The sequence below is a fragment of the Spea bombifrons genome, chromosome 12 (assembly GCF_027358695.1).
Source record: "Spea bombifrons isolate aSpeBom1 chromosome 12, aSpeBom1.2.pri, whole genome shotgun sequence".
Classification (NCBI taxonomy): Eukaryota; Metazoa; Chordata; class Amphibia; order Anura; family Pelobatidae; genus Spea; species Spea bombifrons.
The window spans coordinates 28,052,635-28,196,813 of record NC_071098.1 but is presented as its reverse complement, the minus strand read 5'-3'; the positions used below and the strand labels follow the sequence as shown (position 1 = coordinate 28,196,813).

Here is a 144,179-nt window from a genome sequence, read left to right as displayed (position 1 = left end):
ACCAAAGAGACTGCTATGTCTTCTAGTTGGAGATGGAAAAGGATCTGCAAAGAAAGTTTGAGTTGGAGCAGGAGGTATAACTTCTGTTATAGGACATTGTTGACCTGTACAAGAGAGGACATTAACACAAGCCAAAGTGCAAGTATGAGCAAGATTCATGGATGTTCCTCATATTTATTATCAACCTGGAGTTCAAAGAGAATGAGAGAAGATTTGGCAGATACGAGCAGAGTGTGGACAGAGATGAAGGTCCTGGAGATAAAGGTCCTTTCCATAAACACTTGACACTGAGCAGGTTTTGTTCCAACCAAGAGCTCTAAGCTATGGTAATTAATTTATAGTGGAAGAAAATTCTCAAGAACTAACAGTATCGTGTAACAAATCTAAAAGAAAAATATTGTAAAATATCTAATAAAACAGATTAGCTGCACACAGACAAATGTAAAAAAACATAAAAACAAAAATCGTCTACTGAACTCACAATGTATTGTTTACAAAGAGCTTTCAACCCCCCCCCCCGATTTCTGTCTACGGCATTAAGTAATTGCTGAGTAGGCTTCCTTTTCAATATAATTCACTATTTTTGGCTACTTGCCCTGAGTCGCAATTGAAAAGCCAATAACATAATTATTCTCTTTCCCCTTCCCATCTCTGTCCTTTTTCCATTAAGTTCTGGATCGAGTTAGTATATTTATCAACATTCATTTTACCCAATGTCAGAGGCATAAAAAAAGCCGAATATTATACGTAAACATTAAAGTAAAACCGCGGCTGGCTTTTCAATTGAGTGATTGGAACACAGGCTATCTATCTATCTATCTATCTCTATCTATCTATCTATCTATCTATCTATCTATCTATCTATCTATCTATCTATCTATCTATCTATCTATCTCTCTCTATCTATCTATCTATCTATCTATCTATCTATCTATCTATCTCTCTCTCTCTCTCTCTCTCTCTCTATCTATCTCTCTTTCTCTATCTATCTATCTATCTATCTATCTATCTATCTATCTATCTATCTATCTATCTATCTATCTATCTATCTGTCTATTTGTCCATGATGGAGCACGTGGACATCACAAGTCTTCATTCACTGGAAACAGATTTCAGTTTGACGAAGTCTTAAAGTTCCGTTGCTGGATACAACAAGTTCCTAATTGTGGTTTCCTGAATCGAAAATGGTCTTAATTACGATGGCAATTATCAGTGTGAAAGTAAACTTGTCTTTATGTGAACAGACCTCAACATGTCCTGTAATTGCTTTCACCAAGAAGGTGCCGAAAATCACGCTAACACCCTCTATTTTATAAAGACTAAAATTCCAAACAGATTAATTTGTATCCAGAATGTATTTCTGTTTCCTTATTGCATCATAACTCAGATTATAGTGTAAGGCTTAGTGTACTAGTAGCAGGAGTGCTTGGCTATGATGTCATACGTTGACTCTAACTATAAAGGACCCATAACGCAGAGGCCGAAGGGAACATGTTAAAGCCCCGCACTGATAAACCTCCAGGTATTGCAGACCCTCGAGTTCATCCTCCACGCAGATAAATATAAACTTGCAAAGGTTTTTACCGGTCACAATGTATCAGCGCTCGTCCTTCCGATTCTAGCTTCTTCTACTGCAGCCGATGTTCTAGAGTTCTATGTTTTAATGGTTTTAAACCCAATTAGTATTTCAGTTGTTACAATTAGCCCCAAACAAGCGTGATCCAAACAGTTATGTACATCACTGATGTAGCAAATGCTTTGACAAACCGGCTGAGCTCTTAATACCGCCGGGCGTAAAGGTTAAGAATAAATCAATAGATTGCAGCGTGGATGGAATCCACTGGGTGGAGATAAAGCGTCAGGGAAGGAGCGCTATAACAGATGTGACAGCGCCGGAGAGAAATGCTTAGATTCGGAAATGAACATCCCATGTAAAGACGGCCGGGTTCGAGAGTGGATTATTAACCTTTCCGCTCCCAGAATAACCAGAAATCAATGCCGCTTTCGCATGTGACACAAAGGGTTAAACCCTGAACTTTCCATCACGCTGCAGGTTTTTCTTATCGACAGAAAAGACTCTTTTTTTTGTCTTCGTCGTCTTCATTTTTTTTATGAAGCCACAAGAATCTTGTTACCCCAAAGAAACAAATCCCTATTCATTTCACACCTGAGCATTACACCAACAGGGAGTTTTATGACATTACATTTTACATACATAGACATTAATAAGTACTTGGCCCCCCTGTGCTGAAGGGGACGTACCAAGACATTTTGGACAATGCTATGCATCTGACTTTGCGGGAAAAGTTTGGGGAAGACCGTTTTCTATTCCAGCGCACAAAACAAGCTCCATGAAGACATGGTTGGATGAGTTTGGGGTGGAAGAACTTGACCAGCCACACAGAGCCCTGACCTCAACCCCATCGGACACCTTTGGGATGACCTGGAACGGAGATTGTGACCCGGGTGTCTCATCCAACATCACTGCCTGACCTCACAAACGCTCTACTGGATGAACGGGCAAAAATTCCCACAGAAACTCCCCAAAATCTTGTGGAAATCCTTCCCAGAAGAGTGGAAGCTGTCATAGCTCCAAAGGGGGGAACCAACTTCATATAAATGTCTATGTATTTACACTGTGATGTCATCAAAGTCCCTGTTGGTGTAATGGTCAGGGGTCCCAATACTTTTGTCCATTAAGTATATCTGTACCACTCAAATCCCTGATGTCCCATTTTCCTTCCCTGATCCCCCCCTAGGAGGTCAGAATGTTTGCTGGGTATGAGGGTATCTACAGCTTTAAAACCCTCCATGATGTGTATAGAAACAGCAGGAGATGACTGCTCCTGTGGTGTTCAAGTAATTGCCCCGTGTACATGTGCCTGGGGGCTTTCAAAACCCTGTACCCTTCCCCCTTCAGCCAAGCACCCCTGTTACATGCTTTCTCGTGCTGGCCTTTACTAAGTTAACCCTTTCCTGACCTAAAGCCATGTGCACCGTCCTGTAGTGCTGTCAGGGTCACGTTCCCCTTTCACAGATGACTCCAGGGGTTTCTAGCTCTAAAAACACCACAAATATTAGCAACACAGAACAAAATAGACTCTCCGCCAAATGTCAAAAGGCCACCTCATGCTCTAATGGTCGCCTGCCTGACACGTGTTGTGCACAGCGCATACTCATAGACGCACGTCAAAACATATCGAGCTCCGTGCTGTGTCTGATGTTGAGTCAACACAGGAAAGGGTGACACGGTAATTGGGTTGGTTGGACCTCATGGCCGTGTTATTTAACGCTTTTAACACCTCCTAACTGCCATGAATTTTTGATGTATCAAAGCTGAGAACACTATTTGGCTTCTTCTTAGTAATCAAAGTGTTGGCCCTAATCTCAGGGTCACACAGTCAGTAGCTGACTCCTTCCTATTCTCCCCGCTCTGATCACCCAATTGGAGCTGCTTGAATGCAGGTGACTCAGACAAGTGTATCTTTAAATAATTGCAAGCAAAGGTTTCCATGAGGGCCAGTATTAGAGCCATTTGGTTAACACACATAGAATCTTCACGATGGGCTATGAAAGGGTTAATATTTCAAGAGCCCCAGGGTGGGCTCGTTTAGAAACTTCCCCGGCATGTAGATCAGAGAGGCAAGTTAAAGTATATTAAAAATTTAACCACCATAGCTGGGAATGGCACCTTCTAGTTTTTGCATAGCTACAATTCTCATGTCCTACACACCTGGAGCCGGCAGCGAACGATTCCCTTTGATCCACCTTTGATCACGCAAAAGAAAATCACGTTAACTTACAAAACTCCATGGACATCAGCAAATCCATCTGTTAGAAGCATCGTTTCCCATCTGCTTAAACAGTTTATAGAAACGAGAGATAATTATAGTTAAGAGCTGTGTCAAAAACTCAACAAACTGACACCATTAGGGTAAAAAAAAAACACACACAATGAAGAAAGACGAAGAAAGAAAGTTACCGTAAGTTTATCTGTCTTCAGCCGGCAAATTGATCTAGTTTTACAATTTAGCGCATCATTTAAAGAAGCAATTGGTGTTTTCTGTAGGAACCATGAGTGGCACATACATCTCAAAGATCTTATAGTCCATTGCTTCAATTATATCCAACAGCAAAAGATGTAAAGAGCTGATCACAGCCTTCACGTTATTATTCCAACATGACTACCTTGGCCTGCCATGGGGAGAATTCAATGTGAAGGTCGCTCACCCGCTTTTACCTATCCCTACCCATTTGTATCGGTAACTGGGATGGGATGACAATTCGGTACTCTCCTAGGTTGAACATATATTCTCAGAAGCCAGTGGGTCTCCATGAAGCTCAAGGAAAGATTTGGCGATGAGTAAGTTACCTTCGTTGGGAATCCTTGATAAAATCATCCTAGAGATATGGAAATTTTGAGGGTCGTGACAATGGTTCATGTGCTAAATAAACCCCAAAAATGAATATATTTTTAATAAATGTAAAATTAATTCACCACATCTGCTAATAAAGAGTCATTGCTCTGCCATAACTGGGTTGGGTGGTTGGCCCTTTAAACCACCTACCCACAAAACGCAGGTTCAAGCTGATAATTGCTAGATAATTACACTTAAGATAAGATTAAGATACACTTCCCAGTTTACCGCCACCCTTACCACCCTGGACTCCATCTTTTATTAGAGTTTATAATTGTATTGGAGTGTATGGGAATATCAAATCCATTAAGAGGACCATGCCTAAATTAATTTAGTGGAAAAAGAAGGGAAATAGCTGCACAGAAGTCCATAGATAATGGTCCAATTGCTAGAAATGCTTTATTCTAAGTCCACATTGAGTGTATAAGCATAGAAACAACTAGAAGGAGGCATGCGAGGCAGAAGGAGAGAAAAGTGGTGGAACGGTAAGTTTCAACTGTTTGAGAAGAGGCAAAAAAACGTAATCTGTGTGATACGGAGAGAGGGTAAAGATGTGGAGGAAAAGGGCTGAAAAGAGCATAAGAAATACTGCCAGTGAAATATTCCAGCTCTTGGGACCCTTGCTTGCTCTTCTCTTACAGGTCTTATTGACTGTCCATGGTCTTCTTTCAGCCTTGGTTGCCATGAGATGAATGAGTAAAAACACCCTTTTACTTTTCATTCATGTTGCTCTCTTCATATTCTGATCCCAACCATCTTTGTAGCCTTTAATTTGGGTATCACGTCATCCACTGTAGGTAATGGAATGGTTGCCGTCTCAGTATTGGTTTTGTTGGCGTTGCATTTTTTCAGTTCTTAGCTTTATACTTATGTTTATATTTAGACATCGTAGAACTACTCAAAAGAGCAGTCTAAGTATAGCCCTGTGTGACGTTGAAGCTTAAAATAGCCAGAATCCAACACTATACAAATGGGGACACACCAGCGATAATGAAGAAAAAATGGAATTAGTATTTTATATGCTCAATTTACACTTATTTCTTATACCATATGTCTACATTCAGACATCAGCTAATCTATAGATACAGATACGTGACATCATTGCATCAGTAAGTATCGCTCAGTTCAATATGAATAAATAACCATGCCAAAGACACTGTGATGAGGATCACATTTGCTTCTACGGCGATTTCCCCCATTTAGCTCTTTTTCATCCCTCTCCATACTTTGAGTACCAGTGGCGTCAACCCATTGCTCGAGGACATATTGAACCAACACGGAAACCTCCGTACCAGTTCTGTAGCTGTTCATGTTTTAACCGCACTAGAAACATCCGGTGTCCTAGAAGCATGGCCGGCGGGCTGGGTCAACTTGGGTCAAACATGGGGAAAATGTCTCCAACTAGCATGCATTCTGATAAGTATGTCTTTTTTCTGAATTCCTCCTATTCTCTCTGATAAATCTTGGACATTTTTTTGTAACAAGACTTCTACTTTCTGATGGTAGCCTTTGAACAGTTGAGTGTAGCTCAACCGGATAGGTGGTATTATAATGCATTGGCTGGTTGGATTCGCTCATGGTGTAGACCATGATGAAGACCTTAAAATGCTCTTTGAGGCCAAATACCCTGGTACTTGGTAGTGATAGAGCTCTCTAAGACGAGACCAACGACTGATTAAGGTTTGAGTCTTTACCACACGAAAAACGGGCAGACTAGACGGGATCGAATGGGGCCGATCTGCCGGCAGATTCCATGCCCCTATAAATAGGGGATTCTTCTACAAACCAAAAGTCTTAATCATGAGACCTAAAAACGAGGACATTTGCTCATTCTTCTGTGATCTTCAGGAATTCCATCCAAGCAGAACATGAATCAGCCATTTTTTTTTAAAGAGCGTAGTTTAAAACTTTGATGTGACTCTTTATGGTTTATCTCAGTGATTTAACGTTACAAAACAGCATACGTGTAGAGATCCTGCGGCGATTAGAGCGCAGTTTCACTGAGCTTTTAGCTTTCTCGATGTAGGTGTTGAGCGCGCGGGCCATTACGGCACACAGGAGGACTGCCGTTTATGGGATTCTGGCTGCATTCCTGTATGTTTCCTGCAAGTGGAGCGAAAAGCCAATGTTATTTTTATTCCGTGCTGGAAGCAACATAACAACAAGCGACGGGAGGTCGAAATGAAAGAGCAATCTCCAAATAGATTTAAGACACATTTTTAATGCTATCAACCGGCAGGGAATGCAAAGAGGGAGAAATACCCGTGCACCAAGTTCAACAGACAGCTAGGATAATGATAAGGATAACAGATTAGCTAAAGATAAACAGTAGGATATGTTCAAGCATCTTTGATACGGGTTAAGACATTAGTCGACAATAATGAAGGCTCTTGTAGCCAAGCGTCCGTTGTGTATTGCAGCCAAGCGTCCATTATGGAGGTGCGTATTGCGATTGCTGTCGTCTTATTAATGTTCTGTGAATGACAACGAAGGGTTACAAAACAAGACACTCACAACCCACTAATATTCAATTTTCAGAACATATAGCAATAAACATCTTCTAAACCTTAGCCGTTAGCGACCTTTCAAACCGAGACATTAAAACTCCAAACCTGCTCTATTTATAGGAGGCCATTTTGAATCCAGGCAGCCTTCTTATACTTATATTAGGTCGTTAAAATTAAAGATGCACGAGAATATATTTCTGGTGATCTAGACCATGGTCGGAATATTAATTAAGTTGTTTAAGGAGACATTGTCTTACTTTCGTTTCTTCTAAGGTGTAGGACATTCTAAAACATTGTTCCTGGGTCCTCTATACAGCATGAGAAACGGGCTGACTAGACGGGGGCCAAATGGGGCCGATCTGCCGGCAGATATTATGATTTTTTTTCTCTTTGACCAAAGCCTCCTCTGGTGTAGAATTTAAAATACTCAGGAAATGTTGCATTTAATGAAGAAAGAAATGTATTCTAATAAAAGAGCAGTTGGATTTTTATGTAAAAATTACGGTACTATTCCATCTTTTTAGCAAATAGTTGAAAGAAATTAAGGATATATATACGATTTTAATGGATTTTCTTTATTTAAAATTTATAAAATAACAATGTTTGGTTCCCAATTATTACATACTAAAAGCTAATCCCCCCCAAACAACGGTTTCTGGTCAACGACTTATATCTTGGCTTTATTGTTCAGAATATCCATCGTCTTTGGGGCCAGTTGTCGTTTTGAAAACAGGCTGTAATCTTCCATAACGATATCATCACGACGACGAAGAGCGATATTCTCTTCGTTGATCAGAAGTCCGGATCGCAAGAGCTTATCACGTGTCTTGATGTCAGCCACAGTAATCAGCCATCTGTAACACAATAAATGGCTTCTGTTCAAGATAACTCATGTAGCGACTGGCGGGAAGGCTCGGGAGGTCAATACTTGAGGTCTCTACTAAGAAAAAATATAAGTGGCCTTAAAGGTCCATTTTTTTTTTACCAAAATGTACATAAGAAACTAAAAATTAACATATCTTCTCCTTTTTCAAATGTCTACCCTGCCCAATGGGTTCAAATTCTAAGTCCATCAAGTTCAACCTCCAGAAGAAGACAAAAAACCCTACAATGATGGAGATTTCCAATAGTGCCTCAAAACGGGAAAAATTTATTTTTAACTCCAAAATAGCAACTTAACAATTTTCTTTCAGGATCTTGACACAGAAGAAGACCTCATTTTGCCCTGATTATCCATCGATCTAGCTATGCTTCATGGCGTAAAAGCCATGGCCATTCAGTAATTTAACAAAATTAAGAAAAATATACTTTACAATTACTTCTTTTCCAAAAAGCGATGCAAAAATAATGATATTTAAAATCATTATTGAACGATGCTGAAGTTCAGGATTATTACAGCATGTATCATTTTTTGACACTTTGCTTTGAATAATAAAGTATCATTGTAATATAAAATGTATCAATATTTAATCTAGTCCTAATTCACAAATGATTAGCACAACTGCTTAAATCAGCATTTTTGTTTTTGTCTAAATTAACAGGAAACTTCAGAAAAAAAGTAGAATAGAATGGATTGTCTAAATTAATATATATATATATATATATATATATATATATATATATATTATATTGTAAAATTATAATCTATATTAATATTATATATTTTTATAGATATTTTATATATACAAATATATACATATATATTTATTATATATTATACTTATATATTATATATATATGATATATTGTAATATTATAATATATATTATAATATATATATTAATATATTCTATATTTTTATATATATAAATATATACATATATTTATTATATATTATATTTATATATTATATATATATGATATATTGTAATATTATAATATATATTATAATATATATATTAATATATTATATATTTTTATATATATAAATATATACATATATTTATTATATATTATATTTATATATTATATATATATGATATATTGTAATATTATAATATATATTATAATATATTATATATTTTTATATATATAAATATATACATATATTTATTATATATTATACTTATTATATATTATATAAGCATAGCTATTAACCAGTGATAGCTAAACAGTAAATATCCGTATCTCAGCCCAAGCATTCTCAGATAAATGAATCTGAATTTAAAGGATGAAATTTGCTCTATACCGAGACAGAATAGTCAGGCACCCTTTGATGTTTCTGTGCAGTTGCTTAGAGCCTTAGTGAATTTAAAAGAACGTGGATTAGGAAAAAAGAAAATGAGACTCTCCCCACCAGTTACCAGCCTCTTAAGAATCCTGCCTTTCATAGCCAGCTCTTAGAAGCAATCTGAAGGAATATCAAATTAACGTTTGGTCTCAAGCCACAACATTTTAATTATCAGGCACATAAAAGGGAATGGCAGACAATCTCTCGGTAATAGCTGCAATTCATTTTCCTTTACAAAGTTGCCTGTTTTAGAGTCTGGGTCGGGTAAACTCTTATTTACTACATTCCACGAGGCTGTTCTTTTCACCTGTTCTTTAGCTGCGCTGTTCCACAGATGACGTTGATGTTCTCGAACTGGATATTGCGCAGGATCTTCATCTCGAGGGCTGTTGGAAGAATTTCTTCTATGGCTTTAAGGACATCCATGGAGTGACAGTCCTTTTCAGGCTGGAAGACGCACAGAGGAAACAAAAGCATGTATGTAATATTTTGTCTGCAACTGTACAAATGTTGGATGATAAAGTCCATGGAAGCACCAGATGTTCTACAGACCTTGGGAAATCCCTACTGAATACCAAGGATAGAGTCATGGTTGACCTTAGGTTCCACCATTAACGGTAAAGCCAATGCCTGACATAAGTTTGTATTCCTTACTTCCACATGGTCTCTAATGGTCTCGTTAGCTTTTATCTAAAACACTATTATATAGATAATTGTATCTATCTATCTGGATACACAATCAAAAAAGGTGAGCCACCAAATGTCTCTGCTCAGCCCAGGAACACATGCTCCATTCACGTGTAGCAGGACGCTCGCGCCAACTCTACGTAGGTCAATAGAAAGTTGCCATTCAATGAGCGTCCACCAACTTCCATAGGTGGTGCTAAGCTTATCCTCCACTGGATTCTTCTGCTTTGCCCCTATAGCCTCAAAAGTAGTACAATTCACAAAAAATATTGATACATTTTTTGAATAGATTTTATGTGGACCATGGCAGCCAGTGATCCTGGTGGAAGTCCTCCAAAAGGATGGTGCTTTCAAATACTGAGATGAAAATATCATCTTTTTTTTTAACTATAGGAGCTGGTCCCTGCTGAGAGGGTGGTAGATAAATGGAACAGCCTTTAAGAAGACGTGGTAGTAATACAGTTAGGGAATTTAAACATGCATGGGATAGGTATATGGCTCCTGAATCTAAGACGAGACCAACGACTGAGCAAACGGAAATACCTTAATGAAATCAATTCTAATTATTTGGATTAACCCTTCAAATACCTCTGGGTTGAATCACAGGTTACATCTAAACATTTTGCTGGGATCTGATCTTTAAAATAGTACAATTCCCAAAAATATATATTCAGTCTGAGTATTCTAAAATAATTCATTAAGCGTTTTGCATATGTTAAATCTTCAATATATATAAATATATAAGATTTTTTTGGGGGAAAAAATTTGAGTTTCGATTTTCCTTTTGCTTCACGCATAGCAAATACTTACAAATCTTCTAAACTCTAAGTAACCGAGGCACTAACATAAAATTCCGTACTTCACTTATAATAGACATGGTTGCCATAGTAACACAGTCATTTTGACTGACAAGTTTAGTTCATTTTGTGCAGTTTGGCTTTGGGCGCTTGCTTTGTGCTGCTATGCTATACGTTCCTCCAGAAAACGGGCAACATTATGGATTTTAGTGTGAAATAAAGTGTAGAATTTTAGAGAAACATTCCAAATGTTCTTTCTCTAAGGCAATCGGGTCCAGGAATATGTGAAGCTGCGTTATGACCAATTCACATAAAATGTAGCCCTTCACAGCGGTTCCAGAGCCAGTCCTCGAGGCAACGGTGCAGGATTATTTAATTGCCACATTCTATTCAAACGGGGAGAGTCGTGTACCTTGGGCCGTAGGCATCCTTTGAAGACAGAATAAGATGTGTACAGCCACCAGTCGGAGGAGCGCAGCCACACGTTATGTTTTTATACTCCTTTGGTGGCCACATACTGTAGGACCTAATCTGCTACTGGAGCAGCAGTATTGGGAAGTATGTGGCCCTGTGGTGGCCCACTTTCCAGATGTACCAGATGGCCAGTACACATACCTGGGAACTTTTAGACTCCAGCTACCCGGATCCCCCCTCGCGGTATGCTGCCAGGACCACCTGCTGACGTTGATGGTGGCCCCACTAATGTCAGTGGGCGTATTCCTGCTGACGTCGCAAGACACACCTCAATTTAAGGGTTAAATGAGAGTGGGGAATGTCAGGACTCTGCCCCTGCCACCCGGGGAATTCGCGGGTCGACACGGAGAACTGGCGCTTCTCCAGGAGTCCCAGTGCGAAACCCGGAGAGTTCCCAGTGATGCCAGTCCAACCCCAGTTGGAGACAGAGTCCCAGTGTAGCCATTTTGGGTTTATTTCTATAAATCTGAAATTACCCCGAAAGGCAATAGCCGAGCGACGTTAAAAAAAATGCCTGAAAGCTAAACGATGTCGCAGACGCTTGTAGTATTATCAGCCGTCATTGACTTCTGTGAATTGCATGTAATACTTAGTATTTACTGCCAACCTCAGTGCAAGTGACAGCAGCGAGGATTGAAATCTATCTCCCGTCAGCTTCCGTGTGATGTGCAAATGCGAGATCTGTCTTTTCATCTTGATCTTCGGTTACAACAACCTTGATATCCTTTTTTTCCAACAAAGAAGATATATTGACAGCGCTGTGAAGACCTCTGGGGATCATCAGAAGATTCTTCACAGTGAGGGCCATAAAGATTAAGGGTTAGTTATCACCAATAAATTCATGGTACTTACAATAAAATTTGTAAATGGGGGGGGGTTGTGATTTTTTTTTTAAATTTAGCAAATTTAGGCTCTGTAGAATAATTTCTTTCCACCAGCCACCATTTGGAGCAAAGACGACGAGCAAGTGGTGGAGATTCATTCATGGGATACTCTAGTGCTTTGGCTGACCCTATCTGTCTAGCGGGGCCATCATTTTAGGTTGTAATAAACAAGCATTTGTAAAAAAAAAATAAAATAAATTTCAATCTGGCTAGAAAATATTACTTTTTTAAAATAAAACCTGCTAAAAAAAAGTCTTCTGAATAACTTTTTTTCTGTGCTGCTGTAGATGCAACGTGGTCTCATACCGGTGATAAAAAGAAAAAGTCTGGGGAAAAAGGTGCAGTTCAATGAAAACTTTTAAGTGGAAATGAGTCATCCGTCTGTATTATTTTCCCCTCAATACCTAATAATCGACAAACACAAGTAGCCGTGTAGCTTGACCTTGGAAATTGTCTCAGCAACCACACTGGGAACGTATTCCAGCCGCGATGTTCACTGAAAATGCAGACAGAAATAATAGAGGTAATTTATTCCCTACATTTATATAATCATTGGCTGCTTCAATGCCGCCGTATGGAGCGCATTTTAACATTTCCTTCCTAAGTACTCGTTCCTAACTTTTTATTTTTGTGATTCTAGGGTTATCCGCTTCCCCGGGTCTATAGGAATTACCTGGGATTATGGTACAAACACCCAAGTTGCTAATGGAGGTTGAGGGTAAATAAACAAAATAGTCTAGTTTTAAAGCAGGTCGAATCAAGCCTGGGACTTTAGCATGAATTTAGGACACCTGCCACAAGGGGGAGCTAAATTGATACATTATAGAACGTTATTTGTCTATATTGGACGAGAAGTGACAGCAGCTGATAAAACACACTCATTAACCAAAGGGGTGTATTTACTATCTTCTCCCTGATATCGCTATGCATTGTAGAACCATCTTAGACCTTCTTGCAGAAGAAGTTCATGTTGTCCAACAAACATGGACCTCCTTGCAGAAGAAGCTCATTTTGTCCAACCAGCACGGACCTTCTTGCAGAAGAAGCTCATTTTGTCCAACCAACATGGACCTTCTTGCAGAAGAAGCTCATTTTGTCCAACCAACATGGACCTTCTTGCAGGAGAAGCTCATTTTGTCCAACCAACATGGACCTTCTTGCAGAAGAAGCTCATTTTGTTCAACCAACATGGACCTTCTTGTAGGTGAAGCTCATTTTGTCCAACCAACATGGACCTTCTTGCAGGTGAAGCTCATTTTGTCCAACCAACATGGACCTCACAATTCTGGTTTCACTATATGATAACACATACTATAGGTATCTGTCTTCTCCCTTCCAAGCCTCAGGTCATCCCCATAGCACACCTCCCTAAAAAAGGTCTTATCTCTTTGACACTACCACGGGGCCACAACAAATAATTGGATTTTTTTATGTACACCCAGGAATCATGACTATTACCCCTAAATTACCAATACATTTACTATCAAGCTATATTTTTAAAGCCCGATATTTTCGATGAGTAATGAGATGTCCCTCTGTCATCCACTGATGGTTATAATCGACAGAATGTACTTCCTAGATATAATATCAACAAATCTAAGATTAAATCTATTTTAAACGATTTACACATCGATGCCTAATTATTATATTATGCGTTTTCATTATTCGCCGAACACAGATATTATTCAGTAAACTAACTCTGACGTATTATGTTCACCGTGATTAGTTTTTTTTTGCCGCCAGCTCTGTAAAGTTGGAAGCTAATCTATAGATACATAAAGCTGTACTGAGACCCAGCTGTTTTGTTTTGTTGCCCGTGAAGTAGACCGGTAGAGGTTCCAGCTCCATGAAGGAGCAAGAACAGGGGTCTCAGATCATACGTCATGAAGTCCTAAAGGTGGGCCACATAAGGCTCCCATACACCTCAGCAAAGTTGTGAAACGAATTTTGGGGTCCAGGGACCTCCACCAATTTATGAACGGACCTCTTGTTATCGCTACTGTTTGACGACATGAGTACAGCTGGTGGCTCATGGTTCCTCTAGAGCTACTGTTAGACCCAGTGGTCCCCGATGCCTCTAGACTCATACTTCATATTATTCACTTTTTTTTTTGCAATCTCTCATTAGCACATTTAATCCTCTAGTTGGGTGATTACCATTCACTCTTTCTCACATTTATACTATTCCTTGTTTCTATAATGAACACAGCTGTTGCTGAGAATTCGGGTTAGTGGGACAGACTGCTGCTGGGATTAACAAACTCCTTTCATCTCTGCTATAAGATTTTTACATTAAAAGATACGGGGTGAGAAAATAAGAAAGTAAAAAAAAAAAAAAAAAAAACAGTACTCTTAATTGTATGTTATTCCAGCTGTAATTGAGCAAAAGCTTTTCTTTGGTTTCTGTTTACTATCAACAAAGGCGGTCTAGATTTACGAGAATTAGCTACTTATTAAAGATGACTCATCCGCGGTCTGTAATATATACAGTATATATATATATAAATAAGTATAAATATATATATATTTATTTATTTCTCCCGCTGGTGGGACGCGTTGACCGCCAAGAATGCATTATTAAAATTTGGAAGGAATTTCACCTATATCACCAAAGTTTAGATTTGTCTCGGTAAGAGTTGATTCCTATTTGGGGGAAAAAAACAGGATATAGTGCAGATTTAGCAAGTAACGGAGGGTGTCCAAAAAAAACCGGAATCGACTTGGTAAAACTGAACATATGGAAGTCGCGTTTTAATGATACCGTTAACAAGTATTAGATGCTGATGAGCACCCCCATGGTTTGGCTGCCTTTCAACGGCTATTTTTATAGGCTATTAGTGCAGAGATGGTAATAACGATCGGGTAAGCGGAACAATTTGAGCGTACGTGCAACGCTGTTTAAATGTGCCAGAAGAACGAGAACCGGGTCGTGATGCACAACCTTCTGGTGCTTCAAGAGTCAAGCGAGTTAAATGGAACTCGAACGAAGCAAATAAAGGAACAGCCATTGGCTTTCTTCCACGTGAACAGCATGGCGCATTATAAAGTTGGCTGTTTTGTTGTTGGATTTCTTTTGCACGAAAAGTAACATTTTTAAAAGGAAACCCTGTTTAAATTTATTTTGGACTAGAGTAGTTGTTAAGGGGACTTGTGGGCCTTGGTCAAGCGTTTCTGTAGACCCAATTATTGTAGATGACAATGTTTTTCATGGCATAATCTTTGTGCGGTTTGTCAGCCTGAGGGTAGGATCGTGTGGTAGACCTGGGTCGTTTTCTGCCATTTCTTGCAACATGCCGCCATCCTCTTCGTGGTCCTTCAGAACCTTAGATGATGCAAACCTGTCCTTCTAAATCATTGTCTTTGAAACCTTCTTCTGAACTAATGTTTGTGGTCTAACGATACATAAGTGGGTCTAGACATGGAAAATATTCCATATTCAGTAAACAAATAAGGTTCTAAAAAAGTTTCATAGGCCAAGGTCTCCCTCACGAGCAAGAGGAGGATCTTACAATTTCAGAGGCCACCCCCAACACCTGGTTCAACCTCCTGTATGGATCTGACAGGTGGACGTCCAGTACGGTATAATCGTGTAATTGCACTAATTATAACTCACCTCGATTTCCATGCACAGAGTCAGAGGCTGAGAAGAAGGCGGATTTGCAAATTTTCGGATACGAGGCAATTCAAATTCCATTTTTTTGTCCTCCTTTTTGTTTTTTTGCCTAATTCTAGGGTAAGAGAAGAAGAGCGTTATCCCGAACATCCTGCCCTTTACTCACCCAACAGACAAATACTGTCTGGTTTCCATGTTTTGTCTTTTTTTTACCAGTTGTTAAAGAAATTAAGATCTTGATGGATATATTTAAAGAATTAACATGGAAAATAAGGACATTTCTGGCTGTAACATAATTGCAAAAGGGTATTCTACCAATCAGTTAGCCTTTTAAACTTAAACTTGGATCAGCGAACACAACGTGCCATTGGAATACAGGAGTGATGAGAGTGATAAAGGGCAATTGGAACATAGGAGTGATGGGAGTGATAAAGGGCCATTGGAACACAGGAGTGATGGGAGGGATAAAGGGCCATTGGAACACAGGAGTGATGGGAGTGATAAAGGGCCATCGGAACACAGGAGTGATGGGAGTGATAAAGGGCCATTGGAACACAGGAGTGATGGGAGTGATAAAGGGCCATTGGAACACAGGAGTGATGGGAGTGATAAAGGGTCATTGGGACACAGGAGTGATGGGAGTGATAAAGGGCCATTGGAACACAGGAGTGATGGAAGTGATAAAGGGCCATTGGAACACAGGAGTGATGGGAGGGATAAAGGGCCATTGGAACACAGGAGTGATGGGAGTGATAAAGGGCCATTGGAACACAGGAGTGATGGGAGTGATAAAGGGCCTCTGTACGCCTATGAAGAGATTCCATTAAAAATCATTTCCAGCTACAATAAACAAAGTCATTTAAAACATTAACCCCATCCGTGCTGGATTTTTGATCCATTTTATGTTATTTTAATGGACAAAAGTAACCCCAAACTTTTGAATGGTAGTGTCTGTCTGTGTGTGTGAGTGTGTGTATATTCCGTATATTTGTGGCTTACCTGGGACCCGGTGAAATATAAATCCTTCATCAGAGACATACAGTGATGTTGCATATAAAACATTTGCAATGTGCCACATAAGCAACTTACGTGCCGTTTTTCAGGCCGTTATTTTTGTTCGGAAGGACAGCGGCGTTTGCAGGTCCTTTGCTGGAGTTGACGGATTGCTGTCTGTTATCTAGACAAATAAGGGATCATTTAAAATGAGTAAACGATCAATGCAATCAGAGAGAAAAGTGATAAAAGGAACTTGCCCCTTCCACTTGCCATATCATGGCCATTTAGCCATCAAAACATATGGCTATTTATTCTACACCAGATTATTTTTCATGAATATTCTTTATTTTATATCACAATGATCTCACTTACGGTTATCTACAACCAGAAACAAAAAAGAAGTTACCGTTTATATACCTTTACCCCAATCTACTCACCCAGCTCAACACGGCCAACCTGGGGACGTCTGGTCAAAGCATCTCCTCCCTTTGGAGAATTCATCCTTCGACAGATCAATAGAAGAGCTATTTAGTAATAAATGTATTAATACTCATAATGCTTTAGCGAATGTGCTTGGGAAACAGGCCCTAAAGTACTAAATTATTTTTTAGACACCCCTGTGCTGCCATCGCCATATTCATGAATAACGGCTTTGAATTTCAATTTGAAAATCAATAATATGTGTCGGCTTATTTATCGCGCGTCGAGATAAACATTTATGTACCAAGGACATTAACTTTTCCATTGCAGGTCTAGAAAAAAATACAAAATGAAGGAACTTACATATTAAAAGTATCAAATCCTTCTGGTTCTGCTACAAAAGGGACCGACTTCAAACGGAAATGAAAACCGTTACAGTTAACCAAGGCGCTCTCCGGTCTTAAAGGGGACACGTCGTGCCTGGAGAGCTTCTCAGCCCATTCATTGTCCATCATCGAGATTTGAAGAGTCCATCATGGGCGGCTCATTCATGCACATTCATGAGTACAGTTAAAGGGCCATTAAATGTTTCTACGCCCCGTAATTGCATCAGTGGAAATGTCCGGGCAAGGAGGGCTACTTAAACCTTAAGTTGCTGGTTGACCATTGACTGTGATAGAGCCTTTAGTGCCTCACTAGCGTTCCTCTGGTCCTTTGTCTACTACTCCTGCTCTTAATTCAGTTGGAGTCCTTTCTCTAGGGATCTGGTAGTAAATGGCGCCACTAGGTCCTCAGTGGTTTCCGCCTGTGACCCAATCGTAGGGTGCGTCACCACCCAGGTGAATTCCCTCGCGTCTGCTTTGGCTTCTGGAGATCGACTTCCTTCTCTGCCTACAGGCTACATCGGCTTGCATATCCAGCCGGTGGCCCCATACTGCAGGAGCCAATATGTGGCCCTACCTGCCATTTGCCCCTTGTGCCAGATGGCCAGTCACGGCCAGCTAACCATAGAAACATGGCAGGTGCCGATCCAATGGAGAACCCTGGTGAGTACTCCCCGAAATAAGGGTGACATTGGTGAGCTGAATTTCACAAGTTTCATTTTTAGTCACTTTAGTGAATATATCCCTTTGACGCGTTGGAATAAAACAACAACAAAAGAAAAATCCATTGGCGGAGGGAAGCGTTATGTATCTCGCACAAACGCTGTGCCATTTTTCTTACAAATGAAGTCGCTCGGTAGAAGTAATTCCCGAGCGCCCATATTAAGTATGGTTTTGGTCAACAGCAATTAACCTCAGATCTGGATACAATACCCCTTATCAGTTATTAGTGAATAATGCCTCTTATCCCGGCGGCTGAAATTCAGCTAAACGCTTCCCAATAGGGAAAATCAGATTAAGTGGTGATTTTATGTGGTTGGAGAAAAAAAACCAACATTTTACTAGAAAACTGGAAGATTATTAAAAATAAATAATAAAAAAAGAATCAATTTCCAGAGTGCTGGTGTTTTCTCCTTGGGAAGGTTAAAAGCACTTAGATGTTTTATGTGTGAAAAAAAGCCAATATATTCCAGGATAATATATCAATAATTTAATAAATTACTCCCCCCCCCGTACACCACCTTCCTAATCTCAATGTGTGAATTGTGTGTATTCCTCCATATTAATAATAATAATAAAAAAGAAAAGATTAATTTGTCTCGTTTACACTAAACTAGGTTTAATTATCGCTTTCTGAAGACAATAATTAAAAATATAATTTTAAGGTCTCTAAATCGCAATATCATAAGCAATAAACTGCCAGGGCGTCCCGGCAAATTAATTATATTATTAGTGAAGAAATATGCTGATATTAAATGCATATCCAATCGGCAGAATATTAATTACTCTACACGGCTTCTCCGTTCAAAATGTTAAAGCAAAATAGCCACCTGGCCCTAATATATATATTTTTTTAATTAAATAATTACAGGATACAAAAAATCTTTTTACATATTATTCCCATATTTCTGTTAAAAATATATATTTTTTCCCCCAATAATGGGTAAACGCGGGTCTAGATGCCTTAATCCTAAATATTATTATCAAGACTCAAAAAAGGGAGCTATATAGTCAGCAATGGGCAGGGCTTATAAAGGGATGGGTGGGGCTACTCTTAGGCCACTCCCCTTTCGGTGACCCTTGGCATTCCATAATTCCGACCCGTATTTTTTTCTCTCCTCTCTCGCTCGCTATGTGCATATGGTCTTATTAAAAGGACGATACTTTGTAAAAGCCCAACAGAGTACAATGAAAGTCTCTCCCCAATAAAGAATGCAATTTAGAACTTTCTGCCAATCACGGTTAAAAGAGTTATTAAATACGGAGTAAAAAAAATGTCAAAACGTTCTATTAAGAAATGCATAAATATTGTCTTAATAACCCGGTGGGCACCGAAGGGAGGGCATTGGATGTATTCCAGTAATACAAGAAAGGTCCGGGCTATAATTATGAGTGACTTTTCTGTACCGAGACACACGTGCCGTCCTGTTCGGAGTATTTCTCTCCTGAATATCCCTTCTATCTATATGCAAATGAGTTGCGTGGCTTTGACAGGAATATATAATTCCAGCTAGATATGGCGAGAGGAACGTCTCATGGTGTTGTTTCATTATCGCTCTTCAAACTTTCATCTGGGTAATAGAATTTGTAAATCTGGGGGTATTAAAGGCACCGTCGCCCTTATTTATTTATTTTTTCCCCGTAATTTTATTTCAAGCCATTGATCCCCTGTCAGTGCACCACGCGGGGTACTTTCCAAGCACCTACCATGTATCTATGGTGTTACCTTCAAACTTTCATCTGGAGAATATCATTTGTAAATCTGGGGGTATTAAAGGCACGGTCGCCCTTATTTATTATTTCCCCCCCCCGTAATTTTATTTCAAGCCTTTGATCCCCTGTCATGACACCACGCGGGGTACTAACCACCTACCATGTATAACCTCCACGGTGTACAAAAACATTTCAATGTAAAAATATAAACAAATATTTGTTGTGGGATGAAACCCATTGACGCGGCTTTATAAATAACCTGAAAAGCCACTTTAATGATCGTTGTCACAATGACATAATTACATTCTGATGTCATCTGCACCCTGGTGTTCCTTGAAGAGACTGTAAATGACCGACCCAGGTGGAAAAGTAAACCAGGGGGCAAAACTTTCATTTAATTGTCCAAAATGCTGTTTTCTTCTGCAAATTTCCACCACTATCAAGCTCAGGTCCTCAGAGGAACATAGCATGAGTTCAGCTTGGTTAGAAATGATGCCTGAGGACCAAGCAGAACTTTGTTGTACACCCTGGGACCTCTTTGGCAAATTGCTCGTAAAATTAAAAAGTGCCACTTTTGGAATCTTTCCATTCTTTCCATGGAAATCTTCATTCTGCAAGCCCTCCTCCCCGTAACCCTAGAGGTACAGAGAGATAAAAAAAACAGTTATATACAGCCACGAGGAGAACATTATGAGGAGAAACAGTCAGAAAGACAGAATTGCATGGACATTGTTATCTTCTTCATTTACAACGCCGTGCTACAAATTAGAAACGGCGTTCTAGAACCATGAGCTTTTGTTTTGACACAAATCCATTTAAAGATTAAAAAAACAACAAAAAAAGGCATTTTCTCTTCAATATAAGACATTTCTTTGCTATTCAACGATAATGCTCAGAAAACGATGTAGCATTTTGGAGCTGTCACATGTGAGTAAGGGCCACCTTAAATTGGGTGACAATCAGATAATATTCCCCCTAAAGGCGTCCTAGGGGGATGAATTCCTGTAGATAACTTAAATGCTGCGGCTGTCGAAAAAAGCTAAGAGGAATATATTTAATACTATGAGTCACGTTAAGAAAATCCATACAATTTTCCTTAAACAAGAAATCCAATGTTAGCATAAAGCAAGGTTATTTTTAAATCACAGATCATAGTCGCTAATCTGAATTATTGGGCTGGGGGGCTCAAAAAACAACAAGCTCTGTAAGACCAGACCATTCCTATAAGTATGAAGAAGGTGCTTTGGTTACCAATAAAATTATAAATATAAGAGACGCTCCTTTAGGTGGAAGTCCTCTCGATTTGAGTGTCAGCCTGCAATGCATTATCTCATACAGGTTTTGGAGATTTCGCTGGACTGTACGACCTTGATGGTTGGACGTTTCTATGTCTTCTTCATTGTGTCTTACCATAGATGGTCCCAGGAGCATATAGAACCCTTACACACGTGGAGTCCTCCTGAGGAATTGAATTCTGGAAGGTTTTGTGTTGGGTATAAACACTGAAATGATTCTCGGGAACGTCCTGTAGCCTTTCTAGCTCTATAAATGTCTACTGATGAGAAGGTGGTTTATGGAACCTCAGCTGATATGGTTTTTCATCATCCTAAATTAGTCAAAAGGTATTCATAGTAATACATAGTAACATAGTGGCATTCCTTTGCTAAGAAAAATCTAGAAACAATTACTGAATGATCTTATTGTTTCTATTCTATTGGTCCTTCTAACCATCTCTATACCTCAAGTTTGACATTTGTCTTAGTCTACTGAGTTAAGTGTTTTTGGGACATGTGCATAAAATATTTGGGGCACCTGGTAGAACCTTGGTGGCGAAGAGCTTGGGCAGGTACTTTTAAGCTCCATTCCTTTTTGCCTTCTATGGCTCCCCCATAACTATGGATCCCCAGGCACTTGCATGGTCTATATAGAGGGGAATCGGGCTTTGTCTATCAGTGCTTACCTCTGGTGGTCCTTTATCAAGATGAAAATAATATACATATACATAGACGCCATCATAAAAAGAAAGACATGAACATTCCTAGCCATTCCTGATCTTATGACGTCTACTGCATTGGTGCCTACATTTGTTGCCATCACATTGTGGCTTCAGGTAGAGCAACCAAGTCCATCAACGCAGCCTCCTCAAGATGGAATTATACCGCTTTTGATAAAGGTATAGAGTCTGACGGAGGCGGCAAACGTTTGCCCGTTTTATGCTTCCATCTTAGGAACCTTCTTGAAACGCATCAATATTTCTTGACGATTTCCATCCTTGGATGTACAGAAAAGAGTAAGTCGTGCTACAGACGCTGGTGTTTATCGCTGCTCGATAAAATATAGAAGAGTAATTTAATCTCGCCAAAACACGTATGACTTCATATTTTTTGCTGAACATATGTGCGGAAAATAATATCAGGTTAGCGCACAGTGTGAGTGATGCGGACAAGACGGCATCAGTTATGCATGAGAAGGTTCTAGGAAAGCATGTTTATCACCGGAGGGGGGGAGCTTGTTCCGTATTTCTCTCCCGTTTGTGTCGTGGAAACATATGTTCGGTCGGGACTGTATGTCACAATCTGTAGCTTCCTACATTCAGTAAGTATTTGTACCTGCGCTCTTTAATGTCAAGCTTTTACTTATTATACACCCCGGGTAAGAATTATAGGAGGCACGGGCATTCCAACTAGACTGGGAATTAGCATTTGTTGCTCGCACGTATCCTTCTCGCTGTGAGAACTAAGGATTAATCTGGTTTATATAGAAAATGATGTAATTATACATGCAGACTCTGCTGGTTACAAATGATAAACCATTAAATCCAATGTAACTTTAATTATATGTCAGGCTGGATACAATTCTGTGTCTTTGTATCATAGAAACATAATATTTGATGGCGGATATGAACCACCCGACCCATCTAGTCTGATGTCAAACCTTAATCAGTCGCTGGTCTCGTCTTAGATTCAGGAGCCGTATGTCTATCCCATGTGTGTTTAAATTCCCTTACTGTATTACCCTCTACCACCTCTGCTGGGAGTCATACTTATCCACCACCCTCTCAGTAAACTCCAAAATCAATCGATGGACTCTTTAAATGGTTGGATTATTTTGATTGTAGATTCAAAGATTTGACACTTTCTGTGCTCGCTTTGCTTCCATTCGATCGCCACAAATAAAACTCAAAGAATAACCCAGGGGTGTAACACAAAATATTGACCCTCTCTTCTAAGGGGTGTGTTGAGGTCAGCAGGGCCAGCCTCAGATGACCTTATAGGTGGCCAAGAAACATCTGCACACTCCCCTAGGATCTTGGAGCCTCCTGCACTGCGGGGGCCAGTATTATACCCCTGAACTTCCTAGATGCAAAAAGGCTTTATGCCTCCATGGTGGTTCTTATTTGGATAGATTGTATTTCTTAAAAAAAATAGCTACAAGAACTACCACAAACTCATAGACACAGAGCTAGCCTCAAAGAGACTCTAGCGGATGGGGAGTGAGAGGAAAGTGGGTGGTAGTAGGCAGGAAGTTGGTGGGAGTTGGCAGGACGTGTGTGGGAGTAGGCAGGAAGTTGGTGGGAGTTGGCAGGGTGTGTGTGGGAGTAGGCAGGAAGTGGGTGGGAGTTGGCAGGATGTGTGTGGGAGTAGGCAGGATGTGGGTGTGGCCAAATGGAGAAAACATAAGATGACCCAGAGACCCAGGTAAACCAAGGCTTCCCCTGGAGACTCCGGGTCAAAGCCAGAGAATTCCCAGGTATGATTATGTATTGATTGAGTTGATAGTATGATTTTTGGCAGATATCGGCGGGAGTGTATTTTATTTTTCTATACACAACAAACATTTAAAAAAAAAAAATGTAAAATCCTTTGTCGTTAATAAATCTCCCATTTTTAAGCCGCTTTCTCTTGTCGCTCCTATCTTGTATTTTTCGAATAGTTTAAAGTCTGCGGTTGTTGATTCAGCGCGACTCGCATGTCGTTGAATAATTATCACTAGCAGAACAGCGCTGCATTGACTGCTTCAATGGGTCTATTATGTTACACAAATCAATCACGTCTGGGGCTTTTTTTAACGTAAAACAAGGGTCATCCTTAATTAATTACAATGAATAAATTAATGCCGATAAACATAGAGTATAACGGCATTTTAGAATAAAGAGACGACCACGCTGACTTCATCAATACAAATATTTTAAAACATTTTATAGCTCTCTCGCTGGATCCATTAATAGCAGGAAAAAAACCCAAATAAATTAAGTTGAAATAGATGACAAAAAAAGTTAAATTTAGTAATTGTATCCTTTGGTTTTAAGAATGATGCCTGAGGTCTAAAGCCCCTAAAAATACTCTGTTCTGAATGCATCTAGGAGTTACTTTACAGGGAAAAACCTGGTTTTATCTAATTTTGTTCCAATAAACTCCCTTTATTTGCAGACCTGGAGGCTGCAATTGTTCTCAGTCATTTGATGTTTTGGGTGACTTTTCCTGCTCAAACACCACACTGAGCTGATGCTTTATGGCAGTGCTAATGAAGTCAGTTGCTCCATAGACTTTCATTAGTCAGAAAGTCCGACTGGGTGATTAAGACTGAGTCATTCAATTGTTTCCCGTAGGCAGTATGATAAGGAGTCGGGGTGTTTGGTAGGTGTTTTCTAGTCACTAAAAAGACATTTTTAATTTTTTTGACTCCATATCAGGGTCCGTTCTTTATTTTACGCAACCTAAAAAAATAAGAATCATATTTTTTAACTATAGTAGACATTTTCATGTATTTTGAAAACCAGCACTGAGTAAACATGAACATCATAAAAAAAAATATTTGCGGAATCCCCCAGTGTGTTGATTTTCTTTTATTATAATCAGTTTATTTTTTTTATTTTTTTATGATAACTAGATTTTTTTTTCTGCAGAACTTGCAAAGAGGAGATGCCACAAATTTGATTTGGAGCCAGACTTTAGAAATTAAGTCAGATTATCGAAAGCTTCCTAAGTGACCCCCCCCCCCCGAAAAAGGGCAAAGGGGACTAAGTAGCTGGGGGGCGAATGGCTGAAATGAACAGAGACCGTACACTTAGTGAATAATTCAGTCGGGTTATTGTAACAAATCACTGGCTATAACATAAACTGTTTGCCAGGGACTTAAATCACTTGCTTCTGCCCTATACGTTATATTTCTCCTTGCCTAGTGCTGACTCGGCACAAAGCGCCTCGCTTTCGGCCGGTTTACTGCATTACGGATACTAACTCACATGACATAAAAACCATAGAGGGCCAAAAAGCTTCTCTTAATAGGATTAATGGAACCGAGAAGCTGCTATAATTTATTTAATGGCTCATTCCTACAGGCAGCCCACGTTTCGAGACGGTATTATAGCCAAGCGTCGCTGTATGGAATTTTTCGGCGGTGTTTAATCGGAGCATCCCTGCCACTTGCATTTTTTTTTTTTCATTTTACAAAAAAAAAAGGTTTTTTTTTTTAAATCACAGGAAAATTTTAATGCTAAAGTAGAAATTTGCAAAAAAAATTAAAAAATAAATAAAAAATGTTTTTAGATTGAAATCTTCTCCCTTTTAGATGCAGTGTAAGGGAGATTTACTTTCTGAGCGTGTGGTGGATAGGTGGAATAGCCTCCGAGCAGAAGTGGTAGTGGCTAATACAGTAAGATATTTTATACATGTAAAAAAAAATCTAAGACGAGACGAAGGACTGAAACGGGTCGAATGGGTCTGATCTGCTGTCAAATGCAATGCATTTATATTATTGGGCCAATAAGTCTAAAGGTGTGTTAATCCTAATGTCCAATTGTTTATTGTCCTTTTAATCTCTTGTGTTCAGAAAACGCCATTTCCCATATTTCCAATTTTGCATTAAATCCTTAAAACATTGTTACAAAACCAAAAAAACAGAGGGGGGTAACAGGTGTGTCCAAATTGCCTAATTTGTGATACCGTCTATGAGAAGCATACCAAATGAACTGGCCTATGATCTCTGCTGAGACAGCAGGGGTGCGAAAGAAAATCGTGACTGTCCGGAAAAAAACGGGACTCTTGGGAGGTATGACAATGGTATGAAGTTGTATCTCAAATAACTTGCCCTTTAAATCTGTTTATATCCCCAGCTAACACGGGTTATTTATATGCTTCTGAGCACAGAATTCTGTCCTGTATGCCTCTTGTCTTGGGTTTTATTTTAATAACAGTTAAAGGACACCATAAACGCACCGAGTACGGGGAATAGACTTTAATGAAATTACTTTGTTGGAGAGGCTGCGACTTATTAATACTCCTTTAGCATAAGGCCCAAAATCACACGGCTAGGTCTGGAAATCAGCCTGGTAGCCTTATATTTTGGGAATGTTTTTAGAGTAAATTCTGGAGACGGCATGTTGTACGCAAGAGAAGATCTGTTCTTGGCTACCAAGACTGCTGGGCGGCTCACCCTGACTGGTTTATGGTCAGAAGAAGTAAAGTAGTAATCGATAGTGTGGTGGAGTGAGGCTTAAGCAGTTCGGGGTCACCAAGGTGGGAATAGGCTGAGCTGGGTCCTTACTCTTACGTAGATAATCAAGTAAATGCAGACACCAGAGAAGAAGACAACATGGCTCATGGGTAACTGGGGCCTGACTGGTTTTTATAGGGGTTGTAACAATCCTTTATGGGTAATTTTCTGCAGGTGAGACAACCAGCTGAATGTCATGAGTCATTAGTAAATCCAGGAAACACACGGGAAACCAGTACTGGATCCTCTGTGGCAGAGAGGGAAGAGGCTAGCGATCGGAACGCATAGGGCATCCTGATATTATGTATCGACTGGTATGATGGGATCTGTCCCTTAGGAGTGTCTTGTATGAAAATGTGACCGTATGAAGAGAAATATAGGAAAAAACTGCACTACCCCATATATGAAGTCTTCTATCATAAAGAAGATGAAGATGTGTAAAGTGAATTGTTATTTGGAAATGTTCATAGACGTTGGAGCCCCTGGTTTACTCTCTCCTTCTGCAACCACCACCTGTTTGAGGATATATTAGGTGGGCAAAACCCTGGTCTTAAGGTGATAGGAAACAACAAAGTCTCTGTTAAGACAAAGAAGGTGTCCTCTGGTGTCCCACCAACAGTGGTCGTTCCGGAGCATTCATTGATCCATGACCGAAACTACAGAAAGATGATGTCTGAAGAAACTAGACACAGGCATGACTTGGACATCTTGACTCTCAAACCTCCCTCCATCCTAAAACTGCCCTCGTTGCCTTTGTAAGTTAATTATTATTTCTCAGTGGTCCCGAAGGACATCCTCGTCTGCTCATAATATACTAATGATTCAGTCATTGAGTGTATGTGTCTTGGGATCGATCATCAGCACATTTTCACGAGGAAGAACGTAGTAGATTGTTGCTGAAGATGTGAACTATAGAAAGCCAAGTTCTTTCTGTTTAAATCCTCTTGGGAATTGAAACGGACCATTAAGAAACCTCGCTTGTTCCTTGCAGCAGACCACCCAATACTCTCAAACTTAGAAGGACTATCCTAAGTTAGGACCCGAGTCCTGTCTTCCAAATATCCTATCCTATTATTCCATTGTACCGGAGAGGAGCAAAGCACTTGTTCAGTCTTGAAACATTGTAACTTTGCTCAAGTACAGAGTGTTCTACCCTGTGACCACCGTCTCCATGGACCATTATCCCACCGAAATAGCATCTAAAGGGGATGTCCCAAGTTCATTTTGCAAAAAGTTAATGCTTTATGGAGATAATTTAAATTTTTAAAGTATGGCCAGGAAAATAACGAGCGAGGATTAAAAAAACCTATTTGCCGGGAACACATCATGTGAGATAAACCGTTTTGCTAGGTTACCTGACCAGTTTCCTGTGCCAGGATTTGCCGGATATGCCTCATCAGGACTTAAAAGGTTAATTCGGGAGACTAAGCGGGAAGTGAGGAATATAAAAAGCATGCTGAAAAAAATCAATATGTCTTATCCACATCAGAATAATAATCAGCAGAAAGGACGTGCCGAAGATTCATTTCTGGATCAGAGCAGTTCATCCACTGATACGGACGAGCGCGTTTTCAAAGACCATCGTGTGTGCTGCGTGGCCCCGCAGGGTCCGAAGCTTCAGGCTTTATTTGTTTTTTTTCCAGGAAGGCTGAAGGTTTGATCTTCTGCCTTTCAAATTCCCTTTTCAGAAACGGAAACTGGAAAAAGTTAGTTCTGGCAATTGGATAGAGCAACGCTTGGGGAATGAGAGCCAGGCAGAAGAAGACTGAGAGCTTTCAGCCTTGGAGAAAATGGAGACAAATATCCAAAAATGCACTCCGAAAAATACCATTCGAGTCACCAGAGTGGCCACCAGCCAGACCTAGGCAAATGTCCAGTGGGCCGGTGGCTGAGAAGGCAACCTTCTTACCGATACCGCCACTCCAGTGGCAGGTTGAGTCCTGCGACGTGTAGTCATTGGCTCCAGCTTAAAATGCCATGGTCCATTAGTGGTCCATTAGTCATCCCCATTACGCAAACTGGACTTTGGGACAACCCATTGAGGGAACACAGAAAGATACAGTATTGCAGGTAAAGCTGCCCAAAGACTTGGCCGCATTTTATGCTCAAGGCCTCCTGTGGTTGTCTAAATCACCCAATTGCCCCTGGTCCCCCTTTGCAGGCTCATCCTAGGCGTAGGCCTTTGGCCATTACACAGATGAGAAACTGTTACGATTGTTAAAAAGGAGATAAAAATAAAAGTAATCAATTTATTTATTTCATTTCTCTTCTATCTTATGAAATTAATAGTCTTTGTTAATTTGAATGCTCTGTATTCTTGGCGAGGAAACGTGTCTGCAGACTGAACCTCAGGGTAATGAATTTTACATTTTTTTTTTGCTGTTCAATTGTTTTTGGCAGAGGCTCAAGAAATTGCTAAATTTGCTAAATCAGCATTTTAGTTCAATTTTTCAGATGATGTCAGAGCTAAATCCGAGAAAAGGTTGGCGTTTGAAAGTTTTCCGATAGGGGACATTTTACCGTTCTAAGTTTGAAAACTTCTCCAAATCTATAAAATAGTTGTATATGTTTTGATAAATCCATTACACATAATATATGTATATCTGGGAGCTTTCTGGGTTTGACGTGGAGTCTCCGGGTGAAGAGCTGTTTCTCTGGGTGTCTGGGACCCTCTCTCTACCCATTTCCCCTCCCCCCCCTAATCCACTGAATTTTATTTGGGGATTATATTTTATTAACCTGTATTTTTTAGAATTTTTTTTTTCTGTTTTTATTAGTAATATAATCATAAAATAATTCTGTATTATATATATATATATATATATATATATATATATATTATATATATAATTTTCTGCCATTGGCGATGTTCCAGATCGCTCTGGAACCTTGCCAATCTGCCTTTCCCGGTGAGAATAGAACGAAGATGTTCTTATTTGCTGCAGACTCTATGATTGAAGAAATATATCTACATAACTGATGCCAGGTGTACATACGAAGTGAATACTGTAAATAGTCATCTCCCCGAACACTTAATAATGAATAATCTCCTAAAATTGTGTAGTTAAAGCTTGCAGGGTAACCGGCATAATCTGTCTGTTTACAGAGACACACTCAACTGTGTTACTAAACAGGCTTAAGCGGGATAATGCAGTCTGGAGCTGTAAGCTATCATTTTAAGAGGATAAATGGCAGTTTTATGCAGTAAAGAGAAAGAGATATGGTCTATATATGCCGGAGAAAAACAAAATGGTATTTCCGCCTGCCAAAGAAAAGACACCAGCGACGAATAATCTTTTAACCATCAACAAATATTTAAACAAAAAAAAAAAAACATACAAAAACAGCAACTCGGCAACTCAAAAAATGGAATGCCGCTCCTAAAATGATCTATTAGTTTTCCTTTGATGTTAATTCACAAACCCGAGAAGCTCTCCAGGTTTGACCCAAAGTCTCTGGGTCAGTTTCTTCTTTTTTTGGGCAAGAAAGTGGTGTTTGACCATGTCCCCTCCCTACCCACTAAAGGTACGGCCAGGATGTGCCTACATAAAGCTCCCAAAATAAGGAGAGCTCCGGGGATCCTACCTTGTGAAGTTCCCTGGTAGGCTAATGTACATGGCTAAAGAGGACCATATATATGACATTCCACCCTAGTGTTCTCAACAACACAACAAGTGTGAACAAGTAAACACAGAGGTTTGGAGATTTCTTGATATCTCCAATAAAATTATGCATTAATTCAGGTGCTGCTCAGATCTTGCAGAAAGAAATGCTCACCAGGGCTGGTCCTTCACAATGCGTGGTGAAGTCTTGAGATGAAACGTTCAACATGGAGGATGCATCTCATAGACCAGGGGAGTCCAACCTGTGGCCCTCCAGCTGCTGCAGGACTACATCTCCCATCCTCCTCAGCCAGCCCCTCAGCTGAAAGAGCATTATGGGAGATGTAGTCCTGCAGCAGCTGGAGGGCCGCAGGTTGGATGTCCCTGTCACAGACCATTCTGCTGTATATGTCCGACTTACAAAACGTTTCTTGGGTTGAGAAGCGCTGTTAAAGAGCTATTGTGTATGTATAGGAAAGCACGATTTATGTGTTTCTGATTACTCGCAGGCACGGCGTGACACTTTAAAGCTTACACTTATAATAGTAACACATTTTAGCGTCGTTTCACACCTCGGGAGCTAATGCTGGGATGGAGCGAGCAGTGTTTTCCAGAAACACCATGGGAGGAAATGGTAAATCACTGTATTTGCCTCAGTCTCCGGTGCTCAATCTAGTATTGAAAATCCTCCTGAGAAGAGATTTATTTTGTCTGTGTCTTGTATTTGGTGCGATACATCATCAGTTCGGGATTTGTGTACACAGCTCAATGAAGCATTTGGTTCTAAATCCTTAAAATTCATTGCTTTACTTTCTTTACTTTGAGAAAAAAATAAGGACACTGGAGATCTTTAGAAAACTTCTAAATATATGTGTTTTATTTGCACAGAGTATGGTGCTAAACCCTCCAAGGTCCAAATGAGAGAAACGCAAGGCTTGGACTTCCAGATCCAGACGATAAGCAGGTTCTGGCCAATCTACCCGACACTGTGGTGGTAAACGAGGACCAGAAGACAGCAGTGGTGTAGCGGTGCCAAGCAACATCAGGAAGAAGGAGTCTGAGAAGCTGGAGAAGTACCAAGACCTGAAAGAAGAACTACAGATGATGTGGAGAGTGAAGGCCAAAGTGGTCCCAGTGGTCATAGGAGCACTCAGGGCTGTGGCCTCCACTCGTGGCTAGAATCGCCTCCGTAATCCAGACTAAGCAGTATCGTACAAAAGTATCACCTTCTCTATCCGGCACAGCCTCCATAGTATGTTGTCTCTGAGATTTTTCTGAGATGGACCAATGGGATATGAGATAATATCCTGGTGCCCTCTGGCAAGGTACATGCTAACCGGCAGCTGGGTGAAATTGCCCAGTGTCAGACCTAGGGGCACCTAACCTACACCACCCCAAGATATGTGAGGTCTTCTCTCTTTTGCCCATAGGTAGCACCTGCTCTTATTATACATATTTATATTGCATATAACAAATGTGATTATACAGTGACAAGTGTCCCTGCGCGTGTGTTTTTTTCCCTTTTGTATTCCATTTTATTTGCATTCAAAAATAATCAACTGTATGCCTAACGGGTGCAAAACTGTCACCTAAACTCATTTATTCCTAAGAAGACTGCCGTTGTATGGAGTAGCTGACTCAAGTTTCTTTCAGCTAAAAAATAAAAATTCCAGATTCGTTGAAAGGCAAGCATTATGCCCGTCACTTTGAGTCAGCTTGTCTTCATGTACTGTTGAAAAGGTTAGGAAAAAAAGTAACAAACATCAAATGATCCGGCCACGGAACTTAATATGAAGCTTATTCTACCTCCGTCTGGGTGAAATATGAACAGGAAAATGTTTGAGGACACGATGCAGCAGCCAAAAGCAAGTGAACAAGACTTTGTGTCTGTCAGCAATTGACACTTGGAACTCGAGGTGAACAGGTTCCATTCTTCAAGAATCGCTGTTCTTCTGTTTACCAGCCTGAGCGAAGTCATTGCAATCAGAGCACGCGGGACAATCGATGTTAGGGAGTGGATAAAAAGACAAAGATAGACTCTTCACAATATACGATCGCGATATAAAATAGTAGTGGAGAAATTATTAGGAGGCACAAACATTCATCATCATTCATGAGCACATATACCGTAGACGATGGCCAACTAAAATGTAGATGTCTCAAAAGCAGATCGTCTTCGGGTCATTACTCAAGAACCTGAACGTATGATACTTAGTTAAGTAGCTAGAATCCAAGATAAAGCAGACACATTCAAAGTTGGGTGAGCTGGCCGGTGGCATGGAACAAGTTGAGTAAGGGGAAGCTCGACACTAGACTTGGCTTCTCAAGCCACGTTAGACCAAGCCCAACTTACCCACCACATAAGGAATGTCCAAGGTCGGGTCCATATGAACATATGGAGAGGCCTTTCACTTAAATCGAGCTTTGGCAAGCTGGTCCAAGCCAGGTTCTAGACTCAAACACGGTTTTAGCCCACACTCTAGGTTCATCAATCTAGAATGTTAATGGGATTTTTGTTTGTTCCCTACATCTTTAGATAAACTCTTAAAAGTAACAAAGGGATCTGACTTCCGGTGCAGTAAAGGTTTATCTATGTTCTTTTAGTTGAGCTGCTTTTTTGTCCTTTAAACTAACGAAAATCAAAAGGATATTCTCAACTCACCTTTGTATTTTGGTACAATCCACTTAATTTTAGTCAACTCGCTCGTACAAAAGGTAATTTGTTCTTTGGGGACCACGCTGTGAGCAGATTTGAAGATCTTTTTTTTTCCGCGAAGCATGTGCCCTGCCAATAGTTGCGAATAATGGATGAGCTTACATTAGCGTGGAATATCTCAAAGCGTGTGTGACAGCAAGCTAAATGGAGCCTAAACGCTCTAACAATTGGTAGGAAAATGCGAAAAATCGGCTCGGCGGTGGGCATGCAACGAGATCTGTGCACAATGAAGAGGTGTGCGCACCGGCATTCAGAGAAAGATACCTTTGTGTGCAAAAATAAAGCATTTGATTGTATCGGTGTGAAGGGCGCAGGGTCTGATAACTGTTTTACTGGAGGACCTGCTGCCTTTCTCTATAGTACATGTCATTCGATGGATAATGCAGGCAGACAGGCGCATGCCAGCTCTTTTGTCGTTCCAAAGAATTTTATCCCTCCTAGTGTGCTTAGAAATTTTCCCATTATTGGAGGCTTTTTCAGCCATTAGGCAACGGGGTGATCACGTTGAGGTCCAAAACGTGGAGGGCAGCAGAGAGCAGACGTAGTCTTTAATATGCCGAACTGCGTTCTACAGCCAAATTTATATTTTTTTGTTAACCTTCCATTTATTTATCTGTTCTACCTTTACATTCAGATTTAATTTATATTAATACATACATTTTTTTTGTATTTACATAGCATTAAAGCTTCTGCACCAGTCTTTAATATTTTTTTTCCTTTTAATTCAGATTATTATTTATAATATGTTTTTAAATATATATTTAGACCTATGTGTTTATTATATGCTGATAAAATGATTAAATTTGTCTTTTTTGGATGTTATAGCTCACTCTATGGATTTATTTTGCTGAGATTTTAGGCAGAGGTCAAGTGAGGAAGAACATCATCAACATAAATTTATTTAGAGGAGGGTAGATGGAAGATATCCACCGTTCCCCTCTTTCAGACTTTCATTAATGTCAACTATTTATACTCCTTATTTAATTTTTTCCTCATTAGTTTTTTCATACCAGACTCCCTAATATCTTAAAATCCCCTTTTCATGAACTGATTGCTTCCTTAAAATTTTAAATTGCCCTGGAGGATCCCTGGACAAAGCTTGTGGGGTAACCAAGTACCATCGTATGACCCTTCCCAAGAATCAATACGATCCGAAGTCAAATAAATAAAAGGTAAATAATTGTAAAATAAATAAAAACATTCGTAAAAAATAAAATTATAAAGCAATTGTGGTTAACCAGAAGAAGCATAACATGGTAATGTTCCTTTAAAAAAATAACTTTTTTTATCTAAGTACCACTTTAAAGAAAGACATTTATTTTTAAGTGTTTAACACTTTTAAACTTCCCAACACTTTTATGGTTGAAGTTAAAACCCGACTGTAATGCTTTATTACACGGAGACATAAATCACAGTTCACTTTTAGAACCTTAAGTGTTCGGTTGTCGGAATAAAACTACAAAAAAAATGATATAATCGGTTTAGTGAATTAGTAAATGTTTGAAAAGTGCTATCACAGTACAGCCAAACTATTGTTATACTGAACCACGCTGCAAATGAAAAATAAAATAGTAATAATAATAATAATAATAATAATAATAATAATTGAAGTAATAAGTAAACATAATAAAAATATTATTTTTATAAAAGGTTTCTTTTTTTATATTAATACATTTTATATATTGTGGGGGCCATCTATAGATAATGGGCTGTATTTAATGCCAGAGATAAATAGATCACAAGTAATTGAATAATAATATTTTTTTTTAAACAAACTTAACCCATGGTTTATTGACTCAGATAAAATACATCACTATTTTAATTTCTATTGTAACTAATGCAAGGATTACTATTACTAATTTAATTTACTAATCTGTAACTAATTACTTAGATGTATCTGCAGGGCTGGGACAATTCTTATTGAATAAAAGAACCACATTGGACTCTTCTGAAGAAGCCAACATTATTTTTTAACGATTCACTCAGAATTCGGAGAAAAGAGCGGGAACTTTAGAAGTTGCAAGCTGTTTCCATTGGCAACTGGCCATGGCTGCTTGGAAGGGGTCTGGGCTTATTATGAATGTAGGAACAGGGCTAGCCATGGGTAGCCCGAGTTAGTATTTATAGGGGTAAAGAATAAGCAGGGGATTAATGGGACCTGGGGAGGAAATACCCAATACTGATGCAGTGAGCCCCTCAGTTTTAGGCTAGACTGATAGTTTTCCCATTACTGGCTTTTTTCGGCTCAATGTTTCTAATGTTTTTTAATATACATAAATTAACTTACTTAAGTAAGACTGGTGGGAACATGTCTCTTTTAACGCAAGGGTATTATTATTATTATTAATATATATATATAATATGAATATATATTCATATAATTAGTAATAAAATGAAATTTTTCCTTATACTAATATTATTATAAGAAAAAAAAACAGTCATTGTATTCTGTATTGTGATGACAGCATATTAAGTGTTACCTAAACAGACATTTGATTGATGTTATTTTCTTTCATGTTTGTAAAACACTTAAAACAAATATTTTCATTGCTCTGTCTCACAGGAAGTCAACATTCAAACAAGATGGCTGCCTACAGTGGGCTTGTCTTTGAGGTTTTTTTGGTGATATTGCAGAAGCTTGGAAATCTGTACATTAAAAAACATTAACGGTAGAAAACGTTTAACATTAATTAACAGTAATTAAGCTCAATATGCCCCTACTTATAATTTCCCTTTCATACACTGAAAAAAAGTCTTATATAAGTGTTATGACAGGAAAAAATATTATTTTAAGGCCAAATCACGCCGTGTTCTAGTTATAAATTTCTATGACTAGAAAGGACTTGGGGAAATAAATAATTAAAAGATACTTATAAAAATGAATAAAAAAAAGGAAAAATAACAGAAACAAAGAAAAAAAAATATTCTCAGAGCTCCGCAGGCCTCTCTCTTTATCATTCTTGTCAGATTGTCCAGCTCCGACTGGTTTATTTAATGGGGGCGACTGCTGAATTGGCCTGTTGCCTAGGAAACAGTTGCCATAGAGACATATGTCCTCACCCCCTACTGTCTGTATTTTTTTTAATTTGATTTTTAAATTTTTTTTTTTTATAGAAACTTGGGATGAAGCTCCAATAGGAAGCTGGAATAAATGCCTCGTTTTAGTTGGAAATGTTTTTAAAAATTATTTTAAATGCAATGGTTTATAATTATATATATATATATATATACACCCATTTGTTATTACACGCCATTAGTGTTTGTGATAAGAATTGTTTATTACAATGGAATATTTCCATTGAATATATTATTACGATATATTTTTTACATTTAAACAAGGTCATAGATAAATTTGCCCTGCTTATTCATTTAGGGACAGTTTGCAGAAAAAAAGGTTCGTTATTGATTGGAATCCTATATTTTTATATGTCTCAAAAGTCTTACATAAATCAATAATATAGATATTTATGACATCATTACTAAGCCCGCGTGTAATGGTTGCTGATTACATAGTTTATAACGAGCATTTCAAGGAAAACTGACCACCGGTTCCTTCTCAAAATATTCCTGGTATTTGTTTTCAGTTTAAAAAAGCCTTAGTTTAAAAAAAAAAAAAAAATCAAATCGTATTTAATTACATCAAAGTTTATTTTGTCATATTTTTTTTAAAAAAGAGAGGGACAAGGGGACAATAACTGGTATTTCCAAGGGTTGGAGATGTGCTAAATATCACAATTTAATCACATTTTAGATTTTCTTTCCAGTTTCTATAACAGCCTATCAGTGCGTGTTTCTGTCTCACATGACAATTAAGCTTTCCCTACAAAATTATGACCGAGGCACGATTTCCATTTTCTATGGATTGAGTTACAAAAGTAGAAGTAAACGTACATTCTGTGCACACGGCTGTTAGTTTTAGATACTACATGCTCCCCCCGTTGGTAAGTGAATAAGAAAGTCCCGGGGGGTGGGGGGTCTTGTTTTAGTAGAAGTCCATTGTATGGCTAATTGCTCTTTCACCGAAGTGCCAGACGGTCTCCCCAGGCTGTACCGTTATGTTATTACGCCTGTCGGAGTCCCGATCGAAGGGAAGCGATCCGGCGAGAAAGTCTGCAGGCTGCAGAGCGTTATAATAACCTAATCTTCTTTCATCTGGGCTCCCGGTATGTTTGCTTAACCTAATCCCTGCAGGCATGACCAGAATACCACCAAGATTCCTCTTCACATTATCGGAAACGCGCAGTGCATGCATGAAGAGCGGGGTCAACCTTTGTAACCCGTCAGCAGATTACATCCGACACGATACTGTACATTGCGCTAAATAGTATTAGCCTTAATACCGTGTGAGAGGCACACGCGTCACGTCAAAAAATCCGCACAATTTATCATTTGTTCACATATAAAGAGAACTGTACCATAATAGGAATATGTATAAATGGCTAAAAAACCTTCAACGTATTATTACAATGTGGTCCTGTGCCCATCAACCACTAGACTTTATATAAGGTGGCCCAACGAGAAGCTTAGGTATAAATTTTATTGCAGAAAAAAATCACCCCCACTGCGTCTTGTAGGAAATTGGTAAATAAAGAAGTCAGGATCATAATAAACTTAGTCTTGGAAATAGAGAATTCTGATAGGCTGGAAACAAGAAGCCAATCAGAAGACAGCTAGAATTGATAGACTCGTCGTTGACCGGAAAAGGTCAAATGCATAAAAGCTAATATCAGCGGCGTGTCTACTATAGCATGAATCATTGAATCTTAAAATATAAAAGCCTCTTAAACATTTACATCGCCTTCTGAAGCCGTCATGTAAGAAACTAAAATCTGAGCCATTATTACTGCCTAACTAAGCTAGAAGATAGAAATACACCACAAAAACCATTACAAAACCATTTTTTTTTTTACTTTTTGAATATTCCGTCTTCCGTCTAGTCTTTTTTTTAGGTTTTAAATACTTTTACATTTTTTTTACTTTCCACACAGTGATATCGTATCTCCTCACAACGACCTTTATGAATCTACTTTGAAATCAGAACCGACTCTCCAAGCTCATCTTACAGCCTTTTTTTTTTCACTGTACGTCCTCAAAAGATGATCGTTTTTCCGAATGTTTGTTTGGATTATTAATGTAATGATGTATTTTGTTACAGGACTTCGGTTACAGCTGTAAAGCACAATGGACAAAGATCTATACATTCCTGTTTATGCTGTACAATCAGCACGGATTTTCACGTCCACGAGCCGGTGGGAAGTAGAAAACCCACAAAATCGATAGACTTCCGATACTAACTGAGATCCGGATTTATTATATTTTTGGAGGCGCTTACAAAATGTTGGATATAAAGGGGTTGACAAAAAGAGATGAGTGATCCACATAACAGGGAACCTCCTGGTTCTTCAAGTAGGGTGGCATCATGAGTGGTAGGACTAACCGGGCCAGAGCCAAGCTTTGGTCTCAAACCCACACCAACTCACACAGCTCTGGAGAAATGATGAGGGCTCAACACATTACCATACCTGGGAACTTCTCAAGTGGACTTCCCAGAGTCCTTCCTCTCCTGGAGTAGTGGCTTAGTGTCGGAGCCGGAACTCTTGACAGCCTTTAGTAGACAAAAACCTGGTGGGCAGTAGATGAAAACAGGCAAACTTTATTATTAACCCATATAAATATAAAATGGGGTCTGTTTTCAGGATCTGCATGATTATCCATATTTAGCTACCTCTTCCCTGTTGTTAAGTTGCTGATTGTTGTTGATTGGTTCATGCAGCCTTTGTAAGGGTGGAGGAATGAGAACGTACAGAACTTTAGGACATAGTGGTTAGATAACGCTGGGCCTGGCACAGGCTGTCATCGACGGAAACTTCCATGAGATTACCCTTCAGACAAAAACAAAAAACAAGCAATATTTCCAAAACAATTATATTGATTGACATATCAGAAGTGCAAAGTTTCAATAAATGAATACACTTATACTAAAAGCTGCGACAAATCCTGCTTTAAATACACAATTTGTGTCATCCTATGACTGTTTGCAGAGTACAGCCAGACATGTTGGGGCTTTTAAAATAATGATATTATTTAAATCTAATCTGACTGCAAGAAAAGGTGATACATTTAAAGGAACAGTATCATTTTCTTTGGAAATAATGCTTACTTACAATGACTGGAATTAAATATTTGTTCACTTTGAACTACTGTTGGATGATTTGTATTTGTAATGACCAATTATTTATGGGTTACGGGATTAAAAGACTGTCTAGTAGTCCTCAGTAGTCTCCTATTAAGGATCCTGGATTTTTACCCTCTCTCCTATATACTCAGTGGGGCAATTAAGTCATGTTTTGTTAATATACCGGTAATTAAATGGACATTGGTTATTGTTGTTGAACATTGTGGACGGCACATCACACTAACCCCACAACCCTTTGAGTATAATGTTCCTATAAAGTTTTAAGACCCCCATGTGCCAAAAGGCTGCACAAGAGACAGAAAAACATCTCATATCAGATATCTACGCCTGGGTCTCCTGGACCCCACTCGACAAAGCCTCGCATCCTGGATCGTTGACGTCGACCCCATCAGCTGCAACGGGCAGACATGATAGACCGAATAGTTATTTTCTGCCGCCGATTTCTTCTATAATCTGCATTATATTAAGAAAAAAAAGCTCTGTCAGCTGAAGGAAATAATTTGGCTCACTGTATTATGTGCAACGAGGTGTTGTTTTGATTATTGGCTCTGCTTTAATTAATTCAATTACCAACCACTTTCCCTAATGTATCTCCATAATTTTACATACAATGAGGGCTCATCCTTATAATGAAAATAATACGGCGTCTGACGCTTGGTAGAGGTGCGCTTCATTTAAAAAGTCTGCTACTTTAACCCTAGCCAAACATCAAAGCCAGCATTCCAAGTGCGATTATCGAACGCATGCGGAAACCGAGTTACCATAGCAACATGAAGCAACAGGTAGCCAAAGTTCCTTTAAAGTATATTCTGTTTCTACATACACATTTACAGAAACAAAATCACCTTGGTCCCTTCACCAAAATGTCTCATCGCCTTCCCCTTTCTTATTCCAGTTTTCTCAGGAGTATTTATTAATTTGTTTAATCCCAGATACCTTCCTTTAGACTCGGCCCCAGGGCCACTTTAAAGGACAGGTGGGCATATTATGTATATTTTTTTTACTCTTTCCTTCCTTCAATAGTTTAGGAAACCCAAACTTTCTTATTGAGAGTTGGATATTCCAATAAGAATGTTAGCAGGCAATGTTTCAACTAATGCTTTCTGGTTCTTCCTGAAGACTGATAAGACAGACACCGTCCAGGTATATAAATTGGTTAACAATTGTGTCACATGATCAAAAGTATGGGTAGAAGTAATCAATATGGAGATATTAGGGATAGGGAGTTAGGGACCTTCATGCCATTCCTCATTCTAAATACAATTGTTACAATTAATTAGAAACCTATGGATGAAAAATGTAAGGCTGAAACTGCGATGTCCAATAACTAAAACTATCGTTCTATATATTCAACATTCACATATTCCTTTTAATGAAGGTACAGCCAGAAATGAAACTAACAAGCATTTACTGTCACTTGCATTTGCCTACAGCTGAGCGAGACGGTGTGCTCTCAAATCAAGGTTGGAACTCAATGTAAGGCTTGACCAAGATCATCAGGAAGGACCTGGACTCCGCAGATAACTCATACCTTTACTTCACCTTCTTTCTTCCATAAATACCTCCTTTTTTACGCCCTTTTTGGACAATCTTTTTCCAGGATGTCCTTGTCGTAGACAAAATGGTGACATTTCTTCGCTTTTACAGACAGCTGATGGCCCATCTTTCCCACTCTTTGAGCACCTTCAAATCTTCCTTCCGCTATCCACCAACCTTCAACCAAATCTCCCCATCTCATTACTTTTCTCTCTCCTTTTTTCTTAAAATTCTGTCCTTCTAATTCATTTCACAAACTGTGTTATGGTTTGACCATCACTACCAAGGGCTTGTTGTTCTAAGTAACACTCTAGCGGTTGGAGGTCCTTGGAAGAAGGTCCCATGTCTTGCCAGTGCCTATGGACACCCAATGCGACCCTGATTGGACGTTCCTTTCCCCAGAATGCTCTTTTAGTAGACACGAGGGTAATTTTTCTTTGCTTTTAAAGATATAATAAGCCAGCGGATGGCTCTTACAGCTCATAATATTGAAACATTTTCTCAATAAAGAAATGTTATTTTTTATCCTTTAAGCACGTATTAGCATAGAACTGTTGACAGTTTAAGGTTAAAAATGTTTCCACTGCCTCCGTTCTTCTGTTTTAATAAACACTTGTTCTGAAGGAACGTGTTCACCGGTTTAAGGTCTCGTGACAATTGAATTAATACACATGCATAATTTAATGACAGGCCAGGATCGGTGCTGCTTTATAACAATGTAGGAATATTTACCACTCATAAAAATGATGAATAATGTCAAGAGAAGATCAACGCTTTTTTTCCCCAGCAGATGTTTCTCACTTAAACTGGTAAAACCACCCAGAATAAGCATCTGTAAGTCACCAGAGGTCAACTCAGCGCTTAGTGAATAAGACCTCTTACAATGAACTTACCAATCAATGCTCTAAAACTAAAAATAGGGATTAAGGAACCAAAGAGGACCAGGTTCCCCCCCAAATAACTCAGTAGAGAACTAATACCAGTATCGAGTACACGTTATATAATGCAATCAGTGGAGATCTTCCTCAACCTGGTAATTATTGAGGCTCCTACCATCTTGGCTCGAGGCAACGACATCATTGGAAATAATGTATGTCTTGTGATTTTGTTGGTATTTTTACTTAGAATTTTGATGGCACGCTAATCGATCCTACTAATTAAACAATAAAAAGAGAAAATAGAATTTTATGCAAATTGCCACCTTAATTTAATGCGAAATTAGTCAACACTGCTCTAGGCTCTTGTTAAACACAAACACAATGATTCAAAGTTTGAATGATTTCATGAGACCGGTCCTGGTTGTTTCACGTCGACAGTTAATTGCATCAACTAGGAAACATCGCAAAATGTTAAAACGCAAGGGTTTTCAAGATTTTAAAGCCATAGTTTTCTGTAGACGAAGGGCTGAGCTCGCCCCATATCATGCATAGTTTAATGTGTGAGAAGACCTATGAGATGTTTCCCCAATAGGACGAAACCCAGTCCTTCTTGCACGAGAAGCTCACTGGGGTTGGCATAGTGATATCAGCAATCGAAATCTTCAACTCTCCCGAGAAATTAACTTCTGATATGCATGATTAAAAGCGGTAATGTTGAATGGAGAATTTAACCACGTGTTTATAAGCATTTAAATACCGATTATCTCCTTTTTCCCCTCTAGCTCTCTTTTATGGTACTTGCTTTTGCTATCTCCCCTCTTCTTTCTTCTTCATCTCCTTTTCTTCTGCATTTTTTGCAATTCCCCAGCATCTTCTCTTCCAACCTCCATCCTCCAACCATTTGACCGTTTCAACCAATTGTACGAAGAACAAGCACCACGGCCGCCATCTTAACTACACTAAGAGGAGGAAAAGCTCACCATTTCAATTCAACTTCTTCTACGCGTTTATTTCTTTTTTCCATGGCAACCAGGAGGACGAAAGGGATTTCCAAAAACCAAAACGTTGGACGAATTTCGTCCCAACAGAAGACGGAGACGGATGAATTTCGTTGAATACAAAGAACATTTTATCCCTAAAAACTAACATGAACTTTCCACCGGCGCCCATGAGTTTCTCTCAAATATCAAAAAAACTTTGCTTATTGTTCATGGCCACTTCTAAGAACCCTAAACCTTATGTTTTTCCTTTCTTTGAGTGGAAGACTAGAGGACCAGCACACATATATATCATACGATGTTCCTATGGGTGGCCTGAAGACGGAGCAACCAGAAAACTGTCTTAGTCCACAGCATGGTTGGACAATGAGAAAAGCCATTGAGGTCCAAAGACCTTTCCAGAATATCTTATTAGTTTTCATCTCCATAGCACCATAATCTGACACCCTACTCATACAATGATACTATAACTTTCACACTATCCCTTGGAACAGAATACCCAGGAGAAACTCAATGTTGTAGAAGAAACCAAGAGTTGGAGCTGGAGGTTTGGCTGGTCAGGACCCAGAGGAATGTGAGAAGGTACTATCGTCAGAAAGAAATGGTACAACTAACTTATTCTTCACTGGGTTTTACATTTAGATCCCAAAGCAGTAACAACTCTACATTAAAGAAGCATCAGCAAAATCAGAACGTTAATGGCAAATGAAATCCACACGTCTGCCATTCAAGCATTTCCTATTAAACCTAGGGTCGCGTTTAATGATCAGCCTTATCTTATAATCAGGATTTTGTTTTTCCTAACACAGGTAGTTTTATTATATTCTTTAAGAGGAAAGAATCCCCTCTGGAGACTTCTAGAATCCTCTAATTAAAAGGTAGTAACAATCCTTACATCCCTCTTATTCTATTTAGAGAGAGGAACAGCCCTAGAGCCCTAAAGACTTGCGCAACAATTACAGTCAAATAGTTAACCCCGTGTGCTCCAGAAACTATCTTCAAATACCTATAGGGTCCGTCCGCCAAACATTCAAGTGAATATTTTAAGGTGAATCCGGAGGTGACAGCTGCCTTAATGGCTATACCCCTACAACGTTAAGGTCTACACCATGGAAGTCCAATGCACTCCAATTAACTCGGTTAATTGACTGCGTGCTCGCTAGACGCCGAGAAAAGGTCACCGTTATCGCTTGCAGAAACAAGAATGTGATTTCTATTTGGGCATGAAATAAAATCCAGTCTCTGGTTAAAGTTGCTTCTATTTATAAAAAAAAAATAAAAAAAAAAATAAGAGTATACTGACATACGCCCAACATGATGCTCAGCACGGATACGGTGCATCCTGCGGAAGCAGTGTATACATCATGGGAGATGTTAAGAGATTATAACATACTTTAAATAAGACTTTTTTAACCCATTCTATTATTCTCTAACACTCATTTTCAGCATAACCTAAGCACACTAATTAAGAAAATAAAGGTGACGATCTACTAAATGGTTGCATGTGTGCAATGCTATATATTCACATTTATGATATTATAGTTATTTCAAAATTAATGTATTTCAATACTGAGCGTTAAAATTAAACAAAAAAGACAAAATGCTATTTTTTTTATAACCTGTACTTGTTCTGCTTTGGACTGCTCAACGATAGACTTTTTTTTTGTCCAGCATTCATAAATTTTATGGTTTTGTTGATACATGATGAAAGATTCTAACAAATGCTATTGTTTATAGTGGGAATTATGGATTGTATTTAGTATAATGGCGTTTTGGGTTTTATTTGAATATATTATTATATTAATATATTTTTATAGAATTCATTTCACATTAGTATTATTATTTTGGTTATAATAACCTTGAAATATTCCAGCAGCGAAGGAGATGAATTGATGGGAAGGGAATTCCCTTCTGGAATCCCTTATATATATGATTATACAAATGCCAATTGTAATAATGAGAATTCTTATATGTACATGAAACTCACATTACCTAAATGACCTTCTTTTCAAAACGTCATTAAATCTGTCAATCAGATCTAATTCACCTAAAGCCTTTCAGTGTTAATCAACAAGAACCCCCAGGAGTGCAGATACTCGGGAATTTTCTCATATGAGTGCTACCGGATCGATTACTGTCCCGGTCATTCTGGCAGATGCGTATACATTGTCTGAAAAGCCACCTGGGTTACTGGAAGGCGTTCCAGACGGCTGGAGTCAGTGGATGACCGAGGTTCAGAAGGTCTTCTTTGAGCAATGACCAGGTTCCTCCACTGTTCCTCGGTCAACAAACACCGCCTTAAGTCTATGGATGGGGCGCTATGGATGGTACTATCTATCATGCAGGGGCAGAGAGGAGGAGGACAATGGAAAGTGCTTGAGGAATAAAATATCTTGCAAAGCCAGGGGGCATGGAAACATCCACATCATTGCTGACATAATTTGGTCTTTTTATCTTCTGCCATAATTTCTTGCGACATATAGCTGGTCAATGCATCCATATATCCTACATCCATACTAATAGATCTTAATCCCTTTCTACATGTCCCTAAATAGTCAATCCAGCCTTCTTCTGAGCATTCATACTCCCTTAAGGAATTAACTGCCTGATGTCTCATGGAATGGATTTTAATTGATATACTGTCTATTAATCTTCACTGGTCTAAAGGAGCTCCTATGGGAGATCCAGAAGTCTGGCTTCTAAATACACCATTGGCCATGTGTGATTTCTCCAGCCACGCAAGAATGGGTTTAGTGATTATTGTATACAGCCTCATAAATGTCCAATCACTTGTTGCAAATCCCATTATTTATTATAAAATACTTGTCTCCTGTAGAATTTAATGTTGAAGATTAAATAAAACAAGAAAATCCCATGCTCTAGAATAACAAAAGTTGTGGGATGTTCGCCAACATACAACTCCATATTTGTCCACTACCCTTTTGGAGGAGAAACATTGTTAATGATGAACACATAAGTAGAGGGGTCTTGGGATGGTGTCATTTCAGCCTGATGGACAGACATCCTATCAAAATTGGATAGTTCCTCGATGAAACTGGAAAGCACAGAGAGACTCGAAGAGAATGGTTTCAGAATGTTGGGTAGAAGTCATCCATTGGGAGATGGTATGGTGGCGCATGATTCCGATATAAAAAGGACCCGGGGTGTAGTTTATCAGAATAACCATCTTATTAAACCATGATCATGATCACCCTCTCTTGCTAACCATCTTCAGTTTTTAAGTACTAAAACATACATCTCGACGATGTTGAAACATTTCTCATCAATAGAATATTAATGGGACCCGGGGCAGTTGTGCTGTTTCCGGTATATTACCTGGGTCAATTGAGGGCTATCGAGGCAATACTCTGAAGTTGGAGGTGTAATTATCTGCGCTCTTCACATATAACTATGTACGAAAAAGTACTTTACAGCTGATGCACATGCTGACCCGTGTAACGGCGTTGGGTTTTCTACCATATATATTTGATGAGATTAGAATGTTTTAAGATATTAGATCTGTTGTACTCTTGTGAATACAAGAACAGTGGTTTGTGGCGAGGAACATAAATACTTTTTAAACCTGGACTTTTTAATGACATCAGAATATTGTTGTAATGTCTAGATTCTGTAAATGGGAATGAAATATCTCTAAGCTGTCTCTAAGCATCTTTGTCGACCTCTGAGTGTCCTTTTTCTTTGGGCTATAAAGTGATTTTGGAATAGGTCAGGATTCCTCTCATTCATGTAGTGATTACATATATCTCATGCTTCGGTGCGTATGAATACTTCGTTTACTGTGCGTATGTGTGTCGGAATTCTAAGTGGCTGCTGAGGATAATCATTCCTTTAGAAAAATACTCCAACGTTTCGGGTATCCAGCTCAGGACTCCTGTGATGGAGTGTAGGGTAAGGGGAGGGCCAGCATCAGAGGTGGGTGGTATCAGTCATGGAAGTGGGCGTAGTCATCCTTGGGTAAAGTAGATGGATGGCCACTCCTACTTCCACACAAATGCCCCCAGCTGCTCATTCCATGGCCACCATGTTCACCACAAGGCGCTGGGATATGACATCATCATGCCCCCAACTGTCCCGATTTAGGCGGGACAGTCCAGATTTACGGTCTCTGTCCCGCCTATCCCTTCCTCTGTGCTCCCTATATAATTAGATTGTTTATTTTAAGGTGCACTACAGCATAAAAGTAGGGACGGAAATGCACCTTTTAAAAAAATAGCATTTTAAAAAGGATATTTTATTAAAGAACGAGACATCTCTGATAGCTCCAGAAGAATTTGTTTCCTACTTTACGCTATAAACATTGTATTTTATTTATTCATCTTTTACGTAATTAAGGCTCGCACAAAGAGCTCCTTCTCTCACTTGGAAAAATGTACTATTCTACTTTGGTACTTAGCACAGGGGGGGGGTGAAGGAGCCTGGGAACAAAACAGACCCATCCCGAAGATATATTCGTTGTTCAGTACAGTGGAAGTTTAAGTGTTCCAAGCTTGTAAAAGGCTCTGTTATTTATTAGCGTGATTGAAATGCATTGTGCGTTCCGCTTGGCAAAAAAGTAGAGCGTTTTGCCAGGTTTCTTATAATCTTTACAAATAACTCAGAAGAAGAAGCCTGGCTGGGGTTACCTAGCAACAGCACTCTTTTACTGGACACCGGGTAGAAGCAAATGTCTCGAAATAATTATCCATCACAGACTGTTTCATTATCACATTTTTTTATAGTCTTGGAATGATAATAATAATTCAGATTACGGGATCTATAGGGGTGTGGAGAAGATATGACGGGCTGGCAGAACATAGTGACAAAAAAATGCAAAATGCGTTGGCTTCTTGTTTGAGTTGGTGAAACGTGGAACCTCGTGGTAAATGATAAACTCACTGAGTTTTCCAAATGGACAAAGAATCCCATGCCAAGATGACTATGGTAGTATTTCTCCAACTATGGTCTACACTGACCATTACTGCTCCATGGAACATCTGGAGGGTCAAGTGGAAGCCAGAAGTTGGGGTTGAGTCCACAGTTATGGTCGCTCTCTAACCATTATTATTATTATTATTACTTATTATTAAGTGATTTATATAGCACCATAATATTTGTTCAATGGGTAAACAGGACACAAGCAGCGGTGCATCATGTAACAATCTGAAGTTACAGAAACAAAAGGTAAGGAAGATCCTGCTCATAGGAGCTTACAATCTACAATATTGGGACGATGGTTGGTTCAGAATGCCTCTGAAATTGTCAGGTTTAGCTACTACGCTCCATCAAGGATTGTATTTAACAACTCGTTAGAGATTAATTTACATGAATATCCCATAAATTGCTTCTCGGTGTGCGACAGTGGCCCATGTTAACTCAACGGCATAAATGTTGTATGTGGCCGTAGTCATAATGTAAATGTCCAGCCACTCCAGGTATGATAAAGTGAGTGTTGACTATTTCCTTATTGTATTTGGTGAGCCACCTAGCAGCTTTAACCCTTTGGTCAACCAAACCAGAGCCACTCCACGCTTTAAAGAGTTAAACAGCGAACAGCGGGTAGGCAGAAGGTTTTTAAATCTCGACCGCTGAGCTGACCTCCTTTATCCAGACCGTGTCATCTGTGACCGGCTTTGATCATGGCTCCTCGGCATAGGAAGGCATTAAACATTTACATGTAGCGAGGCTCCCGGTTCTACAAACCCCTACCATGCCCAGCTGTGATCAAAGTGAAGCCGTAGTCTCTACTTCGGGCTCCCCTGATCTCTGTATGCGTGAGGCCAGAGAATATCTGCAATGAATCCATTCTGTACCATTAAATAATTTCCCGTTCTAGCAAAGAAAATGTAATTTTGGGGTTGGAAAGAGCTTTGATCACAACATGAAGAGGACAACCTGTGGATTCTTCGGTACAATGACGGGCATTTTATTAGAAAAATTCTATCTGGTTTAAAGAATCGCTTTAAAAGGGTAGAATAATTGGGGCAAAAGACGGAAACAAGGCATCAGGAGGGGGAAGCGAATGCAGCCAAATTACGCTCTTCTTCCCGGAAAAAGAGAAAGGTCTTCCAGAGACCTTGGGAAGCAGAGCTTCACCCGGAGACTCCAGGTATTTTTTTTTTCAATTGTGTATAAAACAAATCTTATAATGTTATTATCTCTTCCTTGAGATTAGTTAAATCGGGTCATTGTATCCTATGCACCTGGAGTCGCATTAAAAATTCTGATCAGTCTGGAGTTTTGGTTTCGCGACCATCTGGTTCCACATATTTGGGAACAGAAGAGTCGTTTATAGATATTAATTATTTTAGCGCACTGAAATGAATTCCGGGAGGACTTACATTTGGCTGAGTCCGTGCCTGGAAATGATCTTGAGCCAGGTGGTTACCCTAAATATAGTTACCAGGTCACAGGCACAGCTAGAAAATGCAAGAGTCGCTGGGATTTTGAAGTCTTCATGATTTAGGACCTTTTCTTTAAGAGCCTTTGAAACAACGATCAAGTTCTATTTGTAGGAACTGTATCTGGTAAGGAAAATCAGGTGGATTACAAATTAAAGGGACTCTCCAGCGCCCCAGCCAGCCGCCTGATTAAAGAATACTTATTAAAGTACATTGTCAAGACACCTGCCAAATAAATCATATAACTTTAGGAGAAGCTGCAGCTCCAGAGATGCGTGGTCTGACATTTCGCACCAGTGATTGACTGCTTGAAGCAGCCAATCCGTGGCAGGAAAAATCTCCCACTGGGAGCGCTTTATGAACACGTGCATGGGGGGGGGTCTCGTTAGACCACCCCTGGAACACTCACCAAGCTGACTGGCAGTAGGTATATGACCGAACACATCTCCTGCATGACAAGTAACTGGGGTGCGAGGAAAGGGGGGGGTATGCTTATGGAATGCATATGGACAAAGGGACGCAAGCAACGGCCCTGGAGCAAGGAGGTCGGATGAAAGGGCAACGTGGCTGAGGGCCAGGAACAGCCAACCACCCCTACACTTTGATGTTGGCCTCATGTTATGGGTCCCTTATGTACCGGTATTTCCCAGCCTGGCCAATGCTGGTAGTTGGGTTGTGGTTCCCCTCTGGGGGGAGAAGGTGCTTCCCTATACGAGTGGATTAAAAAAAGACAGCGGGATAACCAAGGAATCAACCTTTAACATGAATTCCCTGCGGCCCTCCCTTGCCTCGGTATGGTGTTTCTGATAACAGATGCCATCTTGCAGAAATCCCCTTGCTAACCTCATTGAACGGTAGTGTGTGGGATGGAAGAAGAATATCTATCTTTGCTACAAAATAGATCATATGAAATAAGTATTTTGGTATTAGAAGCCAAAACGCATATAAAAGAAAAAAGAAAAGAAAGTAAAAAATGACATCATTTACATTCAGCGCCACTGCTGTTTGTTGTTTTTTTTCCGTGTGTTTTTCTTGTATCTCTCGGTCCCCAGGTTAGCCGTTTCCTTGATTCCAATAAATAATTCTCTTGTGATTTGGAGAAGATTGATTAGGACAGATGGAAATCCTGGCGTTGAATGGTTGCATTTGTCTTTTCAGGTCATTGTTATCTTCGCATTCTCTACCTGCTTAAATGAAACAGGACAACTTGTAATGGCTTATCCAGCACACGGGGCTGTTACAAACTGACATCCATTTAGACAGCACCGCTGAGTTAAAGATCAAAGCATGGCGTGATGGTGCTGGATGAGACACGGCCACGGGATGCCTGCTTTCGTCTAAATTACCACTGTTCACTGTATTTCTTTTTATAAAGATGAAACATCCATCGAGATTACACTCTACGTTAAAGCCATGATAGAAAAGGAGCACACATCAATTATATATATTGTATGTAATGAAGAATAATGTAGAACCTTAGCAGATAAATCTCTATCCACTGATGATGATGTCATGAACAGGATGATTCCAGCCACCAAAGGTAAAACGTACTGTGCGTGTTCCATCTTTGTTCTTTGGAATAATGTTCTATATAAGAAGTTCTTGGATGACGTTCATGTTTGGAGCTGGGCAAAAAGTTGAAACAATGGTGTTTTGAGATCTTCTCACAATCTTACATTTTCTCCCAACTTCGGTGGTATCTCCTGTAGGACCATTGAAGAGCGTCAAAGTGGTCAGCAACCACCAGTTTCTGTACACCGAATCCAAAATGCCCACAACATCTTTGGAAACAAAGGAAGATCCTCCATGAAAGTATCCATGGGACAAGAAGTGCTACTTGTATGCTCTTCTTTATGACAATAGAGAGACGTTTGAGGAACCTTTTGGCCGACCAACATTCATCGACTAAGGTGAAGATTCTCGCAAGCTTCTATAACCTCAGTTTCTTTACATCTGTGAGATCCGTAAAGCTTATGAGACTATGAAAACTGCTCCACTAAGAGTTATCACACCGATACAGCAATGTCCATTTGTGTGTAAGAGCTTTATGACCTTATTCTCATTCCATTCCTTGGAAGCCACTGAAGCCAACACGTTCCACATGAATCTATCGCACCGCTAGAAGGCATATATCTACACAATGGCGCGGGGGGTGCTGGTTATCGACAATATGGGAACAGCCACCAGATAGTGAGATACATTCCAGCTTCAATGTCATTAACTTTTATAAATATTGATTATGGCCATTTTCTTCACCAGCATTATGTCACCATTAAACGACTACTATCCTTGAGTAGAAATGAGTTGCTTTTAGCTTCCAGGCGCTGCTTTTTTTTGATTATAATTCAACGGACCACTGCCAGAGCAGTCTCAGAAGACGCTTTAACAGCTAATGAAATAGTCCATATTGATGGATCACGCATGGATCATAACGCAGATTTCGTTTTTAGAGGGGAAGATGTCATCTGGGGGAAAAAAAGACATCCTTATATTTACTGATAAAGAGAATTCTCAGATTTTTAACCCATTGCTAACAAAAGCCAGCGAGATGGATAATATTAACCAGGGCTGTAGGTCTTGTCTTGTAAAGACTATTAGTCCTCAATAGATTTTGTAATTTACTTTAATCAACATTAACGTTGAACTTTTACCTATTTGCCTATATTACTGTCCTACGTACTTCATGCCTTTAATCTTATTTGTAGAGCGGAGTCCATAATTGGGAATCAAATTTGGCTCTAGAAGTTATTCTCGATTACCTAATTCTTTGTTTCTAAAGTCAATACCTAAACGTGATCTTTTTCTAACGACTTTACTCTTCTTATAAATAATTTGCAATCTGTAAACCAAGTCAAGTCATTTAGAATCCTTGATAACCCTAAAAGTGTCTGTCTTTGGCAATATATAACGTTTGGAAGGGTTGGCGTAGGGGCAACTAAACGAGTCGCCATTTTAATGTACGTTACCCCAAATCACCTTTATAAATCTCTAATGTAGAAGCTGCAGCCCTGCTGTTGCAGGTGCCCCCCTCCTCCTCTGTTGTCTGATGAACGCACATTTCAGAATAATTCCATTCCTCAATAAATGCCCTACAGTGAATGATGACATTAAGATATCGTTAGCTGACATTGAACGTAGATCCAGAGAACCATCAATGCTCCGTAAGGTAAAATAGATACATTTCCTCAAACACCGGGAGAAATGCTACTAGACAATTTTAAGATAAAGTATCTATATATGAAAATCTAGCTATATATTATTTAAACATTTTATCACATCTCATATCCCCATAGGGTCCCTGTTTAGCCAGTCCCTTCTTGGGACCCAAACCCCTCAGTCCCTCTGTACTGCAATGATATCCCTCTTCTCTTGGAGCTTAGAATCATACCTCCTAGGTGGCCCTCTCGGGACCCAAATCCCTGTGCGCTTCTTTCCTCCCCTGATGCCCCTCAATTCCTGGAGCTCAGAATGTTTGCTAAATATGAATCACAATGAAGAAAAAGGGGGATAGAGGCTTCAGTCCCCATATAGGTAATGCCCTTCCTAAAAATGGTCGTTTTGGGTTATAAAGAAGGTTGTGTCATTGGACCTGCCTGGTCAGTGAAGACCATCCCTGATGCCCTGACTTCAATAACTGAGATATCTGAGCAGAAGGAATAACTGGAAAGGACAAGAGGTATATAGTCCACTGAATGTAATGCAGCATTTAACTGGTTGATGAAACCTGATGGATTCCATACATGATTAGGTTAGAGGTAAATGTTTAACAAACAAGGTCTGGCCGAAGAATTTGACAGTGTCTTCTCTGGCAATTTCACTGATTTATTATCAGGCATCGTAAATATAATTGGTTATGGGTTTTTTTTTCTTTATTTTCCAATTTGCTAATGGAGATAGGCAACAGACTATCACGAATATAACACAGGGGAAAGCAGCTCTTCTGCTGCCTCTATGCTGCCCCGACATCCTGGTCCATAGAGATGGCTAATAATATTGTATGGGCTTTTATAAGCGTATATAAGTAAGAGTGTGTGTTTTTAAACATAGGGGCATAGAGTTTTTGTACCGAAAGACAACTCAGTCCAAAGACAATGTAAATCTCTACCATTATTTATCCCAAGGACTGTGTACCTAAATGTGAAAAGACACAATAGTAAATATTCTATCTATAACTTGATGGCATGTTTATGAAACCAGAAGCCTTCTGTGAACGTACATATATTGACTGTTCTTCAAGCACTAAATTACATACAGTGGTGTGAAAGAGAATGTAGACCCTCCTTGAATTCTATGGTTTTACATATTTACATGATTTATTAAACAAAAATAAAGCCAAAATGGAGAAGCAGGAGACACTGCAGGGCTTGATCTCCCACTAGAGTGGCTGTAAGTATAACGTCCTATTTGCCAGTGGCCCATTTAGCATTTACCCAGTGTGCCAGATGGCCAATCTGGGCTTTTTGACAGTGCTCACCCTATGTGTAAGAATATATTCACGCTATTATCTGCTAGTCACCAGTGAACAGCGCAGTAATTCAAGGTTACTGTAAGCCAAGTACCCAATAATTTGTGCCTTCAGGATCTGATGTAATACCATAGCATAGCGTCTCTGAAAATCTGCCCTCAAGCATCTAGCAAATCATGTTTTCAGGTGACGGGTGGGCCATTCTCATCGTCCTCTCATAAATTCTATCAGAGCTGCTAACAATGTTTTATATTCCAACATTACATTAATGGGACAGTTTAATGTCTCATTAGACTCCCCTGTGCCGAGCCAGCTCTGGAGCCGACTGGTATGGAGCAGATCAAGTGTCAGGAGATGTGTTTTTGGCCAAACGCATCTCCGGCTTGGAAAATAGCTGGGGGTTGGAGAAAGAGGCGCATGCAGAATAATGCATGGGGGCACCATGTAAATTTAAAGGGACCTTATGTCTCGAGTATCCATTTAAGACTTATTCACATCCCATTATAGTTTTTTTTCACCAGTCATAAGTAGAATTAGAATGGCTCTGTCTGTGATGATTCCGGGTTAAAGTTATTGCTTTAGACCAATTAATTACAATAATGAGTTCGTTGAAGCTCAATGGATTGTCGGGGAACATGGTCACGCTCCAGACAGGAATCTATTAGGAGGAAAAACAGAACCTTTGAAAGTCAATCAAACACTTGGAAGCCATAAGGAAAGAATCGTACGATCAGAGCGAAGTTACAATTTCAGTGTCCCGGAGATGGCCGTATTACGTTTTGTATCCTTTGTAAGTTTATTTCCGGGGAATTCGTTATCGAGACAGGAACTCCTCCGGACCGTTTCCTATCTTCTTATACTAAAGGAGCAAAATTCACAAAATTATGCTTTCTCTGCTTGGTTTTATTTTACTTTGCCATTTTTTTTTTCTATACCCACGGGATATATTTCCAGAAGAAGGCGCTTTATTTGATGTTCAGATAAAATGTTTTGATAATCCCTGCCTTTTCTCTCTTGGCCCCTGGGCACAATGTCATCTTTGTCGCGTCTTGGGAACCTTATAAAATTCTATTTGAAACCAAAATTAAATATTTTTAACGGAATTTTGGGACAAAAACCCGGTGGGCCACTGGTCGAGAGCACTCCAGGTGCACCTACATCATCAGACGGCCATTGGCCTTCAAGAGCCAGGGCTGCCTTGCCACCGCTTCTCTTCCCCAGTCCAACTCGGCCCATAATAGGTATTAAATCAAGATGTTTAAGGAATTTTGAAGGCATTTTGAATCTACAAGCTGAGCGCACGACTGGTGGGGATTTATTTAAATATAATAAAAATATATATATTGTGTATTCCATTTCTGCAATGAAAGGACTTCTGAAGGGCCAGGCTTCCTGAAAGAAAGAATTTATAGGGGGATCGCCCTTATGTTTAACACTCGGGCTGAAAAAAAAAGACTCAAGGAAAGGAAATTAAATGTGAATGATTGTCTTAGGCACAATATTGGCCCCGTTTGACTCCTCGGTATATTTTAAATAGGGTATCTAGGCGACTAACAAACTCCCATAGAAACAATAAAGCAGGGCCGAGTCTATGTAATTGGAAGTGCCCGGCCTGTGTTTGTCAAGGTCACGGATTTATAACCCCGTACGAAATGCTGTTTGTTCCTGGAAGTTAAAGCGGCTGGATGCAGACAGAGTCTTTTAATGGACCAAACACACACCGAGCTAGAGGAGATATTTACATGAGACTCCACGGGGGGGGGATACCCCCTGACCCATTCACTCTTCTTCAAGTGCGTTCTAGAACCCTAGAACTACATTTTATGTAGCGTTAACCATTTTATACTGGTAGACCTACTTAGTAATAATGTATCTACCTCGGGCTAACCTCCTCGACTGCCATGCTTACACCTGAGCGCCAGGACTTCAAAAAATCAGCACACATTTGTTATTTAATCTCTTAGTTTTGAGTTTTTTTATTAATTTATGGATCCTCGCGCTCTGATTTTACTGCTGGGACAGAAAGGAGACACAGCTGTTACAGACATCACCCGTTCTTCCCCCCAACAGAGTAAGAACGCACAATATTTCTTCCCATTTAATGTTTTAGGAGGTATAGAATCACACGAAGCGAGTGTAACAGTAAATACTGATGTTTCTATATTGATACTTTTATATTATATATCTGGATCCACTTTATCGTATAAATGTATCAACCTTGACCCTTTACGTCTAGGTCCGTTAACATCGACCGGCTTCTATTTTCTATCTATCTCTGTGTTTTTGCTGTACAGGATAACATAGACGTTGTTCTAAATCAGATGCTCTGCAAAAGCTAGAGTTCCTGTTCTTACAATAAAAAAGATAAAGACTATTAAGATAAGATGATAATAAATCACACTTTATTATAAAGAAGGATTGAAGCATTGAGAAACCATTAACAAATAGTGGCTACCTCTTTGAAAATGGTATGGTCCAACTATCTAGAGGCGAAGGAACCCCATCAATTCCATGGTGTACAAATATTCTGCTGCCTCCTCATATTAATATAATGTAATAAAATATAATATACAGCCCTCATATTGGTCAGGGACTCTTTCTTCTACCCCACTGGTTCCTACAATCATATTCATGTCTACTCCTTGGCCCTTTTCTCTCCATTTGCTCACTTGAATAAGTTTCTCCTATGACCGGTTCTTCCCAATAATCCTAATTTTTTGGGGAGAGTCCCAATTTTTGGAGCACTGTCCTGCATATCATAAACCAGTTCTGGAGATCTTTAGATCTCCCTTGACCGGCCCAAGGAATGGTGATCCCTTCCATTTAAACAGCTTCCCCATACTGGGTAACATCCAGTTGTGCCATGTTTGACTGTCTTGTGTAAAGAAGTAGCTGTACATGGGCCTCCAAAGACATGGTCACACATGTCCACCCTCTCCTAGTATACTGTCCAATTCACCTAAAGGGCAGTTGGAAACAAAACAGGGTTATTATGAAGAGGGACTTTAGGACGTTAGTAAAAGGCAGGAACTTTTTGTGATAATCTTGCCCTCCTTGGAAAGGTTTCTCTGACATACTCATGCCATGTTTATGGAGGTAGGCAGAGTGTCCAAGGATCTGCAACACGGCTTGGGGAGTCTCTTTGGAACATTTGGTGACATTCTTATTCTAAAGCTTGTTGCTTCCTACCCCAGCTTAAGGTGCCAAATACCCCTTGCGTTCAATTGATTTGAAAAAGCTAAGGATAATGGTAAAAATTCTTGAGATCGGGGTCGTGCTTCCATTAATCTCGCCTGCCATTTCTACTAATCATAGTATCCAAGACAAATCTGCTTGGATGATTGAGATGATCACTTTAAAGGGGAATATATTAATGGTGATAATAATACCGAGAATATAGTTCTAGTTAGCCGGCAATATGATGGGCAGTGAGAATATCGTTTGCATATTTTGCTCCCTTTAGTGTATTCCAAGTACTGCGGAATTGCTGTAAATGTCCATTTTCTTGTTTTTTTTGGCCTGAAAACCACATTTTGTGTTTTCTTAAAGAAATCCATTAACGCAACAGAGTTTACATGATAAACCATTCATTACAATGTTCTAAGTGCAGCTCTATGTCTGGAAACCTTTACTACTGCGGACAAACTCAACCTCTCACTGTTTATGCACAGATCAATTTATAAAATGTTCCATTTTCTGGAGCTTTGGGCATTCATCTGCAAAGTAAATTGGGTTATTGCATAAATATGTATTCATTTAGCTCTCTTTTACAAAAATGTTATTTGCAGTAAAATTTCTTTATGCATTTTTTAGAGATATATTCTGCTAGATGAATTCTGAGCAAATGTATAGATCAAGAGAAAGGTTAGTCAAGTGTCAAGGTACTCTTACTATAAAGGAATCACAAATAATGTTACTTTTAATGGCTGAGAGGTTAGTTTTTTTTACACAACTTTGAGGTCCCTTCTTCGGGCTTATGTACCCCTGAACATTAACTAATGTTGATTCTACTGGCTAACACAGAGTCGCCAGTTCTGGCCAACAGAAAAGTCACAAATATTTCTGGCATAACCATTTTTAAAGCAATTATTCCTTTAGGTCTATTCATTAAGAAGGCAAATTAAGTTTTAGTTAAGGGTTGACTTCAGTCACATGCGACTTTAAATTTTGCAGGTTTCAGGCGAGGGTATTCAATGTGAACTTGTATGCCCTTGCCTGAAATACGCAAAATTAAAACCCCTGTTACATATATATATATATATATATATATATATATATATATATATATATAGGGTTATTACTGTATACAGCGCTAGGGGGTTATTACTGTATTCAGCGCTGGGGGTAATTACTGTATAAAGTGCAGGGGGGTTATTACTGTACACAGCGCTGGGGGTTATTACTGTATACAATGCTGGGGGTTGTTACTGTACACAACGCTGGGGGCTATTATTGTATACACCACAAAGGGCTATAATCAAGGTCTTCACCTTTCCAATAACTAAAATCATGAACGAGGATGGAAAAGTGCCACATTCAGCCGCTGAGGGATATTATGCGTTACCGTGTCATGCGAAGCATCTTCTCATTCAAGTGATTTCTTGCCACCGATACAGAGATCTTTCAGGCATGAAGCTGACCCCAGAACATTCACCTACAGGAATCCCTGCATTATTTATTATTTTTTATACTGAGAATTGTGTTATATTTATCAGGCTTCATATTTTATGTATCTTTTTAGTTCGCTCTTTTTTTTTTTGCCCTCCTTTTATATCTATCATTAAATCATTCATTTCCATTTGTCTAGCAAAAAAAATAATAACAGTAATAATAATAATAATCTTATAGAATGTATACATAAAGAAGGAAAAGCTCAAATATGATTTATTTCACATAGACACGTATAAAATATTTGGCTTTTGAGTTAGGACAGAGCCAATGTATTTTAAAACCTTTTAATTGGTTCTATTGGATCTATGTAATGCAATGACATCATTACCATGAATAAATAAATATATATATATATATATATATATATATAGATATATATATATAGATATATATATCCCAATAGCAGCGGAGATGACGATGTGCATCACAGAAGGTGTGTTGAAATATTAACAGACTTTAGATAATATTCTCTGGATTGAATCTCTTTTGACCAATGAGAAGAGCGATGAGACGGTACTTTATGTAGAGTCGGTACCGTCACGTAACCTTCGGCTCTCTATTTCTAGAATAACACCAATGCTACAGTCCTCGCTACCACTTATATCTCCCTCTTCTTATGTCAAGGTAGAGGAATGCATGAGAGTTAAGTGTTAGAGTGAATGAATGATCTCCCGTTTCTAGCCCCCCCCCCCACTTGTCTCGTCTATCACTCAGTAGCTCTTATACCGGAGATACACTCTTGCTTTTGTATTATTTTTTTTATTATTAAAATCTTTATTTCTTGAAAGATCTAAAAGTCGTTACTTTAAACTCCTTCAAAGATCTTGTAGCCGTGAAGGATTTAATTCTGTAAAGTACTGTAATTTCTGTTAAAGTACAATTCCTGGGATAAAACTCACTTTCTAAATGATACATTCAGGCTGCCTTGATTATCATTTCCAGTTGGCATCTTTTCAAATGACTTGAAAACCGCTAGTTACGGGGGGTTTGCCTGTTGTAAATATGATGTTTTGTCTGCAAAAACCCGTAGAATTTGGCTAAATAAAATGTATTTTTAACATTCGCTTAAAGTCAGCTTACATTCTTCGGAAAAGGTACGGTGAAATTTCACAATTGCTATAAAGTGAAGATGTTAAACGGGGAAATTCTCTCCTCCGAGCTCAGGTCTAAACTTAATCTGTGATCTTCATCTCATGTACGAGGTCCAAACTTCATCAGATCTCTTTCACGTGATCTCTCTTCATGGTGAGGTTAACTATAAAGCCAAATGTAGAAGAGTCGTCAACATCATGAAGGATGAGTTTCATGCATCAGCTTCAACAGTGTTATTTGACATAGTTACAAAAGTAAGGTTCAAAAAGAGATCTAGTCCATGAAGTCCAACTTATCCATGATATTTGTGAAAACATTGAGCCACGTGAAGGCAAAACGAGTCACATAACATTGATGCCACAGGTAGTCAGAATCGGGGTTGACCTAGGGAAGAAAAACAGCACCCTACGCTCTTGTGTGGCCACAAATCAGAGTACCAGATCTGCCGTAGAAAGATGAATGATCTGCACCATCTGGAAATGGCCCAAGAGGCATCTGCCCAGTTTGCCAGGTGGCCAGTCCAGCCCTGGGCAGAGTATTTCCAGGCTCAATAGCTTTTAAATGACAATACGTACTCCTGAATACCCTTTTTGCCCCAACATCCAGTCTATTCTTAGAAACCTCCACGGCAGGTGTAGTCATCACCTCCATCAGTACCATTCTGTGAGGGTACCTACAGATATCTGTCGTCTGCTCCCCTTACTGTGAAGAATGTCGTTCCTTCTTTAAGATAGAGCTGATTCCTCTAATCATAATAATTGCTCTCTTGTCATTTACTCGCCCCACGGGGGGAAGAGTTACCCTTATCTTAGTGTACTTTGGTTAAGCCAGATGGACTATCCATAGCTTAACTTTTAATTGTCAATTAATGCAGTTGTCGATCATCCAGAATAACTTGGTTTCCACCAAAGATCAGCAGTACTAACACAATGGCAGTGGATGATCTTACCCTAGGCCAAAGAATATAAATGATTGATCGCTCTGACATGCATTGCATTTCTCTTACATCTATAATAGATTTTTTAACCTTTAAACACAAGGTGACAAATTAAGTCTCTTCACTAAAGTGAGAATTGACAAGAGTTGTGGTTTCAGCTCCTTGACTTCACTATAGATTGTGAAGGACCAACCCCAATGAGGTTCTGCTACAAGAAGAGCTTGGCCGACCCTGTATAATGTATAGTTTAGCTTAGTTTATAGTAGTAGAGAAAGACTTGGGTCCATCAAGCTCAACCCAACTCTTGATTTCTACAAATCAAGTTATTAATGTAGGGCCATCTTAGCTCTTCATGCTGGAGTAACCTGCCAGTGTTGGACCATCTTAGTTCACCTCAACTCTACTGCCCATTTCCCCTTTAGTAAATAGACCCCCAACCATTTAGGAACACGTCTATAATGTCAAACCAAATAAGTATTAAACTATGTTAAAATGCCGATATTTCTCTTAAACATCTGCTTTAATGACCTGTTCCTTACAATGGTAAGAAGCAGGGCACATTAAGGCCAGCGGCCGCCTGATGGTGTAAGTGTGACTGACGGCTAGATATGTGAGGCCACATGCTTTGTATTTATGCTCATGTAGCATGTAGACGGGCTGTCAAATTCTATGTAAGTTATGGACCAAGACTTGCGTTGGCCGCACTATAGATAGCCAGCAAGGTTAAGATGTATTCTTGGGTTGGGTGAATGCTCTATACTGTTTATCAAATTGAATTCTGGGATCAGCTAAACACGGGGAGTGCAATATCAGAGCAAGGGTAAACGGCAGAGGCATTATATTAATTGAAAGCCAGCAATGAAAGTAAGTGAATCATTAACTCCTTCTGTTCCAAGAGCTACAATGTATCAGAATCCTTTAATTTCTGTTCCACCAACTCTTTATAGTTTTTTTTTTAATAACTGGATCCATCAATAAAAACCTAATTTCTAAAATATTTTGATGCATATATATATATATATAAAATAAATAAATATATAAATATAATATAAAAATAAATATATATATATATATAAAAATAAATTTATAAAATAATATTCTTTCAGGGAATGCTTAAATATCATATGACACAAAGGGAAGGCCCTGATACGTTGTTTCCATAAAAGGTTTTATTTTTCTTCAAAAAGTGCATGTTGTATAACCCAAAAGGCGACACAGCGCAGCGGTCTTTAGATTAATATTTTATTCTGCCCATAAATTGCCAGATCTGCCATGGCGTACTCGCTCGGTTAATATTATGTCTAAGTGGAACTGCAGCTTAACCGTGATGCATTCATGTGCAGGACGCTCTCATTTGTTCAGCGAACACCATTTTTCTTTATTATTTAAGCTCGGGGAAGATGCATTACAAGAGACGCCGAGATGTTGCTTTATCCAACACGACGCAGGCAAATATTCATAATTCACCGCAGAGCTCCATCATGGTAGCCGTCGCTGCCCGCTTCCCAAAGAACCATAGAAAGTCCACGTTCCGCTATAAAACGCTCGGAATAACGCAGATTGAGGCGGCCGTGGAAATTCCTTTAATTTCAGATCAGCATTTCATTTATTTTTAGTTCAAACGCGACGTTCTTCGCCGACAGGCTCGGGAAAGTCAATCATGTCCTTGTGCTTAGTCATTTTTTTTTTTCTTCATTCATTGTCTTCTACTAATTTCTTTTGTGTTTTGTTTCCTCGAGAGACAGGTTAATGCCTGCGCGTTATCAATAGGTTTTTTTTTAAAGAGGAGCGAAAACCCATGTTTAAAGCTTCGCAATTTCTCACTCCTCACTTGTGACAGGGGCTGGAGAGCTCACGGCTTCGGGCTGAAGTATCATCTATTGATTTTTGGCAGATGGAAGCAGGTGTTTTCTCTTTTATTTTTTTGCTTTTTTTTCAGAGCAGTAAAATGTAATTCCAGACTTGCGTAGAAATTAAAAATCATTACAATAAAAAATAAAATAAATAAATTTAAAAAAACCCAGAAAAAATAGATTTTTACATAATCGTATGCAATTCATAAAAAATAATAATAAAAAAAAAAAAATTATAATAATATATTTATATAACCCCTGCCCCCCGAAAACTCTTTTGGACTGAAATACCTGTGCCCCTTTTTCCTCCCCTGATGCGCTCTCTTTTCTAGGAGAATGTTTGCTGGGTATGAGGGGATTGCAGGGTTCTACAGCCCTAAAGGCCCAGATAATGCGTATAGAAACAGCAGAAAAGGGGTTAATAAATTAAACTAAGTAACTACACCTCCTAAAGCAAAGAAGTGTCTGCCTGGCAATATAAAATGTTTGGAGGTATGTGGGGCCCAGCCCTGTGAATGGATACATTATATACTTTTATATATAGATATATTGTAACAAACCACCTAACCTCACAGCCTCCCTGGTACTGTTACATAAACAAAAATAAACAAAAACAAATCCTTGCTCTTCTCAGCGCTTACTATTCCTACTTCCCTAGGGCAGCCTGTCCGCTCACCACCTTAAATAAATGTAATTGTATTAAAGGCGGGCTCTACGCTCAGCAGGCTCTTTATAGCCCTTAATAGGCCACAAGTGGCCCCTAATCAATTTACCACCTACCCCGGGTCACGGTCTTTAGAAAATATGGACTGGACATTTCAGTAAACAGACACCCTGTTATTGGGATAGAGAACCGGCCCGCCCGTCTCTTCCGGGTATTCCACCCCATGGACCCACAATACACAGAATAAAGCATTGCAAATATTATATTATACTCTCCCCGGGGCTGTACTTGCCTGTACTATACAGGGCAGGCACTATAACAACCTGAGTCCTAAATACATACCGTTTCGGACTGCACCTCTCACTCTGTCATAATATATCTATCTATATATATATATATATATATATATATATATATATATATATATATATATATATATATATATATATTTATATATATTTATTTATGCATATATATTATATATTACATTTTTCATGTTAATTATTGTAGATGTAATAGGGTGATATATATATATATATATATATATATATATATATATATATCATACCCCTTGAATATATGTATTGTAAGAAGTGCTGCGTAATTTTATATATATAATAATAAAACATTATATATATATATATATATATATATACACACACACACACACACATAAAAAATAACACATAACCAAGAAGACCACAACGAAACAACTTAAAGCATAAACAAAAAAGAGAAACAAGAACAATCTGTTATTTTAAATAGATCCATGCAATACCCAAGGCTATCTCCTGGAATAAAGTATCTTCTCCTATTATCTGTGTTTTTTGTGCAGTCTCTTTCAGAAGGATCCTGGCTGCCCTCTATCTGCAGAAAGAGCTCAAAGTGAATTCCAGGACAGGCTTGGGCTGCTCTCAGCATGCAGTAGTAATGAGAGGCAGGGAGGCAGAAAGAGAGAGAGAGAGAGAAGGAGAGAGAGAAGGAGAGAAGGAGAGAAGGAGAGAGAGGGGGAGGCAGGGAGATTCACAGCTTTGCAAAGCCCAGACTGGATGCACTACATACATCAATCCAGAACCAGGATCCAGGGGGGCTTCTGATCCAGAAAGAGCTCTAGATATGGGGACTAGAGTATATGAGAGAGAGGGAGGGACATCCAGCCTGGAAGAGATGTGACTCTGCGAATTAAATCTCTCCAGTAACAGGAAGGGGATGAATGATTTTTTTCCACCCAGCTCTATTAGAGTCCTGCCTCACTGGAGGAATACAAGCTCTGCCAGGTAAGGCTCTGCTGCAAAGCTGTTATGGCTCCTGTCATGTTCTGCATGTCTGTCTCCCCATCACACACAGGGAACTGGGTCTTTGGGTGGGGCAGATAGCTCCTAAGATCCCTTCTGCCCAGGGAAGAAGCCTGTAGAGGGTCTTTTTGTAGCAGGGGGTCTGTAATGAGGGGCTGATGTGATCTCACCAAGAGCTTGAACAGCCTACATTGAGAAAACATAAGTAAGGTGGATTTTTTTTTTCTCTCTTTTCCATTTTTCTCTTCTTTTCTTTTTTCTTTTTTCTTTTTTTCTTTTTCCTTTTTTTTTTTTTTTTTGCGGTGGCTTGATAACAATAGAACAGCATCTGCATGTTGTGCCAATACTGGTCTAATGCAATCAGGATGTAAATTAAAGCACACAGACAATTCATAGGCACAAGGAGCCACCATCCTGCAATGCCTGCCTCCTACATACCCCTGGCAGGGGCAGGAGCCTGAGCCTGTGCCCACTCCTCTGGTCACCGTTGTAGAGAGACCAGGAGGACCATATGCTGCTCTTTTGTTGAGAGGTAGAAGACCCCCAGAGGTGATGTTTTTGGCAGGTCAGTGGGATACACTGACCCCCCACCAGGATCCTTATATCTGTCACTGAGAAGCAGATGGAGATCAGAGGACCTTATACCCCCCCCCAATTAAAATGATCTGATATGGTATAGGAACAGCAGTCTCTGGATGGAGTCATGTCAGAATATGTGACCTAAATTTTTAGTGTCTGTTGCCCTGGAATCAGGGTGGAATAGACAGGAGGGGGGGGGGTGAGAATTGAGCTGGGTAACCTGTGATTGCATTATATAATGTGTTACATTGTAATAGAACAGTATACATTCTGGAGGGGGTGTTAGGTGTATGCTATATGCAGGCTGGGATGCCATTGAGCCTCTAGTTGTTCCCTGGAGGTATCAGAGACACATCAGGGGTTCACTCTGATGAATACAATCCAGAAAAAAAAACTTGAGGTCTATCTCAATGGGGGTGAAAAAATTGAGGGATGTGTTATGTTCCTTTGGCCAACAGGGCTTGTGGATTTAATAGACAGCGAAGGGACTCACAGATCTGTTCTGAAGTTAGTCGCTTGCTGTTGGTTTATTTTTCTTGGCCAAAGCGATCTTTCAGGTGGAAACCAGTGTCTCTCAACAGGTAGAAATCAAGTCATGCTACCCTTTCCAATACTGCAAACACCGCGCATGTGGCTCCACTACCAGGTCAAGCGCGTCTAATAAAGACGGATCCCGGGAAAAGAATTGTTCGCTAGATCCAAAAGGGTCGTCATAACTTCTTGGTCCGTCTATATCGGTCCTCACCTTATTACTCTACCCAGATGATCTCCATTCTCCATATTGCATGGTATCTGATGTTTGCGTTCTAGTAGGACATGTGTGCTGTCCGTGGTGCTGAACACCCAGGGTACATTGAATGGTGTTTTGGGGGACCCTCGGCGCTCTCCGGCTGTTGTGTAGACTGCAGGTATAAGCAACCTGTAGCTCGGCGTTGACTCTAACCGGTGATTGCACCCGGGCAGCGCCTGGGAACACAAATGCTATTGACATAAACCCACATCGTATTCCAAGCTCAATGAGATTGGGGGTGAGTACGGCAGAAGCATGTAGAATGTATCACACGCTTACATCCGGTCCCTGTAAAGGTATCCCATAATAACATGTTGTCCATAGAAAGTATGATGTATGAGTAAAGATCACCGATATAATGTATTTATGACACAATTGCACAAAGACAGATAAAACTAATTAATTGGGACATAAGACTGGATATCATGTAGCAACCCCTTCTAGTCTGGGTTTTCCTGCTTTAAAGACTCAAACCTTAATCAGTCCTTGCTCTTGTCTCATATGCCTATCGTATGCGCGTAAATTTCTCACTTCTGCTGGGAGGCTGTTCCACGTATCTACCAGCCAGTGAAGAAAAACTTTTTTACATACCATCTAAACCTTTAACCCTCTAGTTTTAGATTACGGTCTCTTGTTGTAACATAATCCCCCCTCCTTGATGCACGGGGTCTCTGGTTTAACCAGCACCACCTGTTGCGTATTTAAGGATTCTTAATAATGTTCCAAAAGATGGTTCCATGAAGTATTTCTGTTGCGTTTAGATCCTTCTCAAATACCGTGTTCTGTTCTATTTATCTTACCTGCTTCATTTTATCATTTTATTCCTCCCCACCCCCCCCAAAAAAAAAGTTAATTCGGAAATATTGAATGAATAAGTAGATGTTATTTGTGGAATGTTTTGACACTATTTTGGCTTGATTGGCGTGATTGACACTATTCTTTTTTTTTGTCTGCCGTTTCCCTATTCATACTGTCCTGTCTTTAGAAATCTGATTGCTTTTGTAAGAGGCTCTTCTAGGCTTTTGTTAGAAGAGGCTGTGATGTTTTTTTTTCTTATCATTACCCAATTACCCAACAAGAAGTCAGTTTGCATCAGAAAGAAAACATATAATGAGGAAGGTTCTGCGGCATTTATTAGGAATGGATCTTTTTTTGTCTGCCTCGCTCACGGTGGGTATGATAAATAAAATCGCCTGAAATGAGCATTTTCAATTAGCTAAAAGCATGAGGAGGGTGTGTATGACCCGCCATCGATCATAATGGCTGGCATTGGAATGCCGATACGAAAAGAAAATTAGGGGCCACAAACTGGCCCCTCTATATTACAGGGAATTGCATGGGCAGTCAAGAAGCTAATAGAGCTTGTGAATAATTTTCAAGATTGTAAAGAATGAAATGATGTGTATGAATGTGCGTGTATTACATTTTGCTGCCTTTCTTGCAAACAAAAAGTTAATGTTTGACTTTTGACTAAAAGCTTACTTAAAACTGTTTTTTTGATCAGCCTTTTTGGTAGACTTGTCTGGCTACGGATTCTGAGAATTATAGTATAAAATGATGTGTAAGAATGTGCGCGTACTCATTTCTGATACCTTTGTTTCAAACAAAAATTGAATGTCTGACTGTCCACCAAAAGGATCCTCAAAGCTTTTTGATCAGCCCTTTGGGTAGAGTTGTCTGGCTAAGGATTATGAGAATTGTAGTAAAAAGTGATGTGTGTGAGAATGAGCATGTACTAATTTTTGCTACATTTGTTGCAAACAAGAAGTTAATGTTACAGAAACCTAAAGCTCAGCAAATGTCATTTTGATTGTCCCTTTGGTACAGTTGTCTGGCTAAGGATTATGAGAATTGTAGTTAACATCTGATGGAGTACAGGTTGTTCAGCTATAAATTAAATTGTTAAGTTAGACTAAATTGTGAAATGCGTTGGTTCGGACAAGTAGCCCAATAGCCGTGCACTTGGCATGGTAGAACCTGCTTCAAAATGCTTAATTCATTGCATATTGGTTTCTATGGCAATAACACCACTTTTAGTACTTTGCACTAGAATTGGTCTGTTACAGGCACGGCAAAGTGACACGTCGTCCGTCCGTTGTCAGATTTACGATGGTAACGCTTACTCGTGCTGTTGAGAGTGTAGTAAAGGCGTCACATCGCCCGCCATAAGTGAATTTTATCTGCTATCAGTCACGGTTGTTTGAGATGGAGAATGAATGATCCATTCCGACACCGAGACCATCCGCTCCGTATCCATTTTATTCAAGAACCAAATTGACATTTAGTAGGGATGCGGAGAGAGCCAATGTGGGTGTTGGCGTGACAGGACTCCTCAGACGATGCATGAAATGCTACTGGATTAATTAAAAAAAAGGTATTTTTTGTAATTTTTCTGTAATTGCCCCTTAAATTTTTGATGCTTTGGAAAATTTCTATGCAAATAGAGTTTAACACTATATTGTCCAATGTAATGATGCATTAAGGCCCCTAGATAGTCATATGCAGGTATGGGGTGGTCTGGGGTGCAGAGGGGCAACCCCCCATGGTGGTCCTAATTATCCAAACAAGGCCCGCCAGAGGTTCCCCACAGACAGTCTTTTGCAAGGGTAAGTGAGTGTGTTAGTGTGAGTGTGTGTTAGAGTAACTGTATATGTGTGTGAATGACAGTTACGGTGTGCCTGGAGGAGGGGGGGCACGTGGCCACTTGGCTTTCTATGTACCCCCCCAGGTCATAAGATGCCAGCCCTGGTAGAAGAATCATTAACTTGAGTTTGAATAATAATATTTCTAATATTCATGATAATAAAACCCCAAGGCACAAAATAAAAAAAATAATAATAATGAACAAGAAAAAAACAATAAAACATTTATTTTAATTTTACATTTGTTTTTTAAATACAATAAACTTTCCATTTCAGTTAATATTGACTTCCAAAGACATCAATTTATCTTAAGAAAAACAAAAAATGAATTATACGCCAGCCATAGGTTTTATTTAATATATTTTATTCCAAATACCGCTACATGGCTGCGTTCAGTTGAAATAGTTACAAGAGGCACTAAACTTTAAACATGTTTTGCTTTTTTTCATAGAAACTAATGTTAATTTTAAGGAGCACTTGGAATTTTGATTACCCGTTTAGATCGCTTACAGAAGAGCAGCTGGAGGCGCGTACTGACTGCCACCGGCAGGTGACTCCACGAGACTGGCGTCTTGCCGATCAGCCGTCAGGTAGCGAGTCGCCGATGGAAAAGACCCTTCTTTCCAATAAAAATCTAAACAGGGGCTCTAGTTGAGGTCATTGAGTAGTTAACAAGGAGAAACCATTATGTTTTATTAACGAGGGCAGATGGGTAACTAGCGGTGGGCATCCTGTGGCAACTAATGCCCATTGTGTAGGCTCCGTGAACGCTTGAAATGGTTCGTATAGGCGGTTGGGTTTGAGGAGGCATTGGAGATAGGTTCCAAAATGTTGTCAAGTATGGCAATGCGGAGAAAAAAGTCTTCAACACAAAAGCGAAAGGCTCCCGGAGTGTAACTATAGTTACTAAAGCTGAGGACATAAAGCGCCTATCAATATGCAGTCTATATCGAAAACACAGAGCAGGTGGCTAAGCGGAGCAATTCAAGTAATGAGACGTTTCTAGTGGTTCTGTCACTCACAGGGGTTTTAAATAGAACTAACAAGACCTGGATTATGAGAAGAAAGTGGTTCTTCCTATGGGGAAATTCCGTAAGGTCGCGGTGCCCACCTCTGCCACACACCTGCCGATATTTTAAGCTTCCCCCCCATCTAGAATGTGATCGTTATTGAGCAGGAGTAACCCTGAAGACCAGTTGGCTCGATGGAGATCTGTGTCTTCTCACTTCAACAAGAGAAATGTCTTAAGCTCCGATGCTGCTGCTTGAGCCTACGGTCCATGTCAGGGATGGAAAACCACCGCCAGCTACCTGTCTGGCATCAGGGGAGGAGAAGCCCACGTCTGTAGAGAGTTACATCTGCAGTCGAATGTCACACTTTTACTTCCGGTGGCTTTTGCTCAGAAGGTGATAGATCTGGGCATAGAAATGGCCGTCACCATCCTTATTAGCTGCTCACTTAACTATTTAAAAAAAAATAGTGATGGGAGTGAACAGGAGTGATGGGAGTGATAAAGGGCCATTGGAACACAGGAGTGATGGGAGTGATAAAGGGCTATTGGAACACAGGAGTGATGGGAGTGATAAAGGGCTATTGGAACACAGGAGTGATGGGAGTGATAAAGGGCTATTGGAACACAGGAGTGATGGGAGTGATAAAGGACCATTGGAACACAGGAATGATGGGAATGATAAAGGGCCTCTGTGCGCCTATAAAGGGATTGCATTAAAAATCAGCCATTTCCAGCTACAATAGTCATTTAGGACTTTAACCCGGTCTGTGCTGGATTTCTCATCCATTTCATGTTATTTTATTCTTTCAAAATTTTGAACGGTCGTGTAAATCCTTTTTTACCTTTTCGAAAAGGATTTTATCTGTAAAATAATATATATGAGATAACTCTAGGAGTATTAACTCCTTCATAGCACATCTTAGAGGATCGCCACCCGTTTGCCTGCCAAAACATCTTATAACTGTAGCCTAATGGAGACGCACCGAAAATATAGAATCTGCCGGCAGATCGGCCCCATCCGGCCCCCGTCTAATCAGTCGTTGCTCTTGTCTTAAATTCAGGAGCCAAACGCCTATCCCATGCATGTTTAATACCCTCACTGTATTACCATCTACCACTTCTGCTGGGAGGCTGTTCCATTTATCTACCACCTACACAGCAATGCGATTTTATGTGACATTGAGGCCACCATATTGTTCGTACGGTATAATAGTAAGTAGTAAAAAAGTAACAGTGGGTGGTAGCTACTAACCTTTTAGAATGTATGCACATTTTTAAGTAGACTCTGATTTCTTGCGTAGCCTGCTGTGCTTGTGATTTAACGGCCCCGGGATGCTTCTGCAGCTTCTCTCATCAGTACATCGGTGTCTGTCTGTGCCGGATTTGTAATCTGGATATTTACAGGATCAAAAAGAAAAAAAAGATGCGCATGAAGCTTTTTTTTTTATTAATAAAAGCAATGGCTGAAGAGGCTCATTGTTCATTATAAGAGCGAATGAATAACAAACTCATTCTTTAACATGACAGCGGTTGTAGCAGCGACAACAGAGCCGGATAAGATAGATGTTCAATAATTGATACGTTGGGTTAATAACGTTGCAGTGTTTGATGTTAACTCGCGGCTGAACACAGGACGTTGATAACGCTTGTGATTCTGGCATTGGGTTGGGGTATTAATGTGTCCAGAGCCGGGTCAGGGGGGTAATTTCTAGCCATTGGGGGGGTTAGTAGAAACAATTTTCGGCAGATTGGCCCCCATTCTAGTCGCCCGTTTCTCCTGCTTTAAAGACTCAAACCTTAAGCAGTCGTCGGTCTCGTCTCAGATTCAGGAGCCGTAAACCCAAGACATAGGGCAAGGCGGCCCTGGAACTACAGTTCATTCAGTATGATGTCATTAATCAACTTTGACAAAAGAGTTCTGTTCACTAAAGGGAGAGTTGGTTGGCGACATTGGAAGCTTTCTTGTTTCACTGTTTATTGACACTGGTTTCTCTGGCAAGAAAGTCCCAGTCCTGTATAATGTATAATTCAATCTCACTGATTAAACTATGCATTAGACGGGGCCAGCCAAGCTCTTCCTGCAGCAGAAGCTCACCAGTGGTTGGACCTTCATAATGTAAAGTGAAGTCACGGGGCTGAAACACAACTCTCCAGTCATTGTAGGCTTGATGTTATTTCTCCAATGCTGGTTGTTTGTTTAGGACAACATACAGGATCTGTTCTATTATCATTAATACATCTCTCAGGCCTTCCTTCCGTTATCTTCCTTCATTCAGACGCCTGAGAGTTTATATATAAATAAAATCATTTTTCCCACCAAGCTTGCAGGCTGAAGTCTAGCTACAGTTAAGGGCTTAATTGGGGATGACTAGGTGGCCCTGGCACTTTAAGGCCATCGGCCACCCAGTAACGTAAGTGGGTCCGCTGGCTGGGGTGGCAAATCAGATAGGAATGGGGCGTTTCCCCGGTGTCCCAGATGGCCCGTCCAGGGCTGGTATGCCCGGCCCACCTATAATGATCCCATAATGATTAGTTTTGCCAGTCCTGATGGGTCCAATCAAGTCTTCTCTGTGTTCCGACCCACCACCGCTGGGGGTCCAACCATTTGGAACTCCTGCCACAAAGGTTCCTCCTGAAAAACCCAAGTTGGGCATTTCTTCAGTAAAATAAACTTTAATGTAACTTCTACGCTGGAAAGAGTTATGTTTGTATGAAAGGGACTTCCTTCGAACAGTGACTCACCCAGTGGGGGCGGAGGACACCCGGAATATTGAAGTCTAATTTTTATATTTAATAAATTGAACACATAACGGTATTTTCACATTCCCAGGCTGAGTCATACGTCTCTGTATGTCTTTTTTTCTACCTAAACCTGCAATATCTGTAGGAGTTTTGCCTGTTTGTATCAGCGAGCTTCATTATATCTTCAGCTTCAAAGGTATTTTTCCCCATAGTTTGATTTGTGTCTAATAACAGTTGGTCAGAATATATGAGGTTTGAGCCGTGGTTTCACAAGTGGAGCCATGCTCGGCTAATGAGGACATTTCGACGTTGTAGGTTTGTGAATCTTGACCCGTCTTGTTAAAAGGTTTGCTTGTATTAGTAGCATTTTTTTGAGAGAGAGAAAAAAAAACTTGTAATTTAACCCATGAAGTGACTTGAACGATGATGGATTGCTCGTATCGGAGCGAGAAGATGAAAAGTAAATTGGTTGGGGAGAAAGATATAGAGAAAAAAGAGATAAAGATGGAGAAAGTTGGGGGAGAGGGAAATGGAGGGAGATAACAGACAGAGATATCAATATTCAAGAACTCAGGGACCTCATGAGCTGTCAGGAGCCTCTTCTGCTCCCATAAGAGACAACGGGAAATTCAAGTGAGACCTGGTGGAACAAACCATGGAATAGACATTAAAAACCACATCAATGGAAATTTAGGTGAGATACCGGTGGCTTTACCTATAAAAATGTCCGCACATTGAGTCTTCTCCTGATTCATACTCTGGCTCACCGGTGGGCCGATAGCCCATAGCGACCCATACCTACCCAACCCGTTGCTGTGCATTGTGCGTCCGTCTGCCGAACGATACATATGCCTAGCACACATGATGAGGTTTACTACATTTTTACCCAAAACCTCTTTTCTAACCAGAAATTGCTGTTCTAGAATGGAGAATGAGGCGCCGTGCTCCTGCGATTTCTTTTAAGGGGGGGGGGCAAAGCATGCCTATCTGATCTCCCTGCGTATTAAAATAAGCTCTTGATACATTCGCACAACAGGTGAGTGTGTTGGGATCCATTTAAATATGCAAACACTTACATTGTTGTGAAAGACCTTTGTTGTGCGTGTGACCGGCTGATCCAAATTAATTATCCAGCTTAAGGAAGCAGAGGGATTTTCCTCTTTTTGTGCCGTGCGCTTCTAATTATTTATTTGCGGAATCTGAACCACCGGCGATCGTTCTAAGCCAGGACGGTGAGGACCCTGCAAAGCCGTGTCTCCGTCAGGCGTCCGTGTCAGCGCAAGCGAAGAGCTGCACTGCAGGGTAGGCAGAAAAGCTGCAGTCTCTTCTATCTGGTGGCTCGCCTCGTAACGCGGGGCTCTTTAATACGAGCTGGCATGGAGCAGCTTGATGTCAGCCATTGACACGGTCCACTATGACAGACTGTCAGCCACGTGACAAGGCCCTTTGGACGCAATACAGCTTAGATGTGCGCCGCTGGCTTCGATATCTTTAATATCTTTTGTCCCTCAAACTCATTTGCAATGCGCGACTGAGACATTTTACAGTTTCGGTCATTCTCTTTGTCTCAAAAACATCTGTTGATTCTTTTCAAGACCTTAGGTGCGTCTTCTCAATCTTCTTTCAACCTCAAAGTTATCTTAACGACATCTATACACAGCAAACATTTGGGTTCATAGGTCCTGCGGATTAGACAAGTAATTGGGAGCAGAAGATGACCTCATGTGTTTATATAATTTACAGCCTCATTGATGATGTCATGCATAATGACTTACTTTTTTTCTACTAATGAGTCTAGGTATTTAATCTTGGAGCCATATCAACTATATGGATAGTTAAAAGGGCTGTAGGACCCTGCGATACCCTCATACCCACCAAACATGGTCACCTCCTATCAAAGAGGGACGTCATGGTAGGAAAGAGGGGCAAAGGGACTGTCCTTCCAAAGCAGAGACTGTTGGAAAGTATGAAATAATACAAACATATAGGTTTGATTGGTTAGATTCCATATCATTTCAGTTCATTTATGTCTCCTAAATCTTTTCATGTAGGCTGACAGTGGGATTTATTCTACTGGAAGGAGCTTTAATGTTGCCCAGGGTCATTGCCGCGTATATTCAGCTTACTGCTCACATTCCCTTTTGTATCAGTCCTGTCTTTATTGTGCTTTATTTTAATTTTTTTTTTCGTAAATTTGGGGTAATTCCATGACCTTCCGCATTTGACCATGCTAGATCGGTTGTATCTGTATAAGACAAGTCATAAGCGGTGACCTTTATCGAGTCCAGCCGGCGTTATGCTCCTTACCTCCCAGCCGCCCGCCTCGGCATAGCCGTCTTGTCGAGATACGGTTTAGTTAGTATTCAGCAGACGTCGCCTACTGAGAATCAAACAGAGAGGTATTTAGCGAATGAAAACTTGATTAGAGCACTACATAATGAAAAGAACCATGAACAGCAAAGTAAAGAGTGAGTAACCCTTTCAATGAAGATCTGTATGCAGATAATGTCTGATTGTTCTCGTAGACGCCGGCGGGAATCCTTTAAGACACAGCATTGTTTTCTAGCAACAGAATTCATTTGAAATTGGGATTTTAATGATTCTAATGTTAAAAAAAAAAATACCGTAATTTACATTTTTTTATTTTTCAGTGAAGCAATTTGTGTTGACATCACTGACCCAGAAATTTGTCAAAAATAAATAAATAATAGAAAACTGTTTATTGTATAAAAATGACTGTCATCTGAATTTAATAAGGAGAATGATTATCGGCCTATTCGTCCAGGAGACGATGGAGTCATATAAGCTTTTAGGACCTTAGAGGCCTTCAGATGACTCTATATGCAGAAGAGACCTCTGGAGTCCCATGAAGTTCACGTGACTCAAGGGCCGCCATCTGAAATTTAGGGGCCCCTTAGATAACAAATGGCCTGGATCCTCCTCCCCAGATGATCCCCCATACCACCAGGATGATCTCTCCTACTTATCCTTTATGATAGCCAAGATGGCACAAGCAGGCTCTTTGGAGACCAAGATGGCACTGACAAGCCTTTCTGGGAGAAATATGGCACTGACAAGCTGTTTGAGGACTAAGGTGTCTTTTTACAAATTGTAGGTATTTAATTTTTCCCTAATTCACTCTACCTTAGCTTATTTAATGCATTTTCCAACTACCTTGCTGCCCCTTTTGGATCACGTCTAGTCCCAGACGTCAACGAGGCGTCTCAGGAGACTAGCAAGGCCTCTGCCAGCGAGGGCTCCTCCAACAGCCCCCTCTAAATGGGATCACGAGCTTGGTGCGTTTGTGGAACTCTAAGCAAATATTAATTTTAAGAGATTTATACGGTTGAAGTTCATTTACTCTTCCCTATTGATCGTGACATAAAAAAGTAGCAAAATATGCAAAATAACTACTACAATGCAGAATAGCTAATTTATAGATGGATTCATCTAGTGATGACAAGTCATCAAATGTTCCATTTTACGTACACTTTCCAAGGCTTGAAGAATAAATTATTTTTTTTAGGTTCTACGTTCCTGACAAATTGTGCTCCAGTTTGGGTGACAGATCCCCCCCTAATATGACAGCCTGATTATAAGCCCAGTTCAGTAGGGCGATATAACGCAAGGCACGACAAAGCCGTGGAAATCATTAGACTCGATAGTCGTTTGACACTGAAGAATCTTTTTTTCTTCAGATGCTCACGTCTGACAAAGGTTTCCTACAGAGGTTTGGTTTGTCAATTTCCCTCTAGTTATTCTGCTTTGTTTTCTTTAGATTGCATATTCTTGCACCCTGCTTTACACAATACAGCCAATCACATGCTAATGGCAACGTAATTCCAGTGTGAAAAGGCAAAAAAAAGTGATTAGAGTCACGTTTTTTTATTCCTCAATTCTGCTTCCTATAAATTAACCCATTCAGCTTCTGCTGAGAAGCTGACATCGGAAGCAACAAACAGTGGAACCTCTAGTTTCTAGGCTGCTGCTTGCTTACTTGTATATCCTTTAGGACCAGGCGTCCCCGTGCCACCCAACCCATTCTCCCATAACTACTAGGCACAGGATTGATCCCGTCTCCATCATGGCAAAGCAGATTCGGTTCATGATATATATATAGTAGGCACATCCTTGGAAATACCAGAAAAAGTAATCGAACCCTTTAGAATTATCAGCATTTATGTAAAAATGTGTCTTAACACATGATATGATCTTCATCTAAATTACAATAATGAACAAACACAATCTGTTTTAACTAATAACACAAATTATTGTATTGTTCTTGTCCATATTGTATACATCATTCGAACATTCACAATGTGGTTTGGAAAAAAGTATGTGAATATCTAGGCTAATCACTTCAACAAAAGCTAATTGGAGTCAGGAGTTAACAAACCTGGGGTCCGATCGTTGAAATGGGATTGGGGGTGTGCTTTAGAGCTACTTTATCATTAAAAAAAAAAAACACTCAAACATTTTGAGTTTGATTTTCCCAAGAAGCATCTGCTGATGTGAACCATGCCTCACAAAAAATACATGTTTAGAAGACTTACAATCAAGTGGTGTTAACTTGCATAATGCTGGAGAGGGTTACAAAGTAATATCAAAGAGTTCATATTAATCAGTGCACAGTTAGACAAATTGTTTATAAATGAAGATGATTTACTGCTGTAGCTATTCTCCCTAGAAGTGGCCGCCCAGCCAAGATGACTCCAAGTCACTACGCGGATTGCTCAAGGAGGTGAAAAAGAACCCTAGAGTAACAGCTAATGGCTTGAAGGAATCATCGGAACCGGTTAACATCTCTGTTCAGGAGTCTACCATATACAAAGGAGGCTCAACCTGTTATTAAATCCATGGGTTCACTTATTTTTTCCACCCGCTTCATGAGTATGTTCAATAGAGACATGCCATCATTTTTTGTGTGTGGTTATCTTAAGCACATTGAGTTTGCCTATGATTTATATTATTTAGATATAGATGTAGTTCAGAAGACATTTTATGAACAATTAATGCAGAAAAACAGGTAATTGTAAAGGGTTCATTTTTCTTGCCACTATAGGTAGACATAGTCCATGTTATCAAACAGCGCTGACATTTTAGGTTTCCCAACTGGATGGTCCATCGCAGCTCCTATGTGGCCTCCTCAAGACACTGAAGCTGAGCTTCACAAGATGGCTATTTCTGTAGGGTAGAAGGACTTTGCTGCAACTCCCAAAGCTCATCGACCAGCCCATGATCTCCACCCCCCCAAAAAATGGGACAGTGGGTCAAAAATAAAGACTGTTGGGAGATATGTGTTACATTGGCTAAAAACTTTTGAGCTCTAGGTCAGAGCTCATCCCGGCCCCAAAAAAGCACTGAGTCTTGTCTAAATATGACTGTTCTTTCTTCTTTCATCTGATAAGAGCTCTTGTGGCATTTGCAGGATATGAAAAGAAATGTGTCTGCCATATCTATTCCCACTTAATGTTTTCTTCTCCGTACTCTAATGCAATCTGAAGAAGAGAAACTTTTCTACCCTCAAAGCAATGCAGCAACTCAATCATGAACATAAGAGTTCTCTTCACTTAGGTTGGGATGCAGTAATTGGAGAGAGAAGCTTTCTGTGTTTGATGTGCGTGAGACATTATATGGCAGGCCACTTGGTTGAATGAAACCAAAACCCTTATAACAAACACAAGCCGAATAATAGAGCGTATCGAAGCTTGTTCAGTAATAGAGTTGGGCAAGCAGGCATGGGTTCAAGCACAAACCCCATCTTGCTTGTCAAGAAAAGATGAGACCACAAAAAGTCTACCTCTCTCTTCCTTTTCTGGGTTTTTGTGCATGTTTGGAAGGATGTATCAGTGCAACCATATATATCTGCACATTAGGTCCTGCTCCTCTCATGCAAAGGCTTTCTCCACCATGGCGCGTTCGCCCACATCTATCCTCTCTGTCCAACACCTGTTTCCCAACAGAGACCGTATACAATAACAGCAAAGATAATATTTTCTGGACAATAATCCAGTTCTCATATCATCTAAAGACTGCAAGCCCTTTGCGACATGATTCCCCCCCCCTTTCTAAATGTAAATTAAAATAATATTAAACAAGAAAAACGAGATTCCCGGGGCCGTTCAGAAATGAATGATTTCCTGATAGACAAATATTTGTATCTTTCAGTCCGCCCTCGCTGCACTTATCATTTTAATAATAGAAAAAGAATCGTCTTCCTACACGTTTTGCTTCCCACTATCTCTCAGCGGAATCACCTTCTGCAAGAAACCATTTACTCCTACGGAGAAGTGCAGGATCTTCTCCTTAATCCTTCATGTGCCAGAGGGTGCAGGGAAGCATTGACATGTGAATTCTTTGCGCTCCTCGAGGGTATTCACAGGGTTAAACATAACATTTGTAATTCAGGTTCAAGCTGTGAAAACCACATTATCAACGCATAATGAGAAAATCACGAATCAGGCATCACGAGGCCTCTTAAACGCTAATACACCAAGGTCCACTGATCAGAGCAGCATCCTAATATGTTTATGGATTTGGAGAGGTCGGAGAAGATAGACAATGGCTACTTTAAAATATAGTAAGGGAAGTCCTCTGAATTATATAGATACCCCCTACATTTTAAGTGTCCAAATCGAGACCCTTGAACAGCACAGACCTCCATGAGCTGGGCAAGTGGGCAGAGGATCTCCTCCAACTGGCCTGTGATGGCCACTAGAGGTGGGACAGTGGGGTATCCACTCAGGATATTAAAACTCTTCTGCACACTTGGGAGGTATTTATATATAACTACATTTATTGTATTTTCTTGCCAAGATTCTGTCCTGCTCCATTAGGGCAAAAACATATCAGAGGTAAAACGTCTATGGAGCTGTGATGTCATGAAACGAGAGGTTTGGGGTTTGTCCCAAGGTCCTGGGTTTTTGTTACAACAATCTCGGAGTCGTAGGGTGTTTGGACAAACGCCTTCATATTCTGATATCTCAACTCAGGTTGTCTCTATCTCCTAGTGAGTAAAGGTTTTCATGAGGACCATCTGGTTTCCACCAATGGAATCTTTGTGATGGGCTCTTAAAGGATTAGTATTTGAAGGTTCTCTGGTCAGGACATTTAGAAAGTATCCCTAGACAAGATCATAAAAGATTAATTTATTTAATATTACAATATTTTATTGATTACTCTCCCACTAAATAGAAGAATATGGAATTCAGGCCATTCCGCGTGTCTCGGTCTTGTTTGAAGTTTTTATTTCAGTATTAAGCCTCCCTGGACCATGTTCTGTGATTTGTTTCTTTTCTTTATGGGTTGATTTCACCTATAATAGCCAAAGATATGTTAATATATCACAGACTGACAGATTCCTCTTGATCCTTCACGCACTGGGAGCATATACCTTATGGCAAAAACCTTCTTAGAACCATCAATGGATTATTGAAATCTCTTCTCGATAAAGAACGGAAACAAAATTGCCTTCCGTAGAGGTATGGGCAGAAGACCGTCTTTTTTAATGGAAATGCTTTCACTGAGCTGTTCATTGTGGTAAATCGTTTCATTCACATATTTATTTTTACTTATTCACACTTGGGAGACGAGCTTTATTTATTCCGCCGTACAGAAAAGATTACTGGATTTATATGGACTGGAAAACCAGAAGCAATTAAGAGTTCTAATTGGAAAAAGGGTGCTCATTTTTTGTTGCATGTCCTCCTAGATAAAACGGATAGATAAGGTTTTTCATTTTTCGAGGGTATGATTTCCACTCGGAATATTTATGGTCCGGTTTTCCTAAGATCACCATAAAAAATCTTTGTATCTCCTTAAAAACATTACTATATGAGTACGAGATATCCAAACCTCCTCGGATGGTTATCATCACCTCATCTCTCATGCCACTGGCATGGTAAGCGATGGTAGGTAAGATGAAGACACCAATGGACTTGGGTTGGAGATTTCCCATCCTATTGAAGGGAGGAGGCTCATGGGCTCTTGGTTTATCATCACCACTCTATGATTAAGCGATGGTCTTGAGGACCCCTGTATGATTAGTTATATAAAATGTACATTTTGACAGTTGCACCCGATGACATATGGGTTGTCAATCAACTTGTATGACCTTGACTGATTTACGGCCCCACTCACAGCTTCAGTCAAGTCGGGTCAATCGAGTTAACCCTGAACCTGACTGTCCACCCCCATTGTGTCCGACCGGTTGTTGATATTAATCGCAACTCCATTTGTTGACTTTCTTTTATGCCACTTTCGATTTGACATTTTGTTTCAAAATATAGTTCCGCATTCAGAATCTGATTTCCATTTTATAAGATAAGTGCTTGTAAGAAAAAAGAGCTGAACGAAGAACAGACACTTGACCAATAATTGTTCAGTGACTTAATAATGGAAGCTTAACCAAGCTGAGACGTCAAGCGACCGCAAAATCGCAAAAGATTATAAATAACAACACCTAAAATCAGGCGATTCAGTGCCTGCGCGAGATGGCTTTCTGGTGCTGCGTTGAGAATCCTGAACTTTTAAACGTTAACCTTTTAACAGAAGCCTTTGTTTTAAACCTAAAACACCAGATATTTGAGCAATGTATCCCAATGGAGACACCTGTGTTAGGGGATATGGCTAGAGTTGGGGAGAACGTGGTTGGCACCGGTATGGTGTGTGGTTGAGGCGAGACCACCTGCCCACCATACCCAATGAGACACCTTTTGGTGCTCAGCTTCAGAGCCTTGTGAGGTGGCCATATGGGAGCTGGGTCAGGTGAAGGAGATAAGAGGGACAACCCATCTGACCCTTGATCTCCACTAACCGCAAAAGAAAGACAGAGGGGCACCTAACCAGGACCGCAGGGCAGTGCCAAGAAAACCAAGACTGTCTTTGAGAATCAGAACACATGGGAGGTGTATTAAGTGGTTAACTCACTAAAGGAAGAGTGGACAAGAGAGTTTGAAGGAGAGTATTGGCTTCAACTCCCTCGATTCCCCGTTCTTTGCAAAGGTCTAACACTGGCAGGTTCCTCCAGCAGTAAGGGCTGAGTAGGCCCTGTATAATGTATAATTCATTGGGCAAGGAGACTTCAAAGTAATCTTACTGATTTAATTATACATTATATAGGTCTAGCCAAGCTTTTCCTGCATCAGAAGCTCACTGGTCTTGAACCTTCATGCTGTATAAAGAAGTCAAGGAGCTGAAACACAACTCTCCTGCAAACTCTCCCTTTAGTGAATAAACCCTTAAGAATTCATATACACAAACATCTGAAATACCCACAAATCTGAGGCACCTTATTAAAATATTAACAGTTTTGGTCAAATCTGACATTTTACTAATTGAATGGCATTTCCATCTCTGTCCTCTTCATCGTCAACTCAAAATCTACAAAACAGCAGCCGTTTAATTAGCATGATGGGCCGCTGACCTCGAATGCAAATTAACGGTGACTTTTAGCGTTCAGAAAACCTAAGTAAATTGGTTAAAACCTATATATTTGGGGTTCATTCTTGAGAGTTTGATAATATAAACAAGAATGAACAAGATATTAATGGGTACAAATGAATGCATTAAAATGAAATAATCAAGATAATTAAAATTCCAAGTCGGAATGGTTTTTAGTTTGATTTCTAATTGTTTATAGAAGCTCCTACCATGTCTAGAATCTCCATACGGGAGAAATAGTCACATATTATGGCCTTTCAAAAAAAAAAAACATTCTTAATATAACATGACATATGATACATGCCAAAAATCTCTGTGCACCGGGACACAGAGGAGATATTTTATCATTTTAAAACGTTATTTCAAAGAACGGGGTTTTCGTGGAAATGTATCAGATTGTGGATTGTCATGGGACTGCTGGCTTTTAGTCTTTTTTTTATATTATTATCTTTAGGTTTATTCTGTACCAGGATGTGGGCTTGTGAGGAACGAACGCATTGTGGTTAAAGGGAAGGTTTAGAGAACCTGAAACCCCTCAGTTTGTTAACAGGACCTCTTAAAAAAAACAAGAGGCATAAATATAGGAAACCCAAGCTAGAGAAAGGTAATGCATCAGAGAATTACAGTTTTGTGTAATATTATGACATATTATGCCCCTCCTGGAAACTATATGGAGCCACTGCTGGCCCCGTCTAATTAAGTGGTTACTAATGAGTAGCCTGCCAGCAGCAGAAGGAGTCGGTGTCTCCGAGGAACTATTACAACCTGGCAATGTAGGATTATTCAGGCAGTATGGTGTATTTTTAATTATTTTTGGAGACTTGGATGGTTTTAAAATCATGGCTTGCAGTGAGTGTTGTGGCTAGAATCGTGGGCCAGGTAGTCTCACCGTTGTCCTACGTTGGCTTGGCCAAAAAAAATCAGGCAGAAAGTCTAAGCTCCTGTTCGTGGAAATCAACTTCTCTTGATTTCGGTGATGAGGGTGTCTCTGGTTTCATCCATGAATTCAACCTCTAGGACGACGTGGACTCTATAGTCTATATAAAGATACAAAGACGTAACTGGGGCTCCGGGCATCTGGGGCAGGAATGGAGGTTCTGCCCCACATTGATGGCACATTCACTTCTTGAAGCGGAAGATGGCACGGGGGCAGGAATGGAGGTCCCACCTAAGCTCTCCTCTTGAATGTAACAATTTAACATGAATAATAGATTAAAAACAATATTCTTATTTTGACAGAAATGTTGGGTACAGAACGCTTCGCCGTTACCCTGTGTAAGCAAATCATCTGACGAGTCTTTCTAAAGTCAAACTCCCATAAATAGCAGGTCTTAAAGTAATATGAAAAGATGTGAACTGGAAATAATAATCAAGGCAGCCAGAATATATCATCCATTAAGTGAATTTTATCCCAGGAATTGGAGAAAAATGAAGCGTTTGGCAGAATTAAATCCTTCGCTTCTAAGAGATCTTCAGAGGACTTCAAAGTAATGATTGATGGATCCTTATTAAAGTATTGGCTTTATAAAAGTACAAAGCACACAGTGAGTCTCTAGTATAGGAGCTGCTGGGAATGAGCGGTGTGAGATAACGTTAAAATGTCCTCACGTTCATTGATGATGATGATGACGTGGGGTCCTTCCATTGGTTTTTCCATCTCCAGTTACAGTTCCCTCCTGAGAGCTCTAGATGTTTTCGACAATGTTAAAGGTACTTATATAACTCCAGAAATGTTATAATGTTTCTGGTTACTTTAAGTTATGTTTAACTTGTGTAACCATGGATATCGGGGTGAAAGCAATGGAATCGTCTCACCCGCTTCAGTGACTTTAATTAAGTAGAATGTATTTTTACACAAAAATATAAATCGTAGACTAGGGTGGCAGGTCCAGGGGGGCAGTAGTCCACCTGCCGCAAAACCATGGGCAGATTTCCCCCTTGGGCAATCTGCCCCCCCAGTGTCCCTTTGGGTGGTCACAGATGAGATGTTTGATCTCCTCAATGAGCCCATTTACAGTATGGAAGCTGTGTTGACTCAGCACAGCCGCCATAGACTGCTTTAGGCGCTGTGTGCCTTTAAGACACAGGGCACTAGAATATGACATCATCTCCTGATGCTGTGTGCCTTAAAGGAACGGTGCGCTTTTTTATACAGGGAGGACTGCAGAAGGGGTGGCTGGGGGGTGCTGAAGGTAAATAAATCTCTGTATATAAACCATATAACTAGACAGCACCTTCCCTGAAGACACACGCCATAACTTCCCCCAGCATGCATGTTCATGGTCTACACGTCTTGTTGGTTGTTCAGTAGTTGCACAACTGGGAACCGACCCCGAGATCTTGTTTTCGTGAGTATGTGTATACATAAAATGCTTTTAACCTGGTTTATGGCACTTTAGGCTTTGGCCTTGTCCCACGAATATAAACTGCTCGATTTTTTAGCAAAAAAAAAAAAAAAACAACCTTGGAGAGAAATTATACTGTAAAGGAAAGTATGATTTATAATCATATGTAACTGAAAAGCTCTGAAAAACAGATGAGCTTTAAAAGGATCGTTAAGAATATATATACTTCTCAACCACTTAACTGCGCTTCAACGAAGATCATCTAACCATCTTTTTGATTTAACACACAAATATAAACTGACGCTTTTATTTACCATTTTCAGGGGAAAAATTACCATGCAGAAGACCAGTCATTTGCTAGCAATCCCTATCATCCATTAACCTACATATTTCCAGGCATAAAATGTTACACAACTTGTGTTAAGATGTTGCCAACCTATTGAAACACAACAAAAGACAATCTTGGGGGGTCCGATCTACCAGGTTTTAGGCTGAGAACATACGGGGTCAACAACTACCATGAGACACTCAGAGATGGTTATTAATTGAGTTCCTTCAACCTACCTTGAGATAAGTCTTATTGTGACGTATTAACGAGACATGTAACAGAGCCTTAAGGATTACCCAGAGGGTTTACTCTTTGCCTTGATATATTGGACACAATCTGATGGATATTGGTTTCAAACATCTCAGTTGTTCCACACAAGGTCCATCTGAGTTAATGTCCATAAGTAACGTTTTCTAGTTCCTGTACCCTAAAAAAAAAATCTGATAATTTGTCGATGGTGTTCCACCTCATTTAATTCCCATATCCATGCGGATAATGATCGTTGAATGTCTCCGCAGGTTAATGTGTCTGGGAAACAGAAATTTACGGGCTATTAATGGGAATATTCACTACCTGCCTGCCTTTGACCAAGTTCTAAACTATAGCCAGAAGGACAGCGAGTTAAGAGATCCATGAGAAAACCACACATTTTTTGGCAATGTTTTACCATACACAGAAGCTGGCACGGCTGGAAGAGGAAATCCTGAAAATAATGTGAAAGCCCTCCTACTGCAGGTAAGATGGAAACCATAACTATACCAATATTGATATTATTATATATTAATGTGGCTTTTAGTGCTGTAGAGCACTGAGATTCACTCAAACATTCTGAGGGACAGTATTTGAATGTCATTGTTTGAAGGGCATAGGTTCTGGGAGCTTAAGGTCTTGAACATGGAAGACTGACAAGTTGAGGAAACCAGACATATTTCAGAAAAAAAAGGTGAAAAAGGCAAATAATTCAGAAGATGGACCTTAAGCAACATATATAAAATGTTAACTATATTGGCCTGGTTGTTTCTTGGTTTGTGTCATTATCTTTCTCATTACCTTACCAGGTCAAGAATCAAGAAGCCTACACGCGCTCAAGAGGTCAACCGACTTCTCCTGGGGAGGAGGCTAGTTTCATCCAAAGAGCAGGAACGAAGCAGTTCCAATCTATTTGAATGGAGGAAGATAACCTGAACATCATCATCTTTCTCTAAAACAGGTTCATTCATTGTGGATTTACATTTAGAATCCTAGTTCTTCCAGAGACCCTGTTGGGGAATTCTAATATAAATTCTGATGGTAGTTGATAAGGTTCTGATGCTTGAACAAGGACACCAGTTACTATATTTACTTTAGTATACTAAAGTCCATTAAAATGTGTTATGATGGCATGTTTCATGCTCTAAGGCGTCTTTAACCAATTGTGTCTGTCTTCTTGTAAACGTTCTAGTGGATGCCAGTGATCAACATCCTCTCATGTTGAGTAACTCCAAGGAATGTAAATGCTTACCCCCTTTTAATTTACAAAAAAATAGATGGTGGGCACTTGGGTTTTATAGAAGCACCATTTCTACAGGGGTCGTCATATTTACTAGGAAATCCACCTTGAAAGTGAGGTCACTGAGAGACTTCAATCTCAAGATCATTACAATGATAACGTGGAGAGAGAGGGGAATTGGGATAAGAATTATAAATGTGATAGGCGTTAAGTACATTAATTTTTAGACCAAAAAGAGAGGGGGTAGATAAGTGGAACAATAAGGGCTTGGGGCAGACATACGGCTCCTGAATCTAACATGAGACTAATAACTGATTAAGGTTTGAGTCTTTTCAGCGGGAGAATCTCAGGTTCCTTTTGTATTCATCTGTCGTCTTTCTGTTTGTAGTGCTGAGAGATGTTATTGCGAGATGTCCGGGGACTATGAAGAGGATTTTTGCCAAGCCACCGTCATGCTGCTGAAGGAATTGTGCTTTGGCAGCGAACGCTTTAAAGAACAGGAAAAATGTTTGGAGTTTTCCGACATGCTCCGAAGCCGGGGCATGACGCGATACATGGATACAGGTGGGCTTCAAAAAAACATTCACAAATGTGATGGATAATATTTTATTTACAGTTTCATACAAAACGCCGGTGATGTATCTTGGCCTATGCCAACCAGGTCTGTCGGCCCACTCCCTGGACGGGCGGCATGTCGAGGGAGACGGTAGTCCCCCTGCTGCAAGACCAGAGATCTCCCTAGCGTGTTGCTGCCGAATGGGCCGGTAACTGGTGAGAAATGTTTATACATCTCTCCCTTTCCCTGAATCTTTCTGCGTTATTCCGGGCTCTCGGTGCACTTCCGTAAAAAAGAGCAGAGTCACGGGGAGTGTTGCTGAAGTGCACCAGTAGGCCTGGTTCATGGAGAAGCGAACGAAGAAGGAAGACACGGGAAGAAGTAGACAAAGAAAGAAGACAGAAGAACAAGAAGAGGCAAGAGAAGAAGTGGAGCTGTGGGAAAGGAGACAGGGACACAGAAACGGTCAGCGGAGAAGGTAGAAAAACTTCAACACAGCATTAGAGAGTGTAAAAAAAGCATGTGAATGAGAGTGTGAGAGAATGAGTGAGTTAAAGTGTTTAGTTGGGGTCCCTCCTACAGTTATACAAATTGACAAAATCTATTATTTGTTGATACATATATATACCGTATTGGCTCGGATATAGGCCGCCCCCGTATATAGGCCGCACCCTAAAAGTTTGGTGCTTTTTTAAAGAAAAAGTTTTTTTTCTTTAAAAAAGCACCAAAAAAAACATGCTGCCACTCTGTCCCCCCCCCGAGATATGCTGCCACTGTCCTCCCTCCCCGAGATATGCTGCCACTGTCCTCCCTCCCCGAGATATGCTGCCGCTGTCCTCCCTCCCCGCGATACGCTGCCGCTGTCCTCCCTCCCCGAGATCCGCTGCCGCTGTCCTCCCTCCCCGAGATCCGCTGCCGCTGTCCTCCCTCCCCGAGATCCGCTGCCGCTGTCCTCCCTCCCCGAGATCCGCTGCCGCTGTCCTCCCTCCCCGCTGCCGCTGTCCTCCTCTGCCCCCCCCTCCTCGACTTACCGGAGCAGACTCCCGGGTGTCTTGCGGGGCCGGCGAGGGACATCTACGCAATACGCGTATGCAACTTCCGGTACCGGAAGTTGCATGCGCGTATTGCGTAAATGTCTCCCGCCGGCCCCGCAAGACACCCGGGAGTCTGCTCCGGTAAGTCGGGGGTGGGCAGAAGTAAAACGCTTAGATAACCTCCCGTGCCGGCACCCCCCCCCCGTGGGAAGTGCCGGCAGGGGAGGCTGTCTGAGCGTATCGGGGAGAAGGATGCAGGTCCCCTGCACCGCTGCGGGGGATCTGTATCTTAACCCCGCTGCCTGCCCGGCGCCCGGGACTGCATGTCCCGGGCGTCGGGCGCTAGAGCCCGAATATAGGCCGCACCCCCACTTTAAAAACTTAAAGTGGGGGAAAAAAGTGCGGCCTATATTCGAGCCAATACGGTATCTTCATTGTATATCACGGCTGCGCCATTATCGTCGTTATCGGCTCTTACCTTACCCCAGTAAGGCATTGACCTACTTAACAGGTAAAACTTTGTCACATTAATCAGATTTACGGGGAATAGCAGATCTGAAAACATTTCACTTACAACGAAACCTAATGTATAGAATCTGCAGGATAGAATTCCAATGTACAGACAGATTATAGCATTAAGAAAGGAATCTCGCCATAATGCCTATAAACAAAGGAACGCATTTGCCTGTATTACAATGAAATATTATGGAAACATTGTTAAAAATGTACTCAAAAAGAATAATATTTCTATCCATTATCATATTATTTTTATAAAAGCCCCCAAAACCCCTCCGAGCCAACCCTATTTTAATCTTATGCAGAAAAAGTTTGGATTGCGCGTAATTTTGACCGTGTATTTTTGCTACAAGGTCAAATCTATCATTTTAAAGGGTAATGGGGTTAGTTCGTTGTGCCATACCTTGTTACTATAAGCGCTGGATTTTTCTTCTGGAATAATTTGAATAGTCACTAACATTTCTGTTAGATTTTTTATTGTTTTTCCACAATCTTTCAGAGTCTGATGTCGTAATAGCCTTGGAGATAGTGAAGGCATCTGTCAGATTAGGTTCCCCATTGCAAACACTAAATATGCACCAGATAGACAGCAAATAATTCCCGCAGCCCATCGGAATGAACCGCTTGCTCTGCTTGCTCTGTCTAGCTATGAAGTTGATGAGATTGTATCCTTATGTCAGAGTTTTGAGTTAGAAACGTTTCTTCCGCTAATGGCGGATAAGTAGGGTAGGGGGTTCCACTCCATGTTGGCTGCAAACAAGCGTGCTTGATAAATAGTGGCAGATGTCATCTAGTTACTATGATGCCTAGGTTTCTGCCTAGGACACGTGACAATGTAGGGTTCCTATCATGAGCCAAAGAAAAGGTTTCCATGGGCTGTGAATGAAGTGTGAAGACACATGGATGAGGACCACACTTTAGGGTCCTGCTCAACAGTGGACCCTGATGTTCTACAGCGTACCAGAAATGGTGACATCGAGTAACGATTGTTTCCACGTGCCCCATGGTACTAGGACAAGAAAGAGAATGCGCTTAGAATGTTGTAGTTCTCAGACATGTACGGTATTTTCTCATCACTGGTGTCGAAGAGAGGCCACCTTGTCAGCGTTTGTTTGCCTGGCAGGAGGGCAACAACTAAAGTTTGTTTTCACCAAAGCGATGACATTTGCACAGAGAAAGCAGTTGTAAAATCTTCATGAAAGCCAACGGAAACACGCGGCCCAGGAAAGGGAAATCAATAGAGCGTGTATGTAACCTGTTCGTTACAAATAGAGTGTAGAGAAGCCGGTGTCTGAAGACGCTGAATTATTTACCAGCAGAGAAGGCAAGGCGCTGTAAAGGGCAACGATGAACAAAGGTGCGCCGGAGAAATATGAAATCGTCGGAAGAACGCAAGCGGACAACGGGCCGCCCAGATCTCAGGTCCTGGTGAAGGTCACGGACGTATCTCCTGCTGCACCCCCACCCAGCGGAATTTTACGTTCCTTTTCTAGTTTGTACAGAAACGGTGGGACCTTATTGGGTTTTCAGTATGATTTTTGGTTTAGTGGAGCTTGGGATGTAGCCATTAATAATATCAGTTCTTGTATTGAGTACGTCAAGGATAAAATGATCACGGCGGGGCTATTCTCTGGCACGTGGTGGTCTGACCTTCTCGCCCCCGCCAACTGACTTCTAAAACATCAGACCCGCGTCTATGAAAGCGATGGCGCTAGCGGAAATGTTTTTCGGTTGTTCTACTTGATATTAACTTGTCATGACAAATCTCCTTATGTCGTATCACATTCTTCAGTTAACATAATTAATTATTAAGGCATCCTGCTGAGATTGTGTCTGCCGTAGATGAAATGTACTCAGTTTTACTAACAAATTAATAAATATATATATATAAATACATATACACACCGTATATATATATACCTATATATATATATAGATATTCCAAAATACTGAGCTACAAATTAAAAAGGTCCTGAGCCTGAAATGATGTAAAATGTGGTATTAAAAGGAAATAATTGCCTAAACTGCTCAGTTTATTGATCTCACTGGTATTAAAAGTGTTAATTACATTTATATGCAAATTAAATCTTATTGTATTACTTGAATCGCTGGTTTAGCCAACATCCTTGTGCTCTCTGTCTATAAGGGCTGAGAACAGCTGCTGAACCTGTCCTGTTTTTTTACTGTTTTTTTTACTGTATTTCTATTTTTTATGCGTTGGGGATATTTTTTTCTGGAATATAATCTACAGGGGATTATTTTAGTGAAGGTTAATTAAGAAAGACATTTTCTGGTGCCCCCTCCCTCAGTATTTGAACACTTTATCTCCCAGATCTCAGCTTCTCAGAAAATCTAGAAAACCGAAACCTACATAGATATTTTAATAAAGGTCTGCTTGAAGCCGCGCATGAAATAGTTCTCCTTCAGGCCCCAAAGACCTAGGTGTCCATGCTTCACATACAATAATATGCTATATTTTCATGTTAATAGTTTTCTATGGTTACACTGAGCTGATGCTTTATGGTAATGCGAATGAAGTCCTTTCCCCATAGACTTTCATACAACAGAGAGTCCGACTGGGCGATTAAGACTGAGCCATTCTACTGTTTACCACAGTCAGTATGATAAGCACTCAGGATGATGGTCTAGTAGATCGGGCTAAGATAACAGAGCGAGAACAAATGGCTAATAAACAGCTGCCGAATAGCTTTGATCTGCCGTCAGATTCTAGGTTTCACTTAAAACATAGTCCTATAACAGTAGCAACCAATTAAAAATCATTGGTTGCTATGGTGACATGGCAATTTTTAAACCAGAATCACAGCCCTAATTTTCTTTATATATTCAATGTTCTCATCCTTTATAAAAATTAAAAATATGTATTTTTTATGTTTTTTTACCGTTATTTTAATTATATTTGTTTGTGTTATTGAATATAAGAATTTTTAGTATTGCTGTTGCTTTTTTTTTTACTTTTCTTTTATAAAATTTGGCACGGTGCCTGTACGACCTTCTATACTCTTGTTTTCCACTTAACGCAACAGCTCTTTGTTTTCGGGCGTTGGTGCCAGAAGCGTATAGATTGGGTTTCATTGAGTCGTTGCTACTTTGTCTTCTTCCAGAAGGTGATTGTTCTGTGTTGGTGAGCGGAGTTATTGTACCGGTTTTGGCTGCTGATTCAGTGGGAATGAAATCTCTCGTGAACATATGTATATATTTATTATTTATTAGATCAAAAGAACAAAAACATCCATTATTTATAGAGACGGGCATCTTCATCAGCGAGAGGAGATAGAGATAATGTATAATATATATCATATATATAACCTTTGCTCTCCCTATTATTGTTTCATTCTAACTAAACGTCATCGGGTGTAGAGGTTGAGTATAAAGATACCCCACACTGTGACCTCTGCTCCCTGGTGGTCTAGTGTCATAGAGAAGGGACGCAGTAGTAATAAATTGTGGAATTTATACATTTTTCATAACTGCTCCCCCATCTTTAACACTCTTTGTCTAAAAGGTCAGATCATATCTGGGCCCTTCCAAATATATTAATTGTATAATTTATATAAATTGTGTCATCACCCACTATGATTCCTTTATGTCCCTCGCTATATAGTCCTCAGCACAGGGAGGTCAACATTTGCTTGTCTGTAACATCTCATCCCTTAAGAACCAGCCTTTGACCCATGGAACACCTAGATCCTAGATCCTCTTTAGGACAGGCTATTTTTTCAGGGGCACCAAGATATGCAATGGGGGGGGGGATTTCATGGTAGTATTCATGGTTGTCCATGGTTGTTCCACAGTCAATAGAGACCCACCAAACGCTATTCGTATAGAGATTTATTCCATTATAACTAATCTCGTTTGCATTTCTACTTCTTTTCTAGATGTCTCTGTAAGCCTACTGTCTGTCATTGTCACCTTCTGTGGGATTGTCCTTCTTGGGGTCTCGCTCTTTGTTTCCTGGAAGTTGTGTTGGATTCCATGGAGGGACAAAGGATCGTCCCAGACCCAACGCAAAGATTACGGACACCATGGCCATCTCCACCATTCCCACTATGGGGACCTGCTGGTCGACCGCGTGGAGCTTGGACCTGAGATGCCTGAACGCTCTTATTTAGATATGGATTCTTACCCAGAAACCAACATTAAAAATAGTCAGACGTCTCCTGACATACCAGTGGAAAGTCAGACTGGGCCTAAGGAATCGCAGATACCTTATGCACAGTCCCACCAGCAAGTAGCAAACATAGCGCCGGCCACAAGGTAAGTTACATCTTATTCATATTATTATTATGTTAAAATATTACAGAAACCTGATGAAAACTAGATATCGCTTTACTGGTTCCAAAAAAAGAACTTCAGAACTTTATGATCCCATTTATAAGTTGGCATTAAAAGAAGGGACCTCTTATGTGACTCAGTATCATACTTTATGTGCCACTAAAATATTTTTGGGTTTTTTTGGGGTGGGTTCCCAGAAAATTGATTATTTATTAAGCAATTCTCATTTATGGTCCTTTTTGTCTCATGTTGTTCCAATAAACGCGTTTATCTGCAGGTCTGGAGGCCGCCATTGTATGCAGTCATGTGATATTTTGCTTACATTCCATATCTCAAACGCAACACTAAGCTGGTCCTTTACGGCAATACTTACGTTAATGAAGTCCTATTCTCCAATAGACTTAACCAGGGGGTCCGTCTGTGTGATTAAGACCAAGCCATTCTATTGTTAACCACAAGGCAGTGTTATGAGAACTCAAGCGTGTTTGCCGAGCGATTTGGCTAAGATAATAGGACACAACACATGTGTTACATTACACAACCATTGTATTCTGTGTAACAGAAAATGGCGTTATATTTAAAAAAACAAATTCAAGGGACCCTCGTATTAAATAAAACTATACTATGAGTTAAATATCACGGAAAGAGCAATAGCGTTTGGTTTATTGAGTTACTTAAAGCCTTGGCTGCATAGTTTGGCACGCTTTAAAGTTTACCAAATACATAAAATGAAATATACAACATTATTACTTATAACGCTACTTATTATTATTATTATTATACCCCTGGGAGATATTGGAGAGCCTCCCTTAATTTGATATTTTTCATTGACTTCTGGCGCGTAAAACTTTCCACGCGATACAAATTCTCTGCCTGTATAATTATTTGTCCAACGCTACAGCTTATTAATTTTCAGAAACGCCATCCATCTTTCGGAAAGAATGCTACGTTTTGTTGCACACTGGGTTTTCATAAAATATGAAGTGCGATGGAATAATACATATTGTGTAATTACACACATAAGTGTACTTACTGAAACATTCCGTAATGATTATTATTCCAAGTGTGTTGTTTGCCGACAAGACGTTAAGCGATGATTCACCAATTTTGTGCATGCCGTGGAGCCTGGAGGAGGTCAAATTCACAAAAATGATTGTATTTTTAAAAAAAAATGGTTACCTCTTTTAAGAAAGGACCTGTGTTTGTGGGGCTTGTTAACTTAAAGGTGCTCTCCCATCTACACGCATTTAACTTAATGCACCATCACATATATTATTCCCCGGACTGTTGGATGTCTAAACCCTTCTTTAATCAACGTTTGTAGTTTTTGGCGGGTTATACTTAATGGTCATGGGGCAGAAAGTCAGACACTGATAGGTTGTTTCCATTTGTGAGGTCAGGCACTGATGTTGGACAAGAAGCCCGGCTCACAAATCTATTCCAGTCCACCCCAAAGGTGTTGGATGGGGTTGAGGTCAGGGCTCTTTGCGGCCGGTCAAGTTCTTCCAACCCAAACTCATCCAACCGTGTCTTTATGGAGCTTGCTTTGTGCGCTGGGGCCCAGTCATGCTGAGATAGAAAAGGGTCTTCCCCAGACTGTTCCCACAAAGTTGGAAGCAGAACATTGTCCAAAATGTCTTAGTATAGTGAAGCATTAACATAATTCGTCTCTGGAAGTAAGAGGCCCAAACCCTGATTTCAGTAATTAAGACACTCGTCCCAATACTTTTATCTATAGAACGTGTGAGCTGGGATCATATAACCACACAAGGTTTGGAAATACCACACAAGGTTGTATCTCTTGAGGAATTATAGTCCTTTTTATTAAAAGGTCCAGCAAAGAAAACATTAATATAAAACAAAGAAAATCCTCGCTCTCTGAGCAATAACTAACGGTTGGAACTGGCTGTAGTTGGACGGCTTCTCCGCTGCCAACAAAACAAGATGTAGCAGAGACCTTTTTCTTCTTAAGGAATATTTCTGTAGACTCTTGTGGAGAGAAATGCCGCCTCACTCACTGCTTGAGTCCCCTCCACCGAGTCCCTCACAGGGAAACTTTATATCCACCTCCCGCTGATCATTCCCAACAGGTGATGACCCACCTGGGAGATCCAGAACACCCGGACTGGACTCCCCACCTGCTGCAAGTAAACTGTGGAGTGGGGCACTGGCCATCCCGTCTCTCCAAAATGGTCCACACCAGGGACCCAAACTAAACCACAGAATGTCCTCTATTCCACCACAAAACATTCTCCCTGGGGTTATCAAACACACCGCACTGCAATATGCTCCACAAAACATAGACCCCAGGCACCGCCATGCCCCTCTCCCTGTCACACGTGTATGTATACACATGGCGAGTTAGTCAGGAGGAAAGGAGCGGGAGGGCACCTGTTATGTTACAATATCACCCCTCGAAGAGGTCAACCGCAAAGCAATTTAATTAGACGTGTGCCTTGTAATTTATAATTTAGTGACAGTTTCGCGCCGACTGAACGTGACGACCTCCATAAATAGACTGTTACATTTCCTGCAGAGAGACAGCCATTGGGTGCATCACTTTCACACGCGCACGGAAGGTGCGAAAAAGTACGTGACATGCCTTCTATTATTATATCACCCCGCGTCGCTCCGGCAAAGGTACCGAAAAACAGAATCGAATGCTTCTAGATTATTCAGAGTTCTATACAAATTCTTCACTTTTTAGTTACCTTGTATTTAAATAGTTCGGTTATTTCTTTTCTGGATAACAGTACCTGGAATTCCGACGGCTGAGACTCTCGCCACCTCATTCCCAAACCTCCTAATAATTCTTTTTATATTTGCTAGAATGAATGAACAAATTAACACAGCTTGTGAACTACAAATAACGTAGCAAACAAACATGAATAATATGGCATTCTACAAATTCTTAGGATAGACGAGAAAATGTTTCTTATGTTATTTATTTCAGGCACCGTTACCGTACCGCAAAAATGAAAATTAAAAGGAATTAAATTCCAGGCATAATTTGTTCATTCTTCGCACGTTCCAACAGCCGCCATCTAAATTGTCCAATAACTATGAACTCCATCTTAAAAAAAAAATGATATATTTATTAGTTGTGCCTCTTAGGGACACTTCAGAAAGAGCTTAAACAATCCTCGAATGCAAATCTAAAAAAGATAATTAATATAATGCCAGTTAATTGCAAACGCAGCCTATTATACGCTCACCCGAGACCAGTAATTCTCTCGCTAGAAAATTATAGGCCTCCGCGAGTGTCACAGAAAGCCCCAGCTGAAGAGGATAGCTTCTGAGGGCGAGCTGGAGTCACAGATGTGGCCAGCCATAATGACGCTAGAAAGGTAAAAGGGTTGAGGATCACAACATGAATTAGAGGTTCATTAAATTTTGATTGATTTCCTGCGTCTTCGTCTACGATATTGGATACTTTGCTCGTTTGTAGTGATTTAGCTGCCGGAGCACTGTTTGTACAAGAAGTGTGGCTTAAATAAATGTAACATTTTAATCTCGGCAAAACAAAAAGAAAGATACGCGGCCGCTTAACCCTGGTTAGAGCTGGGTGAGATGATGTGGGCTCCAGACCCATGTCTGTCTCAGGAGAGGAGGAACGTGAACATGAGCAAAATTCAAAGGTGGGAGCACCTACAAGGGCTTCCTTTCTCCTCCATCATCTTGTCCTAGGTGGGTCCCCTCAAGGTAGCCCAGGCCAATGGTTGGCCAGCTTGGCCCATGGCCTCTGGCCTGTGAAACCAGGTCTTGCTAGACAGGCTCAACCACTTCCAAACTTGGTGCTGTAGCTGAAAACAGTGCAGTTACTAAACCAGATAGAGCTGTCTCATAGACCCTCGGGAGCCAAGGGTCCAACGCAATCAATTTGTAATAGATTGACTAATTTAAGGTAGACTAAAACATTTCAACTTGCACTAAAGTTCCTAACTCAGTGGATTCGCTATCCATTATGAAGCGCCAACCGTGGGGTCAGACTCTGGCAAGAAGGGCCAAGTCGGCTTTTAAATTAAATTCACGGAATGAGTAATTTTAACTAAATGGAAGGATGATAATGAGATACAAAAACTACTAATAATCTATTCTGAATAGAATTTACCAAAATACGAATACAGTCTATGGTCTCGATGAAGGTAATATTCTTAGACATTACCATTGAGATTGGCGAGGTCACGGCTTGGTGTGGATCCCTATGAGTTTGAATGACAGGACACCTGAAGCCACCATGTTGAAATGTTACCCAACTATTATGAACGCAGATAAGCCATTCTCTGTAAATAAAATTCATTGGCGGGGGGGGGGGACTGATAACGTTTCTCCTGTAGAAAATAGAATTTGCCGTATATTTTATTACTTTACTGAACTCGAAAAGGTAAAACATGCAAGATGTGTAGGAATTATGATAATTCTACCATTATGGTGTCAGGTTGTGCAATTCATCAAACCTACGATGGCACCAGAGGAGAAACAGATCAATATTATTTGAATACCACTCACATCGACCTATACTGAATCAACTAACCAAAAAACGCCATTCAATTATCCCACTTACAGAGCGCTATAAATATTCTTTGAACGTTATCCACCCACGTTAACACTGCGGTATCGCACAAAACACAGCAGCTGTCTCCTGAGCTCATATCGCTTGCTGGTTGTCTGGCTAGTTCACGGCGCGCGAGGACCTTTTCTCCGACAGACAGATGTGACAGTTGTTTTTATCTGTTGGGTTTGCCTTTTTTTTTTTGTGAGCCGACTGTGAAAAAAATGAGACAGCGGGAGAATGCGTTTGATCCTAGAAACATTTTATGAAATGATGGAATATAGACATGAGTTGGAACGTAGGGGATTGAGAACCTTCTGTGGGACCCCCTCGAGAATATGTGTGATGCAGATTTATCATAAGGTTATTTCTCTTTATTGTATTTAAAATAATGGAATTCTGTATTTTGTCCCTAAATTACAAAAAAAATTACTTGGACCAACTAAAATTTTCCCAAGGGCCCCGACAACCTAAACTGACCATTTTTCTGTAAAATCTACCATTGTTATATGTTTTATTTATTACAAGTTTTTTAAGGAAGCAGCACGATGGTCGTATTTGTACACAAATGAAATAAGATTTGGACACGGGGCTTGTATGGTTTAGGTTTACGGCATAGGAAACGTGTATTATTTGTTGAAATACTTTTCTATAAAAGTGTGTTTTCATAGATCCAGATATTTTTGTGTAAGGTTTACATTAAACATACACAGAAAAAGAAAATTGGGTGATTTTTCATTTATCCCTTTGAAACCTGGACCATTAGTCCCCACTCATGGTGTGTATTCAGAAGAAGGTCTACTTACTGCTGGGATACCCCAAGCGTCAGTACTGGAACCCATACATTTTAACAATTTTATTAGTGATATTTGAGAAGGTCTTGATAGTCTGCCTTTTTGCAGATGGTAAAAAAAGTCTGCAACAGGGTAGACATTCCTAGCGGAAACAGACAAATGGCAAATTATTAAATGAAGAATAGAATGAAGATCGTGAGTGTGGTAGCTGCAGTTTAACGTTGATAAATGTAAGGTAATGCACTCGGGATATAAAAATCCCAGAATATAGCATTGGGGGCGCTGTCTGGGGCACTGTTCTGAGAGTGACTTGGGGTAATTATTTATCAGACTTTAAAAGTAAGCAGGCAATGCAATAAAGTGTCGGTAAAAGCAAGCAGGGTGCTGGGTTGTATAGCGAGAGGCATAAGTAGCGGGAAGAAGGTGGAGGTTCTGTTTCTTTACAGATCTCTGGGCAGACCTCATCTAGAGTATTGGGGACAGTTCTGAAGACCTCTATCTCTAGGAGGATATTGACACATTGGAGAAAGTTCAGAAAAGGGGAAAAGGGGAACTAAAATGGTGAATGGTTTGCATGATAAGAGTTATCAGGAAGACTGAGGGATCTCAATATGTCCGGCTTGGGGGAGAGAAGAGAGGGGACGAGAGAGAGAGACATTTAAATACATGTTTATTCTAAATGAGGTGAAATGTTAGAACAAGAGGCCATAATCTAAAGCTAGAGAGTCAGAGGCTTGGGTGAAATGTAATGGCGTTTTACTTTACTGTGAGGGTGGTAGATGAGTTGAACATCTTCCCAGCAGAAGTGGTAGATGCTAACACAGTAGGGCACAGTGGGGAGACATACGGCTCCTGAATCGAAGACGAGACCAACGACTGATTAAGGTTTGAGACTTTACAGCAGAAAAAATGGGCAGACTAGATAGGCCGATTATTTTCGGGGTGGTGTTGAGAGGGTCGTAACCCCGAGAAGACACGTATTGTAGAAGTGAGTGAGACGTAGCAAACGGCAGAGTATCTTTTATCTCCACATCGCTGGCTGAGCCGGTCGGATCTTCCCCCGTGATTTTTCTGCTTGTCTGTCGCAGTACGGGAAGACGCTGTCAGGAAGGATTACATCACATCACAGCTGGCACCTGCTCTTATCGGTCGGAGCGGCTTAGTTTAGCCTTTTTCTCTTGAAACCCAAAGCAGGAGGGAGTGTGACATAAGTGAATACGCTACGGTTTCTATCACGCCCAACTAGCCCAAGGCTAGAGGAACATCACGGGAACTGGAGTTCATGCGGACAACCAGAGTCGTTTTACCTAATGGGAGTTTTAGTTAGATTCCTCCCAGATTGCTAAATGCTATTGTGGGGGCTAAATAAACAAATACTCGGCCAAATAAAACTCTATTCAATCCAATCAATAGAAAATGCTCTGTATATTTATATATATAACATATAGACGCTGTTTGTCTATATATCGATTGGTATAAAGTATGTTGAAGATGACAGGTCCACTTGAAATAATTGAAATGTTAATTTGAGTGCAATGTTTATATATTCTTATTATTTATAGTCTTTTTTCCACCCCATATGTCAAATTTAGGAAAGATATCCTTTACATACGTCTTTGTACATGGCGTCTCCCCTCTTGGGGTAACAAGATGAGAACGTGTTTTGTGCAGGCTCAGAATTTAGAAACCATGCCTTTCATTTTTATTTTTTTTATATTTATTTTAATTTTGTCCACTTTGTTTTCACAAATCAGGCAGCTTTTCGAAGATTTACTTAGCCATTTCAGGAAATGCGCCGATCACGTGATGTCAGAGCCGACTCTTAAAAAAATAAACAATAAAAATGAAGAGCCGGCTCTTAAAAAAAAAATAAAAAATGAATAGCTGGAATTTAATACCCTTTTTTTTTAATCATTTCCCCCCGACAGGTACAGTACGCTGCCAAGACCCATGACCCAACAGTTGTCTAGCCCTGATTTCTCAGGTCACGTGGATGAGAAACCAGAGCAAACCACCAGCATTGGTCAGATCAAGCCAGAGTTGTATAAGCAACGTTCAGCGGACGCGGAGATGAAAAAACAAGAAGCCACCAGCTGCGGACGGATCAGCTTTGTCCTGCGTTACGCCTACAATACCGAACAGCTGGTGGTCAAGATTCTTAAAGCCTTAGACCTCCCGGCGAAAGATGCCAACGGGTTCTCAGACCCGTATGTGAAGATGTATCTGCTGCCAGATCGCAAGAAAAAGTTCCAGACTAAAGTTCATAGAAAGACTCTTAACCCAATCTTTAATGAGACATTCCATTTTAACGTGCCCTTTAATGAGCTTCAGAACCGCAAGTTGCACTTCAGTATTTACGACTTCGACAGGTTTACTCGACATGACCTGATTGGGCAGGTTGTGCTGGATAACCTGCTGGAGTACTCCAATCCTACAGAAGAGAGTCCCATCTGGCGAGACATCTTGGAAGCCAGCTCCGTAAGTAAAACTACTAGATGTTCTACTCCTTCATGATTGTAGCGACAACATGTCAATGTCTTATACAGTAAAGACTACAGTGAAATGTCATACCAAGGAAAGACAATCCCCTTTCTTTATGGGTTGACCGGTCAAGCCTTCACATTGGAGGTCAATGAGATGTCGATTGTGGTTGAGTGTTGCTCACTGTTAAAAAGTTGAATTATTTCCATCTAATGTTTCCACCTAGTGCAGGGGTGTCCAACCTGCGGCCCTCCAGCTGCTGCAGTACTACATCTCCCATAATGCTCTTTCAGCTAAGAGGCTGGCAGAGGAGCATGGGAGATGTAGTCCTGCAGCAGCTGGAGGGCCGCAGGTTGGACACCCCTGACCTAGTGGATACAAATTTAGAACTGATCTTAAAAAGCATACCCCACATGTCCCTCGAAATGGGGCACTTTCTCCGGAGGGCTGGTTAGAAACGTGGTGAGATGTAGTCGGAGGAGGACCTGGAGAGCTGAACGATCAACCTGCCTCATACGTCCAGCCACCTCTGGATTTATTAAATCAGAGCCCTGGGATGCGGTGTAACCGTATCAAGGTGCTCCTCTTAATATATTGTAAATTAGCACAGTTGGGTTAATATTTTTTTTACATGTGGGAGCTGTAGTTGTGGTTTGTGCTACATTATGGTGGGTCCACAGACCTGGTTGAAAAGAGAAATGGGGAGCTTGGCAGGTACAAAGACTTCTTTGTTTTTATGATTCGCTTTAAAAGAGATTGGCCACCATAGGAATGGAAAATACTTTCTGGTGATTTTATTTGTTCCGTAAAATCCTGTAGAACTCTCTCTCTGTAGTAATGCAGGCCAGGCTAGTGGTAAGGGGGGTTAATTTCTGGGCAGGCGGGCTAATGTTGCCAACAACAGTTAAAAACTGTACATTTTTTAAAATCAGAGCGCTAAGCCTGGACACATCTTGCGAAACCTACTTCCACGCTTTTTGACCCAGAATAGATTTTATTTCGGTATCTTGGTATCATATACTTATTGTTTGGTTACGACTTCCATTTGGGCTTTTTATTTGGCGTAATGGGCCGCACATCTCCTGGAATCAGCCTTTGTTTATTCAGCTGTGCTTGTGTCCGGATTTCCAACAGTATCTCCGTTCGGCAGATAATCTGTTTTTAATCTGATGTCTAAATGTGCCTTTAAACATTGCCTATGGCCTGGTCATTCCTTTATTCTCTTTGCTTGTCATAAACATTCTTCCGCTTTTGTAACAATGACTTCTTCCAGGTTCTTCTCACGTGCCTGCGATCCAATCAGATCTTTCTTCAAAATAACCTTTGTCGGAAATCACAATGATATTTTTCACACAATGTTACAGAACCACCATTTTTGTGTCTAAAATAGAATATGGGGCCAACTCAAGCTCTTCTACAGCGGAAGCCTATTGGGGATTGGCCTTCATAAGTTGGCTGGCCTTCATAATATAGCATGGATGGGAGAACTTCCCCAAAACAAATTTAAATTGACTCCAGTTCTTCTAGTTATTTTTACTTTTGTTTGATATTTCTGTTTTTTTTTTCCTGTTATCGAACCACGCTCCAAAAATCTACTTAACCACAGCCAACAAATCAAGTACTTCATCACATCATGGAACGGTAGATTGTCCCACCAGGTGTCTGTGTGATTCTGTACAGTTTCTGGGGTTCTGCTTGTTTAGAGAGTCCCATGGTAGGTAGATCAGTCACTTTCGATGAGCCTCTAGCTCTTAATTGTCTTGAGGATGTCAGGTTCTTAGCTCCTCCATCTCCTTGATCTCCATTCACGGTTAGTCTCTCCTGCACGCAAGCTGTTTGTTTAGAAGCCCAAGAGGTAGACGTTGACATCAATCAGGAGACAATTCCATTCCGACGTTCGGGTAGGGATGTGTCAATTAGCGCAGGGTTGCCTAGCAGGAATTATTTCCGTTACAGTAAATTTTACAGTGTTTTAGCAGGGAATATTATGATGCCACTCATCTTCTCCACAATTCATTCGTGCAGTTTGTACAATCGTTGTCTGAACAAGTAGAGCCAGAAACCTGCCAGATGTTCTACCTTTACAAGGACACGCTTCATGCCATATAATACTGTCTTAACCCAGTATTGTATAAAATATAATTTACTTTGTATTGTAAATGTTACAAAAACATAAAAAAGCCGCTACTAAATTTACGGTTATTCCCAGTTGGACAGAAGTTTTTCGAAAACTCCCCCAAACACAAAAATAATAATAGGAGAATAATAATCTAAGAATAAAGCACCCCATAAGGAACAGGCTATACATAATGTATAAGCTCGAGCTGAATATTTTACACAAATTTTTACCGTTTCTCTGGATTTTGTCACAATAAATTAATTATTTGGGGGGAGGGTTATCATTTTTGGGGGGGATTTCCTCCTATTTTCTGAAAAAAAACCATGTTTTTTTTTCCTGTTAGCTAATATTCTTATTTAGATCATTGGAAACTCCAGAAGATAAAAAAAACATTCCAAAAACCAGAAAGGTTAGATCTGCTGTGCCATGGACAATAAAAATTATTCCATGAACAAAAGACCTAGATAGTCTTGAAAACTTGCAATCCATTATATGCCAGTTAGCCATCATCATCTATACCAACTTTGCTTTCTCTCTTTGTATGGCTTACAAGATACAACTCTACGCGTTATCATCATGACAGTTAGGAACGTTCATGCATTGATTCCAAGCTCGTCCATAAACAGAGGTTGGCTTCCTCCTGGTGGGTTTTCATATTCATTTTGTTAATAAGTTTACTGTTTTTCTTAGAATTCAGCCCAGACTGTAACATATTCTTTACTTAAATGTGTATTAAGGAATACCCCAGGTCCGCCTGAAGTGTCGCTTCACACTGCCTTCCGTGAGCCTCCCAAACAGTCTCGACCAGGAAAGTGGCCAACAGTCATCTTCCCCATTCCAACAGGCCCCAGGGGGCTCCTTATTGCTTGTGCTGAGAAATTAAAATGATTAAAGTTACTATAAACATATCTAGAATATACAAATAAATAAATAACATCTCCCAAGTAGAGTATGTTTGTATAGAATGCCCCCACATGTTAAGGAGCATTTGGGCCTCTTCACAAAATACATTGTCTACTTGACGTGACGTAAGAACATTAGTGTTCCGCGTTCTTGTCAACCTATAATTAATTAGCGAAGCCGGTTTTCCGAGACGTATCCGTTGTATCGCGTTCAAAGGTTACAAAGGATATTAGGTGTTTGCAGTCAGTTATCTGGCCGCACGCGCTAACATGCAGCGACCCTTGACCTCCGGGGATCTGCAGAGAGTTTCATTGATGAATTCTATTGACTCTAGCCAAAAAATCTAACAATCGGACAAGGCATCTAATTAATTTTACACCCCCCCCCTTCTGTCTTATCATATAAATTAATTATGTTGGCATTTCCACAACATTAAATGCTTAATGACTACGCGCTAGTCGTAAATCTTACATTAGACGAGGTGTTCCTCTGTAAAGGTACCTTGAAAAAAGGCTATTGATGTCCATAGTATGTCACCTACCTAATGTGTTTCTACGTTACTCGATAAGCACCTGTTGTAAGGTCACAAGAGGCTGCCCAGATGGTATTCGGCATGTACCGACACCCCAATAAAAGCTAATGAAGTTATCAAAAGGGACAGCTTCTTCTTCTTTCTTCATTCTTTCTTCTTTCCCAACGGACATTTTAATATCCCAGATGGCCTTACCAAGGAAGAATGCGTATCAAAGTATTTTAAAATGCATTAGAAATACCCAAAACGTTGATGTAGGGAGAAGCTGCAGCTCAGTGGCCCATCAGTGGCTTCAGATTATTCTCATCACTGATTGGCTGCTTAAAGTATCCAATCAGTGTCTGGAACATGTTCCAATTGAAGCCATTGCCGAGGCAGTGCTGGAGCTGACGGGAGGTGAGTATATCCTATGGCAGGAGATGTGCTTAGCCGACACATAGACGAGTAGTCGGGGAAAGGGGCCAAATACATATGGGGGACCCCACATACATGTAAAATGATCTTTCAGCTATATACAGTATGCATTAAAGTATACATAATAGATGGAGCGTCTCTACATTCTGAAACCAGAAACCAAATCGACCATGATTCTAGAAATAAAAATACACAATTTTAACAGGACGATTTGTATGCCTAATTTTACAAGCATTTCCTGATTTTATGTCCGCATTGTAACAGCTGCTGCCCCCCCATTCCTTAGGTTTTCTGTATAATCAGTGTTTTCCTAAATAAAACAAATAATGTTTTTGTGTCGTAAAACACTGTATTTTCTTTACCAGCTGTGAATCTTTTCCAAAAACAACAGTATTACTACAGCTTAACGCACTTTTCTTTTTTCCAAATAAATAAATAAATAAGCAAATTAAATAGAATATATTTTTGAATGAAAAATAGTAAAGTTCCGTCATTTTCATTAAAATTATCCTTTGCTAAAGGAACCCTGGTTCAAAAAAAAAATAAAAAATAAAAAAAAAGAACTAACAGGAAAAAATTCTATTACATTTAGAATAAATTAATTCTTCTGCTCAGACCATGAAAAGCTTGGGCAATGCAAAAAAAAAGTCATTTATAATATTAAACACAAAAATATTCTCTCATTATTGAAAAAACTTGTTTTTTTTCAGTAAATTTAAAGACATAAATAAGGATTGTTTTGTATAGTTTTAGGGTTAGCAAGAAGAATAGTGCGACGCGTTTCGCCTTTATTCCAAAACAAAATTTAGCAGATATGATCAAAGCGGACCAGTTTTCCTACTAATTCCTTAAATTTCAAGCTTCATCAGATTTAAATCATTATAAATGGCACTGGTAATATATACTTGAAGAAAAGCAGGGATAGCTCCAAAAAAAGTGAATCTATTAGCAAAAAAAGATACTTTATCTTTATAACAATTCCTATAGGCAGCTGCTTACATCACTAAATTCTACATTATAAAAAAATATATATATTTTAAAAATATAAAATGTTAATATTCTAGTTATAGATTTATGCAAATGACGACCCACCCAGAGTCACATGATAATGTTCTATTAGTTAATAATGACATCAAACGAAATTAATCTGGGAAGTCGAAACCTGACATTGCTTTTTATGACTGGGTTTTAAGTGAAAAGAAATGCAATTTAATTTATAATTAATATTTAATCATAATGGTAATATTTTACTAACCGTAGGGGGAAAGAGGAGAGTAATAGACATTATGAGTAGCTCACCTTCGTTATTGCCAATAAGCTGGTATTGTAACTCTCATCATTTTGGGGGGAAAAAAAAAGTTTATCTACGTAAATAGCAAAAGAGTTTGCTTCTATTAAACTAACAACTTTATGTACTGTCCTTGTCTTGATCTACTGATTGAATCTACCCAGACTTCATCTTAATGCATTGAAACAACTGGTCATTATCCCCTTGGCTATTATCCCCTTGGCCATTATCCCATTGGTCATTATCCCATGGTATCCCATGGTTAGGTCCTATAGGTTCCATCTGTAGTAGGGCAATGTTCCCCTTCCACTCCATTTTTAACATCAACGTAAACCCCATGGACCATTTAAAACTCTTTTTTTAGAATCCTAGTCCAATGATAATGAGCTCTTGCACATTTTTGCTGGTATGTTCCTTGACTAAAAACCATCCATCTTCTTCTTTCAACAAGGATGAACATTTTCTCTTTGTGTCCCTTTCTTAACAATGGTAGTCTTCTTACTTCCATTCATCATGTTGGGTGATGTTCAAGCCCAGAAGAGCAAAATCTTTTGACAATCTCCACTTCATCGTGATCCACCTTGAGTTCCTTTATAGAGCCACTTGTCTGGATTTTCTTTCTCATTCATGAGGACTTCTTTATGTTAAGGTTTGGGCCATCGATTGAAATATCTTCTTTTAGCTACATTATTAAGTATTCTAGAACGTATTTATTTTCGTTCTTCGTGTCTTCATCTTGTCTTTGGCTGTTGACGTTTCTTCCGGTGGTTTTGGTTCCAGGTTTATTGTTGCCTTTTCCTCAGGGTGAAAGCCGTATTATGTACTGTGACAAATCACGCTTTAGATGTATTTTCTTGAAACAACAGAGTTTGGTTGACTTGGTCCTCACCATCAGGGCATGATTTCTATCTAAATTATGTACGAAGCCACTAAGATTTATTGTCCACGTGCTTACGTATGTTCTATAGTTTCTCATGAGTCCCTTGGCTTTGCTACAGATGATGGAGTACAGAAATATTTCTTAACGGAATTCTCTACAGAATATTTGCAATTTTCATTGTGGGATTGTGTTCCTTTCTGGAATCTTTCATGAAAATGTAACCACAGGAGAGGTGGACATTTCCACAGGATGCTGTTGCAGTAGCATATACATGTTCCCATACCCGGGAAGTCTCCAGGTGAAGCCCTGTTTCCCCCGGGTCTCCTGGTCAGTTTCTTCTTTCTGGCCAAGGCATGGGCTTGTGGTCCTTCCCACTCGCCACTCCTGGCACCTACTTACCACCCGCTTTCCCTCGCTTCCCATCCAGCTTCATCCCACAAAAGGCACAGTAGAGGTCTATGCTGTCGATGTTGTCTATTTCATATTTAAGGTGACCCTTCTTAAGTGTTCTCCTTGGAAGGAGAGCTGCATGTAGCCTACCATGGGAAGTTCCCATGTATGTCCATCGCTACCTGGGGTATCAAGGACTTTATCTAGTGTACGTATACTCAATATGCCCGCTTTACTTATGTTCTATGGAGTCCGTCTTGAGGAGTGAACATTGTGAAGGACTGGAAGATGCCGTTGTCATCTGCCTTGATACATTATATTATAATGACAGGTGGCAGGGCCAGCCACCAGGGTAAAAGTTCCCAGCCGTCCCATAAAAAAAAGATAAAACATAAAAAAGGTAACTCCCGGCATAAAAACCTGCTTCCACATTTAATTAAAAACTCGATAATTTAATGCTCCGTATTCTGAAGCTGCCCGATTCAGTAGACAAATACGTGATATAAATCAAGGACGGCTTGCCATCCAGTTGGCTTCCTCGTCCCGAACCGGATCAAACCCTCCGGGGTCTATTTAATAAGCTCAGAAATGAATGATCTCTGTGCGATGGGCCGACGTTTCTCATTTCGGGAAAAAGCAGTAGCATTTCTTGGCCCTGTTTCAAGAGACACGGATTTCAATAACGTTTAATATGTATGGAGAAGGAAGCTCGGTTGATTAGTTTGGGTAATTGCTTCGGCTATAGACAGTATGCTCTGCGCAGGTCCGAAGCTAACGGCAGCTGAAGGGATCCGAGCAGCAGACAATATCTGCGCACCGCTTTCTTTTTTTTTTATTCGTATTTATTGCCTTTAAGAGCCAAAACGCATTTTAATTTCAAATTAAAAATAAGCCAGGACTCCTGTAGAAGTGCTTTGGTCTTCTTGACTGCTGTATAATTACGTCTGATGTCCTTAACCTCTTTTAATTTGTGGAGAGTTTTTTTTTCTCTTTTTTTCTCTCTATCTCTCTCTCTCCCTCCCTCACACACACACTCGCCCTCACCCTCACGGATAATCTAAAGCTATCTGTTCTATAGCAATGATAAAGATTCTTATATCTGCAGCTTTTTTTTCGACATAATTTATATGTTTGGTCAATAAAACCCCGTGAAAGTCGCTATAATTGTTATCTGACGGTTGATTTAATTTAGGGGAACGAAGGAGTAGTGATAGCATAGATACGCTGTCTAGGTTGAAAAAAAATCTCTGCTGGGATCATTTTACCCATACATCCCAAAAGTACACTTTTCTGCAGTACAGTCATGATTTTTGGGGGGGCATTTTCGCAGTGTAGTTGCCCCGCTTTCTCTGATCTCCCCTCACTAGCCTGTATAAAACCAATTGAGGTCTGAACGTTCTGTGTCTTAAAACACGAGGCCGTTATCTAAACCTAGAGGGTCAGAGGGTGGTAGATTAGTAGAACAGCCTCCCAGCAGATGTGGTAGAGGGTAACACAGTGAGGGAATTTAAATATACGTGCGAATCTAAGACGAAACGGGGAGACTGGATGAGGCTGAAGGGGTTTTGTCTGCCGTACATTCTACGTGTCTACACGCTGGTGTGTGTATGTTGTATGTTGCATGTACTTTGCTTTCCGGGCACACGTTGGCGCGCTTGTGTTTCTGCGGCAAGAACTGGATTATTCCGCCGTTTTTTTGTTTCTCATCGCCGATGAATTTGTAATGTCACAGATCGCTGGCTCTGACAAGTCATACATATTTATTACGCTGGAAACGGGACAGAGCCGGGGCGCAGACAACAACATTGGGCTACAGACACAAAAAACAGATGGAAACCAAAATAAAAAAATGAAGATATAAATAATAACGTCTTCTTAATTCCCGAGGTTCCACCAAAAAAAACAAAACAAAAGACTGTAGCAGGGTAATGGGGAGGAATAATCATGCAATCCCATGATTATTCTTTCAAACAGCTGCTACATGGGTGCCCACTAAAAATTTTCACGGTAGGGGAGAGGCAGAATATTAGCCCTGTGTTGGGGTCAGGGTACAGGCAAAATAGGGTGGAATTTCGGGGGGTAAATGGGTGGGGGTAATAGCTGGCTCCACCCACTATTGCCCAATCGTACATCAGGGGCCAGTCCAATAGCCCTGGAGTTAAGCTATACAGGTACTTATTTTCTAAAGAAGGGACCTCTGAGGTCGGGTGCCTTAAAACGTCAAAGAGATAAATCCACAGCCGGATTTCGATCCACGTGCCTCCCAAGTGTCTTGCTTCAGGAGGGACAGTCCCATTTCTTCGCAAAATAATTATTATGCGGTGCAGCAGGAAATTCGGTTTAAGGAAATATAATGACTTCTATATTTCTGTATATTTCTGTATATTTTTATATATTTTGTTTTTTGCATTTTAAGGAGAAAGCTGATTTGGGTGAAATTAACTTCTCGCTCTGTTACCTCCCGACCGCCGGCCGTCTCACTGTTACAATTATAAAAGCGACCAACTTAAAGGCTATGGATTTGACCGGTTTCTCAGGTAAGATCGTTCCGTGCTTTAAAATCACTTTTTTTTTTCTTTTTCTTGTAAAAATGTCCTTGAAATCCATAATTGAAACGCGGAGGAAGAGGTTTTTTTCACCGTTTGGCGAGACCGGCAGTTAAAAAATTCATTAACACCAATTGATTTTGGGCTGAAACGTTTTCTTTTCTCACGGCCGGTCAGTATATTTTGTAGAAAGTGTCTCGTCGCTAATGGAGACTTAAATTATATCATTAGTTACAAATTTTTTTTAAAAAAGGAAAGATTTTTATCTATTGGAATAAATCCCAATATTTGAAATGACCCAAAAAAAGGACAATTGAGTTTCAGCCTAATGTGCCTAAAAATGTGGCTGGGTGGCAAGAGAGCTATTTATGTAACACCGTGTTGGGGGTGTGGTTAGAGGAGGGAATGGGTGGGTCATGGGAAATTGTGGGTGGGTCCAGGGGCGTGGTCACCCACCTTACCTGACCTGACGAACAGGCTGGCTACAAAATGCCACAATAAGGAGATCTGAGCTGGAACTGTGCCCGAAAATCAGGACTGTTGGATGCTATGCTGTTGTAACCGAAAGAGCTGATTAGTGAATACAGCCAGAAACCTAATGTGCTTTACACAATGCGATTAACCACTCATTCATTCTAAAGCCGCAGTTGATGATCCCATGATTAATTAGTCAATACGGCACAGAGGGGAGTAAAAAAAAACAAAGATATATAGCGACGAAGTCCCTACAGAATACAACAAACAAAAATAAACAAATCAATAGAGACCATGAGTATGTGACGGGAAATATTGTATATAAATCAGAAGAGGTATAAGAATGATGTTAAATATCTGGGAAATAGCTCAATATATCGAGGGGCAATTATCCTACATTTAATCAAATAAAAAACATTGGGCATTATTGTTACGCAGCCAGGTCTGAAATGCATAACGAGGGTTAATTTTGAATTCATTAAAGACATTTTTTCAAATTGAACAAAAAAAAAAATGCACAAAAGCATGTATTGGGCCTTTAAAAATAAGTATTAGTTTATAAATACAGCCAGTGTCGTTCAGCAGTTTGGTAACTATTGTAGTGAGATCTTATGTCGTTAACAATGAATTATTAATGGACAAATCTGGTGAGTTTTACAATCACAAATGGAGGAATCGGCCATTTGTCATTTTTTTCCCATACTCACTGTTTAGTGGATAATATATATATATATATATATATATATATATATATATATATATATATATATATTCTGGACCTGTGCATTTGGATTAGATGGAATTAGAAAGAAAATTAATTTTAGTAAATTCAGCAATTCGTACGAAGCCACAAAACAAAGCCAGACCCCCACCAATGGGATGAAAACGAAGCAAAAAGCTCTGAATTCTTGTCAGAAATACACATTCCCTCACACTCTCTCACACTCTCATTCTAGTACACTCTCCCTCTCATGCTTTTAAATGTTTCTTTGCTGACCATTTCTACTTCTTCTTCTATATCTTCTACCTTTTCTTTTATCTCCAATCTTTTATCTTCGTCCGCATCTCGGCAGACATAACCTGGCGAGAACTTCCTCCAAAATGGCGGTACTTGCGGTGACACTCTCTCCGATCTTCCATTCAAGGGAGAGGACGTCACCAAAAGCACCATCGTTTTGTCGTAACTTGAACTCACGCCAATATCACATCACTGAAAACTCCATCATTTTGCCCTAACTTGAACTATCCTGCACTTTCAGTGACGTCCTCTCCCCTGAGATATATATATATATATATATATATTATATAGATAGATTATACTTTCGATCAATTCATTGATCTGTTCCAAGAGGGACAGCAGAAACTTGATCTTTACATTATGAAGGAACAGAAGCTTGACGCAGGATATTAGCTATACTTATCCCTGCTAAATATTTCATGCCCTAATCAGGTTTCAAAGCAGGCTTGGGTATTTCGGTTCCTCGGCTATTGCATAGGTCTGATCGTGAATATAGTAAGGATTAATTACTGACACTTTGCTATACATCAGGGTATTATTTCTGTTCCTTCAGTTTGAGATCGGATCTCAGTGATAAATGAAAAGGATACATGTGTTGCCGTTAACCATCTAGCGGTTATTTCACAAGAATTTATTTGAATGAATGGTTATCGCTTTCCTTCGGTCCAGAAGTAACTTTGTGATCTTTCAGCGCCCTGCCGCTCACTCGCTAATTGCTTAATCTCGATTACAGATCCGTACGTGAAAGCCTCTCTCATCTGCGAGGGACGGAGGCTGAAGAAACGGAAAACGTCGATAAAGAAGAACACGTTAAACCCGACGTATAACGAGGCGCTCGTGTTTGACATTCCCAATGAGAATATGGACCATGTCAGCCTCACAATCGCAGTAATGGACTATGATTGGTAAGACACCGAGGACCTGCGTGCGTTCGCAAACAGATCAATCAAATGTATTGTCTAATTGATAAAAGAGTGCATAGGATGACTTACCTGTATAGGTGCAAGAGCGTCTCATGCATTCGCATTTATGTCATTTATTGACTGCTGGCCTTAAAGTGTTGTTTTTCCGACCCAAACCGGCCCTGGCACAACACCAGTATATTTTCAAGTGTCCTGTATGTCCGGTTGAGGGTTTCATCGCCGCTTAGTAAATATGAATCCCAGGAAAGTCTCCAATATTCACGTTCTTCTACCTACTGATATAAAATAATTGTTGCATCCACTATAAGAGGCCACGGCTACGATCTGATGGAGCGCCGGGGCTTATTGTCTCATCTTTCACTTCTCAAATAATTAATGTCGATGCTAAAGTGTCATTAAGCAGCAGGGATAGACAGACTTTGATACTCCAGCTGCTGCCAGGGCCCGGAGCGTCGCGTTTGTGGAAGGGGCTCCGTGGGAGGCCGGGGAGGTCGGTGTAATCGGAGATGATTTTAGTTAACGGGTAAGCAGAACATACATTTTAAAGCGACATTTTAAAAAAAATTTAAAAATAAAACACTAAATACCACCCGTTACAAAATTTAAACAAACATTTAAACATCTCATTGGACCAGCACAGAAAAAGCTGTAAAGTTCCATAAGATTTTATGACCTCAGAGGTCTCGGGACAAGTTTAAGTTTGATGGAATTAGTAGAGGATCACCTCTGTCTGCCTCGTTAGTCTAAAAAAACTGTAGCTCAATATAATTTTATGGCTTTTAGCTGAGGTTTTAGTCAATATTTCTTTTGGCTGCAATTGTGGCACAGCCATGTTCCTCACAAACATTCATATATGTACAAATTAGACATGGGAAACAGGCCGAAAAACAAGGCCGCCATTTTGCCTTAAGGTGCGCATATATACATATTATCCCTCACATTTATATTTAAACACAATGTTTAGTACTCATATGCAGTGCTGTATTTATCTTGAGCGCTGTCCTAGGCCTAACCCAGGTCAGCGCCAACCACCCTTTCTCCATGCCGCCCTGCTTACTGCTGAGCACCAGGATATGACATCATATCCCAGCGCCCCATCTTTTAAGAACATGCAGGGCTGGTCGGACGTAAACTATGGAGGTCTGTGCCTCTCCATGGGGTTAATGGTATAGTTGAGGAGATCAGGGGTCTCCTTTTTAACCGGCCCATTCGGCAGTGTTGCTTTTCACCGATTAGGGCAATTGGCTCTCAGAGGGGCTGCTGCTTCTCTGCCGCCCTAGGACTTGGCAAAACAATAAGTAATTATTATTATGAAATCTAACATCTTTATAATATCAAAGCCGGTTGACTTCAGTTCGATAATTTGGTTACTAGTGAGCAGGATAATGATAGCTTTTCTTGATAGGATCTCTATGAATGTAATAATTATCATAATTACGTGGCTTGGTTTGCATTCATGGCCAAATAATTAACTTATATGCAAAAACGGCAGGTATGAAACGACATAACAGCCTTTTTTGTAATTTTTCTTGCACAGTATAGGACATAACGAGGTTATTGGAATGTGTCGGGTGGGCAGCGATGCAGATATGCCTGGCAGAGAGCACTGGAACGAGATGTTGGCAAACCCTCGGAAGCCCATAGAACACTGGCATCAGCTGGTGGAGGTAAATACTAAATATTCATAACCTTTTTGGCTTCCAATAATCATTAAGGGGGAATTATCACATAAATGGTCCTAAGGAGGGACTGTGTTTCCTAAGCAGGGACACTTGGGAGGAAGGTTGCCACCTCTTGCCAAGCCGTTTCCAGAACCCTGTGTGAGAGCATAGCGGTGTGACTGGGGTGTGCGGCCATAGGTGTTTGACTTAGTAGAGATAAAAGAGATAACAAAGATAGAAGAGAGAAAGGAGAAAAGGGGTTGAGGAGAGAAAAGAGGGTGGAGATCGATAACGAGATGTGAGAGAAGGGAGAGGAGAAACAAAAAAAAAGGGGAGAGAAGGGAGAAATGAGAGGAGAAAAGTAGAAAGAAAATAGAAAGAAGAAACTTAAAGAGAGTAGAAATGAGAGGTGGATGAAGGAAGAAAAAAAAAGAGGAGAGAGAAAACAGGGCGAGGAGGACGAAAAGAGAGAACGGATATTAGGGAAAGGAGATGAGAGAGAGACGAGAGAGAAAGCTGTTTGGAGAGAAGAGAAAAAGAAAAGGAGAAAAAAAGAGGGAAGAGAGTAGCAGGTAAGAGAACCCCAACGTGGAAAGATGAATCACATGGTCACTAGCACAGCATTTTTTTAGGGACATAAATTTTGGGACTGTCTAGCTGAAACCTGGACAGGGGGCAACCCTACTTTGGAGGTGTACTCTTTACACACACACAGATTTTTAATATGAATTTTGACTTGTTAGACATTTACGAAGGAGTCCGCTTAATGTGTCTTAGGAGCAGTTAAAAACTATCTGTTTTTTTTATGAACGTTTTCAGAAAACTCTATTTTTTTAGCAGCTGCCAATACCATAACTGACACGATTCTCCCAGTTTCGTGGGATTAAATAAATTGCCTCTTATTGATCCGTGCAGGAGAAGGCTCTTAGCAGTTTTGTGACAAAATCACCCCCTCCTCGAGAGAAGCCAAGTATAATCGTGGACAATACGCATTCTGACTAGTGGCGCCTACTACCTAAGAAGTGAAAACCAGATCAAAAGGACTGTAAGTATTTCCAAATATTTGGGTGCCCCCCTCTTAAAGTAGCTGTTCCCCTAAAACACACATTAATTGCAGTCCCCAGTATGTTAAATAAATCAACTTCCGTTATTTTATTCTTTTCTTTAAAGATTTAAGCACATAAAAAGCAGAGAAAGTCTTCAGGTTCTATGGCAACAACCTATCAGTGCCTGCTTGTGTTGTCACATGATAATTAAGTGTTCCCAGCAAAAATGATGAATGAGACAAAGTTTTACCAGATTCAATAATGATTTCTAGTGTTTAATGCTAAGTTTAGCAGAGTAGGTAGAAACACAAAATTCTAAAGATTTTGAAGGTTGTTTATATCAAAAGAACATAAAGAAAAGAAAGAGGAGCCACTCCATTGGGATACGGGATACAAAACATGTTGCTTCCTAATTTACTTTTTCAAGAAAAATCATGAAATGATCGGCCGCCTACTGAGGAACATTTTTTTCTCATTTTCCTTAATTAGTTTTCATATTTAGTTTCTTTCCCACAAGCAGTCATGCTGATTATAATTTACGGTACAGTTAAATTTTATGTTAACATCGTGATTAATCCACGAAGACAACTAAATTCTCAGAACTCCAACTGTACATCCAGAGAGATGACAGATCAAACGATGAATGGATAGATAGATAGATAGATAGATAGATAGATAGATAGATAGATAGATAGATAGATAGATAGATAGATAGATAGAAGGATAGATAGAAGGATAGATGGGCTTTTTTGGCCTAGTGGTTGGTTCTCTTCTTCATATCAAGTAACTTTAAGTCCCCTCTGGTCCCAGTGACCAATGGCTCCAACTATGACATCATAGCTCATAGCCTTCAGTCTTTTGAGGACCACAAAAGGCTCATAAGAAGACCAAAAATGGTGGCCTCATGCTGTAGAAACTCTAGGTACTGAGGACTTGACTATACATTTCTTGAAAGAAAATACCTTATACAACTTGTGAGGCTGAGCCGTGATCGTGGCTTCCATGAAAGCTCAGTGATTTATAAGAACTTTCTATAATCTCGATAATATGTTAATTCCTTTAGCCCGTGGAACAGAATCCCGCTCAGGCAATTTTACTACCTGGTAAAAATATCATTAAGAACAGATAGTTTGCAAAGGAAGAAGCAATTACTGAAACAGGAGGCGCACATCTGTCTACCATGACACCTCTGTTGGTAATCACATATATCCTTAACGTGGTTGAGATTAACTAGCCGGTGTTTAATATTAGAGTCTAAATGTTTCCATTTATCCTTCTACATCTCGACGATATAGCCTATAAGCTATCACCCTGGATGAAATGTATCTTAAAGCACTGCCAATTGTCTTATAAATGAGCAGTAATTTGTGATTACAGGATTTATTCAGGTTTCAGACCCGTGAGTGTTCTTAGACTTCTTTTCCTTATATTATTGGCCTTTGGGGACCACCTTGGGGATTACTTTTATTTCTTCAGTGCCACCAAACCTTTGTATCAGACATATATGACATACAGCCCTCCAGGAAGATATTCGTTCATGACACTCATAAGTTCTATCAAGATTCAGGTCAATATGAAGCATGGTTCAGATGTTCTTCAAGATGACCAACAGGGCTTTCGTTGACCACCACTCCCCATACCAGAATACCCAATTCCACAGACTTCTACTGGTTTATTAACCAGACTCGGTTAGGTCTTCCTTTTGTCCGTATTCCTTTTCCATCGCTTTTATGATACACCGCGCTTCTTCTTCTTCTTTTTTTTTTTTTGTTAATCATTTTAAATTGCCAGCTTCCTCAATGGAAAAATTTCAGCGTTGTAATTAAATTCATTGGTTTGTGGCAAAACCACACAATTAACCCATTACTATAATTAAATAGTCAAATTATTCAGAAGGTCTTTTATTGAACGTGGTGAGAGTGAGCACTATCTAAACAGTAAGTAAATGAGTCTGTAGCTCCATTGGATTGCTTAAATATCCATAATGTTTTCCATCGTTAACAATGTTTCTCTTTTTCTTTTCTTTCAAATTTTTCCCTAATGTACCGATGCTTTCAAAAATCTCTTCGGTGCTTTATTAATGGGCCTGTCTGTTGACTCTAATGAGCGCTGCTAATTAGGAATTCTGCTCGCAATTGCTTTGATTAGTTCTCATGTATGAATAAACATTGCTACATTTACAACCAGGCTCATAATTGATGCATAACTTGCAAAACGTAGCATTTCATACACTGTTTTTTTTTTGCAAGAGCGCAGACATGGTCAATCTGTCACTCTCGTGTTATCATTGGCTGAGATTTGTCAGAGTTGTTGTTCGTTAATCACGTCAGATGCAGGTTTGAGAATCCAGATGTTTGGTATTCTCTTTAGGCAAGAGTAGTTTTCCATGTAGCGAATCGTGATCTTTTTTATGTTTCTTAAGATATATAGGAGTGCCATGTAAGCGACAGATATCATTCAGACAACCTCCGGGCCAGACCATTAAACATGAACACATCCAGATTTAGTTTGCAGGTGCCCTAAACTAAAATATCGCCTTGTTTCACCCATGTCCATCCAATCGTTCTTGGACAAAAAAAAAAATCACATTATGACTTTTCTATTTTCAATTGAACTTCCCTTCAATTGAACTCCACTTCTACAACTGAAATGTCTCATGAATTGGACATGAACATGGGCCATTCCTGTGCTCATTTAGTGTGTTCTCCACGTAGCCCCTTCGCCTGTATGCGTCTTGAAAGGTACTAAATATCGCACATTCAGCGTAGGGTTTGTGACCATTTTGTAATTTGGATGATCCAATACTCCTTCCTTTGAAGCTCCATCTGGAGAGACACATTGTAACAGAAAGGGCCTTTACGATACAAGGGCTGTACTAATTGAAACAATATCACATCCTCTGAATCCGTTAACATTACCTTGGATGAGCAAACTCATCAATAGAAAGGGTTACAATTCAGGGCTTAATGGCTCCCACGTTGATGGTTTAATTGTAATACCTGACCTGGGTTCAAGTCCCTGTAGGTTTTTTTGTTTTGTTACTATAGCCATACATCTGCTCGACATGCATTGAGCTCTTTTACCAGCGTTACATACAGATGTGTGGTTTACCATTTCAATTTGCGAGTGATCTGGCTAGCTGGAGGCTCATCGTTTTCCTATACAGCTGTGTCTCGATTTGATGTATAATTTAGCTCCATAGCGGGCAGACCCGAACTCCAAGAATTACTTATCCAGTATATGTTAGATTATATATATTGATTCTAAAGGAAACATAGGAAAAGAATCACAAGGAAGGAGTAAATCTCCACGTGTCTAGACAGCAGGATAGATAAGAGGGGGGGCACGATGGAAATGTTTAAATACATAAAGGGTTCAACCAAAGGACAAGAGGGGTGTACAATTTAAAGAAAATAATACATATAGCCATATGACGTAAGAGAAAAATGAGTCTTTGGTGAAACTGGGGACCTTTTATTGGACCAACATAGAAAAAATGTTTTTTCAGGACTTCGGAAGTCTCTTCTGAAGAAGGTCCCAGAAGCTTAAGTACATCTTTCTTCACTGTTGGTTCATTGAAAGGTATCAGCTCCGACTAAAGATGAATTGAAATGCCACTGGTCATACCATAGAACTAGATTTAAGGATCATCTGGGGAAAACCCATTTTAACCATTGGCTTTGTTGTCCCAGTACGTTGGAACATATGTGTCCTATGTAAATGTAAGCAGCTATGTTATCTACTGTTGTAAAGTATGACCTTCTATAATTTCACATAAGCCTTGTATGTGAGTGGCACTAAAAGATACCTGGCAGACACTAGAGGGCAACAGCCCACCAGACAAATTCTACCCGATGGCCAGTCTGGGTCTAATGGGCCACAGACCATCAGACCAGACTGACCATGTCAACGAGAACCAATGTTCTGGTATTAATGATTGTAATAGGAATACTTTGGCTGCATTATGTCACATCTTACGCTTGTCCTATACATTTTCCCATACAATTCTCTGTTTTTTTTATTTTTTCAGGTCTCCGTGTCAGGTGCTTCACTGTCTATTTCCTCTTCATTACATATTTTTTTTGCGGGGAGGCGGCTCCTCAGACTTAGAAGAGAAAAAGGCGCAGCCGATAACAGCAGAATCATTTTGATTTTCCTTAAAGCCATAAAGTACTCATTATGCATTATTAGATGAAGGTCACCAAGACACGGTGAACTCTAAAAGTCCTTCTGGCAAACGATAATGCAGAGATCTGAATTATCGATCAACCATTTCAATCTCCAGCGACACAATGAACACTGCATGGGTGATGAAGATGAAGAGTTTGCAGAACAGAGTTAATTCATTAGCTAAAACAACCACTGATTAGCCTAACAAGGAACCTGCATCTGAGTTATTTGCATGTCAAAGGAAAGCCTCTACTCCCAGCGTAATAAATCCATGAGCAGGGAACTCAGTGCTTGGCTTCTGAAGAAATGCCGCCATGACATCACCCCTTGTTTCCACATTGGTTGGGTTACAAAGAACAACTCTTTTGGTCAGCGTTCTGTGTTCTAATGGCCAAGTATCAATGGTGGTAGATGAAGGACTCTACATCTTCTGTAACCGGAGAAGGTCCACGAAGACTGTTGTTGACCAACACACCTCACTAGCTGGCATTGATGATGTTTTGGGGGAAGGTAGATGTCTTCAGAAGACTTTGTACAAGAGCTTGTGGCAATAGATCACTGGACAGCAAGTGAACCTTGTAAACCGCGAGCTTCTCGAATTGCGATGAAGGCACTTTTCCGTTGACTGTCTTTCTATTGATACATGTAATAATGTACATTATGTGTGTGTGTGCGACTGATAAAAATGTCAAAGTTGATTGATATTCGATGGTTTCCTCCTTCCTGTTTGAAAAAAAAAAAAGGTAGCTGCAACAGTATTATAAAGTTGGGCAAGATTTACGACTATGATCACTTTTTTTGGTGTTTATAGTGATGATCGTAACCATGTGGAAGAGTTTGTCTTCCAGCCTCTCATGGAGCCTGGCTTTGTATTCTCTTTTCTAATGCAAAAGACGAGATAGGATAGATAGGGTGCAAAAATGTTGAATCAACGTGCCTGTAATCCATAAATTTACATGAAATCTTAGCTTTTCGGTTACAAACACTAGATTGAGCATCCTTGAGAGCAAGGATTATCACAAGCGGTTCAAGTATTCCGATAAGGTCAGGTTCTTTGACTTTATCGATTGTCTTTTAGGGTTCCCAAGAATTTCCATCCCAAATCAAGGAATAAAGTCTCGTTGAGATCATTTAGAGAAAGGTCAAAGACAGAGATGATCAGGTTTCACATACACCTGTAGAATCTACCCCCTTTTGGAGGGGTCAACCACCATGAGCCAACATATCCGCGGTCATGCAATACTTAATTTCCGTTACGTTATTTCACAATAAACATGTTATTTTTGATCATTTTTAGAGATTTTATTTTTTTAGATCATTTGTATTCATTTGGGGAGTGTTATTGGGCAAATTACTACATTTTTTCTCTAAGCTGCCATCAATTAGTTTGTTTTCTCTGTTTTATTAAACGCTTCATACTATTTCCTGAACAACTTAATGACTTGTTACATTGTGTTGATATTGGATATTTTGGAGGTTACATTGATGTCACATTACTCTTTTGGGGGGGGTCTTCCTGGAAGTTGTGGTCAATAAAGCTAGTCCATGCGCATATGGTTCTAGCTACATAGAGTCATGTAACATTATCATTAGTTCCGCTAAAGTTCTGGCCCTTTGTTAAGAAAAGGCGTCTGATCCCAACACTTCCCTGCCCTCTAATTGGATCTGCTGAGATTTGCATGGACCTCATAGCATGCGCAAAATTAAAAAAAAAAAAAATGCAATTAAGGGGGACAAAAACATTCATTTGAACACCCATTTGTCTGTCTTTCTGTTTTAAAAAAAATATGAAATGATAGAAAATAAAGTTGACTCGTGCTAAATGAAACATTTAAAAAAAAAGTTGAACCAAATGCACGCGTGTAATTTGTTGGAAAAAAAAAAAAAAATCATTTGTCTGTTTATAGTGTGTGAGAAAATGTTCATTTCCGAGCAGTCGCTGACTGTAAAGCCATACAAAAAAAAAGAGTCTAAAATCCAAAAAAAGTAATAAAAAATGTGAAATAAATACGAGAAAGTATGTTTATTTTATGTTATATTTTATTATTTAAGAAAAAAAATATTTTTTTAAATTGAATCTGCTGTTCACATATGCAAAGAGATATATGTTACAAATAATATTTTTTTTGTGTTAAAACTATATATAGTTATATATAAAGAGAGAGAGATTTAAAAAAAATAATTAAAATAATATATAATATATAAATATAATGATAATGAACAAATAATAGACTTATTTGCAGTAATATTATAATATATTTATATTTATTTTCCTACATTAGGGCACTAAAATGTGGGTTCGTATTATACACATATACACAAAAACATGACACGCCTGTAAAGTCTTCTTGGAAACGTACTTCGTAATTAGACATGCATATCACACACAAAAGCATATCATACGTGAGATTTCATAGTATGTCTAATTTTAGAAGGCCGTACCCAGAGCTGTTTGCGGTATCAATGAGCATTGCGTCTCTGCACAGTTGAAAACCATGGAGAAACGGTTAAAAAATATCTGTGTGTATTAATATAATTCTAAACGCACTTACATCTGGTGGAGATTGTACGTGGAGTTGGAACAGATTGGAACATGGAAGAGAAGACAGCAGGTGACACCTGTTGACATCAAAGTGGTTAAAACCATTCTCAAGGTAGAATTTACTATTTTATGGCTAGTTTTATTGGGTAATTTAGTAACAGGCTGGAATGAGGAATCGGATAAATTGGTTAAATCCAACTTAGTCTTCAAGGCCTTTCCTAATGGAGGAGAACATTGGTACATTTGGGACAACGATCTAGCCTGTCTGCTCTCGTTGGCCTGTAGCTATTTTTAAACGTTAGCATTTTAATCAGTCATCATGGACTACTTTCACCCTTTTTCAGCCAGAGGAATTGAGGATTTGTTGACTCAAATGTATTGTAATTGGTTTTTTGCATCTGAGGTAGAAGAGCATTGATTTCCAGCGTGAAGACATCGGGATCTTAGCTCGTCTATTAGCTCAAATATACAGACCTTTCAGGATCTTTATATGGACGATCAACCTAGCATCCACCTAAAAGAATGATGTCCGACCCTGACCCATGAGAAAGCTGGTAAAATAGAATCCCCTCATAAATGATTTTTTTAGGTAACTATGTAGCTCGTAGATTAATCGTACAACATAATGTGCAAATTATAAACATTGAAATAATAAGTCATTTGAATGATGTTCATTGGCAAGTATTTTAGAGATCTATTAGACCCACTATCACAACCAGATACTCCTTTGGAGCAGAAGAATCGATATGCAACATTAATGAATGCATTATAGCTTATCAAAGAAACATAGAATCCGCAGATAAGACCCATTCGGCCCGTTTCTCCTGCTGTAAAGACTCAAACCTTAATCAGTCGTTGGTCTTGTCTTAGATTCAGGAGCCATATGCCTGTCCCGTGCATGTTTAATACCCATACTGTATTAATCTCTACCGCTAACTGTGTTGGGTTGTGTTGGATTTATCTATGTAAGTGAGAACATTGACCATGGAGTTCCACCACCTCCACCAATGGATCAGCCACTATATAGCATCCGGGTGAGAAGAAGGCATGGATTAGTCTACTTTCAGGTCATATTAACCGTATTTCAGAGACTGATGTAAGGAATATGTTACCAATTATGTGGAAGGAAAAAATACAGATCAGTGATGTATGTCTATAAAAGCTCATGAGTAATGTGGTGGAAAAAAAATGAAATGAAACTCTGTTATATGTTTAAGTGAAAGCCCTCGGGATGTGCATAAAATCCCCATTAGATACATCAGCTCAAATCATTCTTAAGGACTTAGTATGTTGCGATATTCCGGTTTTCTTTGCAGAGTCGAATACCGTTCTCCGAAATTATCCCGTCTTCATTTGCGTCTTTGAGGCCGTAATATATGTGCATTGTGTATGTTTGCGCAGAGGAAAATAACCTCACGCGTATCTGTATTCTAACAGCTGCCATTAAACCTCATCTCCTAGACCCCCCCCTCGCTCGGTCGGAGACGGGGGTAGCTTTCGATCTCTTATTTTCTTACGCAAATATTCAGAATGGATTTTAAATATTAATATTTTGTGTCTGTGTCCTGAAGGAAGGGAGCTGGCGCTCTGTAGCTGGGCTGAAAATAAACACGAGAGGATGAATTCAATTTAATCTGTATTAGTCATGCACTGTGAGTTCAGTGCCTGGTTATATGGAGCTATGCGATAAAACCGGAAAGAAAGAAACCTCAAAGAACCTCATGATAGAATGTCCGCCATCCTTTATGACAGTAGCCAATTTATTAGGTAAACCTATCTCCTGTGTCTTTTTAGGATGGACAGGCCCTCCCTGCGTCCCTCTTTCCTCCCTTGACCCCCCTCTTTTCTAGTAGCTCTGAATGTATCACAGTGTTCGACAGCCCCAACATTGTGTATAGAAATAGCAGGAGACGGTCACAAAGTCCTTGGTTAAGAGCCGTCCATTAGCCCCCCTGCCAAAACAAAATTTACCCCCTTTGGCCATTTAAAATGTTGGATGGCATGCTATCTAGTTCTTAGCTGACAGCAGAGGAACCAGACATGGTCTTCTGCTGCCTTAGCCCCTCCATGTCAAGATTTCACGGTTTGTACGTTCAGAGATGCTCTTTGGCTCACAACCGTTGTAAAGAGTGATTGTTTGAGTCATTCTGTCAGCTTAAATTAGTCTATTCATTCTCCTCTGACTTTTCTCATTAACAAGGTGCTAATGGTCGATGAGACAAATCACCCTTTAGTGACTCAATCTAAGACAATGGCTCCCAAGTCCATCTATTAGGTTCCGCACCTTGAACTTCATCTTGGTTTTCAGAATATACTCTCTGGAATATCTTACTTTTGTTTATCCCTTTACGTCTACATTTCTAACATTGTCCATAATATTCACGTTGTGTTCGCTTAGAGGAGCACTGCCTGTTAGCTCTTTGTAAATTCATTACTGGAGCAGTATCCTCTTCCACAACTCAACTGTGAAGTACGTAGAGTTCCATCACCCAAAACACTTAGACAAGGAGATCAATAAAACCTTTGCATCTATGTTTGTGAGAAGAACCTCTATTGACGCAAGTATTCTTACTAATTTAACTATTCATCATACAGGGCCAGCTCAGACCATCTTACGTGTGAAATCTGCCAGGGCTGCTCCTTCGTAATGCATGATGAGGCCTTTGAGATGAACCTATAGTGAATAAAACCCATTTACTCTGTCTATGTATTCTGTGCTATACATTCAACTGATGCACCGTTGCAGAGATGTATCTAGGCTTGACCCAGGGCAGTGTCCTAGCTGATCCCCTACCAATGGCCGCCATGTTCTATGCTGAGCGCCAGGATGTGATGTCATATCCAGCATTTTAAGGATGCGCATGTTTGAGATGGAGGCTAGGCACAGCTCTCGATGGCCAGACACAAGGGAGATCCCAACCAGCCCATGGAGCAGTTGCCCATTGGGTAGCCTGATCATCCAGTAGGGTAATCTGCAGAGGGGCTACCACCCCAGTGGAACTACCACCCTATGCCTAGTCGGCCTTGGGCAGAATAAACCACTTGCCGGGTACGTGAGTTTGTGAGCGATTGTTAAAACTACAGGATCTGTGAATCCATAACACGTCTTTATAACCGTCACTGTCAGCGTATCTTTATTCCTTAGAGTGACTGAAGACTCGGGGCTATATTGTTCTACAAAATATAAAACACAGATCCTTGAACCTATATTAGTGAGAATATGACAGACGAGAAGCTGTTTTTTTTTTTTAAGGAAAAGAGAAAATGAAAAGCTTTCATTGTTGTCGCCGTGCCATTTAATATATTATTCAGCAGTTTGGGGAATTCTTAAAACAAAGGAGAACACCACACAATGTTTTATTTGCCATTATTATAAAGCATTCTGTATATGGGCCAGTCTTACTAATGGGCCACACCCATATATTTGCATATATTTGCATGTGGTCGGAAATCTTAAAAAGTGAATTATACAAAGATTAGTAAAATTCTTATAATTGGGTGCACATTTAGTTGATGACCACATTTGATGAAATAACAGGTTTTTTAACCCAATAGGATAAATGTTTTATATTTTTTGTAATTGGCCTTCCAATTACAAAAAATATTTATTGTATTGGATTTTATCCTCTTCCATGGTCTGACGATTCTTACAATTGATTGGCTGCTTGTATCAGCCAATTAGTGGCAGTAAAAGACTCCCAATGAAGTCAATGGCGGCGCTCTCTACCCATGCGCACAGGGGTCTGGATAATCTACCACGCTTGTCGAGCTAGTTCTTGAGCTGACTTGCGGTGAGTCTGTTACACGCAGGGAGATGTGTCCCTCAATCCCATCACATCTGCTATGAGATCTGATTAACATTACATTATTTCGTTGAATACATAAAGTTAAGGTTTTACGGTGTCTTAGAGGATTCTTGTAGCCAGAAGTTAGAAAGATGGAGGTCATGAGCCAGCATGGTACTCAAACATGGTTTTGGAAGCCCTGCTAAGTGCCCACTCAATCACTCAATCATTCCTTGTGTTCAACTATGGGATAACATGCAAATTTTAGTCTTTAGAAAAAAAAAATATTGTTCTTCTTTCTGAAAATAACGCAATTTCATCAAAGAATACTTTCTGACTCCAAGCTTCAGAATTGTAATAGACAAACTTTGTTTATCAAGTGGCAGTTCATGTTCCTCCTATCATCCAATCATTATTCTCTCCATCACAAACTCCAGGCATTCCATCTGCTCGTAAAAGAAGTGTTCGGCTGACATTAATCAGTTTAATTCCGTCATGTCTAAAGGTAAGCTAAGTTCCCTCAGCCTCTAAACACACAAAATTGGTTTTATCTTCTAAAATTGTGCGTGTTCCCTTATATATTGCTCTGACCTTCGCTTGGATTTATGAAATATAGAAATAAGTACAACTCAAACTGTAAAATCTCTTGAAATACCTAGAGTTCTATTTCATACAAGCCCCTAATGTCTATCTGACCTCAAGGAGAAGCCTAATTGAATCCATCAAGTCTATGGCAAGGCCACCTTACCTAACCATAGAGTAAGAATCCACCCCATACAGTGCTTTTGTTATTCTGCATCATTATAAATATAGATATAGTATATAGGCAGGCTGAGGACCTTGATAGCCTCATACATCATGTCAAGAATTAGGGTTTTCATCTTGGCTGATGAAAGGAAGAAACAACATTTTGATGATTATAACCCCAAATACTGAACTGAATCTAGGTACCAAACTCAACAGTTTAAGTGTAACAAGTACAGAAAGGGAACTATATAATGCGTGTTTTATCAGACCCTAACATCTAGTTGGACATCCATCACTTGCATGTCAACAGAATAACAACGTTGGTCGTTAGTGTTTTGTGTCTAAAGTATAAGGACAACTAGATAAAGTTATGAATGGAACTTGGAACCTATGGAATGGTAGCTCCTCCAACCCTTGCCCTAGAAGAAATAAATGGATTCATCTGTCCCCAAACAGAGGGGGTCAGTCCTGGGACTAAAAGGTAGAGTGTAAGATACTTTTTGCAATTTTTTTAAACTAAAATAAAGCTTTCTTTTATAAGTACAGTAAGACATCTCTAAGTGATTGGTCCCTTGTAGTCTTCTTGGCCTGCCAGGGCACTTAGGCATGATGGCCCCTAGAGGTGGTTTAACTCTGTAGAGTGAGTTTGCACCCGTCATGGAATCGGGTACAATGCCCACTGGCTTTAGCAAGTACAGTTGCTATGTCAATACTAAACTGTGGAAATGGTGTCCAAGAACAGACTTAACTCACAAAAAAGGACCTAAAAAATCATCAGCAACCTCCAAAGCCTTCGAAGACATATTGTCCTGATCTTTGTTGGTGGAGACATGTCTACTATTAGCTTTTCAGAGTTATTGTGATGATATGATAACGTATCCTCTAGGAACGTTCTCTTTAGTTGAGATAGTTCAACATTTTCACTGTAGTTCTTATTAAGGCTGCCTACTGAAAGCTATTACTGAAACTGACCCAATGGATATGTGCAGGCATGCACAAATATATTTAATTAAAGCGTATCCATAATTTTCACCAAGTAAACCCACGTGGTGGGTTTTTAAAGGAATTAATAACCAATGTATTAAAAACCCGCCTTGGGAGCAGCCATTATGGCTCCCCAATAAACTATCTCTCCCAACTGTGAAGTTGCTGATGGTTGTTGATTGGTTCAGGCAGCCTTTGTACGGGTTGGGGTTAGGAGAAGGAATAGAACTTCCAGGACAATAAATTCATTCTGCCACATATTAGCGTCTTCTTCCCCTCCCCCAGCATTTAAAGAATTATACATCCAATATACCAAAAACCCACAATCTGTAGAGTCTTTTTAAGAAATGGATTTAGGCCATGAAATAACAATTCTGATTTTTTTTTTTTTCCTCATGCCTTTATCCGAGACGCAGCGTCCCCCAAAGATCAGGCAGCTACCTGTTTGATTTGCTCGCAGTGATTTCACTCACAGAAAATAATCGCTGCGAGAGGGACTGGCCAATAAAACCAGATGAATTATCCTCAATAAAAAAACAAATTCACGGCCCGCTCCTTGTGGTTGCTATTGGTGATTCGCAATAAACGTCCCGAAGATTTGTCTGAGACAGGAGTGTGCGTGAGTAATAGCGTCATTGATCAAAAAAAAAAAGAATGTTGGAAAGAAAAGTTTGTAAAGAAAATAGTCTTTTAATAACAAAGTATCCGAAACAGAATAGAGCTCTATCAATAATTATACAATATAGTTCTCTTATTATACAAATTTGGTTTTGTCGGCTAAAATATAAGCATTGCCTGCTTTGAAAATTAGCTTTTTTATGTTAAATATATTTTGGAAACCCGTATACAGATTGTCTTCGACAATGGCTTGTGTGCATTTATTCTTGGGTAAGAAATTCTATATATTGGAAATTTTATTTTTTATGTATTTATTTTACAAAACGTATTTTATCAACTTATTTTTATCATTGAAGCAGGAGTTTTGGACTTATTAATTTAACGATGGATTACGAACCTCATAAAGCTATTCTCAAGAGGGCAGAGGTCAGTGATATATCTTGGCCTGGGCCAACTAGGGGGGGGCAGAGAGCCATCTTGGGAGATCAAGCCCCCTGGTGTCCCACTGCATATTGGGCCGGTTATAACGAAGATCTTTGATCTCCCCAACCAGCTGCCTCAACACATCCTCCATAGACTTCATTAAAAGGCGATGCACAACTCCTTTTATTGTTGACCATGTTGACCATGGAGGGTCCCTCTCTTCCCTCCAGAAGCCGGCCTCCAACAGTTCAGTGTCTGGTATGCGATCAGATCGCATACCAGTTTCAGTCATTATTTCAGAAGCAATGAGAAAATAAAAGCTGGTTAGGTGTGTGGTGGATATCCTTTACCCTACGATAGCTACGTTGTTTCATCGGCTTCCACAATAAATAGACTTGATGGCCCTGAAGATTCCATCCCAATGTCCCAAATCATTGTTAATATTTAGAAGTTCAACCTAAAAGCAAATATAGCTTAGACTTTCTGCAGAACTATGGTCAAAATAAAGCGCTTGTTCGAGGATCATGGTATAAGGAGATGGGTCAGCGGCGGATATAGTATTGTTTACAGTGTATTTAATGGAAATGTGGATTAGCAAACGCAGGGAATGTACGAATCGATACTGCAATCAGCTGCGTGTTCATGAATCCTTTCAGCTATTTCAAGAGTTTGCAGAAGTGGGACTTAAAAGTAAATCACATAAAACATCCCCTCTTATCCCGGAGATAAGAGGCAATTAACTCAAGATATACAATATTAAGCACGAAACAAACATTTGGACGATTGTAACGGCTAACATATATTTGGGACACGTTAACGATATCAGCAGGGAAGTACAAGAGTAAGCGCGTTTCCCCTTTGTCTGATGGTTCATAGCGCCCAATATTTAGATCCAGCGTTGAGCCAATCTGTGACTATGGAGATAGCAACTTTTTTGGTTTACGATCCTACTTCCAGTTCCTGAAGCCTGGAAATATGGTTTCTGCTCTGGCAAAATTAGTATAAAAAAGTATATTGCGATACCAATGGAAAGAGACATGTGATGTTTTTTTGGAAAATGGATGTAGCCATATTGGTCCAAGAGAAGATCTTCTGTTGAAGTTGACTTTTGGGCCAACATAGAAAAGGATACATAAGTTATATAAGCCTTCAGAACCTCAGAGGCATCTTCCTCATCTGGCATTGGATCCATGATACCTTTTAGTAGACCAATGTTCATAGAGAACTTTCAAGAACTCAAAGGCTCCTTCATAGGAATAAGGATCTTCTGAAGGTTATGTGACTCTACATCTTGCTGTATGAATATTAGTCGACTAAAAGGTATATGTGATCCTGTATATTGATTTATTACAATTTTTACATCTTTGTATGAATTATTGCAATTGGTCTGAAGAAATCCAGTTTCAAGGAGAGGGATTATTTTACTACGATACGACTAAGTTGACTTCCATTTTAGTTTGTGGCAAAACTTCATAATTGATTCCTTTCTTGGTCTGATTTATCCAAACATCTCATGGCCTTTGTACAGTTCCAGAACCCGCTTAGTGGCATTTATAGAGACCCAACTCACATATCCTTCCTTTAAGCATCTAATAGAACGAAACTCAAAGGGAGGGGGTGATTCAAAGACTTTCCTGGGTTTTCTTGAGCCTGATCTACTGATGGCCAAATCTGATGGCCAAATCAACCAGTGTAAATCAGGGTTTACTGACATTATAAGCAAGTCATCCCGAAACACACTAAAACAGTAAATGATGCAATACAAGGTTTACAAGGGCTTCTTTAGCTTACTAGGGAACGATGTTGCTAACGATCCTGATCTGGAGGCTACTCATTAATTTGTACCGTAGCAAGGAAAATGAATATATTGCCGTATAAACCCAAGAGAAGATGGAGTCTTCAGTTGAAGCTGATGCATTTTTTTGAAAAGACATAGATGGTTTCCATGTGAGGAAGGTACCTCCAAGGCCTCGAAAGCTTAATTGATTTTTTTCTTCCTCTGTTGGTCCACTAAAATCTTTCAGCTTTGTCTAAAGACCCAATTAGCAGTAGTAGACTTTCTTTCCTAAAAGACTTTCCAAATTCTAAGCACTTGTCCTTTTGCAATCGAAAAAGTTGTACACATGGCACTTGGGCTTGTCATGCAAGGATTTTTCATTAGGTACACCTGAGCTCTCAGTAGATCTAATTTCTTTGGAAGACCTTGCCCTAGGTGTTTTTAAATTAGGAAAATAGTCTTGAGACAAAGGTGATTCTAGAAATGTCTGACCCATGTATTGTTGGGTACAGTCTTTGTTGGAAAGGTGCCTCACACCCATCAGATCTGCCCGAACTTGCCCCTACAGACTCTTGTCTACCTTATTTAATAGACCAGAACTTGTCGATGCATTAGACATGCTCAATATGTCCTTAATTTTCCCCACACCTGATACTTTGACCCTGTCTCAATTGTTCTTATGGATCTGTGGATTGTTCTATCACCGTGTCTTCTGGTAGAGCAAGTATTGTCCTTCACCCTCAGAGGGAACTCTATGGTTACCATCTTAATTCTACTCCCACAAAAATAGGATAGCCTTACAGAAGAACTCTGAGTAGCTTCTCCAGTACATCGCCCCATAACTTTTAGTTTGTGATAAATTTCCCAAGAGTAATCTTCTCCCATTTTCAAAGCCAAAGGACAGGCTGGCTAATTTGATGAAAACAGCATTTCCTGTGGCGTGTAACACCTCGCGAATAAATAAGACTTTTTCCAATTTCTTTAATTGCGTTTGTGCTTCATACTTTGGAATGAAAATGTTACAGGGTCAGAAATTTATAGTCAATCTCCAAAAAATTCCCATTACCTCAATTAAAGAGTTTACGGCTTTTAAAACGGCTTTAAATTCAGAATTGTGTCTATACGGCTTCAAGCAGTGCAGGACAAATTGTCCCTTCTCTATAGATATATTTCCAAGCCCCTACCCTGCTCCAACCTTTCCTTCTCTCTCTTCCTTTTTCAGTGTTTTTGCCATCCATATTTCATCTTTTTTCTCTTTATCTCCTCTCTTTTTCTTCATTCCTTCTCCTTCTTTTGTCTTGCCCCTATCTACCGCCCCTGCCAGTGGGGAGGGGGGGGGGGGTAAGAATCATTGATTGAGCCTCTACAGCAATATGTAACAGTTTCACAATGGTTTGCTGGGCATTGATCCCGAGCCTTCATCAGCATAGCTGGAGGGTTACTGACCTTTATTAACCCTTGAAGCTCCAGAGGGGCATGCGTGGCATTTCAAACTCAATAACTCCATTATCAGCTCACTCCCTTGGTACTAAAAAGAGTCAAAACGCAGACTGGTAATAACAGATTGTTTTATGTGATATACAGGCCGTTTACTCCAGTAATGGTGTAATAACGTACTGTTCTTTTTGTGGTTTTCTTGTATATTGCCTAATTCTGCTTTGGACTGAAGGCTTATCATCGAAACCAATACACACAACGCAGTATATGATAAACCATGCTCTATACCATATGCTCTACGCCATATGTTATCCTAAAATTAAGCAATTTAATGTATTTAGGTTTATGTAGAGAAACATAATATTTTTTGTGTCTTTTGTTTTAACTTATTATAGTTATTATAGTTTTTTTCTGCTATGGGCCAGCGGGGGAGATTTCCCCAAACCAACCAAACCAGTTTTCAGAGATCCTATGGAACCTTAATCCATCTCCGCTAGAACGCTAAGGATTAAATTTAGACTTGTTGTAAACAAGCGGCATGAAGCAACGTACAGAACGGCAACGATAACATCCTTTAAATCATAAAAAAAGATAAAAAAAGGAAATGTTTAATTAGTGGAATTAGATTGCGTTGTAAAGGGACCTCATGGAGCTGGGAATTTGTTGAGATGAGAATCAAAGTTAATAAGTAAGATGGATAATTTCAATAATGAGGAAGGACTAAGTAAATTGGCTTTGTTTACTTTCGGAAACGAATGCCTTCAAGGAGACGCAATTATTTTTCCTCCAAGCACATTCAAGGTCAGGGTGAGGACCGGCCAAGAGTCTGTCCCATGTCAAATGCTTTACAGATAATACTATGTCAACCTATAAGTCTAGAAGACACTTAGGCCTGGAATATAACGAAGTCAAGTATATAAAGAAACCAAGTTAATCCCAGGCCTATTAAATATTTTTTATGAAATGTGATGGTAAAGTTTATATTTTGGGGCAATAAATTATACATTTAACTTGTTACTATTACATTCTGTTAGTATATGTCATATCATTCAATATTTCTCCAGTATGAAGTTGGTTGTATAAAGTCATTACATTTCCAAATATTTTAATAAAACTCAAACAAATCGTATCGTATTCAGAACCAGCTGGGTTTGCCATATGGTATAAAAAGACACCGGTGTTAGCCGGACACATGAAGCCAAGAGTTGTGATTTAATGTCTTCTTGTGACCATTTAACATCCATATATGATGATGTCCACTTATTGTCCACCAGTCTGAAGGTAAGGTTGACCTTCAAAGCCTTTATATCTTTATGGGGCTCCTTAAGAAGTATATTTGGCCCTACGAATGCACGCAGACTAGCTTATCAATGACACTTGAGGACACTATATCTCTAAAAGAACTTGTCACAAAAACACACACAAGTAGACCTTCAACCAATCGATGAAGCATGAGTGTCCTTTTAATCTTTTATGTGTCGCGTGTACTTTTAGAACAAGACTCTTGCTTGGTCGACGCTAATTCAGATTTTTCCCGATATCTGTTTGCATTGACCGATCCCAAGTCTACATTCAGTTATTATTCAATAACGTCTCTCCATTCTCAAAGACACCAATTCCTGAGAAGTAATTACTCGCCGTCCGCCGCGGGTTTTATTGCCATCTTTTACGGTTGAGGATCGCTGCCAAGGAATAACCCGCAGTGTAAGAACATTTTTTTTTTCTGCAGGATTGATTTCATCAATGTCCAGTCGGATAGTCCTCCCCAGTGCAGCTGCTAACGTAACGCTGTTCATTTATCTTCTATGTGATCAAGAGAAATCTTACTTTCTATGCAGAGACAGCCTTTGGTGCAGTGCGGACCGTTTTCTCCTGCATCTGTACCAGAAATAAAATGATCTGGAAAGATATATCGAAACCCTAGACGGTGCCGGTCAATGATCAACCTAAACCATTGCATAGGGACCCTGCTGATGTATGTGGGAGAGATAGGACTTATATACATAGAATCAGCGTCAGAATGGGGACAACAAGGTGGCTCCGGCACTTTAAGGCCAGTGGCCTTAAATAATATATCACAAAACTACAATACTCAAGAGTCTTAAAATTATAGAATTTATATACTCATCATTTACGTTCGAGGATGAACACTACATTGGTACATAATTTTATTTATTACAATTTTACCAATTAAAAAAAAAATTTACAGCCTTTAAGAATAATCACATATTATAGGAATGCTTTAAGGCAGGCATGTCCAAACTTTTTTCGAAGAGTGCCAGATTTGATGAGGTGAACATGTGCGAGGGCCGACCATTTTGCCTGACATTTTCTGAACCATTAAAATGAAATGCAAATTAACTATTTTATGCAACGTTTATTGAAAACGGCATACCACATCTATCCCTTTCTCACTCTCCTTTTTCAGCAACCGCTCAGCACCCCTTGGGCCCCCCTGACTGGCAGAACTCCAGGGCCCGGTCGCAGTCGCGACCCCGGTAGTTCCGCCACTGCCTACAATTTCTTCATCAGATGCCCTTGTGGCTGTGTGTGCCGGCGCAGGGAGAAGGAAAGCCCAAATCTAGCGACGTCCGAGATCGCAAGATTTGGGCTTTCCTTCTCCCTGCGCCGGCACACACAGCCACAAGGGCATCTGATGAAGAAATTGTGTAGGGGAGGGCAGGGGCGTACCTAGAGTATTTGGCACCCAGGGCGGATCCTGTATGTGGCACCCCCCCCACACACACTTTAAAACTACCTGGCCGAAACTGAATATGACCCCCCACACACACCATAAAAAAAAGTAAGTAACACACCAAAATAGGACAAAACAATTAAATAATATATATATATAATTTTTTTATATATAATAATTTAATTATATAAATATAATTGTTAACAGCAATCACATTCCTATCATGCCCAGGCATACCCAGATTCCAGGAGGCAGTCGCAGACTTGGCTTGATAGGAGTATGATTGCCTTATCTACCCCTTCTCGCTCCCTTCTGCCCTATCTACCCCTTCTCACTCCCTTCTCCCTATCTACCCCTCCTAACTATCTACCCTCTCCCTCTTTGAAGTTCACTTACCTTTCAGGAGTCCTGCGGTGGGGGTGCAAGGCCTCTGTCTCCCAGCTCTGCCACTGTATAGAACAGTATAGAGTGATGGGAGTTATGATGTACTTTAGAGCATAATTATATAATGAAAAATACATTGGAAATGGTACAGCATAACACCCATCACTCTCACACATTTACCAATCCACACGCATACCAATCCACACACATACACCAATCCACACACATACACCAATCCACACACATACACCAATCCACACACATACACCAATCCACACACATACACCAATCCACACACACCAATCCACACACACACACCAATCCACACACACATACACCAATCCACACACACATACACCAATCCACACACCAATCCACACACACACACCAATCCACACACACACACCAATCCACACGCATACACCAATCCACACGCATACCAATCCACACGCATACCAATCCACACGCATACACCAATCCACACGCATACACCAATCCACACACACACACCAATCCACACACACACACCAATCCACACACATACACCAATCCACACACATACACCAATCCACACACATACACCAATCCACACACACATACACCAATCCACACACACCAATCCACACACACATACACCAATCCACACACACATACACCAATCCACACATACACCAATCCACACATACACCAATCCACACACACACCAATCCACACGCATACCAATCCACACACATACACCAATCCACACACATACACCAATCCACACACATACACCAATCCACACACATACCCCAATCCACACGCATACCAATCCACACGCATACCAATCCACACGCATACCAATCCACACGCATACCAATCCACACGCATACCAATCCACACACACACCAATCCACACATATACTAATCCACACACATACACCAATCCACACACATACACCAATCCACACACATACACCAATCCACACATTCCAATCCACACATATACACTAATCCACACATATATACCAATCCACACATATATACCAATCCACACATATATACCAATCCACACATATATACCAATCCACACACATACCAATCCACACACATACCAATCCACACACATACCAATCCACACACATACACTAATCCACACATATACACTAATCCACACATATACACCAATCCACACACATACACCAATCCACACACATACACCAATCCACACACACATACCAATCCACACATACACATCCACACATATACCAATCCACACACATACACCAATCCACACACATACACCAATCCACACACATACACCAATCCACTCTCACTGTATGCTTTCCTACCTTTCCTCTTTTCTCCTTACAGCTCCTTTTCCTGCTCTTCGCTCCTCTTCTTCTTCCGTTCTTCCTTCTTCTTCCGAGGCCACGGGGTTCAGAGGGCACGGACAGCGGTGGGCGCGGCTTCAGTGTTGTGCGCCGGTTTCTGACAACAAACCCCGGCGCACAACAGCTGTTGCCGAGCGGATCGCAAGGGAGCAGTATCGGAGGTCTTTACCGGACATCCGGCTCCCTTGAGTGATTTTAAGCCGGATGTCCGGTAAATACCTCCGATACTGCTCCCTTGCGATCCGCGCGGCAACAGCTGTTGTGCGCCGGGGTTTGTTGTCAGATCCCGGCACACAACACTGAAGCCGCGCCCACCGCTGTGTGGCTGTGTGTGGCTGTGTGTGCCGGCGCAGGGAGAAGGAAAGCCCAGATCTCGCGCTTTCCTTCTCCCTGCGCCGGCTGATGACGCCAAGTCCCGTGGCTCACTTGGGGGCCGCATCAGTCCGGAACGCGGGCCGCAATTGGCCCGCGGGCCGGACTTTGGACATGCCTGCTTTAAGGGGACCACTTAATTAAAAAAAAAAAATATATATATATATATATTTTTTTTTTTTTTTATTAAAACTCTTTATTAAAAAATATAGAGGTATATATAAAAAAAATATTTAACAAAAAAAAAACAGAGCAAGGACATAGAGGCTGCAGAAATGAGAACGGTAAGACAATCTGTCTCTATTTATACGCACGTTTATTGAAAGAGGCTGAAATTGCCTCTATAGCTGCAGGTGCTGCTCAAAGATTACGGAACGCTCAAGAAATTCAACAGAACAAGAAAGACGGGGTTTCGTAAATTGTTTAAAACGAACTGGAAATTGCTACGTCAATTTTTAGCGTTTTTTTGTTTCTAATTAGCCAAAACGGTCATAATAATCTACTTTTTGGTGTCTGCGTTGTAATGCTTTCAGATTTAGCAAAACCAAAAAAAAACCAAAAACACTTCTCTCCCGTTCTGGCAGAGTTTCAAAAAAGAACCGAGGAACAATTTTATCTCAGAAGCTTTTACTTGTAACCGGTTAGCGATGAATTCAAGCAAAGTTATAGTTTGTTAAAACGTTGACCAGCGCCAATCTTTATTGGTCTTATTATTGTTCTACTGATTATATTTATAATGTTTTAACTGTAAATGGAAGTGAAATTCTTGAAAAAATGTGAAATTGGAAGGAAGACTTCTACTAGCCTCTCATTTCCTTTATCTTGAACTTACGATGGTGGTAGGTAAGTGGAACAGCTCTGAGCCGAAGCGGTAGAGGGTAATACAGTGAGGGATTTAAACATACATGGGATAGGCATACGGCTCCTGAATCTAAGACGAGACCAACGACAAATTAAGGTTGGAGTCTTTACAGCAGGAGAAACGGGCAGACTAGACGGGGGCCGAATGGGGCCAATCTGCCGAAAAGTTCTATGTTTCTATGTCATGTTTAAAAATCGGCACAATAACTCGTTATTCTTCCATACGCGGCCACCTAATGAGACCATAAGGAAGGAGACCTAGGTAATGAAGGCTCGTTCTCTGTGCTGCACTTATGGCATTCAGTAAAGGGACTTTGTTGTATCTCTTCTTCTGCGTTATAGAAACCCCACGCCGGGTAAATGGACTCTAAGCCCTCTCCGAAGTGTAGGTCTTGCAGTGCAAAATAAGAAAACGAGGTGAGTGGTCAGGGAAGATGTGAGTTTGGATGTGAGGAGGCAACAAGCCCTGTCTTAGAAGGAGATCATTTTGATGACATCACAATTTTCTTTGGAGACTTAAGTTCTCGCTCTCAGTGCAGCATAGTTCATCGTCGTTATCATTGTCTCCTTACTCTCTTTATTGAGCCGTTCCACTTTCCGTGTACTTCTCATTGTGTTTCTAGGGTTGTCCGTCTGTTTTGTTCTGTGCGCCCCTTTTGCTTTTCTGAGCTCCTCCGTCTTTCTGCGCTTGTTGGCATCTTTCTCTCTAAACATGAAGACCTTCAAGCTCTCTCTTTATCTCCAAACATCCGTCTCCCTCTCTCGGTAGGTGTCTCTTCCATCATACAGAATACACGTACTTGTGAATCATTTTAATGTGTAATGATCAAAGATATGATGTCACTACAGGTCATACAATCCCTCTCATACATCGATAAAGGCGAGTATTCCGATACATTGTATCCCGATCCAAAGGCTCCGTTACCTGTGCGCGCCGCCAATGGGCATTTGTTACAGCTGTTAGCAGCAGCCGCACAATATTTCTCGACAACACAAATTCTGTATCAGCCTCTGGCTCCAGGCACGTTGGAAAATAGGCTGTGAACAAAGTGTAATATACATGACAGCAACGTGAGAACCGGGTCCAGAAACACGAGAACCCGTGGAAGTTTATTTGCTAGGCAAGTCCCTTGTGTTTTAATACATTTACTGGATTGTGTTACCCAGTTGTTATTTGTAACAATGCCATTAAAATGCAAATGGTGTGCTGTACCAAACCAGTTACAGAAAACATGCACATGTGTATCACCCAGGCTGCTATTGCAATGACATACCTCCCAAGTGTCCCTCGTTTTCACGGGACAGTCCAGATTTCTGAGCATTGTCCCGTGTACCTGCCCCACTGGCCTGCTTTTGCGAGCAATGGGGAGATCATCTGATCATCCCCGACCTGTCCACAGAGAGATCAAATCAATGGAGGTCTGTGCTGCAGGAAGGCAGGTGGATAAGGCAGGTGAGTGGATTGATAGGTAGGTGGTTGGGCTAGTTAGGTAGGTGGATATGGTAGGTGGGCTAGATAGGTAGGTTAGGGATATGGTAGGTCGATAAGGTAGGTGGGCTAAGTAGGTAGGTGGTGGATTAGGTAGGTGGGTGTGTCGATTAGGTATGTGGTGAGTGGATAAGGTAGGTGGGTGGGTTAGGGAGGTAGGTGGGTGACCCTGGCCTTGCCCCTTCTCACCAACTCCATCATTACATTCACCATCAGTCAGTTCCATTGTTAGCCCAGTTAGTGTTCCGCAGGGGAGGTCCTTTGGGGACCCCATGTGCCCCGATTGGCTGCTTTAAGTGGTGCGAACACAAGACCACTGAGTGGAAGTTGCGCAGCAGTACAAAATACTTTCTCTTTTAACACACATAATGTGTTCTTCTAAAACAAAATTATGGCAAAAAAATGAAAGCTCATTTTCTTTTGAGGGAAAAAACAGGCATTGACAGAATATTTTTGATGTCTGGCAAAGGAGCATTAAGATGAGAAACATTCAGCGAGCCTATTAAGGAACTTCGTGTTTTGTTTTTAAAGTGGTTTTAATTGTGAAATACACTGGTGTCTTCACGTGGTTTAATAAAGAAAGATAACACAATTAACATTTTAAATAAGGATTTATCACACCGTTCTTTATAGATATAAATATGGCTATAAAAGTATTATTGCATTTTAATGGTAAGATTACTCAGTATGCAAACTGTTTATTTGTAAATGTCTGTTTTTCTACATGTCAAAGACTTTTTAGATATCGGGGCTTTAAACACAATACCTGTGTATTGAAATAGCTGGTGGGTTGATAAAAAGGGGTTTACGTGTCCAGATTATTGGGGAATGGGGTTGGGGTGTCCCATTACAAATCAGAAAAACATTAACCAAGAATTAATCAAGTCAAATCATACATGAACCGGCAACGCCTAAAGACATAGAATATTTTGAAGAAAGTATGAAAGGAAGGAAAGACGAAAAGAAAGAGAGAAAGAAAGACAGAGAAGGAAGGGAGAAAGGAAGGGAGAAAGAAAGAAAGACAGAGAAGGAAGGGAGAAAGGAAGGGAGAAAGAAAGACAGAGAAGGAAGGGAGGGACGGAGAATGGAAGGGAGAAGGAAGGAAAGGAAAGGAAGAAAGAAAGAAAGGAAGAAAGAAAGAAAGGAAGAAAGAAAGACAGGGAAGGAAGGAAGGAAGAAAGACGGAAGGAAGGAAGGAAGGAAGGAAAAAAGAAAGAAAGAGAAAGAAAGAAAGAAAGAAAGAAAGAAAGAAAGAAAGAAAGAAAGAAAGAAAGAAAGGGAGAAGGAAGGAAGGAAGGAAGGAAGGAAGGGAGAAAGGAAGGGAGAAAAGAAGGAAGGAAAGAAAGAAAGAAAGAGAATTGAGAAGGAAGGAAGGAAGGAAAGAAAGAAAGAAAGAAAGAAAGAAAGAAGGAAGGGAGAAAGGAAGGGAGAAGGAAGGGAGGAAGGAAGGAAGGAAGGAAGGAAAGAAAGAAAGAAAGAAGGAAGAAAGAAAGAAAGAGGGAAAAATAAAATAAAGAAACAAAAAAGGAAAGGGAAAGAAAAGAAAGAGTATTCAATAGCAGGAAGACAGGAGGGGTAAAATCCACCTCAAAGCAAATTAATTTACTGCTCTCCAGACCGTGGCACAGTATTTTATCACTCGATGTAAATCAATGTGACTTTGGCAAATGACCCAATAAAATGTAAAGCCTGTAAGTGCGAAAAAAAAATTCCCATGCTACATCAGGTACATAGCGCAGGACTTCTATCGAGGTCTGAAAAACAATATGGAAAGCCATTAGACGCTTTACATCGTCATCTGTCGTTATTGGCACAAATCCAAAACGCTCGGCTCTAAAGCTACTTTCCAATCGAAATGGTTTCTAGAAAAAGAGTCAGTCTCTGGTTTTTCACCGCTCATAACCATGCACAGATTTGTATCAATCCGTTGTTAGTTAACGCTCTTTAACCCCTTAATGACAAAGCCCGTACATGTACAGGCTCAAAATGCATTGTTTTCAATGGGTTTAGGGACCACCCATTGTCATTAAGGGGTTAAATGAGCACAAAATGCTTATTTTTTTTCCCTCCCCTGTTCCAACTCATCTCTGGGTAGCAGGCTTCTCTGATTTATACGGTCACTGTCATCTTCTGTAACACTGAGTCGAGCTGGCAGCCAGCCTGTTCTTCTTCCTAGCCGGAATGCATCGAGCCCCTACTCTTCCCATCTGCTCTGCCAAGAAACAGTCTATTCTAATCTGTCCTTATCCTCGCTGAGCATTCTAGAAGCACAGAACCCTCCGAAGTCTATCACTTCCTCCTCATACACATTCATTCATCTGATTCAGGCATTAGCATAGATTTTAACCCCTTAAGGACAATGGGCGGTCCCAAAACTCATTGAAAACAATACATTTTGAGCCCGTACATGTACGGGCTTTGTCATTAAGGGGTTAACTAATATCTCATGATGGTTTGGAACCTGGAGAACCTCATAGCTTTTATGATGTTCTGAAACGAAGAAAGCACGGGGTGGCGGAGATTTTGCTGCTTCTGCTTTTTTTTTGTAGCTGTTTAGTTTAAATAATGCAACAGCAATTCTCAAAATGTGTTTCTTGCCTGAATTGAACCAATTTTCTCTGAAGTGGCAGGTAAGATTTAGAATTCCCAAATGTAGCAGAATCTAAAGTAAAACGCAAAGAGGAAAGAACAGACAGAAAGGTGATGTTCAATTTCCCTTGTTGTCTCCTGCATTTTTTGGGTTCCTCTTATAGTACTCATAAACCTATAGAGGAGACTCTTCACCATTGATCTAGTGGGATCCATAACTAATGAGATGGCCTTCAAATAAACCGTTAGCTACGTTGGAACCGGCGACAGATTGAATACTTGGCTGTGAGTGTCTACCAACTGGTGTTGATTGTGGTCCATCACCTTGCACTAGATGTCCCTCAGATCTGGGGGGCATCATGTAAGTGCCTGGTGAGTTACCCCCTATCCCTATTATGGCTAAGAGCTGTATTGTCATCTATTCATATCATATAAATGTAATCCTTGAAGGTGCATATTTAGTTGAAGGCCACCAGCCGCCTGATGACATGAGTGCGCCGACAGCTGAAGATGCACGCTATGTTTTTTTATGCTCACCTAGTGGGTGGCCGGGCATGTCCACCCGCTGGCCGCACGCTGCGACGGCATAGGCGCGAGGCTCCGTAGGCCACCAGGCGTTTGCCCGGTTTGCTAGATGACCTCATAACAAAAACTCCATCAGGAATAATATGTGTCCCACCAATGAAATGTAAAACGCAGTCTTGTTCTTCTTCTTAAAAAAAAAGGAGAAACATATTTATTTCCAAATCCTCAAGGTAAAAGAGTGTTTTTGCCAACTGCGGACAGGATACATAATCCTGGCACGGCTACGGCTAAGGATCAGAAAGGATTTTCTCCGCGCAGAACGTTCGCAACGCCGCTGAGAATTCCAGGAACAAGCATCGCGTTGAGCTGCCAATAATACCTGATTCACTTGTGGGGCCGTAAGCTCGGCTCGAGAGCCCTGAGCCGCGGAGGTGTGCAGCGCGTGCCAGGATCGCAGCGGGGGCCAGCGGCCGCCGAGTCACTGCTCTTAACCCTTTGTGCTCACTGTATTGAACACCTATCGAGCACTTAACCATTTAAACTCTGCACTTGGATTTCATTTATAGAGCAGATGCCATAGCGTCGTTACAAGAGGGCGACAGGGAAACTAACAGCCGCAAAACCGACAACATACAAATGAACAATTATATTCATACACGTATTTTTATATAATTATAAATCATCTAAACATACCGATACGGCAGGCGAAGACGACAATGCGAGCTTACAATAGATTGGAGATTCAATATTAGGCTGTTATATATGTTTGTTGTATTCTCTTTCAATGATTGTTTTTGTCCTCCCTTGGAGATGTGTCTGGCTGAGTACGTCGCCAGCCCTGGCTCGCCCGAGTGTTTCGGGGTCCTAACGAGAAATTATAGAATGCACATGAAAGGACGCACTGTATGCATTCTTTGTTAGTGGGGCTGCATGAAGAGTTTAATTTTATCTCAATATTTACCACTTTATAATGGAGAATAGGCAAGCTATGGTGCAAAATGGTTGGTCATACAATGGTATGAATGGGCAGACCTATCAGGCTCCATCCTACCAAAAAAGGACACTTGAAGTACCCATAGAACCCTTACGTCCAGGTTGCACAATGGACCGATGCCTCGGGTGGAGAACGCAGATCAAAATACTGCCTTGGTAGCTAACCACATAAATATATAAGCCCGGTAATCAAATTGCACCCTACTAGCTTGACATCACATGCTGTCAGAAGGACTCTTAGGTAGACTTTGGTCAAGGTCAAGGTAGGATGATGGAAAAGAGCAAAGTTTTTTAATAGCTTTCTTATTGTTTTAATTCAAGTTATTAGTTGATAGCCCAAGGTATGTTCAAGTTTTTTTTATATATTTAGAATGTTTGTCTTTAGGTATTTTTTTAATATAATCCTCCATTGTCCTCCACAACCCCTTGGAGATCCCATGTTGGTCTCCACTAGACTTGCTTGGTATAAATGAGTCCATTGGTTGTTTTGTGGAAAGAGACGATCGATGTGATCCATCACAATTAACTCCCATCCAATGAAATAGAGTGATATATTAGCCTGCTATTACTTTTGTCCAAAGTAAAGGAACTCTTGATCAGGATTTATGGAGAACGTCTGGTAGGACAGGACTTATAAATTTAACCACATGAAGAACTTTATTTCAAGAGTACAGCCATAAAATCAAATATTTAATCTTATTGGCACTTACATGAAACAAAAATGCAATTCTTCACCAGGGCGTATAAATCTGCTTTAAAACATAAATGTGCTCATCGGAAATTAAGGTCGTAAATTCACTTTAGGTTAGTTGTTTTTGACTTTTTTGCATTTGTCTATCAACTTATTAAGATTCATAATTTATATTTTGTATCCACCTTTTGCATTATAAGGCACAAAACAACGATGAACTTCATCCACTCCCCCACCCCCCAAAATAATCCAGGGTGTTATACGTGGGACATTTGGTGGCGCGTGGCAGGGGAGGACATATGGAAACATATGTGAAGCAATGTATATACAGGACTGTTCAAAAGTTTGGGGTCACTGAGTTGTTTGCATGGAAAACAAGGACATTTCTGTCTGTAACAATCGCAAAAGGGTTTTCTAACCATCAATTAGCCTTTTAAACTTGGATCATGGAACACAACGTGCCATTGGAACACAGGAGTGATGGGAGTGATAAAGGGCCATTGGAACACAGGAGTGATGGGAGTGATAAAGGGCCATTGGAACACAGGAGTGATGGGAGTGATAAAGGGCCATCGGAACACAGGTGTGATGGGAGTGATAAAGGGCTACTGGAACACAGGAGTGATGGGAGTGACAAAGTGCCATTGGAACACAGGAGTGATGGGAGTGATAAAGGGCCATTGGAACACAGGAGTGATGGGAGTGATAAAGGGCCACTGGAACACAGGAGTGATGGGAGTGATAAAGGGCCATTGGGACACAGGAGTGATGGGAGTGATAAAGGGCCATTGGAACACGGGAGTGATGGGAGTGATAAAGGGTCTCTCTATGCCTATGAAGAGATTCCCTTAAAAATCAGCCGTTTCCAGCTACAATAGTCATTTACAAAATTAACCCCGCGTGCGCTGGATTTCTGATCCATTTCACGTTATTTAAATGGAAAAAATTTAAGTGACCCTACTATTTTCGGCTCTCGCTTTATCCAGATCCATGTTCTTCCACCAATTCCACGCCCCACCTGGCCTTTCCGTAGAAGGGCTTGAGAAGGGCAGAACAGCCTGGTCTCTGTTAATATACAAAAATACATTACCAATGCATTTGCAGATAAACACGCAAAGAAAACTTTGTTCTATTTGGGTCTTGAGCTTGTTTTTTTTTTTTTTTGCAGATATCCTCCGACGATTATCCATGCTGGACACATTCTAGTTTTGCTATGCCGAAGAAGCTTCCAGCCATAAAAATCTAAATTGATTGCCAATAAGTTTCTACAGTCTTGGCACGGATTCATCTAAACCATCTAAAATATAAAACAGTCTGCTGGATGTCACTTAGAGGAAATTGTATAATACATCTGATGGCTTTCTGTAATACATTCTATTCAGGACCGCTCTTGTCGCTGGCCTGCGGGGTCTCGCAGCCGTTACGCCTCAAACTCGCGGCTCTCTGATCTTTGATTAAGAACTTAAGAGGATTCACGTCGCAATAAACCACACGGTGACTTCATGCCTACCGGAATTTCCGAGGCTTCTGAGAAACGCTCGGCTTTTTATAATGGCAAATATTCAATGTATCCGTTGAAAAACACTTATGATATATTTTTTTTTTAGGATGATTTGCTTGGGATTAGGGATTTATATTATGTGTTTGAAAATGACAAGTTTACTTAATGTATTTTTTTTATTCTGTCTATTGATGTAAAGATCTGTGGGGTTCCCTGGGACAAGCTGCCATTGTTACATCTAGAACAATTTATCCCATTAATTCATTCTTTTGCCCAAAATAAAATCACAATATTAACGTTAAATTAACGTATTATTTATTTTCTGGTCATCTCCTAATTCCTTCTCTCCTCCTTTATCCTATTTTATCTATAAGTAACAATTAAAGGTATATTATCAAGTCTCCAGACCAAGAACCCCTACTAGGCCGACTAATCATGTACCAAGAACGGTTTTAGGCGCTGTAGAATCCAAAAAGGAGGATTTGGATTGGCTCTGCACAAGGTTAATGGGAGGGGGTTTGAGTGTGCCCCGCCCACGCTTACCAAACTACCCTGCCTGCCGGCAGCAACCTGGAGGTCGCTGGCTTATGGGTCCCTACATGGGACATACGTGTTCAAGGGTTTTCTTAGAGGATTTTGAAGAATAATAATTACTAAACAACACTAAGATGAATTGCCCCACAGAAGGTTGTTTGGTGGACAGGTTGCCAGCCGACAGCAAAACCTTCTTATCCTCCAGCCCATGGGCATCATACAGAATATCGTTATTTTTATATGTTCCGGTTCTAAACTTACCC

At 40.1% G+C, this 144,179-nt stretch overlaps 1 protein-coding gene across 1 annotated transcript; it reads left to right on the top strand.

Annotated features, from left to right (window-relative positions):
- The first annotated feature begins 63,442 nt into the window (after positions 1-63,442).
- SYT3 (synaptotagmin 3) lies at positions 63,443-118,517 on the top strand. Its single transcript, XM_053451737.1, has 11 exons — positions 63,443-63,620; positions 84,036-84,252; positions 84,576-84,727; positions 85,395-85,570; positions 91,009-91,387; positions 98,680-99,229; positions 108,175-108,295; positions 110,530-110,701; positions 112,257-112,386; positions 113,296-113,425; positions 117,457-118,517. The coding sequence occupies exons 4-10, from the start codon at positions 85,417-85,419 to the stop codon at positions 113,380-113,382; spliced, it is 1,593 nt and encodes a 530-aa protein (XP_053307712.1). The 5' UTR covers positions 63,443-63,620; positions 84,036-84,252; positions 84,576-84,727; positions 85,395-85,416; the 3' UTR covers positions 113,383-113,425; positions 117,457-118,517.
- Positions 118,518-144,179: the final 25,662 nt, after the last annotated feature.

Coding starts and splice junctions, on each gene's coding strand:
- SYT3 (XM_053451737.1), top strand. CDS start 85,417: ATGTCCGGGGACTATGAAGAGGATTTTTGCCAAGCCACCGTCATGCTG. Junction 108,296..110,529: donor GGATTTGACCGGTTTCTCAG/GTAAGATCGTTC, acceptor TCTCGATTACAG/ATCCGTACGTGAAAGCCTCT. Junction 112,387..113,295: donor ACTGGCATCAGCTGGTGGAG/GTAAATACTAAA, acceptor TGATCCGTGCAG/GAGAAGGCTCTTAGCAGTTT.